Genomic DNA, 134,403 nt, shown 5'->3' with positions numbered 1-134,403 from the left:
GAAACTGAGAGACGATGTTTCAGAACTTGGCGGAGAGAGGAGAAGAACTTCTTCAAATGGTCGCATCAAATGAGACAAAACCTGGTAATTATTCATGTTTTCCTTCTACTACACCATACTAGGGGTGATAGTTCTTACTTTCAAGGTAAAACCTCTTGAACCAGAACAATTGTAATTGGAGTTTCTCCTTTGATCTAAAAGGGTGTCACTGCCCTCTCCTTACCCTTCACTGAGCTTCTTATCTCTCCCTCTCCTATCTGGTATCTAAATTAGCTATCACGCACCTTAACATAATGCACTCACATAAATCTCACGACCAAGAGTTATCTATTATCTCACTGGACGCAGAAAAAGCGTTTGATCAAGTAGAATGGGATTATATGATTAAAGTATTGCAAAAATTCCAATTGGGAGAAAACTTTATCGCATGGATAAAACTATTATATAACAAACCTACGGCTAGAATATTAACTAATAATATTTTATCCTCGAAATTTGAACTATCAAGGGGCAATAGACAAGGATGCTCATTATCACCACTGTTATTTGCTTTGGCAATTGAACCCCTTGCTGAAAAAATAAGAACACATCCGGATATTCATGGTTATAATACAAAATACTCAAAGAATAAAATATCCCTATATGCCGATGATGTACTACTGTATATCACAAAACCACAAATTAGTATACCAAACATATTAAATTTAATTGAGGACTTTGGATCCTTTTCGGGATATAGAATAAATTGGAACAAAAGTGAAATTATGTCGATAAAACCAAAAGACTCAACACATCTTCGGAAATTTCCCTTTAAAATAGCTACAGAAAAATTCAAATATTTGGGAATTGAAATTACTAGAAATTACCAGGATATGTTTAAAGCCAATTATAATCCCTTACTCAAGAAATTGAATAATTTGATTAAATTCTGGAAAACACTTCCGATGTCCTTAATAGGCAGAATAAATGCTATTAAAATGGTTTTCTTACCACAAATTCTATACCTATTTCAATCAATACCTATATATCTCCCAAAAAAGTTTTTTTTTAAATTGGACTCAGACATTACAAATTTTATATGGGATTATAAATCCCATAGAATACAAATAGCACACCTTAATAAACGAAAAGAGCTGGGGGGTCTAGCGCTCCCTAATTTTATGTATTATAATTGGGCAGTAAATATTAAAAATATGATTCACCTGCTGGATAATTCTGCACAGCAGGCGGACTGGATGGTAATGGAAAAAGGGGACTGCTCCCCGAGTAATATAGGAGCGACCATCCTCTCACCAATAAATTTGAATAATAAAAATTATAATAAAAATCCAATTATACATAACACAATAAGAACATGGAAACAAATAAAACAGAATTTAAAATTAAGAAACCTATCTCTTTTAATACCAATAGTCAATAATCCATCGTTTAAACCATCAATCATAGACAAATCATTTATACAATGGGAAAGAATGGGAATTAAAACGCTCGAAGATCTGTATGAATTGGGGAATTTACTATCATTTCAACAACTACAACTGAAATATAATTTGAAAAATAACCAATATTTTAAATATCTTCAAATTTGTGATTATCTGAAAAAACACACAAAAGACTATCATGATATGCCTTCCGACTTATTGGATGAAGCAATGAAGACCAAGGCGGAATCAGCTAATTTAATATCGTACCTATATAATATCATTTTAAACATAGAAATACCCACAACAGATGGAATTAGAAAAGATTGGGAACAAGAATTAGCTATAAAAATCTCAAAAGAGACCTGGGATAATCATTTACTACAGGTGCATAAATGTTCGATCAACGTACGACATACGCTCATCCAATTTAAAACATTACATAGATTATATTATTCAAAAACTAAATTAAATAAAATCTTCCCTAATGTTTCACCAATCTGTGATAAATGCCTGTGTCAAGAAGCTACCATAGCGCACTAATTTGTTTTTTGTACAAAAATCCAAAAATTCTAGTATGAAATATTTGATATTTTTTCAAAATTGATCAAAATAAAACTGGTACCAAAACCAGAATGGATTATCTTCGGAATATCGGAAGATAACCCTGAATTAAACGTGTTTCAGAGGAATTTATTTAATTACGGGCTAATAATGGGAAAAAAGCTTATACAGGTGCACAACCTTTTATCCGGTGTTCCAGAAACCGAAAAGCTCCGAAAACCGACCATTTTTTCCAGATGTCGTCTGCGCACCAAAGCTCGCGTTTGGCGCCAAACCTGACCCAAAACGACCCACGGTCAACCCAGGTCTGTACTACTGTAGCGGCTGCCTCCTCCCTGGAGACCGGGAGACGCTTAAACATCTGTAAATCATTGCTTAAATGTTAGTCAGTTAGTTTGGAGGGCTTTTATGTGAAGGGGGGTGAAGGGGTAAACTTTAATTCTTAGTCCCCTACCTGGTCGGAGAGGCGGGGAGCGGTCAATGCCTTACCGGGTCGCTGTGCAGTAAGCTCTGTGGCCGGTGGGGCCGCGGGTGGCGCCGGTTGTAGCTCCGACCCCGGCAACTCTACCCCTTGCTGCGAGGCGCTCCAAATCCAGCGCGGCCCGCGGCCGGACGCCCCAGCTCCGCGAATGTCGGGAGTCGGCGGCGTCGCAGCGCTGGGATACCAGCGGGGTGCGGCAATGCCTTACCGGGTCGCCGTGCGGCAAGCTCCGGAGCGCTGTGGCCGCCGACACACAACATCGCGGAGCGTCGCTGGATTTGGAGCCGCACAGCCAGGGGTAGAGTTGCCGGGGTCGGAGCTCCAACCGGCGCCGCCCGCGGCCGGTGGTGCCCCCAGCTCCGCGGCTCCAAATCCAGCGACGCTCCGCGAATGTTGGAAGAAGGCGGCCACAGCGCTCCGGAGCTTGCCGCACAGCGACCCGGTAAGGCATTGCTCGCTCCCCGCTGGTATCCCAGCGCTGCGACGCCGCCGACTCCCGACATTCTCGGAGCTGGGACGTCCGGCCACGGGCCGCGCTGGATTTGGAGCGCCTCGCAGCCAGGGGTAGAGTTGCTGGGGTCGGAGCTACAACCGGCGCCGCCCGCGGCCGGACGGAGCCCCCAGCTCCGCGAGGTTGGGAGTCGCCGACCAGGTAGGTAGGGGACTAAGAATTAAAGTTTCCCCCTTCACCCCTACACCACCACCACCACATAAAATCCCTCCAAACTAACTGACTAACATTTATGCAATGATTCTCCCGGTCTCCGGGGAGGAGGCAGCTGCTCCAGACTTTTCAAGCCGCCCGCGCTACCTACCTAATCTACGCTAAAAATCTTCCATTCTGAAATCCGAAAATGTCCGAAATCCGACAAGTGTCTGGTCCCAAGGCTTTCGGATAAAAGGTTGTGCACCTGTACTTAAATTCTGGAAAAATGCGCCGACACCAACAATAAAAATGTGGATATCAAATATGTTTGAAACATTACATCTGGAAGAGATGAGATTCCTCCTAGCAGGTAAAGCAGACCAATTCCAAAAGACGTGGTCTATGTTTCTGGACCTATTACAAGTATGAGGTGCAATAGTAATTAAAAAAAAAAACAAATATATAAATAAGTGGTATCAGGACCTGGTAACGGGAGGTAAAATAACAAAAACAGACTTGGTTGGTAGTCCCCTTTCTGCGGAGTTTAATGTTATAATAGAGCGATTGTTTCTATTTTCTCTCTCTTTCTTTTCTAGGGTCTATTTTCTCACTTTACTTCCTTCTCTAACTTCTTTCCTAAGGGGCTTTCTTTTCCCAACACTCTTGCACTGCACGACTCTCTTGCACTTTCTTTACTTTCCTTACTTCTACCTTTTTTTTAAAGCTCAAAAAAAATGAAGCGGTACAAAAAATGTATTAAGATATATGTGTTGTGTAGGATTGTAATTTACCGTACTTCTAATAAAAATATAATAAAAAAAAAAATAAAAAAAGCTATCACGCACAACTTTCAAATATTTCAAAGCCACACTTTTGTGGTTTCAATGGTTACACTTTCATTGACCCATAGACCTCAATCGGTGAGGATAGGTGATAACATCTCCACTATAATTGTCAACATTGGTGCCCCATAAAGTTGCGTTCCTAGCCTCCTACTATACTCTCTATAGGGTGATTTCACTAAAGGTCACTGGAGCGTAGATCCGCACCCACGTGACCAAAATTCTCAAGTGGAGGACACTCGAGGGTTCCGGTACATGTTAGTGCATGGGAAAAAACGCATTTTCCCACCCGTTAAAAACATAGAAAACGGCGAGGTTGTGAGCTGCAATTTACTGTGCCAGTCGGGGTGACCGTGAGGCACAGCTACCTAGATTTACAGGGGAAAAAAAGATAGCAAGTAAGGTAAATTCAAGAGGGAACTGAAGGTGCCAAACCGGCGGAAGTGAACAGCCGACATTTGCCGTGGATATTTAAAGGTCCAAAATATCGGGAATTATCGCGTTTGCTCGCTGAATTTCATCAAAAGTAAGTTAATAATGCCTTACTTTTGATTAAATGGCGGGGTTCTGAAATGGTAGTAACACCACTTCACTTTACTGACTTCTCCCGGGCCTAGCAGTGCAGCCGAGCTCCCGGTGGATACAGGGCCTGGTCGCTGGGCCTTCCAAGGCACTGCCAGCACCCGATTGAGTGAACCGCCGCCCTGCTTCTTGGACTGCCACAGCTTGTCCGCACGCTCCGCTCGCTGCAGAGGGTCTTCAAAATTCTCACCTGCGAGGAGCAGGTAGATGTCGTCTAACATTTGCTCCAGAAAGGCATGTTCAAACAGGAGACAGGGCTGATGACCGTCCATCAGAGTCAGCATTTCGCTCATGAGCACCGACTGCTTGCGATCGGCATGCCCGCCCATGTGCATGAGACGTGCTGCTCAATCCTGGCGGCTGAGCCCAAAGTAGTCTAAGCTCTTTGAGGCCCCAGTACTTGTCCACATAATAATACCGGGCATCATCAGCCATCATGCCTCGGCCTGCTGACACCACACTTGGGGCTGCAATGTCCAGAACAGGGGCAGCTTAAGAGCGACAGCGTTTTGCTGGGCTGGATCAGCGGTAACTTCGGGTTGAGCGTTGGCTGCTTCCATTTTTCAAATCTAAAATAACCGTTTTGGATCGTTGGAGTCACGAATATAGCGAGACACGTGTTGTTAAACAAAGTGATCTTTATTAAGTTGAACAAATAACACCCACACATGACTGGGAGGGTTTCCCAAAGTTTTATGTATATCACAGGGCACACCCCTAAGCCACGTGACCACTTCTTCCTGCCAAACCTAGTCATGTGACCCTGCCAGTCCGAGGGCCGAGGGTTCGCCCAATAAGTGGCCTAACCACCGGGTGGCGTTACAATGGGTTATATATATGGTAGGAAAATGCATGTGCTATTCTGTGTTTGTTGAGACTAATTAATGTTACATTGTAATGTGTAAACAAACAAATCCTCCAGACATACGATGTTTGATCATCTGTAATGTAATAGACAAATGCAACTTTCGAATATTTTACATAGGTTACAGTGTTTTCAAATGATTGAGAACTTACTAGCTTTTGATAATTTTGATTATTGCTTTACCAAGAGGTTGGACAGACTGATTGTTTTCTCTAGTGTGCCAGAGGTTGAGGGGATGTAATGAGTCAACTCGAACACACATCAAGGTACAATGCATCTATCTATATTACTAAGTCTATATTACTAAAATAACCACTTCCTGTTGTTCTGTATATTGATTTTAGAAAAAAAAAATGCTGCCACTTACGGCTGTGATTTTTGGCCATTGTACTCAAGAGTCCCCTTCCCCTGCGCAGGACAAGAGGATTTTTCTCATCGATGAAAAATAAGAGTTATTAGTGTTTTAAAAATGTTGAGATTCATTCTCCTGAAGGCCATGCACCTTCCGGAGGGACTATTAGCCCAGAAGTGTTGTGTGCCTCAGTCAGTCTCTGCAAGATGGGGGAGCGAGAGGGTCACGAATCTCAGTCTGAGCTGTGAATAACACTGAACACATGTCTACTAAACAGTGAGTGGTTTTACTGACCTGTCAGTGCCCTTATTGTGGCAGTCCCTGGGGGGTAGGCCACTCCTTGGATCATCCCCCTCACCGATTGAGGGACAGGGGCGTTGGTCTGCCACGGGGTTTACCGGTCGACTCCCGAGGGGTAGAGATAAGAGTGTCGGTGTGTGTTCTTGGACTGTTGGAATTAAAAAGCTTCTTTTGAATCCGCCTGGCGTCCGGTCTTTTCATGACCTTGACCAGGCCACTACACTGGTGACCCCGACGTCGTTCATCACGCGTCGTGATGGATAATAACGCTGTTGCGATGAAGCTCCCAACTCTATGGACTGAATAACCCGAAACCTGGTTCCAGCAGGCAGAGGCACAGTTTGCTGTGCGAGGTATCACGCAGGATGAGACTAAGTACTTTTACGTGGTTGGCTCGCTTGACCAACTGACCGCGAGGTGGGTTAAGCCTTTCCTCAGGGCCTCCCCGGTAGCAAACAAATATGCTGGCCTTAAAGCATTTCTCATCAGGAGGTTTGGCCTGGGTGATGCCCAGCGGGCAGCTCGCATTTTCAGAATGGACGGCCTGGGCGACCGCCAGCCGTCTGCCCTCCTGGAAGACATGCTCACCCTAATGGGGGACCATGAGCCGTGCTTTCTCTTTAAATATGCCTACCTGCAGTAGCTGCCTCCCGACATTCGCATGCAGCTCGCCAGGGATCCGTTTACCGACATACTGGCGCTGGGTGAACATGCCGACGAGCTGTGGAATTCTCGCCATCGCAACCTGGAAGCAGTGGACGTCCTTCCCGAGGCGTTTGAAGACTCAGAGCGGGTCGGGACCGCTATCCACCACGTCTCCACTGCTCCCGGTCGGCCCCCGCGGCAAAATCCGGCGGCCATTACGCATTCAACAGCAGGCACGTCCTTCCAGCACGGCCAGCCTGCACTTCAAACCAATGCCAGCAGAGGTCGCTGGCGCTCAAACCAGCCTGCAGTTCAACCAGACGCCAGCAAAGCTGGTTGGTGTTATCATCGCCGCTGGGGAGCTGCAGCCAGGCTTTGTCGCCCACCCTGTTCGTTCTCGGGAAACTAAATGACATTCACTGCTCGTGGATGTCAGCGATTCCTTCGGCGGCCGGCACGATTCATCGCGTTTTCGCTTGGGATCGCCGCAGTGGGGGATGTTTCCTCGTCGACAGTGGTGCGGAAGTGAGTGTTCTGCCTCCCTCCATCACTGACATCCGGGCGGGCAAACAAGACCCACTCCTCACCGCGGCAAACGGGAGTGCTATTCGCACCTACGGGTTTCGCACCATTCCCCTCAACTTTGGCCGCAACTCGTTTTCGTGGAGGTTCATCATTGCAGACGTTTCCCAGCTGCTGCTGGGCGCCGACTTCCTTAGAGCCCATTCACTGCTCGTGGATGTCAAGCGGCGGCGCCTGATGCACTCTGTCACGCTGGAGCCAGTCTTCCTCCGTACTGGTGATCCTGTAGCACGCCCTGATGGCCCCCTGTCATCCGTGGATGCGACTTTCGCACGTATCCTGGCAGATTTTCCTGGCATTCTCGAACCCCACTTCCATTCCTCCACCCCGAAGCACGGGGTGGAGCACCATATCCCCACTACTGGCCCACCTGTGCATGCCCGGGCACGTCGTCTCGCCCCAGACAAGCTCCGTCTAGCTCGGGAGGAGTTCCGCCAGATGGAGGCGATGGGCATCGTGCGTCCCTCCGATAGCCCATGGGCCTCACCGCTCCACATGGTCCCTAAGAAGGACGGGGGCTGGCGCCCGTGTGGCGATTACCGTCGCCTGAATGATGCGACCGTCGCCGACAGGTATCCGGTCCCGCACATTCAGGACTTCAATGCCCATCTGGCTGGGGCATCCGTATTTTCCAAGGTGGACCTCGTGCGAGGGTACAATCAAATTCCAGTCCGCCCCGACAATATCCCGAAGACGGCCATTATCACACCATTTGGTCTTTTCGAATTTGTGCGGATGCCGTTTGGGTTGAAGAACGCCGCGCAGGCCTTTCAGCGGCTTATGGACTGCGTGTGCCGCGGATTGGACTTTGTTTTTGTGTACCTGGACGACATACTCGTGGCCAGTCGCTCGCGGCAGGAGCACTGCACCCACCTCCGTCAACTGTGTCAGCGCCTCAGCGATTTCGGTTTAACTATAAACGCGTCCAAGTGCTGTTTCGGGGTGACGGCTATCAACTTCCTCGGCCACCGCGTGACTGAACAAGGGGTGGTGCCTCTGCCGACCAGGGTGGACGCTATTCGCAGGTTCCCCCGTCCGACCACAGTTAGGGGCCTGCAGGAATTCGTGGGAATGGTCACTTTCTATCACCGCTTCCTGCCGTCAGCGGCTGCGGTCATGCGTCCGCTTTTCAACCTGATTGCTGGTCATCGCAGGGAGGTTGATTGGTCCGTGGAAGCAACAGCGGCATTTGAGAGGGCTAAGCAGGCACTGGCTGAGGCCACAATGCTCGTCCACCCACGAGAGGATGCCACGACCGCCTTGACGGTGGATGCTTCGGAGATTGCGGTTGTGGCAGTGTTAGAGCAGCTCATTGAGGGTTGCTGGCGGCCACTTGCCTTCTTCAGCAGGCATCTCAGTGGACCACTGCGTCGTTACAGCGCCTTCGACCGTGAGCTCCTTGCCCTGTATCTCGCCGTACGCCATTTCCGCTATTTTCTGGAGGGGAGACCATTTACTGCATTCACGGACCACAAGCCACTAACCTTTGCGTTCGCCAAGGTATCAGACCCGTGGTCTGCCCGGCAGCAGAGGCAGTTGGCGTATGTGTCCGAGTACACCACCTCCATCCGGTTCATTGAGGGCAAATTTAACAGGGTGGCCGATGCCTTATCAAGACCTGCAGTCCACGCGGTTCTCCAAGTCGGTGAGAGGATCAACTATTCCGACCTGGCAGCCGCTCAGCTGGTCGACGAGGAGATGGCTGCCTATCGTACAGCAGTTTCGGGCCTGCAGTTGGAGGACGTTGTCTGTGGTCCTGGGGGTACCACGCTGTTGTGCGATGTCTCCTCTGGAGTTCCGCGACCCATCGTCCCGATCGCCTGGCGGCGCAGGGTGTTTGAGGTGCTCCATTGTCTTGCGCATCCCTCCATCAGGGCAACAACGGCCCTGGTAGCTTTATGTGGCATGGATGCGGAAGGAGGTTGGACATTGGGTGCGCACTTGCATCCCGTGCCAGACCGCCAAGGTGCAACGACACGTGCACGCGCCATTGCAGGAGTTCCCCATTCCTCATAAACGTTTCGACCACATTCAGGTGGACATCGTGGGGCCGCTGCCGTCGTCCCAGGGCATGACGTATATATTTACCGTTGTGGACCGCTTCACGCGGTGGCCTGAAGCCATTCCGCTACAGAATTCCACCACAACTACCTGTGCTCGAGCATTGTTGGTGCACTGGATCGCCCGGTGCGGGGTTCCACTGGACATAACATCCGACCGGGGGCCTCAGTTCACGTCAGAGCTGTGGTCGGCCATGGCACGCCTCCTGGGTGTTCGTCTGCACCACACGACAGCGTACCACCCGCAGTCGAACGGCCTAGTGGAACGGTTTCACCGACAGCTTAAGGGTGCCCTAAGGGCGCGGCTCACTGACCCAGACTGGGTAGACGCTCTACCGTGGGTTTTGCTGGGGATATGCAGGCCTCCTCCTCCGCTGAGATGGTGTATGGGTCTCCGTTAACGGTGCCTGGGGAGTTCATCCCGCCGGCACGTGGCCAGGTGGAGCAGCCTTCAGAAGCTCTGCAACGTCTTCGGCAGACAGTGGGCAAGCTGGCACCGGTGCCCACTTCTCGTCATGGGTCCTTCCGTCCGCACGTTCCCTCTGCTCTGGAGGACTGCCAGTTTGTTTTTCTGCGCAGGGATGCACATCGGACACCTCTACAGCGGCCGTACGAAGGTCCTTTCCGGGTCTTGGAACAGGGCTCGTCGACATTCCTCCTGGACATGGGGGGTCGGCGGGAGACTGTTTCAGTTGCGCGGTTGAAGCCAGCACATATCGATATCGATCGGCCGGCGCTGGTAGCACTGCCCCGTAAGCGAGGGCGGCCTCTGTCTAGGGTACCTCCTCCTTTGGTTACTTCGTACCCCGCACTTGTTGATCAGGCGCCTGTTCCGGGTCCAAGCGTAGTGTGCACCCGGTCTGGCCGTCGTGTACGCCGTCCTGTCCGTTTCGTACCTCGGGTACTTGGGGGGGAGGGGGGGGTCCTGTGGCGGTCCCTAGGGGGTAGGCCACTCCTTGGATCATCCCCCTCGCCGATTGAGGGACAGGGGCGTTGGTCTGCCACGGGGTTTACCGGTCGACTCCCGAGGGGTAGAGATAAGAGTGTCGGTGTGTGTTCTTGGACTGTTGGAATTAAAAAGCTTCTTTTGAATCCGCCTGGCGTCCGGTCTTTTCCTGACCTTGACCAGGCCACTACAGTTTCAAAATATAGTTTGGAAATGCTAAAGCTGTGTTTCCTTTGGTTTGGAAATGCTAAAGCTGAGTTGCCGAATTAAAGTTGCCTTGCCTAATTAAAGTTGCCCTGCCTAATTAAAGTTGCCTTGCCTTCTATATTACTAAAAGTCTAATCTTGACCACTTCCTGTTTGTGCTTTATATTGATTGTAGAAAAAACGCTACCACATACGGCTGTAATTTTTGGCCATCTTACTTAGAGCTGCCCTCTGCTCATCGGGTGCTGAGAATTTTTCTCATCGATGAAAAATAAAAGAGTTATCAGTGTTAGGTGGCCTTGCACCCTGTTTGAAATGGAATTGCAAGGAATAGCCATGTCAACTGCCAGCCCACCAGCCGTGAGTGAGTGAGCTGCCAGCACAACAGGCTTGAGTGACTGAGCTGCCAGCCCAAGAATCCATTTGGTCCACAATGTCCATACGAGCCCTCTGGAAACCAGTCCCTTCAGCCCACAACACCCATACTAGCGCTCCAGAAAGCCCCCCCCCCCCACTGGCCACCAATATTGGAATTGCTGGAGAGGTGGAATATTACGTTGGAGGACCAGCCCTCCCGTGTGATTCTGGAACCCAACGGGTCGCACTTAGTCTATTATTTATTAAATCTACATACAGCACCTCAAGGCTCTCGCAATTTCGCGATCTCCCCCAGCTACGGGAACCCCGGACTTTAAACTTTCCCACGTTGGCTGTGGAACTCCCGACCCGACTGAGGATCCCAGGTACGGTACCTGGAGACCCCAGGATGACCCCCAGAGCCGACGGGCTGGATTTGCCAGGAACAACAGAGCTGGAGCTGCAGACTTTGAGGGAACCCCCGTTCGTTACGGAGCTGGAGCTGCCATTTGTGAGGGAATCCCCGTTCCAGCGCAGGTCCGCAGAAACAGCAGGTACAGCAAGTACAGTACCTGGAAACAAAGGGGAAGCCTCCATTGTGTCTGGAAAAGTGGCCGACAGGCAGGACTCCAGGTCAGAATGAAGCGCAGCGGACTTTGGCCCCTTCTCCCTACTATCCTAATGGCTAATGTACAGTCCCTTGAAAATAAAGTGGAGGACTTAAGGGCAAGACTGCTTTATCAAAGGGAGCTGAGGGAATGCTCTGTGTTCTGTTTCACAGAGACATGGCTCACCCCCAGCTCCGCAGACTCAGTGGTCCAGCCTGAAGGGTACTCCATCCACCGTGTGGCCCGTACCCTGGCATCTGGGAAAGGGAGAGGAGGGGGCGTCTGCCTCATGGTTAACTTTGCGTGGTGTTCCGACGTGGCAGTCCTGTCCAACTCCTGCTCTCCACACCTCGAACATCTGGCGGTGAAGTGCCGTCCCTTCTACCTCCCAAGAGAATTCACCTCCGTTATCCTGACCGCGGTCTACATCCCACCCCAAGCAGACGTCCGTCTAGCACTGGAGGAGCTGCATGCCGTCGTCAACAAACACCTGACGTCTTACCCCAAGGCATTTACCACCATTGCTGGGGACTTCAATAAGGCGAACCTCAAGAAACCACTCCCCAACTTCCACCAACATGTCTCCTGCTGCACCAGAGGACCTAACACCCTCGACCACTGCTACACCACCATCAAGAATGCCTATCGTTCTATCCCTCGCCCTCACTTCGGTAAGTCCGACCATTCTTTCTGCCTACAGGCAGCAATTGAAGAGCGCACCCCCAGAAGTGAGGACAGCCCAGAGCTGGTCGGGGGGGCAAAAGAACAACTCCAGGACTGTTTGGAGTCTGTAGACTGGGCAATGTTCAAGGACTCGGCAACGGACTTGAACGAATACGCCACAGTCGTTACAGACTTCATTAAGAAATGTGTGGAGGACTGCATCCCTACAAAAACCTTCCGAGTGTTTCCCAATCAGAAACCTTGGATGAACTTTGAGATCCGCACTCTTCTAACGTCCAGACACAGGGCATTCATGTCCGATGATACAGTGGCCTCCATGAAGTCCAGATACGACCTTGGTAAGGCCAAAAGGGACTTCTGCTCCAATCTGGAGGATGAGACAGATGTTCGGCAGCTGTGGCGGGCCCTGAATGCCATCACCTCCTACAAGGCGAAACCAGGAGGCAGCTCGAATGTCGGTGAAACATCACTCCCTGACGAGCTCAATGCGTTTTACGCACGCTTTGACAGGGAGAATACTGATGTGCTTTCCCGATCCCCCATTCGCTGTGATGGCATTTCAGTCTCAGTCACAGAGGCCGACGTCAGGAAATCCTTCAGAGGGGTGAACCCCCGAAAAGCACCTGGTCCTGATGGTATACCCGGTCGTGTTCTAAAAACCTGTGCAGACCAACTGGCGGGAGTTTTTACGGACATTTTCAACCTCTCACATCTGAGGTCTGAGATCCCCCACCTGCTTTAAAAGAGCATCAATTATACCGGTGCCCAAGAAGAGTAAGGTGACGTGCCTCAATGACTATCGACCAGTGGCACTAACGCCGGTGGTGATGAAGTGCTTTGAGAGGCTGATCATGGAGCAAATCAACTCCTACCTCGACAAAAACCTGGACCCACTGCAGTTCGCTTACCGCCACAACAGATCAACGGTGGATGCGATCTCGCTGGCCCTCCACTCCGCACTGGACCACTTGGACAACAAAAACTCATATGTCAGGCTGTTATTCATCGATTACAGCTCGGCATTCAACACAATCATCCCCTCCAAACTGGTTACCAAACTCACAAAACTGGGTCTCTGTGCATCCCTCTGCAACTGGATCCTCGACTTCCTCACCCACAGACCACAGTCTGTTCGTATTGGTGGAAATGTGTCAGCCTCGATAACAATCAGCACGGGACCACCTCAAGGCTGCGTGCTCAGCCCCCTGCTGTACTCACTCTATACCCATGAATGCGTAGCCAACCACAGTGCGAACTCCATCATTAAGTTCGCTGACGACACCGCTATTGTGGGGCGTATCACTGATGGGGATGAGTCAGATTATAAAAGGGAGATTGAGCAACTGTCCATATGGTGCCAGCACAATAACCTGGCCCTCAACATCAGCAAAACCAAGGAACTGATTGTGGACTTTAGAAGGAGTAGGAGGGGGACCCACAGCCCCATTTATATCAACGATGGTTGAAAGGGTCAAGAACTTCAAATTCCTGGGCATGCACATCTCTGAAGATCTTTCCTGGTCCGAGAACACAAATGCAATTATCAAAAAGCTCATCAGCTCTACTTCCTGAGAAGATTACGAAGAGTCGGTTTGTCAAGGAAGACTCTCTCTATCTTCTACAGGTGCACAGTAGAGAGCATGCTGACCGGTTGCATCGTGGCTTGGTTCGGCAATTTGAGCGCCCTGGAGAGGAAAAGACTACAAAAAGTAGTAAACACTGCCCAGTCCATCATCGGCTCTGACCTTCCTTCCATCGAGGGGATTTATCGCAGTCGCTGCCTCAAAAAGGCTGGCAGTATCATCAAAGACCCACACCATCCTGGCCACACAGTCATCTCCCTGCTACCTTCAGGTAGAAGGTACAGGAGCCTGAAGACTGCAACAACCAGGTTCAGGAATAGCTACTTCCCCTCAGCCATCAGGCTATTAAACCTGGCTCGGACAAAACTCTGATTATTAATAACCACTTTCTGCTATTTGCACTTTATCAGTTTATTTATTCATGTGTGTATATATTTATATCATGGTACTAGACCAAGTGCAGACCCATTGGGTCTGTTCCCCCAACGTGCGGTTGTGGGGGGGGGGGGGAGGCGGCATGCAACGTCACACACAGGGGGGAGGAGAGAGGGAGTGCTGAGAGGGGGATGGGGAGAGGGAGGGGGCAGGGAGGGTGGAGGGAAAGGGGTAGGGGTGTGTGGAGGGGGGGTTTAGGGGAGGGGATGGAGAGGAGGAGGGGGAGAAAAAAAGGGGAGAGCGAGAGAGGGAGGGGCAGTGGAGAGGGGGGGAGGAGGAGGGGGGGGGGAGGAGGAGAAGGGGGGGGGGAGGAGGAGAGGGGGGGGGAGGGGGGGGAGAGGGGGGGGGGGGGGAGAGAGAGTACCTTTTTACTTCAACCCAAACCCAAACAACCATTTGCAGGCAGTGCTTTTTATACCTCTAACCATATTTTCATTTTCAAACCAAATTAAGGGTACTCTCAGTGCTGTAAACATTTGTCAGTGTCATTGAGAGCTCTGATTCAGGCACACCACTTGCAGAGACTGATTGAGGCACACCACTTGCAGAGACTGATTAAGGCACACCACTTCCTGGTTTTGATAGTCCCTTCTCCTCCCTCCAGCAGGGGCAGCAGAGAGAATGGGGAATTTTGTAAAAACATTAATATCTCTGTCAATTTTCATCACCGGGAAAAATCCTCGGCACACATGCGGCGGAGGGGTGCTCTGAGTGAGGTGGCCAAAAATGACGGCCATAGGTGGCGGCATACTCTCGGAAATCGCAGCACAGAAAGTCAAAACCGGTCAAGAACAGAGTTTTAGTAATATAGATATGGATACATTTATCTGTTTTGTAGTAAATACCTACTATTTTCTGTGTGCTTAAGCAAAGCAAGAATTTCATTGTCCTATACAGGGACAAATGACAATGAACTCACTTGAACTTGAACTTGAGCAAGGATCTGCAGTCATCACATCTCCGAGCTGCTATTCATTCTAACTAGTGTAAGCAGGCTCTTGATAATATGAAGTACATGATAGGCGGAGTCGCTACAAACAAACACTATAATTGGCTAGTATGAAATAGCCATCCTTGTAGAAACAAAAGAAGCATCGGCGGCTAAGCAATATAGGAGGGATGTTAATAATACATTTGCAGAATCACACAAAATCGCCATATCTAACGGGTGGCCTGCAAACCCTTCCAGCCTGTGTGCGGTACGAGTCCGCCTCATCTCCTTTCATTGGAGATGGAAGGAAATGACCAGCGCCCAACTGGCAGGGAGGGTCTGTAAGATTAATACTATGCTGCAAACATTGCCTGAAGGGCAGAGTCAGTATGGGGAGACATTATCTCAGAAATACGACAGGCATGTTCTGCTTGTTCTAGGGTTAAATTAGCAATGTTACAAAATTTTGAGATTTAAAAAATCAAGTCTGCAATTTATCCCATCAGATAAAGCATAACAATAAGTTTAATTTGACACCTAATTCACTTTCATATCTCAAGTAATAAAAAAGTTATGGCCATTTTCATACTCGGAAATTAGCATCTTGTTCCCTATTGATTTTCTATGGACATAACAAAAAAGCTGTAATCGTGGACAGTCAAAAGCCCATAACCTTCTTAAAAATTAAGAGAACTGAATGAAATTTTCAGTTATCATAGATTGAAGCATTCTGAAACAAATATAAAATAATCTTACTTGGATGACCTGAAATTACAGCATATAATTAGTTAGTTACCCAATTGTAGCTAATTTCAAACTTCAATTACTAGATGTAAACATCTATCCATTTCTTAATAAATGATTAACATTTTTAAATAGCCCAAGTGTCCAAATAATATTCACAAATAATTCACAATAAAACATGATTTTAAAATATCATTTACATCAATTTATGGGCCAAATAGAAGGAATTTAGTGTTCATTTGTGTAAATTAAAGTCAATTTAAATCGGCTTTCTAGTGGGTTCCTGTGAACGCGCTGGTTTAGAACGTTCACATTGCACTGGATTTGTGCCCTCAAGTGCCCAGAAAAATACTGCGGGATATAAAGAGCCCAAAATGAACTACTCACTATAGAAAACTTTATATACAGGGTTATATACAAGCCCCATTTAATGTAAAAATAAGGTACATACCTTTAATTGTTTGCTTTATAAAACCCTGGGGCTGCGAGAGGTTGCGGAGTGAGAGAGTGATTTTTAAACTACTATAAATATTATACAAGGCTTTAAAAACTAATAATACCTTTTGCGACGGGGTCTTTCAGCGATTTTCTGTTAATGATTTACTAGGCTGAACATTTTCGATTGGAACAGCCTAGTAAAAATCGCGTTTTAAACCCGCCCCCTCTAACCAGCGCCAAAATCACGCACACGGGGTAGGGCAGATGCTCAGACACGATTCAGGTAGGTTTTGTAACATACCTAGTTAAATCAGTGTTGCTGTCAAAAATTCCTCCCACAAGCTTATCCCGAGTTAGTTCATTCCGTAAATCACGAAAGCGACAGTGTGCAGCCATGTGCTTCAAACTGCCAATAAATCGTTCAATTTGTTCGTTGACCTGCTGTAAACAAGCATAGAACTTGGTCCTTTCAATAATGTAGTTAGAGGGCAGGTCACACAGCTCTCTGAACTTTCTGATCAAAACCACTGGGTCGTCGATTGCTTCAGCAGGCACTCTGACATAACCATCATCTTCCAAAACACCAGGAGCAAAAGTAAAGTTGTCAGCACGATTCATTGCATCAGGTCCCGCCAAATTAAGCAGTACACAGACCTCGGGGGGGGATTATTTCGATGAACGATGCGAGCATCATGAGTGTAGTCACGCACGAAAAGACGCCAGTGTTCAGCTTGTGGGAGGAATGCTTGACAACAAGCTACGAGGTGAGCCCCCTCGCAACCCCTGCACTGGGTCTGCAATTCGTTGTGAAAGTTCCAACTATTTCCATGCTACAGGTCGTCAATTCTGTGCTGCCTATAGGAAAACCTGTAATTTCTGCAAGAAATTAAACCATTTTGCTCGGTGCTGCCATTCCCGTGTGACGCCTGCAACTTCAAGGACGAGCCTGCACCTGCTTCAACATGTTTACTGATTATGACTTCCAAGAGCCTGAGTCGCAATCCCACTTCTGACACCATGTAATGAGTCGACTCAAACACACATCAAGATACAACACATATTTATTAAATTCACGTATAGCAAGGATCTGCAGTAATCCCATCACCGAGCTGCTATTCATTCTAACTAGTGTAAGTAGGCTCTTGATAATATGAAGTACATAGTAGGCGGAGTCACTACTAACAAACACTATAACTGGCTAGTATGACATAGCCAATCTACAGGGGATTCCTGATAACAGTATATAAAATTATGGGAGGCATAGATAGGATAGTCCGTCACAACCCTTTTCCCTAGATGGAAATATCATAGTACATAGCTTCATGGTGACTTTAAGAATCATGTAACAGACTATAAAGGGAAGGCATGCAGTATCACTGGTGACACTGGGTCTTTTCCCAATAATTTACACTCTAAGTAGAAGTTCCATAGTGTTCGGGGAATCAGCAGCATCAGGCTCGTTTCGGTATCTTTCCCCTCTGTGCTGTTCCAAATATGGACCCCAATCAGGAGCTGATCTGCAAGCAGCAGAAAGTTTCTGCAAATAGAAAAGTGAAACATTTCATACATTTTATTTATACATTCTATTTACTTATACATTTTATTTGATTTTTTTCCATCATTAACTTACAACCAAGATCACAGTCTTAGAATAAAGAGGAAGCTATTTCAGACTGAGATGAGAAAAAAACCTATTCGCCCAGAGAGTTGTGAATTTGTGGAATTCCCTGCCACATAGGGCAGTGGAGGCCAAGTCACTGGATGGATTTAAGAGAGAGTTAGATAGAGCTCTAGGGTCTAGTGGAATCAAGGGATATGGGGAGAAGGCAGGCATGGGTTATTGATTGGGGACGATCAGCCATGATCACAATGAATGGCTCGAAGCGCCAAATGGCCTCATGCACCTATTTTCTATGTTTCTATCAACCTAGAAACCAATCAGGATTTACTTCATTCCAAGACATGGCAGCTTATATGAAGCATGTAAATTTATCACAGGATGCAACTCTGATGTCTAAGGTTCCATTCATGGACTGCATTGAGATAATCTAAATTGAACATAGAACACAGCACACATATAGGCTTGTCAGCCCAGTGCCTGCACTGAACATGATGTCCAGTTAAACCAATCTCCTCTGCACGTGATCCATACCCCTTTATTCTCTGCATCTTGATGTGCATATCCAAAAGCCTCTTAAATCGACCTATTGTGTCTGTGGCATGAGACATCAGATATCAGAATCAGTTATGTGCTTCAGTCAGGTAGCTCTGTTACTGCCCCATATCTCTCCTCATCTTCCTGAACTCTAGTCTCTGGTTTCATGTGAAGATGGGAACTGGGACCACCTTATGCAATGTGAACCAGACCAGACTGACTGACCTGTACCAACCCAAGCATCACACAAAGAACAGTTGGCTCAGAATCCAAACTCAATTCAGAACCAATAGTCTGAAATCACTCTCAGAGCTTTCACTGATTATACAGCACAAGAAAAGGTCATTCATCCTCGGAGCTTCACCCCTCCACCCAACCCCTTACCACTTTGTGTCCATCCTTTACAAATATTCCTCAATTACCACAGGTGAAGCATTTCACAGCCCAGTAACCTGAACACCTTCCTTCCCACTGCCTTCGCACAATGCAAGATATTGAATAAAACAACCACAGTCATCTTAGTGACGTGGATTTGCTCTTTGAAAAATGTCAAGGTGTTTCCTCACCTGATACAATGTGGAGCCCTCAGCTTGGAGAACACTCACGATGGCAATGATGGGGATCCACATAATGCAGAAGATGATCATACACCAGCCGAGTGCTACTGCCCAGACGGGGTACTGAACGTGTCCGAATGTTGGTCGGGTAAATGTCGCCAAAGACCAGGCTAAGATTACCTGTTTTAAATGATTTTACAGAGACTGATTAGAAAATGAATGATTGCCGGTGGTTCACTTATTTTCAGTTTAAAATTATTAGAAGATGTGACCTTACCACCAGCAAACACGGCGAGATAAAACACCAGCACACTTTCCACCACAGCCAGAACAGCCAGCTCCTCTCCCCAATCATCATCTCAATGTCCTTGATGAATCTGTTTACCCCTGTGGACAGCAGGAAAGCAAAGATGCTCAATCACTTGTTTTTGTTTCTCATGGTGTGTTAATGTTGCTGTTAAAGTCAGTTTCAGTTCAATTCAGTTTATTGTCATGTGTACCGAGGGTTTTTTTTTGCGTGCTAATCAGTCAGCAGTAGGTCCTTCTCCAACAGTCCATCAGAAGGTGGTAGTGAGCTCAGTCCTGGAGGTGATGTTATTCCCAGTGTTGTTACATTGTAAGTTTGACAGGATGAATTAGCTGTGAACCCACTTTGGAGGGTATTGTGGGTCTGGAGGCACATGTAGACCAGATTTGTGAATGGGATTTAATGACAATCTGGTGGTGTCATGGTCATCTGTAAAGTAATTAGCAAGTTTTTTCAGTCCAGATTATTTCACTGAGTTTACACCTACCTTCTGTGTTGGATGTGATCTCATACTTCTGGATGTTTAGTCCAGGGTTTTCATTACCTACTACATTATTCATAATTTTATAAGAACAAATGAATGTATGAATGAAGACAAGGTGCAGAGGCAAGGAGAGAGGCAACATTGGATATAGAAAGGCGGGATTTAGGAAATACCAGAAAGCCGGAGAGTATGGAGGCACAAGAGACTGGAGATCCTGAGATTAAGTTTAGATATCGGATGAAACAAAGTCTGAAAGGAATGGAACTTAACATGGATCTGCTTAAATGTGTTCACTTTAGTTCCAGAAGCTTTAGACAACGTGAGGGCAGTCACAGAGCTCGGAGTGTGATTGCTGCCATAACTGAAGTTTGCCTTGAAGGGACAGGAATACCAGCATAACATTCCCAGACATTGGGATGCCACATTAGATAGACAGCTGGGTAGAAAAAGCAATACTATGTGCCCAGGCCCCAAGCACTCAGAGGGAGATGGAAAAGCAAATATCTGAGGAGAAGACTATGGAGATATTGCACAATGCATGTCATTCTGCAATACCCAGGATTTCTGCAAATTCCCATCAATAACTACACAATTTTGCTCTGTGCATTCACACCCAGCACTATAATTCCTGCTGACTGTTCATCCGCTCCACACTGGGACACAGCCATAGAGCCAGTTACACAATGCAGAAATGGGTTGGCCAGAGGAAGAAGTGCTATTTTAAAGATTGACAAGCTTTCCATTGATCAGCCTAACAAGAGTACAGCAGTTGCGAGATTTTCATCCATTTCCTGTCAGAAAAGGTGTAGTTTGGTACTTACTGTTTTCATCGAGGTACAAAATATGATAGTATGCATTCAAAGATAATACCATGCATGTCAGCAATCTCTTCTGCAGAACCTGGATTGGTGTTGGCATTGCTCATAACAATGATTTAGCACATTGGCCCATCAGTTCTTAGCAACTGCTGGACTGTTCTTCACACACTGGACTGGAAACAGGGTATTCTGAAAGTAAACCCTTGTCAGAGCAGGAGGGTGTTGGGAGGTTTCCAAAGAGGACACATTGAGGATTATGATAAAATATCTTCCCAGTACATGTGGCCCCCAATGTCAGTGAATGTATTGAGCAGGATGAGCAAAAGATCAAGGGGAGCTTAACAAGAGTTCAATAACAACAGAAAACGCAGGACCCGTTCAAGTTGGCCAAAGAAAGAAAACAAGTTAATATTTCAGTTCAATGACCTATCACTACAATTGTAAACATTAGTAAACAGTGTCTTGTCTTGCAGGGAGGGAATGTTTGTGAAAGAGTACAGACCAAGATTGGCTCCTTATACTCTTGATCTACTCAATCCCTACCCTGCAATTTCTGCTCCCAAGTGCCTCCCTTTGCTGTGTTTCCCCATATCCTCTGGCCTTCCCTCTCTGACGCTGAATGATCAGTCCTCAGCAGAGGTAGACAAAAATGCTGGAGAAACTCAGCAGGTGAGGCAGCATCTTTGGAGCGAAGGAATCGCTCCATAGATACTGCTTCACCCGCTGAGTTTCTCCAGCATTTTTGTCTACCTTCAATTATTCCAGCATCTGCAGTTCTTTCTTAAACAGCCCTCAGCAGAGGCTACTTTATCATGCCTCTTTATCCTCCATATTAATAAAATCTGAGTCAGACTTGACATTGAATGCTATATGATCTTATGACTCATTCCCTGTCACATATTGGCCTTGGGAACCACTTGGGAAAAGGACTTTAAAGAGCTTCTTCATTACCCAAACATCTTAAAGTATCAAAGGCTCCTGATAGCAGAACCTAGTTAAGCTGTTTTTGCTTCCTCTGAAGATCGGATAGCAAAGAATTTAACAGTTATAGGCCAATCGCGGGTAAATGGGACTGGCTTAGGTGGGACACCTTGGACAAGTTGGGCCAGTGAACCTTCCATGTTGTGGACTCTGTGACTCCACACATACTTTGCAATTTAATGATTTGATTTGGTTCAATGCTTTTTATGTTTTGCACACCATATATCCAGCTAAGACCGATGAGTTCCAGCAGAGCGACTGTAACGAGAATCCATCCAGTACAGAAATAATCGGTTAAATGCATCCAGTAAATTCCTGCCTGAAGTTAAATGGAAAATTAGAAAATATTGCAAGAGGAATCCCAAGCATTCAAAGTTCCAAAATATAAAGCTAAGAGGATTAATTTTACTATAAATCATGCAATTCTACATTGCTTCATTTTCATTTATTAGAATCATAATCATAGAGCACGAAAACAGTCCTTATGCCCAAATAGTCTATGCCAACCAAGACATCCCATCAAAGCAAGTCCCATTTGCTTACATTTGGCACATATTGCTCTAAACCTTTTCTATCCACACACCTGTCTAAATGTCTTTTTAAATGTCATAGTACCTGCCTTAACTACCTCCTTTGGCAGCTTGTTCTATATACACACCACAAAAAGTTGGTCGTCAGGTTCCTATTAAATCATTCCCCTCTCATCTTAAACCTATGTCCTCTGGTTCTTGATACTCCTACACTACCCTAGGATTTATTGCATTATATTCTGGGATCAGATATATAGCTGTTTAGTTTAGTATAAAGATACATGATGGAAATCGGCTCTTCGGCCACCGAGTCCATGCTGAGGATCGATCAACCTTTCTTTAGACATTATAAAACAGAAGATTCCTTTTGAAATTGAGAGACCAAAAAATAGCACAGAAGACCATTGTTCATGTTCCCTCGTGTCAATACTTGGAGCATTCATGATTTAGAGCAAACATACTTTAAAACATAAACAGGAAATGCTGGAGATACACACTCAGTATTAATGGAAATAGAAACCGGTCTATGGATTTGGTCAGAGAGCCATCGTCTGCTACTTATTTGGGTTCCTGACCCAAAGTGTCAACATGAACAAGAAGCATTTGTGTACTCCATCAACCAACTCTAGCATTCAGTATTTCAGTTTCCCAGCTGACATCAGGCTGCGTAGACTTGTCTTTCATTGTAACTTACCTTTTTTCATTGACCTTTCCTATCTCTTCATGGGGATAATTGATAACAATCCATTTCACACCCTCATGGGGGGCTACACTTAAATCCATTAGTGTTTAAAATCACTTAATTAAGTTGAATAACAAAAGTTGTACCTACTTTGCAATTAACTCCATTTGGAGACACAAGTAACTGCAGATGCTGGTTTACATAAAAAAAAGACACAAAGTGGTGTAGTAACTTAGTGGGTCAGGTAGCATCTTTGGAGAACATGGATAGGTGATGCTTCTGGCAGAGACCTTTCTTCAGACCAATTCGAGATAACTCCATTTTCCTCACTGAGCATCCCAGATGTTTGAGCTCCCTCTCCTCTGGCCTGCCCAGCTTCTCCCCAACCCCAAAATATCATTTCAAGTTTCATGCTCTGAATTTCCCTTTATCTCTGATATTCCTCTAAATTGTATCTCCCTCTTGTAATCAAACGTGGACACGTAGTAGACAACCTACCTGTGTTACATACACAAGACCGAGGAGAAATAGCAATGCACAAGCACCAGCCGTCAACAAAAGGCGTTTTGATTGCAGATGCTTGGGATACTGGTCCATAAGGGATGTTAGAATTGTTTCTGATGAAACAAAATGATAAATGAGGTTAGAATTATAAGCCTGTAATTAGTGGTGTGTCTCAGGGGCCAGTACTGGGCCCATTGCTGTTTGTGGTTTATATCAACGATTTGGATGAGAATGTACAAGGCATGATTAGTAAATTTACAGATGACATTAAAATGGATGATATTGTAGATAGCGAAGGTGGTTTTCAAAAGTTACAGCAAGATCTTGGTCAGTTGGACAAATGGGCTGAGGAATGATTAATGAAGTTTAATACAAGTGCGGGGTGTGGCAAATTGGGAAGTCAAACCAGGGCAGGACCTTCACAGTGAATGGCAGGGCTCGGGGAGTGTCGTAGACCAGAGGGATCTAGGAGTGCAGATACATAGTTCCTTGAAAGTAATTTCATGGGTAGATTGTATTTTTTATACATTTCGAATGTTTAAAAATAGAAAATAATTTAAAAATAACTTGAAAATTACATGCAGTGAAGCCAACTAATAAAGGAACATAAAATTAGCTGAAACTTTGTAAGAGCCCATTGTCAAATTGAGATCATTGTGTTGGGAAACTGCAGGCGGTTATGTAGACTCTGTGAGTGTTCAGATGGTGGGCAGTGTCCAGAGAGTGGCACATTATGATATAGTATATTGGGAAGGGGAAAGCGTCATGGACACTTTGTTCCACATCTCCGTTCTGAATGGCCTACAACTTATTCTTAAAATGTGGCCCTGGTTCTGGACTCCCCCAACATCGGGAACATGTTTCCTGCATCAAGCGTGTCCAATCCTTTAATAATTTTATATGTTTCAATAAGATCCTCTCTCATCCATCTAAATTCCAGAGTATAAAAGCCCAGCCGATCCATACTGTCAACATATGACAGTCCCGCCATCCGGAAATTAACCTTGTGAACCTACGCTGCATTCCATCAATAGCAAAAATGTCCTTCCTCAAATTTGGAGACCAAAACAGCACACAATACTCCAGGTGTGGCCTCACTAGGGCCCTGTACAAGTGCAGAATGACTTGACTATTTGCTACTATACTCAACTCCTCTTGTTATGAAGGCTAACATGCCATTAGCTTTCTTCACTGCCTGCTGTATCTACATGCTTACTTTCAGTGATTGACGAACAAGGACCCACCAGATCTCGTGTACTTCCCCTTTTCCTAACCTTACACCATTCAGATAATAATCTGCCCTCCTCGTTTTGCCACCAAAGTGGATAACGTCACATTTATCCACATTATACTGCATCTATCATGCATCTGCCCACTCACCCAACCTGTCCAAGTCACCCTGCATCCTCACAGCATCCTCTTGATTTTTTGATAGGGGGCGCCGTCCTGTGTGGTATGGTTGCCCAGCCTGCAGCTGTCTGTTTTTCATCTTTTTTCTTATTTTTAGTTGAGTGTTTTGTTTTTAGGAGTCCTAGCCTTTTTTAATGTGGGGGGGGGGGGGGGGGGACTGCTTTCTAGGGTCTCCTACCTGGTCGGAGAGGCAGCTTTTCTCCGGGCTGCAATTTCGACCCGTCCTCGTGGCCTACCAGCAGGCCTGGAGCGGCGTTTCCTGAGGGGACCGCCCAGAACCTCAGTTTCGGCGGTGGCACAGCGCTGGAGCGCTATTGAGGAGCGGGCAATGCCTTGCCTGGGTCGCCGCGCAGGAGCTCCGGTGAGCTGAGACCGCCGATGAAACATCGCGGAGCTGCGGGTCTGTGGAGCGGCCAGCCGCGGGCGGCGGCGTTGACTTTAACATCGGGAGCCTGGGATCTCTCAGCGAGATCACCAGTTGTGGAGTTCCATCCGGCGCGGCTTTGTTGGCTTCGGAAGCCGTGGTCTCCGGTAAGAGTAGCGGCCGTTCCAGGTGTCCCAAGCTGCTGTGAGGATTCTCCCAACTATGGAGCACCATCACCCCAGCGAGAATGGCCTGGAACATCGGGCCTCCGTAGAGGCAACAGTGGAGGCCTCAATAAGCCCGAATATGGGTGAACTGGGGATGGGGACTGGACATTGTGCCTTCCCCCACAGTGGGAGCCATTGTGGAGGGATGGTATTATGTTTAAATTTCTTTATTATTGTTATGTTTGTATTCTTTCTTTATGTGCTGCATTGGCAAGAAGCATTTCACTACACCTAGGTGTATGCGACTAATAAAATAACCTTTGAACCTTTGATTTGCTAATGTCACTTTTAATCCCTTCATCTAAATCATTAATGTATATTGTAGATAGCTGTGGTCTCAGCACCGAGCCTCGCAGTACCCCACTAGTCACTGCCTGCCATTCTGAAAGGGACCCGTTAATCCTTACTCTTTCTTTCCTGTCTGCCAACCAATTTTCTATCCATGTCAATACCCTACCCCCAATACCATATGTAATTTTGCCCACTAATCTCCTATGTGAGACCTTATCAAATGCTTTCTGAAGGTCCAGGTACACTATATCTACTGGCCATATTTTCCTAGTTACATCCTCAAAAAAAGATTAGTCAAACATGATTCCCTTCGTAAATCCAGGCTGACTCGAACTGATCCTGTTGCTGCTATCCAAATGTGCCGCTATTTCATCTTTTATAATTGACTCCAACATTTTCCCCTCCACCAATGTCAAGATAACTGGTCTATAACTCCCTGTTTTCTCTCTCCTGCCTTTCTTAAAAAGTGGAATATCATTAGCTACCCTCAAATTCACAGGAATTGATCCTGAATCTATAGAACACTAGACTAAGTAGGACCCGTTGGGTCCCAGCATCACACGGGAGTGCTGGCCCCCCCACCACAATATTCCACCTCTCCAATTCCAATATTGGTGGCCAGTGGGGCTTTCTGGAGCGCTAGTATGGGTGTTGTGGGCTGAAAGAACTGGTTTCCAGAGGGCTAGTATGGACACTGTGGGCCGAACGGATTCTTGGGCTGGCGGCTGAGTCACTCAAGCCTGTTGTGCTGGCAGCTCACTCACTCACTGCTGGTGGGCTGGCAGTTGATTCACGGCTATTCCTTGAAATTCCATTTCAAGCAGGGTGCAACGCCATCAAATTCAAGTGCAGTTTCTTACCACTTCAAGCAGGGTGCAAGGTCACCAAATTCAAGTGCAGTTTCATACCATTTCAAGCAGGGTGCAAAGCCATTAAAGACAGCGAGTCGTGACCTCTCCTTCCTCCATCTAGCAGAGACTGAGCCATGCCCACACTTCTGGGTTTTATAGTCCCTCCCTCTCCCAGCACGGGCGTGGCCTTCATGGCATGATTGACAGGAGAGAGAATCTCAACATTTTTTAAAACACGAATAACTCTTTTATGTTTCATTGATGGGAAAAATCTACGGCACCTGATGAGCGGAGGGGGACTGAGTAAGATGGCCAGAAATCACAGCCGTACATGGTAGCATTTGTTTCTAAAATCGATATAAAGCGCAGACAGGAAGTGGTCAAGATTAGATTTTTAATTATATATAGGAGGCAAGGCAACTTTAATTGGGCAAAGCAACTTTAATTAGGCAAGGCAACATTAATTAGGCAACACAGCTTTAGCATTACCAAACCAAAGGCAACACAGCTTTAGCATTTCTAAACCAAAAGCAACACTGCTTTAACATTTCCAAACCAAAGGCAACACAGCTTTAGCATTTCCAAACTATATTTTCAAACCACATTAAGGGCACTGACAGGTCAGTAAAACCACTCACAGTTTAGTAGACATGTGTTCAGTGTTATTCACAGCTCAGAATGAGAGACATGACCCTCTCGATCCCCCATCTTGCAGAGACTGACTGAGGCACTCAACATTTCCGGGTTTTATAGTCCCTCCCGAAGGGGCGTGGCCTTCAGGAGAGAGAATCTCAACATATTTTAAACACTAATAATTCTTTTATTTTTCATCGATGGGAAAAATCCTCTTGTTCTGCACAGCAGAGGGGGACTCTGAGTACGATGGCCAAAAAACACAGGAAGTGGTCAAGATGGTCAAGATCATACTTTTAGTAATATAGATTGCAAAATGGTTACCAATTCATCCATTTGATTTCTAGAGCCACTTCCTTAAGTACGCTTTAGGTACTTAAGGAAGTGGCAGACCATCAGACCCTGGGGATTTATCAGCCTACAGTCTCATCAGTCTACCCAACTCAAATTCCTGCCTAATGTGAATTTCCTTCAGTTCCTCCTTCACCCTAGGTCCTCTGGCTACTAGTACATCTGGGAGATTGTTTGTGTCTTCCTTAGTGAAGATCCAAAGTAACTTGCCTTCCATTTCCTTGTTTCCTTTAATAAATTCACGTTTCTGTCTTCAAGGGTCCAACTTTGGTCTTCGCAATTTTATTTCCTCTTTACATACCTAAATAAACTTTTACTATCCTCCTTTATATTCTTGGCTAGCTTATTTTCGTACCTCATCTTTTCTCCCAGTGTGGACTTTTAAGTTATCTTCTGTTGCTCTTTAAAAGTCTCCCAATCATCTGGCTTCTCGCTCATCTTTGCTATATTATACTTCTTATCTTTTATTTTTATACAGCCCTTGACTTCCCAGTCACCCCTTACTCCCCTCGGAATCTTTCTTCCTCTTTGGAATGAACTGATCCTGTTTTTTGTTGTTTTTTTTAAAATATATTAGAAGCAATTGTACAAGGATAAAACGTTCGGCAGCTACAATTATACAATTATTGTACAGCTTCATTTTTAACCTTATAACCTAAATTAAGAAAAAGGAGAAAAGGAAACAAAGGGAGAACAAGAAAAGAAGAAAGGAAAGAATGAACAGATAAAATAGAAAAGAACGAGAAAAAGATCCCTAAGCTGCCAAAGCAGTGCAGCAGAAAGAAAGAGGAATAAGAAAAGATGGAGATATACCTTGCCACTCCCCCCCCCCTCCCTCCCACCCATCGAAGCATCGGATTTAAATTTTAAATTTGTGTTTCACCATACTATTGTTGTAAAAATTCAGTAAAGGGTATCCATGTCTTAAGAAATTGATCTGGTTTTTCCGCCAAGACAAGCCTAATGTTTTCCAAGTGTAGTGTCTCGGACATATCTGTAATCCACATCTTCACTGTGGGGACTGTTTGTTTCCAAAATTTAAGTATTAATTTTTTCACCATTATTAGGCCGTAGTTGAAACGTCTTTGAAATATCATTACCTTAGAAAAGGCCTCTGACATACCTAATTTGATCAGTCTTATATCAGAGTCCAATTTAATTTTAAGTATTTTGGAAAAGGTATCAAATATTCCCCTCCAGAAGTTTTTTAACTTTGTACAAGAAGCAAAAGAATGGGTTATAGTCACTTCTTGGAGGAGACATTTATCACAAATAGGAGAGACATTTGGTAAGATCTTGTTCAATTTAGACTTTGAGTAATAGAGTCTGTGCAGTATTTTACATTGTATCAGAGAGTGCCTAACATTAAGAGAGCAGTAATGGATGTATAAAAGGCTTTCCTTCCAACTACCTTTGAGATTGATAAGCCCAATTCATCTTCCCATGCTCGCCATCATTTCAGAAGGTGGGATATGTGCAGTTAAAAGGGTATTGTAAATATAGAATATTAACTTACTTGTGTCCGCCTTTCTACTCATGCATTGGTCTAATATACCTGGGCCCCTAGAATAACAATCTTGCGGGTGTTTTCACGTCTCGGATTCGAAGATATCTAAAAAAATTACTAGCTTTCAAATGATATTTCTCCTGTAATTCTTGAAACGCGAGGAAAATCCCGTTCTCGTAAAGATCTCCCAGCGTTTAATTCCTGAGTTTTCCCATTGTGCAAACGCTTTATCTAATGTAGACGGTTTAAACGAGGGATTGTTGGCGATTGGTAAAAGGAGCGAAAAATGTTTCAATTTGAGAGTTAATTTTAACTGTTTCCAAATTCGTAGGGTGCTATGAATTATCGGATTTTTCTCATACATTGAATTATTCAGATGCATTGGAGAAAGAAGAATCACGCCTATATTGAAAGGCGAACAATCTTCCCTCTCCATTTTTAACCAGTTTACTTGTTGCCGTATCATACATCCAGTAGATTAAATTTTTTATATTAGTTGCCCAGTAATAGAAAAGAGAGTTGGGGAGAGCCAGTCCACCGTTTTCTTTAGGTTTACATAAATGTTGTTTATGAATTCTATGAGTTTTATAATCCCAGATAAAATTTGTAATCACAGTCAAGTTTTTTTTGAAAAGCTTTTAGGGAGATAAATCGGTATTGGTTGAAATAGGTAAAGGAGTTGTGGATGGAAAATAATCTTTATAGCATTTACTCCACCTATAAGGGAAATAGGAAGTGTTTTCCAAAATTGTATAAGGGCATTTAATTTAGTGGAAAATTTAATGGTGGAAAATTTGCATGGAATAGAGAGATATATTTTCTAGTCGCATAAACTCTCCCCCGCCTGTTAAGGTGCAACCCGACTCTTTTGTACAATTCACCCTTACCCCAAAACAGATCCCAATGGTCTAAGAATCTAAATCCCTGCTTCGCGCACCAGCTCCACAGCCACACATTCAGATCCCCTATCTCCCTGTTCCTGCCCTCACTAGCACGAGGAACTGGAAGCAAACCGGAGATAACCACCCTGGAGGTCCTGCTTTTCAGCCTTCTTCCGAGTACGTGACAATAATAAACCTAAACTGGAGGGGCTGTCCCACTGCGGCAACCTAATCTGCGAGTTTAGACGAGTTTGCCCTCAACCCAAACTCGCAGCATGGTTGACACGTGGTCCTAAGAGGTCCTATGAGGTCACTGGAACTCTCCTTCATGCTCGACGGAAGTTCCCGAATACTCGCGGCCTCAGCTAGGTTGTGGAAAAATTTTCAGCATGTAGAAAAAATTTCCGCAATTAAAATTGGTTGGCATGGTTCTTTTTAACTCGTAGTGCAGTGGAGTGGGTCGCTATTTAGTTACAGGCAGTCGAGGGCAGTCGTAGGCTATCTCCTTCACTGACCATGCATTTTAATTGGCTCACTGGAGTTTTCAGGACCAAAAAAAAAGACCGGTAGGTAAAATGCCCGCTAAATTTTATTAAATGTTGTCTGACGTCTTAGAAGTGTCTCCACTCCTTCTCCTCCCCCCCCCCTCTCTCCCCTTCTCTCTCCTTCTTTCCCCTTCTTTCTCCTTCTCTTCCCCCCCCCCCCCCCCCCCCCGCGCTCTCTACAAGACTTACTGTACACTGTGCAGCCGTCTCTTACCTTCCTCTTCATCGCGGGTGTGAATTTCAGACAGCGCTCCCCCGCTTTCCCTGGCCCCCGCCTTTGAGATCTGTTTGTGTGTGTGTGTGTGTGTGTGTGCGGTCAGTCGATCCAGTCAGTTTCATCGCTGATGGTTGATCCAGCTCGAGGTTTTCCAGGCGAGTGCCGTCGAGCTTAAATGTCGAAGGCACTCTTCTGAATTCGCGGATTAGTTCGCCGCAGTGGGACAGCCCCTTAAGACTAAAGAAGCAAGGAATGTTCATCCATTATTGTACAGGTAGCAGAAATTTCTCATGGTATACAAGAACAATTCAGATAATTTCACTTCAAAAAAGGAAGAACTTTGCTTTCTTACCAAATGTTCCAAACTGAGTGTCGATTCCCAGTGTGATCAGCATGAAGAAAAACAAAGAGGACCATAGAGGAGCCCACGGTAACTGCGCAAGTGCCTCTGGGTAGGCGATGAAAGCCAAACCGAAACCTGAACAGTGGATACAATCAAGAGTCAAGTCTTTTGTTGTTATATATCCAACATAGAACAATGAAATTCTTACGTGCAACAGCACAACAGAATATGTAAACATAGTACAATGTAAACAATACAATAAATGAGAGAGAGAAAAATAAGTTTAGTGTGTGTGTATATATATACACACATACTCACAAGTACACATATATACGTACAGACAAAAAAACAAACAATAATAGTGTAATAATAACAATAATAGTGTATTGTAGTTCAGAGCTTATTTGAGGTTGTAGTGTTCAACAGCCTGATGTCTGTGGGAAGAAGCTGTTCCTGAACCTGGACCTTACAGTTTTCAGGTTCCTGTACCTTCTTCCCGATGGCAGGAGTGAAATGAGTGTGTGGCCAGGATGGTGTGGGTCTCTATTTTTGAGGCAGCTACTCCGGTAAATCTCTTCGATGGTGCGGAGGTCAGAGCCGGTGATGGACTGGGCAGTGTTCACACCTTTTTTTATTCTTATTCGCTCCTGGGCATTCAAGTTGCCAAACCAGGCCGTGATGCAATCAGTTAACATGGTCTCTACTGTACCCCTGTAGATGTTCAAGAGAATCCTCTCTGGCACACCCCATATCCATATTCTTCTCAGGAAGTAGAGGTGTTCATGTACTTTCTTTATAATAAGTGTGCTGGGTCCAAGAAAGATCTTCGGAAATATGCACACCCAGAAATTTGAGGTTTTTGACTGTCTCCACCATTGTCCCGTTGATATAAACAATATTATGGGTCCTCATCCAAAGTCCACATTCAGTTCATTGGTTTTACTGAAATTGAGAGCCAGGTTGTTGTACTGGTACCATTTGGTCAATCGGTTGATCTCACTTCTATCCTCTGACTCATCACCATCTGTAATTCATACAACAATGGTGTTGTTGTCAGAAAACTTGAAGATGGAGTTTGCACTGTGCCGGCTACACTGTCATGAGTATAGAGCGAGTAGAGCAGGGGACTGAGCACATAAATAGCTCGTTCTAAGCTTCCCCCATTCTAGTTTCAGTCAAAAATCACTGAGTCAAGCACTTGAGCATCTAAACTTTATTTTGACAAAACACAATTACAGTTCCCATTACTGTACCTAACCACCGTGGGTTCGATCCTCATATCTGCCTGACCAAGCCCTATTTAACTTCGCTCAAGCAGAGACACTTCAGAAGGTCATGCGGTCATAAGCGTTCTCCCAGAAGATCGACACAGGACCTTGTGGGAGTGGTCTTTTATAGGTCCACGAACCTTGAGGGGCCGAACCGCATGGGGGTGGTCTCTATACAGTCCAATAACAGATATCGATTAACACAGTATATGATAGACATTTCCCTAACCCAATAATACTGTGACTAATACATTGTATTCCAACAGCGCTTCTGAGAGGAAGCAAACATAGCAACATTTACCTAGATATTCAAGAAACCCAAGCAAGGCTTAATACTTAATCCAATCAACATCTAGCAAAGTAAATCTTTGCAACATTATATACAATGTGTATGTCTGGTTTGCATTCATTCAATCCATTCCATGCAATTTGCAATAATTGTCAGCATCTGCAGATGTTCTCTTCCTGCAGCTCTTATCTAGGCTCTAGAGGAACTGACACCATTCTGCAGCTTGTCCTATTTCTGCAGGCACATTTAAATTGACCAAATGGACTAGCAGCCCAGAAGCCTTTACTCAATGTTAGTGTCTTGGCCTGTCCAATTTGGCCAGAATTAACAAGCACAAAGCCTTGAGGTGCTCCTGTACTGATTGTTATTGAGGAAAAAGTGTTTCTACCAATTTGATCAGACAATAGTCTGTGGATGAGGAAGTCAAGGATCCAATTGCAGAGGGATGTGCAGAAACCCAGTTCCGTGAGCTTGGCAACCAGCTTGAATGCCATTTGAGGCACACAGAGGGTTGACAGAACTTTGTTTTGCTAGGATGGATAGAACAAATACTAAAGGACGTAACTTTAAGGTGAGAGGGGCAATGTTTAAAGGATTCTAGACCAAGGGAGACCCGTTGGGTTTGCGGGGGGTAGAGAGGGGGGGGGGGAAACACACACACACACTAACTACCCCCCCCCCCCCCACACACCCCATCCCCCTGACATATTAATATTATTCATTCGCTCCTTTTACCCAATCCCCTGCCCTATCCACTCACGCATAACCTGCGCAGATGCGGCTAGAGAGGGGGGGGGGGGGGGAAGAGGGAGGGGGAGGGGGGTAAAGAGGGAGAGGGAGGGGGTAGAGATTGAGTGGTGGGGGGATACACGGCGTCATGGGAGGGCGGGTTCCAAACGCAATTCTCCAACACTCACCCATAGGTCCCAATATTCACCACTCCCTAGAGAGGGAGAGGGGGGTGCAGAGAGGGAGGGAGGGGCAGTGGAAGGGGACACAGAAAGGGAGAGGGGGCAGAGAGAGACGGGGCAGAGGGGGGGGGGCAGAGAGGGAGGGCCCCCTCATCCCCCCTCTACTCCTCCCTCTTCCCCCCTCTCCTTTCCCCCCTCTCCTCCCCCTCTCTGCACCTCTCCCCCCACCCTCCCTCTCTCCCCCCCTTTTACCCCCCACCCTCTCTCTTTCTTTACCCCGGGGAGGGAGTGGAGAGGGAGGAGGTAGAGGCAGCACCTACCTAGGTCGTAGAGCAGCAGCCTCCCCACCAGGCCCCGGGCCCGAGCGAGGATGCTGCCGCCATGGACCAGAGTGAGGCCCGGAGCGATCTGAGGACAGTGAAAAGCAGCGGAGGGCTGGCCGATCATGGCTTCCGCGAGGGGAAGCACACCCACCAGTGTGTCAGACAATCGGACGGGGGAGATCGAGAGGAGGTCATCACCTGTGACAACTGCCACGGCCACTTTCCCACTGCACTTGTCCACGGCTGCGCTGAAATAAGGACCATCGCCGCCATGTTGTTGAACTTGAAGGAGCCCAGTGGAACGCGCTGCACGACTTGACCACATGTTTAACGGCTTCAATCCATGGCCCTGGGGGGGTGACCCATTATGCCACGTAACGCGCAGCTCATGGCTGCACGTTTAAATCCCTGCTCAGCTTGCCGCGAGGAGCAAAGGCATTGTGACGTCATCCAGCTCACTTCAGCAGTTAGATTTTAATATAATTTCAGATTGGTGAACAATTTAGTAAAAAAACTCAGGAAATAATTAATCCATTTTTCAGGCGAGGGGATTTTTGAAATCATGTGGTAAATCTCTACCAGAATATGTAGAAATTTCACCGTTACCGCATCAGGTTTGCGAGGAGATGTGAATCGCATACAAAATTACACACACACACACCCACACACAGAATTTTATATTATACTAGACCAAGTGCAGACCCGTTGGGGGGGGGGAGGGGGGGGCGGCATGCGGCATCACACACACTAACCACCCCTACACGCACACTAACTACCCCCCCGCACACATGCTAACTGCTCTCTCTGATATATTAATATGATAAAGTGTCTAGGTGACGCGACCAATGTTGCAGTGGCCTCTGCAGTCCGTCTGTCTTTTTTTTGCCACGTTTAATGTATAGTTTTATTGTGGATTTTATATTGTTCTTATCTGTGTATATAACCATATAACAATTACAGCACGGAAACAGGCCATCTCGGCCCTACAGGTCCGTGCCGAACAACTTTTTTTCCCTTAGTCCCACCTGCCGGCACTCATACCATAACCCTCCATTCCCTTCTCATCCATATGCCTATCCAATTTATTTTTAAATGATACCAATGAACCTGCCTCCACCACTTCCACTGGAAGCTCATTCCACACCGCTACCACTCTCTGAGTAAAGAAGTTCCCCCTCATATTACCCCTAAACTTCTGTCCCTTAATTCTGAAGTCATGTCCTCTTGGTTGAATCTTCCCTATTCTCAAAGGGAAAAGCTTGTCCACATCAACTCTGTCTATCCCTCTCATCATTTTAAAGACCTCTATCAAGTCCCCCCTGAACCTTCTGCGCTCCAGAGAATAAAGACCTAACATATTCAACCTATCTCTGTAACTTAGTTGTTGAAACCCAGGCAACATTCTAGTAAATCTCCTCTGTACTCTCTCTATTTTGTTGACATCCTTCCTATAATTGGGCGACCAAAATTGTACACCATACTCCAGATTTGGTCTCACCAATGCCTTGTACAATTTTAACATTACATCCCAGCTTCTATACTCAATGCTCTGATTTATGAAGGCTAGCATACCAAAAGCTTTCTTTACCACCCTATCTATATGAGATTCCACCTTCAAGGAACTATGCACGGTTATACCCAGATCCCTCTGTTCAACTGTATTCTTCAATTCCCTACCATTTACCTTGTACGTCCTATTTTGATTTGTCCTGCCAAGGTGTAGCACCTCACATTTATCAGCATTAAACTCCATCTGCCATCTTTCAGCCCATTTTTCCAAATGGCCTAAATCACTCTGTAGACTTTGGAAATCCTCTTCATTATCCACAACACCCCCTATCTTGGTATCATCTGCATACTTACTAATCCAATTTACCACACCTTCATCCAGATCATTGATGTACATGACAAACAACAAAGGACCCAACACAGATCCCTGAGGCACCCCACTAGTCACCTGCCTCCAACCCGACAAACAGCCATCCACCATTACCCTCTGGCTTTTCCCATTCAGCCACTGTTGAATCCATCATGCTATTCCTGCATTTATACCCAACAGTTGAACCTTCTTAACCAACCTTCCATGAGGAACCTTGTCAAAGGCCTTACTAAAGTCCATATAGACAACATCCACTGCTTTACCCTCGTCAATGTGGGTGGGGGTGGGGGACTTTTCAATCTCTTACTTGTACGGGTGACCTGACCTTTTCTCTGTCGGGTCTCCGTTGCCTTTGGGGTCTAGCACCGTGGAGTGGCCTCCGACCGGAACGACTTGGGGGCTCCAGTCGTGGAGCCGGCGGAGCTGCGAATTTACCATCTGGCCGACTTCGCAGCATGGAGAGCTGTGTTGGCGCGCTGCTGCGGCCGGACTCCGGAGCTCGGAGGCTCCAGCCGTAGGTCCGGTGGATGGTGACATCGGGAGCTCGCGGGGCCCTGGTGGGAGACCGCTTTTCAGAGCTACCGCAACGGTAACTTCTCCCGCGCGAGTTGCAGGGTTGAAGATGACCTGGAGCGGGGCCTTACGTCGCCCGGCGCGGATTTAACAGCCGCGGGACTTGGCATCGCCTGCCAGGGCCTCCAACATTGAGACCCGGAGCAGAGCCTTACATCGCCCGGTGCGGCCTTAATGGCCGCGGGACTTGCCATCGCCCGCCAGAGGCTTTAACATCGGGAGAAGAAATGGAACACAGGGCAGAGACAAGACTTTGCCTTCCATCACAGTGAGAAGGAGATTCACTGTGATGGATGTTTGTGTAAACTGTGTTGGCTGTGTGTCTTGGTTCTTTTCTTGTTGTATGACTGCAGAAACCAAATTTTGTTTGAACTTCTTTTGAAAAAATTCAAAACCGGCCGCGACCAAAAATAGTTTGCCGTTTTAAAAATCGGTAATTTTTTAGTCGAAGCCGGTTGCGATGCTAGTTGAAGGTGGTTGCCGGAGGTTGCAGGTGGATGCCGGAGGTTGCAGGTAGTGGAAGGTCTTACCACCTTCAACCAGCATCGCAGCTGGCTTCGACTAAAAAATTACCAATTTTTAAAACGGCAAAACATTTTTAGTCACGGCTGGATTTGAATTTTTTGAAATAATCGCCGGAACATAGAAGAACCACTTTCAACCGTTAGGGAGACTGACAAAAACCTCTGGGAACCTCTGGGAACCGCACGGAAACTTTGGGTGGGGCGCAAACTCTCCAGAGTTTTCCGTTCCATGGGACAGGGGCATAAGGAATCCTGTTTGAAGATTTATTTTATTCTGATTATTCCCAATGATGAATTACTGATCGCTTTTGATGAAACAAAAAGATTGCCAGAAATGATCAGCAGGTCAGGAAGCATCTGTGGGGAGAGAATCTAACCGGTGAGGAGGGCAGTGAGGTTCCCTACTCCATCACCATCTTCTCCAACAAAATCCAGTACAGCGAATCTGACACCACAGTTACCTGACTGAGCGACCTCTGAAACAGGCTTGTCCTGTACGTGAGCCATGTGTCCCAGGACGGAGAAGATGGCAAATCCGGCAAACACACTTGTGGCACAGTTCACCACACAGACAATGATGGTGTCTCTGAAACAGTTGTTGTGGAATTTGTTGTAGGACGACAGGGTTATCAAGTTACCCCATCCCACTGCAAAAGAATAGAATATTTGTGTTGCAGCATCTTTCCAAACCTGTGGAACAGAAAATAAAGTTAGTCAGCACAGGGATATTAAATTAAAACGTATTCAGCAAGATCAGAGTCAGAACCATTTTCCCAGCATTAAAATAACAAATATGAGAGGGCATGGCTCTATGGAGAGAGGGACAAAGTTTAAAGAAGATGTGCAAGGTAAATGTTTTAAACATAGCATGGCAACTGCCTGAAAAACACTGCTGGAGTTGGTGGTGGAGGCAGATATGATAAGGGCCTTGAAGAAACTTATGGATAGGCACATGGATATGCAGGTAATGGAGAGATATGGATCATGTGCCGGCAGATGATCTCAGCATTATGTTGGGCAAAGACATTGTGGGCTTGTTCTTGTATTTTCATTTTCTCACCACTGACTTCTCACTTTTTCCACTCAGAGGATGGTGGGTATATGGAACAAGCTGCCAGAGGAAGTAATTGAGGCAGGTACTATAGGTACTGATTTAATAGGCCCTTCAGCCCAATTTGCTGATGTCAACCAAGGCACCGTCTATTCTAATCTCATTTGCCCTTGTTCCATATACACATCACCCTCTGAGTGAAACCATTGCTCAGGTTCCTATTGATTATTTTCCCTCTCACAAAAATATGTCCTCTGGTTCTTGAATCCCCTACCATGGGGAAAAAGACTCAATACATTTACCCTATCTATTCCCCTCATGATCTTATAGATCTCTATGTTCTTGCCTGCCCAACCGCTCCCTACAGACACAAAATGCTGGAGTAACTCAGCAGATTATGCAGCATTTCTAGAGGAAAGGAATGGGTGATGTTTCAAGTCTTGTTCATACTCTCCTTATATTGTGCGCAATTTTGGTCTCTTAATTTGAGGAAGGACATTATTTCTATAGTGCAGCGTAGTGCAGCGTAGGTGCATCAGATTAATTCCCGGGATGGCGGGACTGACATTTGATGAAAGCATGGGTCGACTGGACTTGTAATCACTGGAATTTAAAGGATGAGAAGGGATTTTACTGAAACAAAAAATTCTTAAATGATTGGACAGGCTAGATGCAGGTAAAATGTTCCCGATGTTTGGGGAGTCCCGAACCAGCGATCACAGTTTAAGAATAAGGGGTAGGCCATTTGGGACTGAGATGAGGAAAAACTTTGTCACCTAGAGAGTTGTGAATCTGTGGAATTCTCTGCCACAGAAGGCAGAAGCTCCAAAGACCGAATGGTCTACTCCTGCACCTATTTTTCTATGTTTCTATAGCTCAGGCCTTTGAAAACTGGTAACATCCTTGTAAATCTTGTTTGCACTCTTCAACTGGTAACATGACAATCGTTCAAGCCAATCATTTGAGGGCCGAGCGTGTTGGTTCTCTTTCTTACACAAATCGCTGATTCCCTACCATTTAGTCTAACACCAGTAGTGGGGAAACTGCTAGAGTCAATTATTAAAGATGGGATAGCAGCACATTTGGAAAGTGGTGAAATCATTGGACAAAGTCAGCATGGATTTACGAAAGGTAAATCATGTCTGACGAATCTCGTAGAATTTTTCGCGGATGTAACTAGTAGAGTGGATAAGGGAGATCCAGTGGATGTGTTATATCTGGACTTTCAGAAGGCTTTCAACGAGGTCCCACATAAGAGATTAGTATACAAACTTAAAGCACACGATATTGGGGGTTCAGTATTGATGTGGATAGAGAACTGGCTGGCAGACAGGTAGCAAGGAGTAGGAGTAAACGGGTCCTTTTCAGAATGGCAGGCAGTGACTAGTGGGGTACTGCAAGGCTCAGTGCTGGGACCCCAGCTATTTACAATATATATTAATAATTTGGACGAGCGAATTGAATGCAAAATCTCGAAGTTTGCAGATGACACAAAGCTGGGGGGCAGTGTTAGCTGTGAGGAGGATGCTAGGAGGCTGCAAGGTGACTTGGATAGGCTGGGTGAGTGGACAAATGCATGGCAGATGCAGTATAATGTGGATAAATGTGAGGTTATCCACTTTGGTGGCAAAAACAGGAAAGTAGACTATTATCTGAATGGTGGCCGATTAGGAAAAGGGGAGATGCAACGAGACCTGGGTGTCATGGTACACCAGTCAATGAAAGTAGGCATGCAGGAAGATTGTTCCCGGTGTTGGGGAAGTCCAGAACAAGGGGTCACAGTTTAAGGATAAGGGGAAAATCTTTTAGGACCGAGATGAGAAAAACATTTTTCACACGGAGAGTGGTGAATCTCTGGAATTCTCTGCCACAGAAGGTAGTTGAGGCCAGTTCATTGGCTATATTTAAGAGGGAGTTAGATGTGGCCCTTGTGGCTAAAGGGATCAGGGGTTATGGAGAGAAGGCAGGTACAGGATACTGAGTGGATGATCAGCCATGATCATATTGAATGGCGGTGCAGGGCCGAATGGCCCACTCCTGAACCTATTTTCTATGTTTCTACAGGAGCCATATTACTTCCCTCTCTTATTGACAATAGTTGCAGAACAAAATACCATCAACAAGCGATCACTCGGGTCAGGCAAAATAATAGTGAGCCCTACTTAATACTACTTCAGAAGTTGAGCCAAGGTTCGGAAAATAGTTTTTACAAGAATGTTGCCTGTAGTAGGGGGTATTATGACTTGGATAGGCTGGGTGAGTGGGCAAATGCATGGCAGATGCAGTATAATGTGGATAAATGTGAAGTTATCCACTTTGGTAGCAAATACAGGAAAGTAGACTATTATCTGAATGGTGGCCGATTAGGAAAAAGGGAGATGCAACGAGACGTGGGTGTCATGGTACACCTGTCATTGAAAGTAGGCATGCAGGTGCAGCAGGCAGTGAAGAAAGCGAATGGTATGTTAGCATTCATAGCAAAAGGATTTGAGTATAGGAGCAAGAGGGTTCTACTGCAGTTGTACAGGGTCTTGGTGAGACCACACCTGGAGTATTGCATACAGTTTTGGTCTCCTAATCTGAGGAAAGACATTCTTGCCATAGAGGGAGTACAGAGAAGGTTCACCAGACTGATTCCTGGGATGTCAGGACTTTCATATGAAGAAAGACTGGATAGACTCGGCTTGTACTCGCTAGAATTTAGAAGATTGAGGGGGGATCTTATAGAAATGTACAAAATTCTTAAGGGGTTGGACAGGCTGGATGCAGGAAGATTGTTCCCGATGTTGGGAAAGTCCAGAACAAGGGGGTCACAATTTAAGGATAAGGGGGAAATCTTTTAGGACTGAGATGAGAAAAAAAATTTCATACAGAGAGTGGTGAATCTCTGGAATTCTCTGCCACAGAAGGTAGTTGAGGCCAGTTAATTTGCTATATTTAAGAAGGAGTTAGATGTGGTCCTTGTGGCTAAAGGTATCAGGGGGTATGGAGAGAAGGCAGGTACAGGATACTGAGTTGGATGACCAGCCATGATCATATTGAATGGCGGTGCAGGTTCGAAGGGACGAATGGCCTACTCCTGCACCTATTTACTATGTTTCTATGTATTACTTACAAGAAGAGGTTGGACAGACTTGGATTTTTTTTTCTGGATTGTCAGAAGGAAGACTTGAGAATATAACTCAGCGGGACAGGCAGTATCTGTGGAGAGAGGAATGGGTGACGTTTCGGTTCAAGACCCTTCTTCAGACCTCTACCTGAAACGTCACCCATACCTTCTCTCCAGAGATGCTGCCTGTCCCACTGAGTTACTCCAGCATTTTGTGTCTACCTTCGATTTAAACCAGCATTTGCAGTTCTTTCCTACACACGTGGGAGTATATAAACTGGGTTATCGCAACAACAGACATGACCTGTTATAATAATTTTCTGTATATCCGGTGAGATTCCCTGGTGAGATTACCTCAGCATCAACGAGCTTTGAGAAGTCCGACTGGTTTCCAATGTAGAATTCAATCCCTTTCCGGGCTCCCTCCAGGGTCAGTCCTCGGATCAGAAGTACGGTTAGAACTACGTATGGGAATGTTGCAGTGAAATAAACCACCTGGTCAGGGAGAGGGATTGTTAGATTGTTCTGCATTGTTGTATATCTACACCACTGAATTCAATTAAAAGGCAAACAGGAGGAACTATAATCAAAGCAGAGGATAAAGCAGAAGAAACTGGATGAGAACTAACAACATGAAATTAAAGCATGGAATAGTCTTCACCCTACCATAGTTACCCAACCAGACGCAACAAATTTAAGGTAGCTGTTCTTCTCCAAGAATCCTTATTTGCTTAAGTCCACCCTCCGCCACCTCCAGTTTAAATTCCATTTGGAATATTTTGGAGGCCCAAGAACCAAGATATATGTTTGATGCTGAGTTGTGCAGTGAACTAAATTTAAATGGCACATATGAGATAATTTAGTGATACATCATGGAAACAGGCTCTTTAGCCCACCAAGTTCATGCTGATAATCAATCACCTGCTCACAATAATTCTATGTTATCTCACTTCTGCATCCACTCTCTACACATGTGGCAACTTACAGAGGGCCAATCAATCTACAAACCCACACGTCTTGAGGATGTAGGAGGAAACCGGAGCACATGGAGGAAACACACGCAGTCACAAGAAGAACGTGCAAACTCCACACAGATAGCCCTGGAATTCAGGATCGACCCCGTGTCTTTAGCGCTGTTAAGCAGCAGTTCTACCAACTACACCACTCGACAACCACCGACTGGCCAATCATACTCTGTACCATGAATGCAGCGGATAAATAATGGAAAACAGATCACAATATATTTGACATGAAATGTTGGTGGTGGATTTCTATGTCATTCTTCCTATTCAGTTGAATCACATTTCCCTAATTGGAAACCACCAGGTTACTGGGCCAGCCCTCATCTGTCCAATCACTGGGCCGGTGCTGATCAGCCTTCCAGTTGTATATTCACCCACAGTCCTGGAAGTGTGACTGGAACCCTGAGACCAGGGGCCGGTTGCAGCAGTTTGGGGACTCGCTGCCATTCCTTCACCCAGGGACAATCTTCAGATGCCCCGCTCCCCTCGCACAGAACCAGTGGTAACATCAATGAGATTTCCTTGTGTAGAAACCCATATTTTATCACCAGAGTTTGACTCATTTCTTTAACCTTTCTAAAATTATTTTACCTTTCCTGAAGATTTGATTCCTTTAGACAGGGCGGCCCCAACTATCAGCCAGGCCAGAAGCAGACAGAGAGCCACGTGCCAGACAATCTCCCCCATCTCATCTATCGACCTTGACCGGTGTAAAACCTTCTTACTGAATAAGATGAAAAGAAAATATCACAGCTCATGAATTAGTTCAGTATACGCCATCATTATGAGATACAAACCATGAGGCATTCAACCAATCATTTAATGTGTTAAAAATCAAGTTTAGCATGGATCAAAAGTAAAACGCATAAAACTTTGCCAAAAAAGCAATCAGCTTCCAGCACAGAAAAACCGAGGCAGAATAGTGGCACAGCAGTAGAGTTGCTGCCTGATAGTGCCAGAGGCCTGGGTTCAATCCCAACTATGTTTAGAAGAATAAACCCAGGAATTAGTAGGTTAGCCTATGATGAGCGTTTGTCGGCACTGGGCTGGAGTTTAGGAGAATGAGGGGGAACCTCATTGAAACATAGAGAATAGTGAAAGGCTTGGATAGAGTGGATGTGAAGAGAATGTTTCCACTAGTGGTAGAGTCTTGGACGAGAGGCTATAGCCTCAGAATTAAAGGACGTTCTTTGGAGGAATTTCTTTAGTCAGAGAAATCTGTGGTAAATCTGTGGAATTCTTTGCCACAGAAGGCTGTGGAAGCCAAGTCAGTGGATATTTTTAATTTCAAGTTTGCATTTATTGTCACTTAACCAACTAAGGTACAGTGAAATTTGAGTTACCATACAGGCATATTAGGTGAAAATCAACAATGCACACAGCCACATAAAATAAAATTTAACATAAACATCCACCACAGTGAAATCCACATTCCTCGCTGTGATGGAAGGCAATCTTCCTCCTTTCTACACCCGTGGTCGGGGCCGCTGCCGATGGTCTGATGTTCAAGCCCTCTCGTCGGGATGATCAGAACCCTGGCGTCGGGATGGATGGGAACACTCCGGCATGGAGCTCCCGAGTCGAGCTAGATAGGTTCTTGATTGGTAAAGATGTCCGAGGTTATGGGGAGAAGGCAGGAGAATGGGTTTAGGAGGGAAAGATAGATCAGCCATGATTGAATGGTGGAGTAGATTGGATGGACTGAATGGCCTAATTCTACTCCTATCACTTATGGGTGCTGTCTGTATAGATTTTGTACGTTCTCTCTATGACTGTGAGTTTCCTCTGGGTGCTCCGGTTTTCATCCACATTCTATAAAAAGTTAATTGGCTGCTGTAAATTGCCTGTAGCGTGTAGGATGCAAAACTGATAACATAGAACTAGTATATGGATGATCGTTGGTTGGTGGCACTCAGTGGTCTGAATGTCCTCTTTCCTCGTATCTTTAAACTAAATTAGGCAGTGATAACAAAAAGATGCAAGAAACATAAAAGCAGTGTCATATAACTTGGAAACAGGCCCTTCGGCCCAACTCATCTATGCTGACCACATTGCACATCTTAGCTGGTTCCATTTGCCTTGGTTTGGCCCATATCCCTCTAAACTTTGCTGCTAGAAAGAGCATGGTCTGAAATCTAGGACCATTTCAGAAGTCAGCAAGAGGGATCAAGAAACTGAGAAGGAAAGAGGTGATAGAATATTAGAACAAACTGACACAAAACACTTTAAAAACTCATAGAGATGCAAAAGGGAATTAGACAATAGGTGCAGGAGTAGGCCATTCGGCCCTTCGAGCTAGCACTGCCATTCAATGTAATCATGGCTGATCATTCCCAATCAGTACCCCGTTCCTGCCTTCTCCCCATATCCCCTGACTCCGCTATTTTTAAGAGCCCTATCTAGCTCTCTGGAAAGTATCCAGAGAACCCGCCCTGCCGCCCTCTGAGGCAGAGAATTCCACAGACTCACCACTCTCTGTGAGAAAAAGTCTTTCCTCGTCTCCGTTCTAAATGGCTTACTCCTTATTCTTAAACTCTTGCCCCTGGTTCTAGACTCCCCCAACATCGGGAACATGTGTCCTGCCTCTAGCATGTCCAAACCCATAACAATCTTATATGTTTCAATGTGATGCCCACTCATCCTTCTAAACTCCAAAGTGTACAAGCCCAGCTGCTCCATTCTCTCAGCAAACGACAGTCCTGCCATCCCGGGAATTAACCTTGTAAACCTACGCTGCACTCCCTCAATAGTAAGAATGTCCTTCCTCAAATTAAGGGACCAAAACTGCACACAATACTCCAGGTGTGGTCTCACTAGGGCTCTGTACAACTGCAGAAGAACCTCTTTGCTCCTATATTCGATTCCTCTTGTTATAAATGACAACATGCCATTCACTTTCTTCACTGCCTGCTGCACCTGCATGCTTACTTTCATAGACTGATGTACAAGAACCCCCAGATCCCGTTGTACTTCCCCTTTTCCCAACTTGACACCATTTAGATGGTAATCTGCCTTCCTGTTTTTGCTACCAAAGTGGATAACCTCTCATTTATCCGCATTAAACTTCATCTGCCCACTCCCCCAACCAGTCCAAGTCACCCTGCATTCTCATAGCATCCTCCTCAAAGTTCACACTGCCACCCAGCTTTGTGTCATCTGCAAATTTTAGATTAGATTCCTTTATTGTCATTCAGACCTTTCGGTCTGAACGAAATTTCGTTGCCTGCAGCCATACACAATAATAATAAATAACAAAACATACAATAAACACAAATTAACATCCACCACAGTGAGTTCACCAAGCACCTCCTCACTGTGATGGAGGCAAAAGTCTTAATCTCTGTCTCTTCCCTCCTTGTTCTCCCTCTGCGCTGACGCGATCCAGGCCGAAGATGCCGCCCTCCAGTCCAGCGGACGCAGCTGAAGTTGCGGGAGATCCGGAAACAGGTCACCAAACTGTAACCTGTGAGCTCCCGGTCATCCACTGCCTCTGCCGAAAGCCGGAACACCACCTCAGCGAGTCGGGCCGCCTCAGCTCCGAGTCGGGCCGCTGCCGAAAGCCGGAACACCACCTCAGCGAGTCGGGCCGCCTCAGCTCCGAGTCGGGCCGCTGCCGAAAGCCGGAACACCACCTCAGCGAGTCGGGCCGCCACCGCCTCAGCTCCGAGTCCCGCTGCCTCAGCTCCGAGTCGGGCAGCTGCCGAAAGCTGGAACACCACCTCAGCGAGTCGGGCCGCCGCCTCAGCTCTGAGTCCCGCTCCCTCAGCTCCAAGTCGGGCCGCCACCGAAAGCTGGAACACCACCTCAGCGAGTCGGGCCGCCGCCTCAGCTCCGAGTCCAGATTTGCTAATATTACTTTGAATCCCTTTATCCAAATCATTGATGTATATTATTAATAGCTCCGGTCCCAGTACCGAGCCTTGCGGTACCCCAAAACCTAATCTGGTTCGCTTACAGACCAAGATAGGAAAAATTATAACACTTATGTTTTGCAAGAATGTTTTAGAAAACTCCCACAAACGGTGATCCAGAGTGAGTATGAGACTCAAAGACTGAGGGAAAAAAAGAAAACATATTAGAGAAATTAATAGAATTTAAAATTAATATAATGCCAGGATTTGGTCATTTCATTTATCTGAAGCAGATAACAAGTAGTGGTTGCACTGGATTGGTCATAAACACTTGACAGATGCTTTGACAGTGTCTTGGAATTGTAATGTTAACATCAATTCTCTTCCCGCCGATGCTGGTCGACCCTCTTTTTCTTCCGGATTTCTGAAGCTGGAGACGAGGGACGTAAAGCGGTGGTCTGACCAGTCAGAGGCCATGCTGCAAGATGCACTGAGCGATGTCGACTGGAATATGTTCCAAGCAAGTTCCAGTGATGTCAGTGAGTTCGCGGAAGCAGTCACGGACTTCATCGCAACAATAACCGACAACATCGTCCCCATGGTAAGGGTAAGCACCTTTCCGAACCAAAAACCCGGGGTAGACAGGTCCGTTCGTGTTGCCTTGAATGCTCGCACCAATGCCTACAACTCGGGCCTGGCATTAGGAAACATGGATATCTACAAGGTAGAGTCCTACCGACTGCGAAGGGTGGTGAAGGACGCAAAAAGGAGGGACTAGGACAAGATGGAGTCACAGATGGAGCAGCAGGACACCAGACGCCTGTGGCAGGGGCTGCGGACTGTAACCAACTACTGGAGCACCCCACCCTCATCGCAAGTGCCGGCACCTCCCTAGCTGATGACCTGAACTCCTTTTACGCTCGTTTCGAGATGGGCAACACCACCCCAGGTCTGCCGACTATCGACAATACCGCCAGCGGGCTGGCTACCGGAGCTGAAGGGAGGAATGTGCACACGTTCTCGCTGTCCGAGCACGACATGAGGAGGGCTCTGACACGGGTGAACACGAGAAAAGCTGCAGGCCCCGATGGCATCTCGGGGCGAGTACTCAAGTCCTGTGCTACTCAGCTAGCTCCGGTGCTCACTACAATATTCAACGTCTCCCTGGACAAGTCCGTGGTCCCTGCCTGCTTCAAAAAATCCATCATTGTACCGGTACCAAAAAATGCCTCCCCAGCCTGTCCGAGTGACTACCGTCCGGTGGCCCTTACCTCGGTAGTCATGAAATGCTTTGAGAGGCTGGTGAAGAAACACATCTGCGCCTTCCTCCCTCGCAACATGGATCCGTTGCAGTTCGCATACCGTCCGAACAGATCCACGGACGATGCGGTCTCCCAGGTTTTGCACACCGCTCTCTCTCATCTTGACAGCCAGAAGGGGGGCTACGTGAGGATGCTGTTCATAGACTTCAGTTCAGCCTTCAACACGATAGTCCCCACCAGACTGGCCGAGAAGCTACTGGAATTGGGGCTCAACAACCTGTGCCTGGGCCCTGGACTTTCTCACCGCCAGGCCCCAGGTAGTCAAGATGGGAGGGAATACATCGAAGTCCCTCACCCTGAGCACAGGATCGCCCCAGGGTTGCGTCCTCAGCCCCCTACTGTACTCCCTGTACACACATGACTGTGTGGCTAGGTTCAGCTCCAACTCAATAATTAAGTTTGCTGATGACACTGTGGTGGTGGGCCTGATCTCAGACAACGATGAGAAGGCCTACCGGGAGGAGGTGGCTGATCTAGCACTCTGGTGCCAGGACAACAGCCTCCTCTTGAACATCAAAAATACTAAGGAGCTGATCGTGGACTTTAGGAGGGCACATCATCCGAGGATGTACACTCCATTGAGGATAAATGGGGATACTGTGGATAGGGTGAGCTGTTTCAAATATCTGGGAGCCCACATCTCTGAGGATATGACATGGACATCACACGCCGCAGCACTTGTGAGTAAGGCAAGGCAGCGCCTTTACCACCTCAGGCAATTGAGGAAATTCAGAGTGTCTCCGAGGATCCTCCAGTGCTTCTACTCAGCGGCTGTAGAAAGCATCTTGTCCGGAAATATTACCATCTGGTTTGGGAATTGCTCTGCCCAGGACAAGAAGGCTCTGCAGAGTAGTGCATTTGGCCGAACGCACTATGGGAACTTCACTCGCCCCCCTGCAGGAACTATACATCAGGCGGTGCAACTCCAGACCCAATAAAATTATGGGAGACCCCTTCCACCCCAGCAACGAACTGTTCCAGCTGCTACGGTCAGGCAAACGCCTCCGTTGCCATGCTGTGAGAACGGAGAGGTTGAGAAGGCGTTTCTTCCCAGAGGCTATTCGGACTGTAAACTCCTACCTCACCAGGGACTAACTTTATTGAACGTTTTTCCTTCCGCCCACAATATTTAAAATGTAAAAGAATATGTGATTGTATCAAATCACCATTAAGCTGAAGAAATAAAACATGAAATAAAATAGACTGAAAAATGTAACTGCTGGAATTAGTTACCACTAGCGAGTTTGTCTTTTTGCACAAAAGTCCGCGAGTATTGCCACTTTTCATTTCACTGCACATCTCGTATGTGTATGTGACGAATAAGCTTGACTTGACTTCTAGAGTTGCATTCATGTTATTAAAGTAGAGTACATGACATTGCAGGCAATGTACTGGCATGGACTAATGATTACTTAACGGGCAGAGCAATAGAAATTGATCATTTTTTGGTTGAGACACAGTGATCAGTGGAGTACCACAGGAGTCAGTGCTGTGACCCCAGCTTTCTCAATCTTAATCATTGTTAGAAAGGGGATCAAGTGTAATATATATAGGTTCATCAATGATATATGGCAGAGTGATAATGTAAGGAAGATTCAAGGAAGCATCAGAGATTTGCAAACAGGTTTAGTGTGAAGAACAAAGCAGTTATAATAAGGGAAAATGTGAAGTCACCCACTTTGGCAAAAAAAGTAAAAAGTTGGGTTAAATTTTAGGAATGCAGAATGGTTTTGGTCGACAGATGGACTGCAGGGTTCTTGTATATGTATCAGAGAAAGAGGGTTTAGCAAGTAAATGTGAAGTAGAGTCATAGAATCATGAAGTCATATAGCACAGAAACATGCCTTCTGGACTGCAGACTATAACATCCTGAAGCCTCGGTCTGCGGAACTTCTAGCAGTAGGCATGCAGTGGACTTTACCATTGCAGAGCAGGCCGATCCCTTGCCGGGGATCACCGGAGAAGAGCGCTGACCCCCGGCCTGCGGCCTTTCACTTCCTGAAGCCGCGGTCTCCATTAAGGAAGTGGCCGATTAAGGAACTCCAAGCCAAGTGTGTTCGATCTTTCCCGACGTCGGAGCTTCCTTCATCCCGCCGAGAGGGCTTGCGCATTGGGCTGTCCGTAGTGGCAACTATGGAGTTGTCAAGGCCCCCGACCACAGATGAACAAAGGAGGAAGATTGACTGAACTTTATTGCCTTCCATCACAGTGAAGAATGCTGTGGTGGATGTTTATGTTAAATTCTATTGTGTATTATGTTCTTTTTAAATTGTATGGCTACATGGTAACTCATTTCACTGTACCTTAATTGGTGCATGTGACAAATAAATGTAAACCTTGAACCTTGGGCCAACTTGCCCATGCCGAACCAAGATGTCCCATCTATGGTTATCTTACCTGCCCACGTTTGAATCATCTCTCTAAACCTTTCCTATCCATGTACCTGTCCAAGTGTCATTTGAATGTTGTTGTAGCACCTGCCTCAGCTATCTCTTCTGGCAGTTAGTTCTATGCACCCACCATCTAAGATGGCACCCAACCGAAGCAACTCTGTGTGCTAGTCACAGAAGTGAATCTGCAATCACATCATAACCGCTCCCCTCTTTTAAATCTCTACTCCTACGGCAACATTTCTTACTTTAACTATGCTCTTCTCAATCTCCTCTCAGATCTGTCCATTCTCCGACTCCTGGTACCGGAAGACCTATCGCATCAGTACCTCATTGGAGACCGTCGGACTATCTTTACTGCCTTTATCTTGCACTAAACATTATTCACGTATTCCCTTTGTCATGTAGCTGTACACTGTGAATGGTTCGATTGTAACCATGCATTGTCTTTCCGCTGACTGGTTAGCATGCAACAAAAGCTTTTCACTGTACTTCGGTACACGTGACAATAAATAAAACAAAAACGAAAAAAAGAGACTGTATGAAAAAAATGTCCCTCAAGTTCCCATTAAATGTTTCCCCTCTCGCCTTAAACCTATGTCCCCTCGTTCTTGCTTACGCTACTTTGGGGAAAAGGCTCATCCTGTATATTGCCCTCATGAATTTATACACTTCTATAAGACTACCCCTCAGCCTCCAAGGAATAAAGACCTAACCTGCCCAACCTCTCCCTGTAGCTCAAGCTCTCAAGTCCTGACAAAATCATCGTAAATCTTTATTGTATTTGTTCCAGCCTAACAATGTTCTTCTGATTGCAGGATGAGGAGACCAAAAATGAACACAATACTACAAATGCAGTCTTGTACAACTGTAACATAATGGCCCAACTTCTAACATCAATACCATGACTGATGAAAGCCAACATGCCACAGGGAATGGTTGGACAGGTAAGGAGTTGGGATGAGGCAACAGGATAATCTTCTAAAGGTGTATAACATCATGAGGGGAATTGATAGGGTGAAAGCACAGAGTGTTTTACCATGGTAGGGGAATCGAGAACCAGAGTACACAGGTTCAAAGTCAGAGGGCAAAGATTTGATAGGGACCTGAAGGACAACCTTTTCACTCAGAGGGTAGCGGATATATGGAATGAGCTGCCAGAGAAAGTAGTTGAGGCAGGCACTATAACAGTATTTAAAAGACACTTGGACAGGAACATGGACAGGAATAATTTACAGGGATATGGGCTAAATGCAGGTAAATAGATGATGGTTGGATGGGCATGTTTCTGTGCTGTATGATTATGTCTCCAAGTCAAACTCTTATAATCATTCATCAAACCAGACATTCACTTGACTATCCTCCCCGGAGGAAGCGGCAGGCAGTATGGTGCCTCTTTCTCCAGCAAGTTACTTACTCCCAGTATTGCTCGGTGGGGCCTTGGTGAGGAACATAGATTTCCGATCCATTGGAACAGGTTTTGTTGTTTGCCTGCAGCCAGGTTGTATTCACGACGTCTGAATAACCGCTGTCCAGAGTGAGGTTGCAGAACGGATCTGGAAAACGTGGGGTGGCATTTACTAGATCATTTCTTTTGAAACAAAGAGACATTTCCAATCAAATAATCAAGGTTACTGTTCTCAGATTGAATCAGTCTAATCCCTTTAATCAGCTGAAAGAGGGCTCAGAAGAGTCAGAAATAAAGAAACTGTCTGCTCTGGTTATCACTCGGTCAGTGATGGTTGATTTTCAATCACACTATAATGCTGGTACTCTGCATAAGCATAAGATTTATTACAACTCAAGGCCAGACAAAAGCCAAAGCTCCCGACGATGGGGCTGCCTGCGGCTGTGGATTGGGAACGAGGCTGGAGGCCTTTACGATGTGCTGCAGTCTCGATGCCTCCCTGATCGTTGTGTAGAAGCCCGAGTCAGGGGAAGCGGCTGACGGAGCACGCAGCTGGGGCCCGGGTCCACACCACGGGGGTGTGAAGTGGGGCGTCAACAATGGTGAGACCTCTCGGCGGTGGTGAAGCCTCGCGGCAGCGTCGATGCCTTGCAGGTCGACAATCGATGATAGCATAGAGGACCATAGAAACATAAAAACATAGAAAATTAGTGCAGGAGTAGGCCATTCGGCCCTTCGAGTCTGCACCGCCATTCAATATGATCATGGCTGATCATCCAACTCAGTATCCTGTACCTGCCTTCACTCCATACCCTCTGATCCCTTTAGCCACAAGGGCCACATCTAACTCCCTCTTAAATATAGCCAATGAACTGGCCTCAACTACCTTCTGTGGCAGAGAATTCCAGAGATTCACCACTCTCTGTGTAAAAAATGTTTTCCTCATCTCGGTCCTAAAAGATTTACCCCTTATCCTTAAACTGTGACCTCTTGTTCTGGACTTCCCCAACATCAGGAACAAACTTCCTGCATCTAGCTTGTCCAACCCCTTAAGGTTGGACCACCGTGAGGGAGGGGGAAAAACAATAGCGGTCCGGCGTGGGGAGACCACCCCGACGTGAGGGAGGAGGGGAGAGAACAATAGACAGTGGAGGAGGGGACAATGGACAATGGGGACCCGGCGTGGGGGAACCCATGTGGGGTGGAACAAAAGGAGGAGCCAGCTTGCTGTGTAACTTTGTCAGCGCCGTAGTTGCAAGCAATGAATCCCACTGTGCCTAGTCACATGTGACAATAAAGTATTCCTACGCCTATATTATGGCAGTTGGAATGTTGATGCATTGATAAAACGTTTGGTACGAGAATGAATGCCTCAGTCCAGTGAAACAGCTCGGATCTATTTCTTGTCATTGTGTTAGCAGGCTGGGATGGACCTGTTGACTGCAAATGGAATGTTTTCTGAGATATAAGGAAGCCACAGGATTATTCATAATGCAAATAACATCCATAAGAAGGAGGGAGGAGATGTTTTGATGCAATCAGATACTGACCAAGAGCAGGGGTATCATATCTGGTTGGAAAAGAAGTAAAAACTAAGTGCAGATTGGTCATGAAAATACTATCCGTGGTGAAAAATTATAAGATTGGATCATACATGTAATAATACCAAAGGGCACAACAGTGACTGTAAGAGTCGTGATATTTAGATCGCCTGGACCTCAGTGTCGAATAAACATGAACAAACATAGAAAATAGGTGTAGGCCATTTGGCCCTTTGAGCCAGCATCATTCAATATGATCATGGCTGATTATCCAAAATTAGTATCCTGATCCTGCTTTTTCCCTCATATCCCTTGATTTCATTAGCCCCCAAGAGCTAAATCTAACTCTCCCTTGTAAACTTCCAGTGAATTGGTCTCCACAGCGTTTTGTGGCAGAGATTTCCACAGATTCACAACTCGCTGGGTGAAAAGGTTTTTCTCTCATCTAAGTCCTAAATGGCCTACTCCTTATTGTTAAACTATAAATGGCGAATATTATTGTACAGACATTACTGAAAAAACAGTACCTCTGGGTGTCCGACTGCAGGTTTCATCCGCACCCCACCAGCTGAAACAGTCTGACCATGGCAGAGGGGATTGGAAGGAGGCAAACAGGTAGAATAGGCTGTAGGCGATGATGCAGTTGTAGGAAATAGCTGAAATCACTGATAGAAAGATCATAGTGATCCCCACACCTTAAATTAAGAAACAAACAGTTAAATCAAGTCAAGAATGTTTTATTGTCATAGTAAGTAAACTGACTCATTCTTCCCCATTAGTTCAGTTGGCTGGATGAACAGTTGCCATTTGTTTTTACAATGAGCCCTCCTTAATTGTAGAAATATGCCAGATGACCACAACTGCAGGAAATCACACTGCCTGGAGTCACTTTAGCTCAGACATCAAGTACATGCTTACATTTGATGTTAAAATCAACGTGTCAAAGTGCCGGAGGAACTCAGTGGGACATGCAATGGACTGCAGGGAAATGGACAGATGATCTTGGGTCAGGACCTTACGTCAGACTACAGTTTTCGCTGAAGTAAGGTTTTGACCCAAAAACGTCATCTGTGCATTTTCCTCCACAGATGCCACCTGACCATCTGAGTACCTCCAGCGTTTGTTCCAGATTCCAGCTTCTCCAGTCTATTGTGTCTACATAGAGTAATGGCGTCATAAAGCACAGAAACAAGCCCTTCTGCATAACTTGTTCATGTGGACAAAAATGCCCTGCCTCCTTGTCCCACCTACCTGCTTTTGGCCCACATCCATCTAAACATTTCCATCTTTTACCAATTGCTCCCCATAACTTCCACCTGATCCGTTGTTTTCTGATGGAAGTATCATTAACCGGAGAGTTTACAGAAGATGCAATTCAGTTCATTTTGGGTTATTGTCATGTGTGCAGCGGTGCAGTGGAGAGCTTTTGTGTGCTGGCCAGTCGGCAGAGAGACAATACACGATTACAATCGATCCGTTTACAGTGCGTGGATGCATGATGAGGGAATAACGTTTGGTGCAAGGTGGGGTCAGCAAAATCCGATCAATGATGGTTCGAGGGACATCAAAGAGGTAGATAGTTCACCCAAAGAGTTGTGAATCTGTGGAATTCTCTGCCACAGAAGGCTGTGAAGTCCAATTCACTGGATGTTTTCAAAAGAGAGTTAGATTTAGCTCTTGGGGGTGAAGGAATCAAGGGAGTTGGGGGAAAAAGCTGGAACGGTGTTCTGATTTTAGATGATCAGCCATGATCATATTGATTGGTGGTGCTGGCTCAAAGGGCTGAATGGCCTACACCTGCATCTGTTTTTCTATGTTTCTGTTTCTATGTTTCAATCCATGTACCTGTCCAAATGTCTCTTAAGTCATTTGATGTTAACTTTCAGTAAGTGAGCCAAGATTTACACCTTAGTTCCAAACTTATAGAATAACTTTGTAGGGATGATATAAGATTCAGCAAAATAAACTCTGTTGCAATATTCAAGAATAAACTTTAATGATGATTTGGAACATTGCGAAAGCGATCAAGACACCCAAAATTACGAATTCCAACTGAGCAGCAAGAATCTCATAATGTATGAGGAGCATTTCAGGGCTCTGGGTCTATACTCATTAGAGTTTAGAAGGAATGGAGGTAAACTCATTGAAACCCACCAAATAATGAAAGACCTGGATAGAATGGATGTAGAGAGGATGTTTCCAGTAGCGGGAGAGCCTAGGATGAGATGCCACAGCCTCAGAATAAATTGATGTACCTTTAGAATGAAGTTGTGGCGGAATTTCTAGCCAGAGGGCAATGAATCTGTGGAATTCATTGCCACAGAGAGTTGTGGTATCCAAGTCATTGGTTATTTTTCAAGCAGACTTTTATTGGTTCTTGATTAGTAAAGGCATCAAAGGTTCCGGGAAGAAAGCTGCTGCATCACAGCTCCAGTAACCTAGGTTCAGTCCTAACCTCCAGTGTACTCGGTGCAGATTTCCCATGTTAACCTGTGATTGTAAGGATTCCCATGGGTGCTGCATTATTTCCCACATCCCAAAGAGTAGGTAGATTGAAAATTAGAAACACTAGATGTTGGTAGTCTAAATAAAAAACTCATAAATGAAAATGCTCAGATCAGATTAGGCAGCACCTGTGGAAAGAAAAGCAGAGATAATATTTTGAATCGAATACCCTTCATCAGTCCTGGGAAAGAGTGAAGAAATTTCAAATTGCTCAGAGTTGTCTGGGCCCACTCCAAGGCTCGGACGGCATTACAGGGGGCCAGCACAAAGGTAGGACCGGTAACCAGCCTGAAGGCTTGTCGGAGCACGCCAGAAAGCTCATCTGGATCGGGAAAAAGCCCAAAGGCTCATCTGACATCATCACCAGGAGGGAACTGGACACGTCGGGCATTATAAGTGGACCAGTAGGAGGCTGATCCAAGATAATGGCTGCAGAGCCTTCAAAGTAGATAGGCAGAAGGTGTCCCTGGGACACAAAGATGTCTGGAATAGCGGAGGAGAGGGATGTTGAATTGCTCCAGTACATCGAGCGCATGGGACGACCTGACTATACGCTTTAAATAATGAAGCCAATAATGGCGGCACCTGCATGTGTACTATATGCAAAAGGAATTTCACTGTGTTGTTACATATGTGACAAATAATGCATAATTGAACTACAAAATTAGACACATATTACTGAAGTACCTCAGCGGGTCAGGCAGCATCTCTGGAGTATGTGATTAGGTGACATTTCAGGTCAGGACCCTTCTTCAGATTGTAGTAGGGGGGAGAAAGGTGAAAAGAGATGGGGTGGGACAAATCCTGTCAAATGATAGGTAGATACAGGAGAGAGGGGTTTGATTAGCAGATGGGTGAACACAGCCAAAGTTGAAAGAAGACAAAAAACTAAGATTAAGAGTGAAGTGTGAAGCCAGAGGGGATATAGGTGGAAGGATACTGAGGGAAGGGGAAATGAAAGCAGAGTAGAAACATAGAAAATGAGTGCAGGAGTAGGCCATTCGGCCCTTCGAGCCTGCACCGCCATTCAATATGATCATGGCTGATCATCCAACTCAGTATCCTGTACCTGCCTTCTCTCCATACCCCCTGATACCTTTAGCCACAAGGGCCACATCTAACTCCCTCTTAAATATAGCCAATGAACTTGCCTCAACTACCTTCTGTGGCAGAGAATTCCAGAGATTCACCACTCTCTGTGTGAAAAATGTTTTTCTCATCTCAGTCCTAAAAGATTTCCCCTTATCCTTAAACTGTGACCCCTTGTTCTGGACTTCCCCAACATCGGGAACAGTCTTCCTGCATCTAGCCTGTCCAACCCCTTAAGAATTTTGTACGTTTCTATAAGATCCCCCCTCAATCTTCTAAATTCTAGCGAATACAAGCCAAGTCTATCGTCTTTTTTTCATATGAAAGTACTGACATCCCAGGAATCAGTCTGGTGAACCTTCTCTGTACTCCCTCTATGGCAAGAATGTCTTTCCTCAGATTAGGGGGGATTAGTGGGGGAAATGGATGTGCATCCAGGTAGGGCATGGGGAAGAGATTGTGGAAAAAGGCTGGTGGGAGGGATAGGCTATTATCCAAAATTGGAGAGCACAATGTCCGTATTATTGGAAAGAAGTTCGATTTAAATTGAGGAGAGGTTGGGGAGTGTTGGACCAGACAAACGGAAAGACAGGCAAAGGGATAAGGTTCGGTCATGGTGGGCATGAGGATAAATCACTGATGAGGGGAGGGAAAAAAAATCAACCAAAGGAATGTAAGAGCTATGAAATGCAACTGCATCAGAACAGCAAGCATGTCAGTTAACTATCAGTTATCCATATCTCTCATAAATTTAGATATTTCTATTGACCAAATTGACGTAACTGAATGAGCATTCACCTTGTAACATTGGCACAGCTTTCCATACTGCAATTGGTCCACGGCTGGCAAACTGCCCAAAGGACGATTCCAAGAAAAATACCGGCATCCCAGCCATTGCCAACATTAGTAAGTAGGGAATAAGAAATGCACCTGAAAAAATAACAACGGCATTTGAGAACAAAATTAGCTGAGGCAAATGCGTACCTCTAACATGACCATTCTTTTCCCACCAACACTGACATTCTTATCAATAACTCCCGATTCTCAACAAATATGTACTTTGCTGGTAGACTCAACAATCTTCGTCTCCCCCCCCCCAACCTCTATGTAACCAACTGTCTACCACTCTACCCCACAACTAAGACATCAATCCTGAGAGAGAAAATGTATTTATCTTCAGTCTCTGTGAACTGAGACCATGCCAGGGCCCTAAATAGGTTCACTGAACTAACTTCTGTGAATATAGTAACATAGTCCCACATGGTAAGATGGCCCAGAAAGTTAAGGCTCAAGAATCTGTGGCATGCAGGTAAGCTGGATCCAAAGTTGGTTTGGTGAGAGGAGGCAGAGGGTGGCAGTTGATGGGTGTTTCCCAAACTGGAAATCTGCAACAAGTGGTGCACAACAAAATTGATGCTGGGATTTTTGAGTGTAAGATATAATTAACTTGTCATAAGGCCATTTGGCCCATCAAGTCTACTGCACCATTCAATCATGGCTGATCTATTTACCATATAATAACCATATAACAATTACAGCATGGAAACAGGCCATTTCGGCCCTTCTAGTCCGTGCCGAACACGTATTCTCCCCTAGTCCCATCTACCTGCACTCAGACCCTAACCCTCCATTCCTTTCCCGTCCATATAACTATCCAATTTATTTTTAAATGATAAAATCGAACCTGCCTGCACCACCTTCACTGGAAGCTCATTCCACACAGCTACCACTCTCTGAGTAAAGAAGTTCCCCCTCATGTTACCCCTAAACTTCTGTACCTTAATTCTCAAGTCATGTCCTCTTGTTTGAATCTTCCCTACTCTCAGTGGGAAAAGCTTATCCACGTCAACTCTGTCTATCCCTCTCATCATTCCTAGATCCCTCTGTTCAACTGCATTCCTCAATTCGCTACCATTTACCAGGTACGTCCTATTTTGATTTGTCCTGCCAAGATGTAGCACCTCACACTTATCAGCATTAAACTCCATCTGCCACCTTTCAGCCCACTCTTCCAACTGGCATAAATCTCTCTGTAGACTTTGAAAATCTACTTAATTATCCACAACACCACCTATCTTCGTATCATCTGCATACTTACTAATCCAATTTACCACACCATCATCCAGATTATTGATGTACATGACAAACAACAGAGGACCCAACACAGATCCATGTGGCACACCACTAGTCACTGGCCTCCAACCAGACAAACAGCCATCCACCATTACTCTCTGGCATCTCCCATTCAGCCACTGTTGAATCCATCTTGCTACTCCACCATTAATACCCAACAATTGAACCTTCTTAACCAACCTTCCATGAGGAACCTTGTCAAAGGCCTTACTGAAGTCCATATATACAACATCCACTGCTTTATCCTCATCAATTTCCCGAGTTACCTCTTCAAAAAATTCAAGAAGATTAGTCAAACATGACCTTCCAGGCACAAATCCATGTTGACTGTTCCTAATCAGACCTGTTTATCCAGATGCGATTTCTCCCTCCTAATCTCATTCTCCTGCCTTCTCCCCATTACATCTGACACCTGTATTAATCAAGAATCTATCTATCTCTGCCTTAAAAATATCCACTGACAGCCTCCACAACCTTCTGTGGCAAAGTATTCCACAGATTTACCACCTTCTGAATTAAAAAAAATCTCATCTCCTTTCTAAAAGAATGTCCTTTAATTCTGAGGCTATGACTTCTAGTCCTAGACTCTCCCACTAGTGTACACAAACATCAAGATCCAGAGCAGGGCCTTACTTCGCCCGGCGCGACTTTAAGTGGCCGTGGGACTTGCTAGCGCCCGCCGGGGGCTTTGACTTTGACATCGGGCGAGGAATGGAGAGCAAGGGAGAGACAAGACTTTGCCTTCCATCACAGTGAGGAGGAGATGCACTGTGATGGATGATTGTGTAAATTGTGTTGGTGTGTGTCTTGGTTCTTTTCTTGTATGACTGCAGAAACCAAATTTCGTCTGAACTTCATGTGAGGTTCAAATGACAAATAAACTGCATTGTATTGTAGTGGAAACATCCTCTCCAGATCCACTCTATCCAAGGCTTTCACTATTCAGTAACTTTCAATGAGGTCCCACCCTTATTCTTCTAAACTTCAGCGAGTACAGGCACAATGTTGACAAACGCTCATCATAGATTAACCTACTCATTCTTGGGATCTTTCATGTAAACCTCCTCTGGACCCTCACCAGAGCCAGCACATCCTTCCTCAGATATGGTGCCCAAAATTGCTCACAATATTGCAAATGCAGTCTTAGAGCCTCAATATTACATCAATGTTTTTGTATACAAGCCCTCTTAAAATAAATGATATTACACGTATTGTGTTTACTTTCTTCACTACCAATTCGACTTGCAGATTAACTTTTTAGGAATCCTGTACCAGCACTCCCAATTCCCTTAGCACCTCCGATTTCTGGATTCTCACCGCATTTCGAAAATAGTCTATGCCTTTATTCCTACTACCAAAATACATGACTCCCACTTTGCTACACTATATTCCATTTGGCACTTCTCTGCCCACTCTCCAAACCTGTCCAAGTCCTGCAGAGTCCCTTGTTTCTCGACACTACCTGCCCATCCACCTATTTTCATATCATCCCCAAACTTTGCCACAAAGCCTTCAATCCCCTCGTCCAAATCATTAATATCCAATGTGAAAAGTAGCGGCCCCAGCACCGATCCTTGCGGAACGCCATTAGTCACTGGCAGCCAACCAGAAAAAGCCCCCTTTATTGCCACTCTTTGCCTTCTGCCATCCAGCCCAACCTGCTATCCATGCTAGTATCTGCCCTTTGATACAGTACATTGGGCTCTCACCTTCCTAAGCAGCCTAACGTGTGGTACCTTATCAAATCTGAAAAACAACATCAACTGACTCTCCTTTGTCTGTCCTGCTGTTTCTTCTTCACAAAGGCATGCTGACTTCGGACTATTTTATTGTGAACTTCTAAGTACGCAGTAACCTCATCCTTTATAATCTATCTATCTTCTATTCATAACTAAAACTCTCATCTTGTTCTCTTCTGGTTTGCGTTGTTTTTACATATGCGCAAAAATGGTACAATAGCGCTAAGATTTCTCGCCACGTTACTTATCGTTGTCCCGTGCTGCAAATTCACCAAATTTTGTTCCGATCGGTGGTATATTTTAAAAGTTATTAAGGTTAAAAATCTTAAAACTGTGCATGTGCAGATTGATCTTCCCTCCTGTCAATCACGGCTGGGATGGCGATGCTCCTTCCTGCACCATCACAGCACTGATTGGTCACCTCTGCTGCCAGTCACCGGCCATGGCCCACCTCCCTGCCGGCGCGGCCCGCCTCTCTGCCGACACCCACCTTCCTGATGGAGCCCACCTTCCTACCGGCGCCCACCTTCCTGCTGGCGCGGCCCTCCTGCCTGCCTGCCGGCACGGCCTTCGTGCTAGGGATCCCGAGACCTGGGCGCTGGGCCTGGCTCTGAGGGCGTCGACGTCTGATGCTCCTCCGGGGCACGCAAGAAGGGAGAGGAGCGGCAACCTTGAGATCCTGGGGAGGTGGGGAGGGAGAATGGGGGGGATTGAGGGAGAGGAGGGGGTAGGGAGGTAGAGGGAGGGGAAAGTGGAGGAGGTGAGGAGGGAGATTGGGGGAGGAGGGTAGATATAGGGAGAGGAGGATAGTAGGGAGAGGAGTTATGGAAGGAGGGAGGGAGTGACTGAGGGTGGGGAAAAGGAAAGGTGAGGGAAGGATTGGGGAGGGTAGGAGGAGAGGGGGAAGAATAGGGAAAGTGGGGGAGGAGGGGGAGTAGAGGGAGAGGAAGGCAGTGGGGGAGGTGAGGAGGGATAGTCGGGGATAGGGGAGGTAATGTGGGCAAAAAAAGGGATAGGGGGGTAGGGAGGTCAGGAGTTATGGAGGGAGGGAGTGACAAGGTAGAGGAAAGGAGAGGGAGGAATTGGGGAGGGGAGGAGGAGAGAAGAGGGTGGGTGAAAAGGTGGAGGGAGTGCTGGGGATGTGGAGAAATGAGCTGCGCCTGCACAGTTGGGGGGCTATGCGTGAGCGGTGGAATATATATGCAAAAAGTATACCCGGACAACCCCCCGTTGAATACAGTATTTAATAATTAATTTTAATTAAGATTAATAAAGTATAATTTTCCAATGCAATGTTACACTGAGACCTGACGACTGTTCTGGCAAATGAAATTCAAATTAAGCTTCCAGACAAATGCTGGCCAAACTTGCTATTTACATGATGGCATGCACATTGACACCCCTGGTTTCACCCAAACATTAACCAGTTATGTCAAAGTTAGACACAAAATGTTTGAGTAACTGAAAGGTCAGGAATACCTGGAGAAAATGGATATATGACTTTTCGGGTTGGAACTGTATGTCATTCCTGTGTGTGGATCTCCGCACTGGTTGCCTGCATGTGAGCTACTAAACTCTTTGAAATATTTCAAAGGAATAAAAACATGTTGTGTAATGTAGGCCTTTCAATCAGGAAAGAGTATACGGTGGAGTTCAGCTGAATAAATGAAGCCACACAATGTCTATGCATGAGTACTAGACTCAGTCCAAACTATCCTTGACTTACCAAGTGACGAAGGGAGAAAATTTAGGCAAGGCACAAATAAACAAAATAAATGGTCAACACAATTTAGGAGCGAAGATGACATTTTGTAAAGACTGAATATCTGTGGGTATAGAACATAGAACAATACAGCACATGAACAGGCCCTTCGCCCACAATGTCTATGCTTAACATGATGCCAAGATCAACTCTTATCTGTCTGCACTTAATCAATATCCCTCCAAATGTGCCTATCCAGAAGCCTCTTAAATGCCAGTGTCATATCTGCCTCCATCACCAGTCCGATCAGCATGTTCCAGACACCCACCACCCTCATTGTAAAAAAAGAATTGCTCCACACATCACCTTTAAACTTTGCCTCTCTCACCTCAAAGCTATGCCCTCTAGTCTTTGACATTTCCATCGTTGCATGCGCCATTGCAGGAGTTCGCCATCCCTCGGCAGCAGTTTGACCACATTCACGTGGACATCATGGGGCCGTTGCCGCCGTCCCGGGGCATGACCTATCTCTTCACCGTGGTGGACCGCTTCACATGGTGGCCTTAAGCCATTCTGCTACCTGATTCCTCAACAGCCACTTGTGCTCGAGCCTTGGTGGTGCAATGGATCGCCCGGTTCGGTGTGCCACTGGACATAACATCCGACCGGGGGCCTCAGTTCACGTTGGAACTGTGGTCGGCCATGGCACGACCCCTGGGGGTTCGCCTACACCACACGACGGCGTATCATCCGCAGGCGAACAGACTGGTGGAGCGGTTTCACCGCCAACTCAAGGATGTCCTGAAGGCACAGCTGAATGATCCAGACTGGGTGGATGCTCTCCCGTGGGTTTTGCTGGTGATCCGCACTGCACCCAAGGAGGACTTGGCCTCCTCCTCTGCAGATTTAGTGTATGGGTCTCCGTTGACGGTGCCCGGGGAGTTCATCCCGTTGACACGGGGCCCGGTGGAGCAGCCTTCGGACACTCTGCAAGTTCTTCGGTGGGAAAGCTGGCGCCTGTGCCCACATCTCGTCTTGGGTCCTTCCGTCCGCACGTTCCCTCTGCTCTGGAGGACTGCTACTTCGGCTTCCTTCGTAGGGATGATCATCAAACACCTCTCCAGCGACCGTACAAAGGTCCCTTCCGAGTCGTAGAGCATGGCTCATCTACATTCGTCCTGGACATGGGGGATCGGCATGAGACTGTTTCGGTTGCGCGGCTGAAGCCGGTGCATATTTACGTTGATCGGCCAGTGCTGGTAGCGCGGCCCCGTAAGCGAGGGCACCCTCTGTCTAGGGTACCTACTCCAGTGGCTACTCCGTCCTCTGCACCTGTTGGTCAGTTGCCTGTTCCGGGCATGGTATGAACCCGAGCTGGCTGCCATGTGCGCCCTTCTGTACGTTTCGTGCGTCGGGTTCTTGGGGTGGTTCTGTAGCGGTCCCTGGGGGTTAGGCCGCTCCTTAGGTCATCCCACCCTGCTATTGAGGGACAGAGGCGTTGGTCTGCCACTTGGTTTCCAGAGGTCCTTCTTGGGGGTGTGTGTGTTCTCGCTGTGACATTAAACTACTGTTGAACCTGGCTGACGTCTGGCCTTTTCCTGACCTCGTCCAGGCCGCTACATTCTTGCGAAACCTGCTTTTCAGGTTCTGGACGCGCTGCACTGCAATGCAGGTTATTCGGCAACTGACGCTTTTTTGTTTGAAAGGTAAGTCTAGACATTAGTGTCCATCTATCATCTTTACTGAGCGATTTATAAAATTCAAGAACTTTACCTCTTCTCTGGAAATTTCTTCTGCTTCCTTGCTGGTTCTTTCACTGAAACCGTGATTGTATTGCTTGAACAGTGGCTCCTCTAAGTTAATGGTAGATATTCCATTGACAGCAGCAACAGGGTAGCCATTTTCATCCCTGCTTTCGATGTCTCTTCTCAGGGGACCATAAATGACCCATTCGAGTCAGGTTCTCATGGCAAATGGTCCATCCCCTTGGTCACACACACACACACACACACGCTAAATAAACAGATAAAGTGCAAAAGTAATAATACACCGTTATTGTTCAGAGCTTGTTTGATGTCGTGCTTCATAGACTGATGGATGTGGGAAACAAGATGTTCCTGGACCTGGATGTTCCAGATTTCAAACTTCTGTACCTTCTTCCCGATGGCAACGGAGAGATGAGTGCGTGGCCAGGATGGTGTGTGACTTTGATGATGTTGGCAGACCTTTTGAGGCAGCGACTGCGACAGATCCCTTCGATGGTGGGGAGGTCAGAGCCGATGATGGACTGGGCAGTGGTCACAACTTTCTGCATTCTTTTCCGCTCCTGGACGTTCAAGTTGCCGAACCAAGCCACGATGCAGCCAGTCAGTATGCTCTCTACTGTGCACCTGTAGATATGGTGCCATATGCTGTCTATATGGTGCCAGCGCAATAACCTGGCCCTCAACACCAGCAAAACCAAGGAACTGATTGGGGACTTTGGAAGGAGTAGGAGAGGGACCCACAGCCCAATTTATATCAACGGGTCGATGGTTGAAAGGGTCAAGAGCTTCAAATTCCTGGGCGTGCACATCTCTGAAGATCTTTCCTGGTCTGAGAACACAAATGCAATTATCAAGAAAGCTCATCAGCGCCTCTACTTCCTGAGAAGATTACGGAGAGTCGGTTTGTCAAGGAAGACTCTCTCTAACTTGTACAGGTGCACAGTAGAGAGCATGCTGACTGGTTGCATCGTGGCTTGGTTCGCCAACTTGAGCGCCCTGGAGAGGAAAAGACAACAAAATGTAGTAAACACTGCCCAGTCCATCATCGGCTCTGACCTTCCTTCCATCGAGGGGATTTATCGCAGTCGCTGCTTCAAAAAGGCTGGCAGTATCATCAAAGACCCACACCATCCTGGCCACACACTCAGCTCCCTACTACCTTCAGGTAGAAGGTACAGGAGCCTGAAGACTGCAACAACAAGGTTCAGGAATAGCTACTTCCCCACAGCCATCAGGCTATTAAACCTGGCTCGGACAAAACTCTGATTATTAATAACCCATTTTCTGTTATTTGCAATTTATCAGTTTATTTATTCATGTGTGTATATATTTATATTATGGTATATGGACACACTTATCTGTTTTGTAGTAAATGCCTACTATGTTCTGTGTGCTGATGCAAAGCAAGAATTTAATTGTCCTATACAGGGACACATGACAATAAACTCACTTGAACTTGAACTAGAAGTTCGAGAGAGTCCTCCTTGACATACTGACTCTCCATAATCTTTTCAGGAAGTAGAGGCTCTGATGTGCCTTCTTTATAATTGCATCAAGTGTGCTGGAACCAGGAAAGATATTCGGAAATATGCACGCTCAGGAATTTGAATTTTTTGATCCTTTCCACCATTGTCCCATTTATATAAATGGGATTGTGGGTTCCTATGCTACCCCTTTCAAAGTCCACAATCAGTTCCTTGGTTTTGGTGGTGTTGAGAGCCAGGTTGGTGTGCTGGCACCATTTGGTCAATCGGTTGATCTCACTTCTATACTGTGACTCATCACCATCAGTGATTCGTCCCACAACAGTGGTGTCGTCGGCGAACTTGATGATGGATTTCGCAGTATGTCCGGCTACACAGTCATGAGCATAGAGAGTACAGCAGGGGGCTAGATACATCAGATAAAGTGTATAAATTTGCCTTTGTCCAGACTAGATCTTTCCAAACCTGAACTATGATGACTGAACACAGATTTCTCTTCATTTATGGTAGGCAAGGGAATCTTAATCTTTTGTCCTGTAATGTTCAGCCTTCTCATCAAGCTTTCTGTACAAAGAATAGTTGAACTTCCCTGATCCAAAAGTGTGTATGTTTGCAACACCACGTCCCCCTTGCGGCTCTTTACCTGTACTGATAAGATGAAGAAGATACAGGTTTCTTCACCAGCCCCAATATGCCCAGTTATCTGAGGAAACAGCATCACTCACAGTTGGCTTCTCCTTCTGAGAGGGAGGGTTGTGGGGGAGAGGGGTTTGTGGGGGGGAGGGTGTTTTGGGCGTGGAGGCTGTTGGGGAGGGTGTGTGGGCGGGGGTGGTGTGGCATTGTGGGTGGGGCGTTGTGGGGGGGGTTGTGTGAGGTGGGGGGGGGTAGTGGGGATGTGTGTGTGGGGGAGGGGTGTGTGTGGGCAGGGAGGGGTTGTGGGGGAAGGGGTTTATGTGTGGGCAGCGGTGTTGTGGGGGGAGGGGTTGTGGGGGGGAGATGTGTGGGAAGGGGGTGTGTGTGGGAGGGTGGTGTGTGTGGGAAAGGGGGTGTGTGGGAGAGCGGAGGGGGCGGGGGTGGGGGAGGTGTTGTGGGGGAAGGGGTATGTGGGCAGGGGGAGGATTGTGAGGGGTGTGTGGAAGGACGGTGTGGGAGGGGGGTGTGTGGGGGGAGGCTGTGTGTGTGGGAGGGGTGTGTGTGTGGGAGGGGGTGTGTGGGAGGGGGGTGTGTGTGGGAGAGCGGAGGGGGGGGGAGGGGGGTGTGTGGGAGGGGGTGTGTGTGGGAGGGGGTGTGTGGGAGGGGGTGTGTGGGAGGGGGGTGTGTGTGGGAGAGCGGAGGGGGAGGGGGATGTGTGTGGGAGGGGGGTGTGTGTGGGAGGGGGTGTGTGGGAAGGGGGTGTGCGTGGGAAGGGGGTGTGTGTGTGGGAGAGCGGAGGGGGGGGGGGGGGTGTGTGTGGGAGGGGGTGTGTGTGGGGAGGGGGGTGTGTGTGGGAGGGTGTGTGTGTGGGAGGGGGTGTGTGTGGGAGGGGGGTGTGTGTGGGAGGGGGTGTGTGGGAAGGGGGTGTGCGTGGGAAGGGGGTGTGTGTGGGGAGAGCGGAGGGGGGAGGGGGGTGTGTGTGGGAGGGGGGTGTGTGGGGAGGGGGTGTGTGTGGGGGGGGTGTGTGTGGGAGGGGGTGTGTGTGGGAGGGGGGTGTGTGTGGGAAGGGGGTGTGTGTGAGAGCGGGAGGGGGGAGGGGGTTTGTGTGTGGGAGGGGGTGTGTGTGGGGAGGGGGGTGTGTGTGTGGTAGGGGGTGTGTGTGGGAGGGGTGTGTGTGGGAGGGGGGTGTGTGTGGGAGGGGGGTGTGTGTGGGGGGGTGTGGTGTGGGAGGGGGTGTGGTGGGGAGGGGGGTGTGTGTGGGAGGGGGTGTGTGTGGGAGGGGGGTGTGTGGGAGAGGGGGGTGTGTGTGGGAGGGGGGTGTGTGTGGGAGGGGGTGTGTGGGAGGGGGGGGTGTGTGTGAGAGCGGAGGGGGGAGGGGAGGGGGGATGTTGGGGGGGAGTGTTGGGGGGGAGGGGTATGGGGGCAGCGGGGGCAGGGGGGGAGAGAGCTCGAAGAAAAGAGGGGAAGGGCCATGGGGGAGGTATCATGGGGAGCCAGCGAGGGGGACCAGAGGGGAAGGGGTTGGCTGTGCGATGGAGACTCTCTGTGGTCGCTTCTCTGGCCACTTCGCTGGTCACCTCTCTGGCCGCTACCCTGGTGGCTTCGCTGGTTGCTCCCCTCTGCCGGGATCAGAGTCTCTACTTTCCGTTTGGCGACATCTCCGACTGCCGATCGGGCCGTTTCCGGTACCTCCCTTCGAAAATTGGTTCCAGTTGGAGACCTCCGCCAGCCATCCAGAGCCTCCCGCAGCTGCAGTAAAGTTGCGATGGCGCAGGAAGGGGCTGACCGTCCCACGGAGTGACAGTAGAAAGGACCAATCCGCGCGGCGTTGAATGTCAGGAGAGGCAATCGATCTGCGCACATGCGGTTTTTAAGATTTTTAAACCTCAATAACTCTTACCAGCATCTACCAATCGGAACGAAACTTGGTGCAATCGCAGTACAGGAGAGGGGTGAGTAAGCTGGCGAAAAATCACAGCGCCTCCGCGTACCGTTTTTGCGCAAATAGAATGACCGTCAAACTGGATGATAACAAGATCAGAGGTTTAGTTATGTATAGAAGATAGATAGACAAACAAGAAGTGTTTATGGTGGACACGTCTCTTTTCATTCCACCTGTTGTCGGATTTCCTTTCACTGCTGTTTCTACGGGTATTACAGTGGTTGCAAAACTGCTTTCTTTTGGTCCTGATCTTTCTCATGTTTTAGCAAAAGTAGAACCTTTGACAGTTGGCATTTGTTCTAGGATCCTGAATGCTTCCAAAAAGTGGATCTGACATTATCTCCACTTGCCACTCTAAGAAATCCGCCAGATCAGGAAACTTAGCTCAACGTCCATGCGTTTTCTATATCTGACATGCACTATCCCTCCACTTGTCTCTGAGCCTGTAAGGCAATTTTCGAAGGATAGTCTTCATATTGGTAGCAACATTCATTTCCTCCAGGTAGGTGAGATGTTCCATTGCATTGCAACAACCTCTAAAAAACAACAAAAAGGCATGCAATGCCTTCATATCCTCTGCCTTGATAACTGACCAAGCAAAGGCCTTGCTCATGTATGCACTGGCAATTTTGTGTTCATTACCAAAATATTTTTAAAGCAGAGCTTTTGCCTTTTGATAGCTTCGATTCTCATCAACACATTCTGTCTTTGTTGCAGGTAGACAAAATGCTGGAGAAACACAGCGGGTGCAGCAGCATCTATGAAGCGAAGGAAATAGGCAATGTTTCGGGCCAAAACACTTCTTCAGACCTTTCTGTCTTTGTCTTTGTTGCACCTTCTGTCTTTGTTGCACCTGATCAGACCAATACTTATCTGTCTGTAGATTTAATTTAGCAGCTTTTCTTCCATAAAAGAGCTCATTCCATGAGATACACTTGAGCCGCTTCTGGAACCCTTGCCCTCAAGTATATTGATCCTTTCCTCAGTTTTCGACAGCTCCATCTCTATTTCCAACTGTTCCATCTCTCTTTTGAAATGTTCTTCTTGTGCGTCATGCTCAAGCTTGGCTTTGGTTTCTGCCAGTACAGTCTCTGTTCCATTGCTCCTTTTGTGCCTCTAGCTCGTGCCTTTTTCTCCTGCCGGCAGCCTGTTCCAAGAGAGCAGCCCTATCTGCTTGAATTTCACTACGAGCCAAGACCCTTGAAGATGCACATGTTGCATAGCCAAATTTGGGACTTGATCGTCGTCTTGAGACATTTGAAATAGGTCTTCAGGTCCAATATTCCCTGGTTTACAACACTTGGTTGTTTAGCACCTCCAACTGTCGAGTGTGTAATTTGTTGTCCAATTTCAGATAACCACCTATTTACATCTTCCATTAAGCCATCAAAAAATTCCATTCTTTCTTGAAACCACTTATTTTGTCTTTCATGCTCCTCTTCAGGCAGTGGTATTTCCAGCAATGACTTGTGATTTCCTCTTACTTCATTGCAGAGTTTGATTAATGGAACCAGGTTAGATTGTACTTCCTTCGCATTCTCATTTAATTTCATGAGTTCCTTCAGCTTTTCAATTAACTTGTTAGCTTGATTACATAACGTGTGGCTTGACTTCTGGCGTCTTTCCAAGAACAATGCTTGTCCTTTGTCGGTGAATTTAATGGTTCTTTTTTTCACATTTTCCAGAATCCTGTTCCACTTCACCCTCTTGTACACGGCGGGTGTGGCAGGGCATCCAGCACATCACCAACTACAAGCCCAGCGGCGGCGATGCCTCACTGGCAGAGGAGCTGAACTGCTTCTTTGCTCGCTTCAAGTCAAGTCAAGTCAAGTCAAGTCAAGTCAAGTCAAGTTTATTTGTCACATACACATACGAGATGTGCAGTGAAATGAAAGTGGCAATGCTCGCGGAACAACAAAACAACCAAACAAATTATAAACACAATCATAACACACATATTATTTTACATAATAAATAATAGAAGGAAAAAACGTTCTGTACAGTTAGTCCCTGGTGAGAAAGGCGTTTACAGTCCGAATTGCCTCTGGGAAGAAACTCCTTCTCAACCTCTCCGTTCTCACTGCATGGCAACGGAGGCGTTTGCCTGACCGTAGCGGCTGGAGCAGTCCGTTGCAGGGGTGGAAGAGGTCTCTCATGATTTTGTTTGCTCTGGAGTTGCACCTCCTGTTGTATAGTTCCTGCAGGGGGGTGAGTGAAGTTCCCATAGTGCGTTCGGCCGAACGCACTACTCTCTGCAGAGCCTTCTTGTCCTTGGCAGAGCAATTCCCGAACCAGATGGTAATGTTCCCGGACAAGATGCTTTCCACCGCCGCTGCGTAGAAGCACTGGAGGATCCTCGGAGACACTCTGAATTTCCTCAATTGCCTGAGGTGATAAAGGCGCTGCCTTGCCTTACTCACCAGTGCTGAGGCGTGTGATGACCATGTCATATCCTCAGAGATGTGGACTCCCAGATATTCGAGGCAGAGCCAGAAGAGTTCGTCACCATTCTCCCACCAGCCCCTAACAACAACAACAACTACTACACCTCACTGTGCAGGAGCATGAAGTGAGGCGGGTGCTCAGGGCGGTGAACCCGAGGAAGGCTGCCGGCCCGCATGGCGTGACAGGAAGGGTTCTGAAGGAATGTGCAGACCAGCTCACCGAGGTCTTCACGAAAATCTTCAACCTGTCCCTGTCCAAATCCATCATCCCACCATGCCTGAAGTCTGCCACAATCATCCCACTACCAAAAAAGCCTGTTATCAGCGGCCTTAACGACTACCGACCAGTCGCTCTCACACCAGTCATCATGAAGTGTTTTGAGAGGCTGGTCCAGCAGCACATCAAAGCCAGCCTCCCGCCCACCTTCAATCCACACCAGTAGAGACAGCTTCTACCCCATAACCATACGTGAACTTAACAATGCAAAATAAGAAATAACACTCACATTCAACTGAATGGTTCTACCTCAGCTGCTATTGTTATTTATCTGTAATTTTTTTTTATATGTATATATTTTTACCTTTTCTTATATATTTAAAATTGCTCTTGTGAATCGCACCGTGGGATTGACTTTTAAATTTCATTGTATCATGTGCAATGACAATAAAGAGATTCATTCATTCATTGTGGCGGAGCTTTAAACATACTGGTCCCTTTAAGACGCGTCAATGTAATGACGTAAAGCCATTTGCTTATCAGGCTGGAATTCAAAACAATCAGCGGGAATTCAAAACATCAGATAACATAGAGACTCTCAAGGTCAGTGTTTCCATAATAACAGCCATTTTCAAGTCAGCTTCATGCAGCTTTTCAATCAAGCTTTTTAGCAGTTTCAATACAGCTTGCAGCCTTTTAAATACAGCCTTTTTGGCCATTCCAAATACAGCATCTCCTATAGAAGTTGTTCCAAGTAAAGCATTTTAGCTTTTCCAATACAGCATATTGCAGCTTTCCAGTAAAACGTAATGCAGTAGCTGTCCATTTACTCACGATTCCCTGCGCTGGCTTTCAAAGTTTCCCATCTTCGTATTCAGCTAAGCGCAGGTGGTGACCTTGGCCAGTTGACGATGTCAGGCAGATTCTTTGTTCCAGTTTTTGCTTCAATCCCACTCATAGACAAGAGTTGTTTTACTTTAATGTAATGGCAATTTCAATCCTTTCCATTGTCATTACTAGACAGGCAGGGAGGAGTGAACAAATTTACACAGTCGATAAGAAAAATGAATCTTCCAGTCGTTATTTCCAGTTTTCATTGATTCTTTAATGGTTGTTGTAAAAACAAAGAAGTGAACATACCAGATCCTCTTTATTCTTATCCAAATTGTAGCTTTTCATTCTTACTATCTGAACTGGTAAAAAAACGCATTCCTTCTCTCCTGCCGGCTCCAGTCGAGCTGACCACTCCCAATGGTTTCGCTGGCCTAATGATTAGGCCCAAATTTAGATGAAGAGAGGCCCTAAGCTATTTCACTTGTGAGCCCCCCCCGCCCAATCCCCCACCCCCACGATTAGAGGACCATGACTACTCGACAGTTACGGTGTGAAACTTTTAGATCCTAATGTATATTGTTATTAAACAGTTGGTTTTAAAATACATATTGGATTCACTGTGGAGTGGTAGGCCCTAATCCGATGTATGTCACACCCATCTACGTATCAAAAACCCACCCCTAAGCATACAAAATAATTCTGCAAGAAATATCTAGACAAAATAATAAAATATGCTAACAGTAACCAGCCTAAACAAGAATGGCTCCTACAGTGTCCAATTATATACATTGCAAGAAAAATGTATGATTTAAGGTTGTGAGATTTGTATCAACATTATTGAAACCACACTTTTACCCTGCATAATAAATGTATGTTTGAATTTAATGCTATTTCTAAATCAATTAATTGTTGACATGATTTCTGCCCTTCCATCTTGTGTATTGTGAAACCTCTACAGTACCTCCTCCGTTCCTGTACGCCAGGTAAGGGAATCTCCAGACGTTGCCCAGACCCACAGCACAGCCGATCACTGAGAGCAGGTAGTCGGTCTTCGAGGACCAGTTGCTTCGCTCCACGTTCTCGTCACTTTCACCCACGTGTCCATCGGCGGCAGACTGGGGAGAAACAGACAATGGAATCGTGGGAGTTTCATCTTGTCGGACCTCAAGCAATGAGAACCGTTCCCACCCACCGTTCACACACTGAGCTATTCTCAGTTTACAGCAATCAGATGGTAAGTTGTCAACATCCAGAACCCCCCATGCTGCTCCTTTAGAGGCTGAGATGGTGAGAAATACTGGTAATGACAGAGACCTCAAACATTCATTGTCTAAATGAACATTTAAACAATGAAAGACCTGGATAAAGTGGATGTGGAGATGTTTCCACTAGTGGAAGAGTCTCGGACCAGAGGGCAAGGTCTCAGAATAAAAGGATGTACCTGTAGAAAGGAGATGAGGATTTGTTTAGCCAGATGAATCAGTGGAATTCATTGTCACACAGCTGTGAAGATCGTTTAGGGGTATTTTTAAAGGGGTGATAGACAGGTTCTTGGTTAGTAAGGGTGACAAAGGTTATGGGCTGGAGAATTGGTTTGAGAGGGAAAGATATATCAGCCATGATTGAATGATGGAGTAGATTTGATGGGCTGAGTGGCCTAAATCTGCTCCTAAGATTTTGTACATTCACAGCAGGTGAAACAAAAAAATATGCAATTGTTTTGTTAGTTTAGTTTGGTTTATTGCCATGTGTACAGAGATACAGTGAAAAGCTTTTGTTGCGTGTTAACTAGTCAGCGGAAAGACAATGCATGATTATAATCGAACCATTCACAGTGTAAAATGTTAGTATAAAATGCGGAGGGTCAAGGAGTGAGGAACTTAACACAATTACGATTAATAGAGAGAAAGGGATGGAATTAAAGGCTGACAAGTCCCCTGGACCTGAAAACTAAAGTTAACGGTCTTAAAGGAAGTGACTTCTAAGATGGTGAATTAATTGCTTGTGATCTTCCAGAGTTCTCTGAACACTGGTAGGGACCCAGCAAATTGGAAACACAACACCCTTATTCAAAAAAGGAGAGATGCAGGTAACATAACACTTGCCTTTAGGAAAACGCCAGAATCCATTTCGATAAAGAAATTAATCATAATATCACGGTCAAGGTGAGGGACAATCATGATCAACAATATGGTTTCATGGAAGGACAATCACATTTAATACATTTTCTATAGCTCTGTGGATGTAGTATTTTTGGATTTCCAAAATGATAAAAGGATCAAGGTCAGTGATTCCGGTGTGAAATGAGTAGGCAGCAAGGGGGGTACTGATTGTGGATGATCAGCCATGATCACACTGAATGGTGGTGGTGGCTCGAAGGACCGAATGGCCTATTGTCTATCAAGTTTCAAGGGAACTGATAAAACATCACTGTTAATTCTAACATCCCCTACAGCAGATTCCTGCTTTCTCTTCAAGAACAAAGAGACCCAGTAAGAAACCCTGACTTTCTTGATGTGATACTGTTCATTGTTCTGCGCCTTTGCAGAATTAATTTTGTTGTACCTCTCTTGTCCTGGGTCCTTTTATAAATATCATGACCAGAACGATGCACATGCCTCAATGTCTAGTCCGATTACGTGTCGATACTTGGTCAGCTCAGTGCCAAAGTATCTTAAGTTTATAATGGGGATTGTGACTAGTTAACAATATTTGCTGTTGATTCACTCACCCCATCAAACACCACCTGTCCCATCTGTGACATTTCTCGCTGGATTCTTCAGTCACTTCAGAAATGTCCAGAGTCCAATATCCTCAGTCTTAGTGGAATGCCTGGGAGGAAGAACTTGTTCAGCACAACTCTCCAACTATAAATACCAGTACTTGATTTGCCTTTTAGGAACATGATGTACTTTGTTGGGATATAGAACCTCTAACAGTACAGCACAGGATCAGGCTATTTGACTCACAGTATCTGTGCCAACCATGTCACCAATTTAAACTAATCCCATTGCCTGCTCTAATTCTGGCAATATCGCAATGAATTATTTCTACACCCTTTTCAAAGTCCCCGCATAGGTCCAGAACTGCAAAAAATACACCAATCAAGGTTTAATTAGCTGCAGCAAAACTTCCCAACTTGCATACTCAGTCCCAAACAACAAAGCCGCATATGTGACATGCCTTTTTTACCATCCTTTCTACTCATAGTTCCACTAGTGAGTTTGCACCATAAGATCCCTCTGTATGTCATGGAGTCATACAGCACGGAAACAGGTCCTTTGGCCCAACTTACCTACGCCAACCAAGATGCATCATCTACGCTAGTCCCACCTGCCCTTGTTTGACCCATATCCCTAAACCAATCCCTTTCCAATCTGTATATCAGTCTAAATGTATTTTAAATGTTGTTACAGTATCTGCATCAACCACCTCCTCTGGCAGCTCATTCCATATCCTTGCTATCGGAACAATGTCATTAAGATGGAATGAGTGCAGGAAAGATTTACGAGAATTTTGCCAGGACTCGAGAACCAGAGCTGCAAGTTCAGGACAAGCTAGGATTTTATTCCCTGGAGGACAGGAGGCTGATGGGTGATCTTAGAGATCATGTTGGAATTGATAGTGTGAATACAGGGTCTTTTACCCAGGGTAGAGAAATCAATAACCTGAGGACATAGGTTTAAGTGGAAAGGGGAAGAATTAATAGGAACCCAAGGGACAGCTTTTTCACTCAGAGGGTGATGGGTATATGGAATAAGCTTCCAAAGGAAGTAGATCAGGCAGGTACTATAACAACATTTAAAAGACACAGGTACATTGATAGGAATAATTTAGAGGGATATTGGCCTAATGTGGGCAAATTGGCTTTTCTTAGATGGTGCATTTTGATCGGCATGGAGCTTTTAGGCGTCCTATCCTTTCAATTAGTAGGTGTTTTGTCTTTGTACTCTTTTGGTTTATTGGAGTTTCGGCCTCTTTTGCATTCGGTTCTTTGGCTTCGACTTCTTTGCTTCTGCTTCTCGTCCGTCGGCGCCACGTCTGGGTACCAACTGTTTCTGAGTTGTACAGCTCTGTGCCTATATGACTCAAATTAATCTATTTCATCATTGCTGAAGGAATTCTAGATTTTCATCAGGATTTCAACTAAAATCATGACTGTTGCACAGATGGTGGGGACTGAATTTCCAACCTGTTGCAAGTATGGATCAGCAGACAGACACCAGACTCATAAAGGGGTTAAATTATGCATCAGAACTGAACTTCAGGGGACTCGAATAGATACAGTTACATAGATGCGTGCATGAACATGAGAGTACCTATAGTCAGGTTTAGAGATACAGCATGGAAACATAGAAGCATAGGTGCAGGAGTAGGCCATTCGGCCCTTTGAGCCTGCACCTCCATTCAATATGATCATGAATTCAGTATCCTGTACCTGCCTTCTCTCCATACCCCCTGATCCCTTTAGCCACAAGGGCCATATCTGACTCCATCTTAAATATAACCAATGAACTGGCCTCAACTACCTTCTGTGGCAGAGAATTCCAGAGATTCACCACTCTCTGTGTGAAAAATGTTTTCCTCATCTCGGTCCTAAAAGATTTCCCCCTTATCCTTAAACTGTGACCCCTTGTTCTGGAGACAGGCCCATCGGTTCACCGAGTCCACGCTGACCATCGATTACATTATCCCACTTTCTCATTCACTTCTTATACATTAGGGACAATTTACAGAGGCCAAGTAACCGGCAAACATGCACGTCTTTGTGATGTGGCAGGAAACCAGAGTACCCAGAGGAAACCCACGCTGTCACTACAACTATGTGAATAGATTATTAGGACGGATGATTTCTTGATTAGTACGGGTGTCAGGGGCTATGGGGAGAAGGCTGGAGAAGGGTTAGGAGAGATAGATAGATCGGCCATAATTGAATGGCAGAGTAGACTTGATTGGCTGAATGGCCTAATTCTGTTCCTATCACATGATGTCATAGAAACATAGAAAATAGGTGCAGGAGGAGGCCATTAGGCCCTTCGAGCCAGCACCGCCATTCATTGTGATCATGCTGATCGTCCCCTATCAATAACCCATGCCTGCCTTCTCCCCATATCCCTTGATTCCACTAGCCCCTAGAGCTCTATCTAACTCTCTCTTAAATCCATCCAGTGATTTGGCCTCCACTACCCTCTGTGGCAGGGAATTCCATAAATTCACAACTCTCTGGGTGAAAATGTTTTTTTCACAGTCTTAATATGGCCTCCCCTTTATTCTAAAACTGTGGCCCCTGGTTCTGGACTCGCCCAACATTGGGAACATTTTTCCTACATCTAGCTTGTCCAGTCCTTTTATAATTTTATATGTTTCTATAAGATCCCTGCTCACACTTCTAAACTCCAGGGAATGCAAGCCTAGTCTTTTCAATCTTTCCTCATGTGACAGTCCCGCCATCCCAGGGATCAATCTCGTGAACCTACGCTGCATTGCCTCAATCACAAGGATGTCCTTCCTCAAATTAGGAGACCAAAACTGTGCACAATACTCCAGATACAAAACTGTACTCAATACTCCAATACTTATGATTTTATGATTGATGGTCATGTATCGCTAAACTAAACTATGCTAAACTATTCTTGTGTACTGTCGGAAACAACATAAACTCATCAATACAAATGAGCTTAATGACATGTAACATAAATAGTTTTCTTACCGGTGAAAAGTAAGTGAGTATTCTCACAGACTGCCAAAGACTGTCTGTTTGACAAGCATAGACCAGGCCATTGCAACAGGTGCCATTCTCAGCGTAAATGGCGACAAGAGCTACAGAGGAGCCACTGCAGCAAAATGCCAGTTAAATTACAAGAAAAGAACCTCGGCTGCTGGGAATCTGAAATTAAAAAAAGGCAAAAATCAATGTTTCAGGTCAGTGAACCTTCATCGGGATGGGAAATGCATTTCGTTGTCTCTGTACTGTACACTGACAATGACAATTAAATTGAATCTGAATCTGAATCTGAAAATATAGAAAGCAAGTTAATTTTCAGTAAATGAGTTATTGCAGTAGTTAAAAATACCTGTGAAATCTATATACCGCTCTCTTTGCCTGGCCTGAGGGGGGTCAGACCAGTAACGCCTACAGACGTCTCCCGAAGCATCGACCTCACGGAGATGCCGACCAGACTACCAGGTCCTTGGCCTTGAGGTACCACCAACCAAGCCGACCGAGTGCAGGGCCCGACTGAGAGCAGGCCCAGACTTCCAGGAGGGCCCCACGCTGTATCCCGGCATTGAGGCCTGATGAGGCCGACGACCTGTCCTCACAGAGACGCTGATCCAACCAGATCTCACCGAGTGCTGACCGACACCGAGGAAGGGGAAATCGTGCTTGACAAATCTTCTGGGATTTTTTGAGGATGTAACAAGTAAAATGGACAAAGGAATGTCAGTGGATGTGGTGTACCTGGAATTTCAGAAAGCCTTTGATAATGTCGCACTCAGGAGATTAGTGGGCAAAATTAGAGCACATGGTATTGGGGGTAGGGTATTGACATTGATAGAAAATTGGTTGGCAGACCGGAAGCTGGGGCCACAGCTATTTACAATATACGTTAATCATTTAGATCGGAGGTCGGCAACCTTGTTCTGCATAGGGTGAGGAACAGCCTACAGAGAGGAGGTTCAACAACTCATCAACTGGTGTGATATCAATAACCTTCAACTCAATGTCAATAAAACAAAAAAAATAACTGTGGACTTCAGGAAGAAACAGACAACACACACCCCACTTACCATCAATGGCTGTGCAGTGGAGTCTGTGAAAAGCACCAAGTTCCTGGGAGTGCACATCACAGATGATCAGACATGGTCCACCACACCATCTCCCTAGTCAAGAAGGCACAGCAACGCCTCCACTTCCTTCGATGGATGAGGAGAGCTGACCTCCCCCCTTCTGCCCTCACGACTTTTTACAGGGGTGCCATTGAGAGCATTCTTACCAGCAGTCTGGTATGGCAGTTGCTCTGCTGCTGACCAGAAGGCCCTACAGAGAGTGGTGAGGACAGCGGAGAAGATCATCAGATCACCCCAACCAGCAATCCAGGACCTATTGTCGCAAGAGAGCAAGCAATATCATCAAAGACACCACCCACCCAGCACACAAACTGTTCACTCTCCTACCATCTGGCAAGCGCTACCGCAGCATGCGGAGCGAAAACACACGAGATTCAAAAACAGCTTTTTATCTCAGGCCATCAGACTACTCAACACACTTAAGAAAATTCCATGAACAGTACCCAAACAAAGACAAACAAACTGTGAAAATAACTTTGGCTCAATGTCTCCAGTACAAAATTTGCACTTTTTCTATATTGCACCTTTCATTGTTGCACCCTTTCTAAAATACCTCAAAGTTTTTGCTACATTTTGGCACACTGTGAATATTTTAATATTTTAAATAATGTAATGTCTATTGTCTATTTTTATTGGTATGTTGTCTGTCTGTGTTTTTAATATTACTTGCACATTTGGAGTATGGGGAAACATAATTTCAATCCTCTGTGTAACTACTGTTGCGTAATTGAATTGACAATAAAGTTTACTTTGAACTTTGAACCATGTCTGTGAGCGGATTGCGGGCCACATCTATCGCCATAGTTAATAAATGGAGGTAATAATAATACATCTATACTATTACTAAAACTCTCATCTTGACCATTTCCGGTCTGCGTTGTTTTTAAACTTGTGCAAAAACCGTACCCTATATCGCCACATTACTCGCCTCCGCTCCAAGCGCACCAAGTTTTGTTTCGATTGACGGAAGATTACAAAAGTCATGAAGGTTTAAAAAATTATGAGATCAGCAGATTGATCTTCTTGCCTGTCGTCACCATGAAGGTAACGTCCCTCGGGCACCCGCTGGAGAAAAAACACCCCAGAGGCGGGGCTGAGTCCGTGAGCATGTTCACAAGCCGCCGCCCATCCACAAGCCACCGCCCATCCAGAAACTGCCAAAAATAAAGCTGATGCAGCGGAGAGTGGGCTGTGTTCCACGGGCGGTGGCTGTGATTCCGACAGGCGCTGGGGACGGGAGCAGCTGAGTGAGCCTGGAGCCGGGTCCTGGAGCCAGGAGTGCGGTCGAAGGCGGGGCCAGGAACTGGTGAGCCTACAACCCCCTCCCACACTGCCCTCCCCTACAACCTCCCTCCCCCACTCCCCCCCCTCCCCCCCCTCCCTCCCTCGCACCCCCCCTCCCTCCCTCGCACCCCCCCCCCCTCCCCTACACCCCCCCTCCCCCCCCACCCCCCCCCCCCCCTCCCTCCCCCCCCCCCCCCTCCCTCCCCCCCCTCCCCCCCCCCCCCCCCCCCCTCCCACCCCCCCCCCCCCCCTCCCTCGCACTCCCCCCCTCCCTCGCGCCCCCCCTCCCTCGCACCCCCCCCTCCCCCCCTCGCACCCCCCCCCCCTCCCTCCCTCGCACCCCCCCCCCCTCCCTCGCCCCCCCCCCCCCTCGCACCCCCCCCCCCCCTCGCACCCCCCCCCCCTCGCCCCCCCCACCCTCGCACCCCCCCCCCCCCCCCTCACCCCCCCCCAGCTTACCCCCCCCCCCCCCCCCCACCCCCCCCTCCCTCCCCCCCCCCCCCCCCCCCCCCCCCCCCCCCTCCCCCCCCTCCCCCCCCCTCCCTCCCACTCCTCTCCCTCCCCCCTCCCCCCACTTTCCCTCGCTCCCCCCCCCCCCTCCCCCCCCTCCCGCACCCCCCCCCTCCCTCACCCCCCCCACCCCACACCCCCTATCACCCCCCTCCCCCCTCGCACCCCCCCCCCCACACCCCCTCCTGCACACACCCCTCCTGCCACACCCCCTCCTGCACACACCCCCCATCCCCCACACATCCCCTCCCCACACCCCCCCTCCTCAACCCCCCTGCCCCACACACCCCCACCTCTCCCACCGCCCCATCTCTCCCAGCCCACCCCCCCTCCCCCACACACACACCCAACCTCCCCCCCCCCCCCCAACCTCCCCCCCCCCCAACCTCACCCCCCCCCCCACCCCTCCTCCTACTGTAGATACTGTAAATCAAGTTCATACTGTCCTTCCAGGTTGTGAATCCCACGTGATCTGCTTTGTCCTGTGATGGTACTCGGCATGCTGATGCAATGTGGCCTTTCCTTTGAGCACGTAGAGACCTTGAACTGGCACTTATTTGCTTTGTGTTGGCCATTACATCGATCGCATGTATCTGTTTTATTTGCAGAACTTTGATGTGAAGGCTTTTGTCCTATCCTGTCATGCTTGTGTTTTGGAACAGCCTTTGGACTGTTGACTGTGCCCGCATGTGTTGTTGGAAGCTCACATGCAATTTGAGATGCCATCTCCATGGCCAAGGCAGTTTTGCATGCAAAAGCAAATGTAAGGGCTGGTGTGTTCAGTAATTTTGATTGGATTCGCTCATCCAGCAATCTGCATTCAAATCATGCAAATCCAGATCCAGAAATGTCCCAAAATTGCAGTATAGGGATAACCTTCAATGAGATAATGTACTCACCCACAGTCTTGCCAGACTTCTGGTTTCTAGACTGAAATTGAGTGGGCATAGGGTTGAATGGAGCATCAAGTTTTGAAACATTGAAACAAGTTTCAAATGAAACATTCTTTGCTTTCTCCGGGACTAGGCTATTAGTGAGAATTGCATAAACTTCAGGCTCAATATGACAAAACATTTCCATTCGCTCACGGTATGTGGTAAACATGGTTCTTGTCGAAAGTCCCTAGTCGGGCAATGTATCCCATGGACATCATGTGGCCATGCAGACACAATACAAAGTTTGCCTGACAATCTCTAGATGATTTGTGCAGCTGTGTTTTACACTACAGTCACATGCATAAAAGGATCTGCAGACTATCGTGTCCAGTTCACAAACACCTTTGACAAAGCTCGGTATTTGCCACTTTAAATGTTAAATAATACTGCATATTGCAAAACAGTTCTGCACTGAATTTAACGGTTGATCCAACCCTTATCCCCATTTGTAAGATATTACAGTATGGCATAGACAGAAACGGACACAGGTTTCAGTGACGCAGTTGCCAGTCTGGGTCTTCTATATTTTACAAAAATAAACTGCGCATACATACTCATGCACATACTCAAGGGACTATGTGTACTAGACATCCCGTGAACCCGTTGGGCCCAAATTACGCAGGCGCGGATACTGGGTCTGGCAATCCTCCCCGTTGTGACGCCAGTCAAAATGATGATTTGAAAATGGCAGCTGGCTCGGCAACCCTCCCCCTACTGCGCAGGCGTGGCTGATGGGGCCGGCAAGTGGGGAGGGGCACGGCTTCAGGCGGCTGCAGTGGGGGGGGGGGGGGGGGACTTTCTGGATGGCTAGTATGGGTGTGGGGGCCGAAGGGACTGGTTTCCAGATAGCTAGTATGGACATTATGGGCCGAATGGATTCTTGGATTCACAGTTCACTCACTCACTGGTGGCCTCACAATTCATCACGGCTGGTGGGCTCACAGTTCACTCACTCACGGCTGGTGGGGTCACAGTTCACTCACTCACGTTCACTCACGGCTGGTGGGCTCACAGTTCACTCACTCACGGCTGGTGGGGTCACAGTCACTCACGGCTGGTGGGCTCCCAGTACAATCACTCATGGCTGGTGGGCTCACAGTTCACTCACGGCTGGTGGGCTCACTCAGGCTGCTGGGGGCTCCCAGTTCACTCACTCACGGCTGGTGGGTTGAGTTCACTCACTCACAGCTGGTGGGTTGAGTTCACTCACTCACAGCTGGTGGGCTGACAGTTCATTCATTCACTGCTGGTGGGCTCACAATTCACTCTCGGCTGGTGGGCTCACAATTCATTCACGGCTGGTGGGCTCACAGTTCACTCACTCACGGTTGGTGGGCTCACAGTTTATTCACTTACGGCTGGTGGGCTCACAGTTCACTGTTGACTGGTGGGCTCAAGTCAAGTCAAGTCAAGTTTATTTGTCACATACACATACGAGATGTGCAGTGAAATGAAAGTGGCAATGCTCGCGGACTTTTGTGCAAAAGCCAAACAACAAAACAACCAAACAAATTATAAACACAATCATAACACACATATTCTTTTACATAATAAATAATGGAAGGAAAAACGTTCAGTAGAGTTAGTCCCTGGTGAGATAGGCGTTTACAGTCCGAATTGCCTCTGGGAAGAAACTCCTTCTCAACCTCTCCGTTCTCACCGCATGGCAACGGAGGCGTTTGCCTGACCATAGCAGCTGGAACAGTCCGTTGCAGGGGTGGAAGGGGTCTCCCATGATTTTATTTGCTCTGGAGTTGCACCTCCTGTTGTATAGTTCCTGCAGGGGGGTGAGTGAAGTTCCCATAGTGCGTTCGGCCGAACGCACTACTCTCTGCAGAGCCTTCTTGTCCTTGGCAGAGCAATTCCCAAACCAGATGGTAATGTTCCCGGACAAGATGCTTTCCACCGCCGCTGCGTAGAAGCACTGGAGGATCCTCGGAGACACTCTGAATTTCCTCAATTGCCTGAGGTGGTAAAGGCGCTGCCTTGCCTTACTCACGAGTGCTGAGGCGTGTGATGCCCATGTCATATCCTCAGAGATGTGGACTCCCAGATATTTAAAACAGTTCACCCTATCCACAGGATCCCCATTTATCCTCAATGGAGTGTACGTCCTCGGATGATGTGCCCTCCTAAAGTCCATGATCAGCTCCTTTGTTTTTTTGATGTTCAAGAGGAGGCTGTTATCCTGGCACCAGAGTGCTAGATCAGCCACCTCCTCCCGGTAGGCCTTCTCATCGTTGTCTGAGATCAGGCCCACCACCACAATGTCATCAGCAAACTTAATTATTGAGTTGGAGCTGAACCTAGCCACACAGTCATGTATTGTATTGTATTGTATTGTATTCAAATTTATTGTCATTGTCTCAATTTGAGACAACGAAATGAATTTCCCTTACAGGCAGTATCATAAAAAAATCACAAAAAAATAATAAAAATAAATAATAAATAAATAATACAACATATTAAAAATAAAATTGAAATTGAATTAAAAATTAAAAAATTTAAAAAAAAGCACAAACACAGAAAGTCCACGACACAACATAACATAAATGGCACCAAGGTGAGGATGGCACCATAGTCCAGCCAGCCTCCCCTCCGTGTCCATCCGTGGTCAGGGCCTTCCGAGCACCCGCAGTCGCCGCCCCGGGTGGCCCGATGTTCAGGCCCTCACGCCGGGCTGGTGGAACGCCGACGCCGAACCCCGACGGTGAACATCCTCCTCCTCAGCGGCCCGGACCTTCTGATCAGCCGCCTCCCGCAGCCGGAGTCCGCAGCTCCCGAGTCCACAGGTCGAGCCGGGCAGAGTCGCAGGACCCCGCGCTGTCCATCAGCGCCGCCCGCGTTGGGAGCTCCGCAAACCGCAGCTCCATGATGTCGGTGCAGCAGGTCCAGCACTCCGGGCTCCAGACGGCGACCCCCGGTAAGGCATCGCCGGCCCTGCGATGTTCCAGCGCTGTCCCGCCGCTGCTGGAGCTCCAGTGGATCCCGGCAGGAAAGGCCGCGCCAATCCAGGTAGGTAGGCCGCTGTGGGGGGAGGGGGGGGGCGAGGACGCGACTCGAATAATAGTCGCGTCCTCACCAGGAAGCGGCTGAAGGGCGGTATCCCCCGCACCGTGCCCTCTCCCCCACATAAAAACGGCAAAAAACACAAAAAAAACACACTTTAACATAACTAAATAAACAAAAAAAACAAAAAGATACCGGGCTGTAGGTGGAGGCTGCTGGCACCAGCGCCACCGGAAGTACAATACTTCCGTGTACAGGGAGTACAATAGGGGGCTGAGGACGCAACCCTGGGGCGATCCTGTGCTCAGGGTGAGGGACTCCGATGTATTCCCTCCCATCTTGACTACCTGGGGCCTGGCGGTGAGAAAGTCCAGGACCCAGGCACACAGGGAGGTGTTGAGCTCCAATTCCGTTAGCTTCCCGGCCAGTCTGGTGGGGACTCACAGCTGGTGGGCTCACAATTCACTCACTCGCGGCTGGTGGGGTCACAGTTCACTCACTCACGGCTGGTGGGGTCACAGTTCACTCACTCACGGCTGGTGGGCTCACAATTCACTCACGGCTAGTGGGCTCAAAGTTCACTCAGTCACGGCTGGTGTGCTCAGATCTCACTCACAGCTGGTGTGCTCACATCTCACTCTACTCACAGCTGGTGGGATCACAGATCACTCACGGCTGGCGGGCTCACTCACAGTTCACAGTTCACTCACTCACGGCTGGTTGGTTCACAGTTCACTTATGGCTGGTGGGCTCACAGTTCATTCACTTATGGCTGGTAGGCTGACAGTTCACACTCAGGCTACTGGGCTCACAGTTCGCTCACTCATGGCTGATGGGCTCACAGTTCGCTCACTCATGGCTGGTGAGCTGATAGTTCACTCACTCACGGCTGGTGGGCTCACAATTCACTCACGGCTAGTGGGCTCACAGTTAACTCACTCACGGCTAGTGTGCTCACATCTCACGCACATCTGGTGGGCTCACAGTTTACTCACTTATGGCTTGTGGGCTCACAGTTCACTCACGGCTGGTGGGCTCACAGTTCACTCACTCATGGCTGGTGGGCTCAGATTCAGATTCAGATTCAGATTCAGATTCAGATTCAATTTTAATTGTCATTGTCAGTGTACAGTACAGAGACAACGAAATGCATTTAGCATCTCCCTTGAAGAGCGACATAGCAAACGATTTGAATAAAAAAAAATAATAAGTGTCCGGGGGGGGGGGGGGGGGGGGGGGGGGGGGGGGTGATTGGCAGTCACCGAGGTACGTTGTTTAGTAGAGTGACAGCCGCCGGAAAGAAGCTGTTCCTCGACCTGCTGGTTCGGCAACGGAGAGACCTGTAGCGCCTCCCGGATGGTAGGAGGGTAAACAGTCCATGGTTGGGGTGAGAGCAGTCCTTGGCGATGCTGAGCGCCCTCCGCAGACAGCGCTTGCTTTGGACAGACTCAATGGAGGGGAGCGTGGAACCGGTGATGCGTTGGGCAATTTTCACCACTCTCTGCAATGCCTTCCGGTCGGAGACAGAGCAGTTGCCATACCATACTGTGATGCAGTTGGTAAGGATGCTCTCGATGGTGCAGCGGTAGAAGTTCACCAGGATCTGAGGAGACAGATGGACCTTCTTCAGTCTCCTCAGGAAGAAGAGACGCTGATGAGCCTTCTTGATCAGAGTAGAGGTATTGTGGGTCCAAGAGAGGTCATCGGAGATGTTGACTCCCAGGAACCTGAAGCTAGAAACACGTTCCACCTCCGTCCCGTTAATGTGGATGGGGGCGTGCGTGCCGCCTCTGGACTTCCTGAAGTCTACAATGAGCTCCTTGGTCTTCTTGGAGTTAAGGGCCAGGTTGTTGTCAGCGCACCATGCTGCTAAGTGCTGGACCTCCTCCCTGTAGGCCAGCTCATCGTTGTTGCTGATGAGGCCAATCACCGTTGTATCATCTGCATACTTGATGATGGTGTTAGTACCATGTACAGGTGTGCAGTCATAGGTGAAGAGGGAGTAGAGGAGGGGGCTCAGCACACAGCCCTGAGGAATGCCGGTGTTCAGGGTGAGGGTTGAAGAGGTGTGCTTGTCTAACCTCACAGACTGGGGTCTGTTGGTTAGAAAGTCCAGTATCCAGTTGCAGAGGGAGGGGTCGATGCCCAGGTTACCGAGTTTGGTGATCAGTTTTGATGGAATAATGGTGTTGAATGCTGAGCTGTTGAATCGAATCTGAATCTGAATCTGAATCTGAATCTCACTCACAGCTCGCTCACACACACACACACGCTACATCTCTCTCACACACACACACACACACACATCCCTCTCTCACACACACACACACACACACACACTCCTTCCATCTCTCTCTCTCTCTCTCTCATACACACACACACACCCTCCATCACACACACACACACACACACACCCTCCATCTCTCTCTCTCTCACACACACGCGCACACACACCCTCCATCACACACACACACACTCCATCTCACACTTTCACACATACGCACCCACACACACACACACACACACACACACACACACACAAACACACACACACACACACACACACACACACACACACACACACACAACACACACACCACACACACACACACACACACACACACACACACACACACACACACACACACACACACCCCAACACAACCCATTTCTATCACACCCGTTCCCCCAACACTACCCTTTTCCACCACTCACCAGTTCCCCCAGTACTTCTACCTTGTCAATAAAACAATCGATAAAGAATAACTGTACTTTGGTCTCTGAATTCTAAAGATAATACAATTGGAGATATTGTCCATTTGTTTGCCAACTTACTCTGGGACCTTGGGTGTAACTAATCAGAGCAAACAGAGCATTTAAATTATATACTGCATAATAGTCTGGGTTCTTTCCATGGAAGAGTTTGTTGTACTTTGCACCCTTTAGGAAATATACGGTGGTAGGATTATTCAGCAGATGTTAAGAGCAGTTGAAAGACACGTAAATAGAAGTCATTTTTCATTAATATCCAAAAATGAGCAAGCAAGCTATTCATTTAGTTAGTCTCTCACAGAATGACTATCAGACACAGACGACACAGTGAGTATTTTTTTTTAACAAAATAAGTATAAACTGATATAAGACCTGAGGGATACAGTGGATTTGGAGATTTGAATTGTTACAAATTTGAATGTCTCACTGGAAATTAGGGACCAAAATACCAACTATTAGCTGCCAATTAAAGAAGAGCTGAATATTCAACAATACACAAAGAGCTGGAAGAACTCAACGGGTCAGGCAGCATATGTGGAGGTAATGAATAGGTGAAGCTTTGGGTTGGGACCATTCTTCAGCTTTCAACCTGAATCATCGCCTATCAACAGATCTGCCTGACCTGCTGAGCTCCTCCAGCACTTTGTGTTTTGCTCAAGATTTCAGTATCTGCAGTTTCTTTCAAAAGCTGGATTTTCTGAAGTATTTGAAAACTCTTCTTTGCAGAGTTCTAGTTAGGTTGTATGTAGCTTTTGTCAGTCATTCCCTCTCTTTCCTTGTGTTTCCCCCAGCAGTGAACACATGGGTGAAAGTGATGAGAACGTGGAACGAGGCAACTGGTCTTCGAAGACAGACTACCTGCTCTCAATGATCGGCTGTGCTGTGGGTCTGGGCAACGTCTGGAGATTCCCTTACCTGGCTTACAGGAATGGAGGAGGTACTGTAGATGTTTCACAATCCACACGAAGGAAAGATAATAATAAAGGAAAGAATGCATTGATTTAACAATGTAAAATTCAATGTTTGAGATAAATATTTTAATGTTAAACTGTAATGATGAAATGAATGATGAACTGAATGTCTGAACTGTCCAACCACCCTTCACTTGTATCCACCTATCTCTTGCCAGGCTTCATTCCACCTCACCTATTTTTTCCAGGTATTTCCCCTACTGCAATCAGTTTGAAGAAGAATTCTGACCTGAAACATCACCTATCCATGTCCTCCAGAGATGCTGACTGACCCACTGAGTTACACTAGCACTGCGTTTTGCTGAACCTTGAAACTGTTGTTTGTTTATAATGTTTTGTTTCCGAGAATGAGGATGATGATTGGTCTGGAGTCATGCATACATCAGTCCCTCAAGTCCTGGCAACAACCTCATAAATCTTTTCTGCACTCTTTTCAGCTTAATTACATCCTTCCAACAGTAGGGTGACCAAAAGTGAACACAGTACTACTAATACTGCCTCACCAACATCTTGTACAACTATAACATCTTATCCCAACTTCTATACTCAATACCCTGACTGATGAAGGGCAAAAACACCCTCAAAGAGCTAGAAGAACTCAGCAGGTCAGCAGTATCTCTGGAAGACATGGATAAGTACCAGAAGCCTGCTTTACCATCCTTGTCCATCATGGTAACACAAATGAGGCTTGACCACAAGAGGTCAGCAAACCTGATGCCTTAATATCAAGTCAGAATGTTGGCATCTGTAGTTCCCTGGCTTGGCCTTGCTGTCCTTTCTTCAATCTTCCAGAGCTTCAGCTGTGGCTAAAGATGAACAAATACCTCTGCAAGGGCCTCCATGTGTGCAAGTTCAGCTCCCAGGGATGTATTTAGATGGTTTTCACAAGGGCAATATGTAGATGACAAACAGGAGTGAACCAGGATATATCTTCTATCTCCGGGAGTCTAGTAGTATTGATGTGGATAGTCAACAGTCTCTCAGTCTTTATCATTTGCATCCACGATAAAGTTCCTGTCTGTTGGGAGTGATTAAGACAATTGGTAAAAATTTACTGATGAACAGAGGCGCAGCAGTAGAGCTGCTAGCTCACAGCGCCAGAAACCCAGGTTTGATCCTGAGTACGGGTGCTGTCTGTATGGAGTTTGCACGTTTAGTTTAGAGATACAGTGCGGAAACAGCTCCTTCAACACACAAAGGACAATTTACAACCTAAGCCAATTAACCTACGAACCTGTACGTCTTTGGAATATAGGCGGAAACCTGAACACCTGGGGAAAACTCACGTGGTCCATAGGGAGAACATACAAACCATACAGAGAGTATCCATTGTTCTCCCTGTGACTGTTGGTTTTCTCCAGGTGCTGCGGTTAGCTCTCATATTCCAAAGAAATGCAGTTTTGTTGGTTAATTGTCCTTTGATAATAGCTTCTGGTGTGTGGGGAGTGGATGAGAAAGTGGGATAACATGGAATGGGTGATCGATGGTCGGCATGGATTTGGTTGGCTGAAGGGCCTGTTTCCACGCTGAATCTCTAAACTTATAAGGATTTCAATTCATTAATGAGAATGCCAGAGCCAATCAATCTGGTGCATTGGTCCTGCTTTGAGGAAAATATTTGGATTGGGGTTCTACTGGATGAAGCTGGATGAAGTTTCAACAAAATCAGTGTAGTTTCATCCAAAAATTATAACAAAGCTCAGGGAATGCTGCATTTGATGCTATAGTCATCTATTCATGCGTGTTGGGTCCTTCCAATTCCAGAATCAAAATCTATGTAGAGCAGTTTCAGCGTTGGGCAAATTAATGGAAAGGATACTTAGAGATAATATATATAAGCATCTGGATAAACAGGGTCTGAATAGGAACAGTCAACATGGATTTGTGCCTGGAAGGTCATGTTTGACTAATCTTCTTGAATTTTTTGAAAAGGTTACTCGGGAAATTGATGAGGGTAAAGCAGTGGATGTTGTATATATGGACTTCAGTAAGGCCTTTGACAAGGTTCCTCACGGAAGGTTGGTTAAGAAGGTTCAATGGTTGGGGATTAATGGAGCAGTAGCAAGATGGATTCAACAGTGGCTGAATGGGAGATGCCAGAGCGTAATGGTGGATGGTTGTTTGTCAGGTTGGAGGCCAGTGACTAGTGGGGTGCCACAGGGATCTGTGTTGGGTCCACTGTTGTTTGTCATGTACATCAATGATCTGGATGATGGTGTGGTAAATTGGATTAGTAAGTATGCAGATAATACTAAGATAGGTGGGGTTGTGGATAATGAAGTAGATTTTCAAAGTCTACAGAGAGATTTATGCCAGTTGGAAGAGTGGGCTGAAAGATGGCAGATGGAGTTTAATGCTGATAAGTGTGAGGTGCTACATCTTAGCAGGACAAATCAAAATAGGACGTACATGGTAAATGGTAGGGAACTGAAGAATGCAGGTGAACAGAGGGATCTGGGAATAACTGCACAGTTCTCTGAAAGTGGAATCTCATGTAGATAGGGTGGTAAAGAAAGCTTTTGGTGTGCTGGCCTTTATAAATCAGAGCATTGAGTATAGAAGTTGGGATGTAATGTTAAAATTGTTCAAGGCATTGGTGAGGCCAATTTTGGAGTATGGTGTACAATTTTGGTCGCCTAGTTATAGGAAGGATGTCAACAAAATAGAGAGAGTACAGAGGAGATTTACTAGAATGTTGCCTGGGTTTCAGCAACTAAGTTACAGAGAAAGGTTGAACAAGTTAGGGCTTTATTCTTTGGAGCACAGAAGGTTAAGGGGGGACTTGATAGAGGTTTTTAAAATGATGAGAGGGATAGACAGAGTTGACGTGGATAAGCTTTTCCCACTGAGAATAGGGAAGATTCAAACAAGGGGACATGACTTGAGAATTAAGGGACAGAAGTTTAGGGGTAACATGAGGGGGAACTTCTTTACTGAGAGAGTGGTGGCTGTGTGGAATGAGCTTCCAGTGAAGGTGGTGGAGGCAGGTTTGTTTTTATCATTTAAAAATAAATTGGATAGTTATATGGACGGGAAAGGTATGGAGGGTTATGGTCTGAGCGCAGGTGTGTGGGACTAGGGGAGAATACGTGTTCGGCACGGACTAGAAGGGTCGAGATGGCCTGTTTCCGTGCTGTAATTGTTATATGGTTATATGATTATATAGTTGGGAATACAATTGTGTATTTACCAATCAGAGCTGGCCTTAGGAAGTGTGTGGGCCCAATTGGGAACTATTTTCATAGAAATATAATTATATAATTATAAATTAGTCATATTCAGGCACGTGTCATGAGTAAACATAGAAGATAGGTGCAGGAGCAGGCCCTTCGAGCCTGCACCGCCATTCAATATGATCATGGCTGATCATCTAACTCGGTATCCTGCACCTGCCTTCTCTCCATACCCCCTGATCCCTTTAGCCACAAGGGCCACATCTAATTCCCTCTTAAATATAGCCAATGAGCTGGCCTCAACTACCTTCTGTGCTAGAGCATTCCAGAGATTCACCACTCTCTGTGTGAAAAAAGTTTTTCTCATCTCGGTCCTAAAAGATTTCCTCCTTATCCTTAAAACTGTGACCCCTTGTTCTGGACTTCCCCAACATCGGGGACAATCTTCCTGCATCTAGCCTGTACAACCCCTTAAGAATTTTGTAAGTTTCTAAAAGAACCCCCCTCAATCTTCTAAATTCTAGCGAGTACAAGCCGAGTCTATCCAGTCTTTCTTCATATGAAAGTCCTGCCATCCCAGGAATCAGTCTGGTGAACCTTCTCTGTACTCCCTCTATGGCAAGAATGTCTTTCTTCAGATTAGGAGACCAAAACTGTATGCAATACTCCAAGTGTGGTCTCACCAAGACCCTGTACAACTGCATTAGAACCTCCCTGCTCCTACACTCAAATCCTTTTGCTATGAATGCTAACATAACATTCGCTTTCTTCACTGCCTGCTGCACCTGCATGCCTACTTTCAATGATTGGTGTACCATGACTCCCAGGTCTCGTTGCATCTCCCCTTTTCCTGATCGGCCACCATTCAGATAATAGTCTACTTTCCTGTTTTTGCCACCAAAGTGGATAACCTCACATTTATCCACATTATACTGCATCTGCCATGCACTCACCCAGCCTATCCAAGTCTAACTTGCAGATGTTGCATTCAATTCCCTCGTCCAAATCATTAATATGTATTGTAAATAGCTGGGGTCCCAGCACTGAGCCTTGCAGTACCCCACTAGTCACTGCCTGCCATTGTGAAAAGGACCAGTTTACTCCTACTCTTAGCTTCCTGTCTGCCAGCCAGTTCTCTATCCACATCAATACTGAACCCCCAATACCGTGTACTTTAAGTTTGTATACTAATCTCTTATGTGTGACCTTGTCGAAAGCCTTCTGAAAGTCCAGATATAACACATCCCCTGGTTCTCCCTTATCCACTCTACTAGTTACACCCTCGAAAAATTCTATAAGATTCGTCAGACATGATTTACCTTTCATAAATCCATGCTGACTTTGTCCAATAATTTCACCACTTTCCAAATGTGCTGCTGTCCCATCTTTAATAACTGACTCTAGCAGTTTCCCCACTACTGATGTTAGACTAACTGGTCTGTAATTCTCCATTTTCTCTCCCCCTCCCTTTTTAAAAAGTGAGGTTACATTAGCTACCCTCCGATCTAGAGCTATAGAGAGACGAGATGAGGAGAGAGAGAGCGCGAGAGAGAGAGAGAGAGAGAGAGAGAGAGAGAGAGAGAGAGGGAGGGATAGAGCGAAAGACAGAGAGACACAACGTGGGTCGGTAGGTAAATTGAATGACTAACCTGCACACTAAGAAGAAGCTCGGCAAGAAGAAGACCTCAATCATGATGGTGAGTTTTAAGACATTCTCAATGTGTCATCAACGCAACGATCTACATTCCTCAGTAAATGTAATTGTATTTTGAACAAGTATTAATTACACCGCGTGAATTGTATTCAAAGGAATGCAGCGTCATTAATACTTGTTCAAAACACAATTACATTTACTGAGGAATGTGGATCGATGCATTGACACGTTGTATAACTACTTGTTAACTACTGGCTGTTAACAAGTGCTAACAGTAGTAGTTAACAAATCGTTTGTGTCTGATGGCCGTGCAGCGGTTGTTATCCATGTTCGTTTTGTAAAAAAATCCATATGGCAAATGTTTTTTTATTCATCTTTATTTACCAAAGCAAATTTGTATTTCTGTATGAAATATGGAAAATTAACACGAGGCCCCCCTTAAGCGCGGGGCCCAATTGGGAGCAATCGGTCCAATCGGCTTAAGGCCGGCCCTGTCACCAATGGTAATGGATCTGCAGTAAACAATGCAGCATTAATTTTGTGCCCAGTTCTATTTGTGACTCTATTTGAAAGTGCAATGCAGGGACTGATGGTGTATATTAACAGAATGAAGACACATGGAACTACAGCTGCTGGTTTGAGAAAAGAAATGTGCCTGAGTAACTCAACAGGTTAAGGAGCATCTCTGGAGGACATGGATAGGTGACATTTTAGGTCTGCACCCTTTCTTCAGATTCTGAAGCTGTCTAACCCATTGAGTTTAGTTTAAGTTTGTTTAGAAATGCAGCATGTAAACAGGCCTTTAGCCCATCGTCCATGCTGATCATTGATCACCTGCTTACACTAGTTCTATGTTTTTCCACTTTCTCATCCACTGTCTACATGCTACGGGCAATTTAGATGCCAATTAACCAGCAAACCCACATGTATTTGGGACATGGGAGGAAACTGGAGCATCCAGAGAAAACCTATGCAGTTACAGGAAGAATGTGCAAACTGGACACAGACAGCATTTGAGGTCAGGGTCGAACTGGGTTCTCTGGCGCTGTGAGGTAGCAGCTCTAGCTGCTGCATCACTGTGCTATCCAGCATCTGCAGTTCATGTGAACACAAAAATGCTGGAGAAACTCAGCGGGTGCAGCAGCATCTATGGAGCGAAGGAAATAGGTAACGTTTCGGGCCTAAACCCTTCTTCAGACTGATAGGGGGTGGCAGGGAGAAGGAAGGGGGGGGGGGAAGGAAGAGGAGGAGCCCGAGGGTTGGGGGATGGGAGGAGATAGCTCGAGGTCTAAGGAAGGGGAGGAGACAGCAAGGACTAACAAAATTGGGAGAATTCAATGTTCATGCCCGCCGGATGCAGGCTCCCCAAGCGGAATATGAGGTGTTGTTCCCCCAATTTCCGGTGTTGCTCACTCTGGCAATGGAGGAGACCCAGGACAGAGAGGTCGGATTGGGAATGGGAGGGGGAGTTGAAGTGCTGAGCCACCGGGAGGTCAGGTAGGTTCTTGCGGACCGAGCGGAGGTGTTCGGCGAAACGATCGCCCAACCTCCAATTAGTCTCACCGATGTAGATCAGCTGACATCTAGAACAGCGGATGCAGTAGATGAGGTTGGAGGAGATACAGGTGAACCTCTCGCACCTGGAACGACTGCTTGGGTCCTTGAATGGAGTCGAGGGGGGAGGTAAAGGGACAGGTGTTGCATTTCTTGCGGTTGCAACGGAAAGTGACGAGGGAGGAGGTGGTACGGGAGGGAAGGGAAGAATTGACAAGGTAGTTGCAGAGGGAGCGGTCTTTGCGGAAGGCAGACATTGGGGGAGATGGGAAGATGTGGCCAGTGGCGGGGTCAGGTTGGAGACAGACAATTTCATATGTCTTGAATGTCTCTTGCTTGAATGCACTGTACAGGTTCATTCACCTTTCCCTTCCCCTGTTTTCCAGGAGCATTTCTCATTCCCTACACAGTCATGCTGGCACTTATTGCAATGCCAATGTTTTTCTTGGAAACTTCCTTCGGGCAGTTTGCTAGCCTTGGTCCTGTCGCAGTGTGGAAAGCTGTGCCAATGCTACAAGGTAATGTTTATTTAATCTTCATCTGTTTAATAATTAAAGAAAGGAGAAATATTGGGTGATGTTGGTACTGTGTGAGAGGGGAAAGGGGAAGATAAGCTATGGATCAGCTGTATTAATTTTAAGCATTTTATAACATTAGTGTAAAAAATAAAGCCTTGATACATAATTCACTCAAATATTCAGCTATAAATTTCCAACTAACTTGCGGTTTTAACCAACTTTGGAAGGTTTTTACTAACCCTTGTATTGTACATTTTACAAAGACAGATAGAGACTCTGAAGCGACACACACAGAAAGTCAAATGCTTTCATTTCCTCATTTCAAGCAGTCAATTAATAAACCCAATATGTGGCCACTAATTATCAAAAATAAAGTTGTATTTATTTAAATTATGGAATGGAAAGGTGAACCATGTTGAGAATGCCGGCACCACAACCCCTCACCAACTAAGAACGTGCACACATGCATGTTTGTCCATCAACATCAGTGTCCAATCAGTGCTGGTTTCCCTTGTGCAACTTGTTCAGTGTCCGCTCTCTCATGTGATTGGGTTCCCGCCACTTATCGCTCCAAGACTTCCTGTTTGCCGTGACTCAATAAACCCGTGTTTTCATGCACCATGGGCGTTCTTGCTCTGCGCATGCGACGAGGATTCCAGCACCCTCTCCATTCTGGGCTGCAGCTAATGCTAACAACATCCGAAACCTGGCTGCAATGGAAGAAAACCTTCCAGGATTACGCCCAACATCTACCAATTTTGACACCAACGGCGAAACTGGAGAAAAGCAACAAAACTCAAGCTGCTTCACATACACTTGGGCCAACTCAGTCAAAAATACTTTAATGTACTACACTTACAAGGTGAATCAGATTTGACCAGCATATTTGCATCTCTCAATAACTATTGGGGGGGGGGGGGGCGGGGGGCAAGACAATGTTTTTACGGCGTGCTTCCAAATCACGCAGCAGCGACAGGCTCCAGAAAAGAACATCAACGATTTTATTAAGAGACTAACTATGGCTGTACTAGAATGCAAGCGTAAAGATATCCAGCCAAACAAGTTCGAGGAAACAATATTCATGCAGGCGTTGATTATCGGGACCGGTGACAAAAAAACACACGAGAGCCATTTGTCTGAAAAGCATGATTTGTACTGGGACAACGCCTGCTCCACTGCTTGTTATAGGGAAGCAATGGGGAAGGGTCTTACCCAGCTTCAATCGAATCATTCACCGCTGATTCAAGCAATATGGGATGGAGAACCCCCTCCCCAAAGACGTCAATGTTTGCCAACGCCAACCAACCCATGACTCACAGCTATGACCACGTCAACCTTCACAAAGGTTGACATGGTCGTAACTGCAGTGAAAGTCACATACAGGTGTCCGACTGCAAGCACAAAAACACAGTTTGCAGGATCTGTCGGAAGGTAGGGCACATCGAGAAGTTATGTTTTGCAAAGCAACGTGCCAGAGGGAAACGGCAAACTTAGACTCGCAGCTCCACATGAGTAGACGACCATTACATAGACGTTGGAACCGTTTTCAAAACCCATGGGACGAAAAGTCAGAGCCAGCCTCCATACGTGGTTATGCTGACAGTACACAACCAGCCCATGAGGTTTGAACTGGATACAGGTTCAGCCGCCAGTTTGATAGGTGAGTCGTCGTTACGCCAAATACCAAAATTACAGCGTCCAGATTTGGTCTTCTGCAGCTACAACCGGAGATAGTATCGATGAACTTGTAGTTTTTATGGCAGAAGTTGCTCATCATGGCGACTTGTTCCATTTACCAGTGCATGTGATCAGGGGAGGCCAACAGTCGGATAGAAATTGGATGAACACAAAAAATAGGTACTTCGAGCCAGCACCACCATTCATGGTTGATCATTCAAAATCAGTACCCTGTTCCGGCTATTTCCCCATATCCCTTGATTTCCTTAGCCCGAAGTGCTAAATCTAACTCTCTCTTGAAAAAATCCAGTGAATTGTCCTCCACTGCCTTCTGTGGCAGATCATTCCACAGATTCACAATTCTCAGGGTGAAAAGGGTTTTCCTCATATCAGTCCTAAATGGCCATCCTCTTATTCTTAAACTGTGATCCCTGGTTCTGGACTCCCCCAACATCGGGAACATTGTTCCTGCATCTACCCTATCCTCTAATAATAGAATATATTTCCATAAGATCCCCTCTCATTCTAAATTCCAGCAAATACAAGCCCAGTCGACCCATTCATTCATCATATGACAGTCCCACCATCCCGGGAATTAACCTAGTGATCCTACGCTGCACTCCATCAAAAGCAATAATGGCCTTCCTCATATTAGAACACCAACGTTGCACACAATACACCAGGTTAGGTCTTACCAGGGCTCTGTACAACTATAGTAGGACCTCCTTGCTCCCAAACTGAAATCCTCTCGCAATGAAGGCCAGCATGCCATTGGCTTTCTTCACTGCCTTCTGTACCTGCATGCTTACTTTCAGTGACTGATGTACAAGCACACCCAGGTCTCGTTGCACCTCTCCTTCACCTATTCAAGTTCAAGTTAAGTTCAAGTTACATTTATTGTCACATGCACCAATTGGTACAGTGATATTTGAGTTATTATACCATACAAAGAAAAAAAGAGCACAATACACAATAGAGTTTAACATCAACGTTTCCCACTGTGAGGGAAGGCAATAAAGTTCCGTCATCTTCCTCATTGTTAAAGTCAGTGCTGCCCGTGACTGGAAGCTCCGCAAACGACAGCTCCATGGTGTTAATCAGCAGGCCCAGCACTCTGGAGCTCCAACACAGCGATCCCCGGTAAGGCATTGCCTACTCCTCGATGGAATTCAGTGTTGTGCCACTGCCGTAGCTCTGGCTGGTCTCCGGCAGGAAAGGGCGTGCCAATCCAGTTGGTTGGCTGCAAGGGGGGAGCGGAGATATGACTCGGAGAAAAGACGCAACCTTGTGACTGGGAAATGGTTTCCACTCTTCCCCCTCCCACCCCCACATAAAAAAGGCTAGGAAACTTCCAAAAACATACTTTTAGACAGACTAAAAACAATAAAAAGGCTGAAAGGACGGACAAACTGTTGGCGAGGCTGCCACGCGCGGCGCCACTCGATGATCAGAATTCTGACATGATTATTCTGAGACCAGTATTCTGACACCATTCAGATAATAATCTACCTTCCTGTTCTTGCTACCAAAATGGATAACCTCACATTTATCCACATTATACTGTATCTGCCATGCTTCTGCCCACTCACCCAACCTATCCAAGTCACCCTACAGCCTCAAAGCATCCTGCTCGCAGCTCACACTGCCACCCAGTTTTATGTCACCTGGAAACTTAGAGATGTTACATTTAATTCCCTCATCTAAATCGTTAATATATATTGTAAACAACTGGGGTCCCAGCACCGAGCCTTGCGGCACCCCACTAGTCACTGCCTGCCATTCTGAAAAGTTCTCTATCCATGTCAATACCCTACTCCCTATGCCATGTGCTCAGATTTTGCACACTAATCTCTTGTGTGGAGCCTTGTCAAATACTTTTTGAAAGTCCAGATACACCTTATTTACTGGCTCTCCCTTATCCATTCTACTTGTTACATCCTCAAAAAAAATCCAAAAGATTAGTCAAGCATGATTTCCCCTTCGTAAATCCATGCGGACTTTGACCGATCCCATCACTGCTTTCCAAATGCGCTGCTATAACATCTTTAATAATGGACTCCAGCATCTTCCCCAAGACTGATGTAAGGCTAACTGGTCTATAATTCCTCGTCTTCTCTCTCCCTCTTTTCTTAAAAAGTGAAGGTACATTGGCTACCCTTCAGTCCACAGGAACTGATCCAGAGTCATGAGAACATTGGAAAATGATATCCAATGCATCCACGATTTCGAGGGCCACCTCTGGGGTACTCTGGAATGCAGACCATCTGGCTCTGGGGATTTATCTGCCTTCAGTCCAAACTGTTTACCTAACACCATTTTCTGACTAATGTGGATTCCCTTCAGTTCCTCCCTCCCACTAGATCCTTGGTCCCCTAGTATTTCCAGGAGATTGTTTGTATCTTCCTTAGTAAGGACTGAACCAAAGTACTTGTTTAACTGTTCTGACATTTCCTTGCTTTTCATTATAAATTCATCCCCTGCCACAAATTGAAGACCTATATGCAACCCTCTCAGGAGGACAGCAGTTCTCAACATTAGAAACATAGACATAGAAACATAGAAATTAGGTGCAGGAGTAGGCCATTCGACCCTTCGAGCCTGCACCGCCATTTAATATGATCATGGCTGATCCTCCAACTCAGTATCCCGTACCTGCCTTCTCTCCATACTACCTGATCCCCTTAGCCACAAGGGCCACATCTAACACCCTCTTAAATATAGCCAATGAACTGGCCTCAACTACCCTCTGTGGCAGAGAGTTCCAGAGATTCACCACTCTCTGTGAAAAAAGTTCTTCTCATCTCGGTTTTAAAGGATTTCCCCCGTATCCTTAAGCTGTGACCCCTTGTCCTGGACTTCCCTAACATCGGGAACAATCTTCCTGCGTCTAGCCTGTCCAACCCCTTAAGAATTTTGTAAGTTTCTATAAGATCCCCTCTCAATCTCCTAAATTCTAGAGAGTATAAACCAAGTCTATCCAGTCTTTCTTCATAAGACCGTCCTGACATCCCAGGAATCAGTCTGGTGAACCGTCTCTGCACTCCCTCTATGGCAATAATGTCCTTCCTCAGATTTGGAGACCAAAACTGTATGCAATACTCCAGGTGTGGTCTCACCAAGACCCTGTACAACTGCAGTAGAACCTCCCTGCTCCTATACTCAAATCCTTTTGCAATGAAAGCTAACATACCATTCGCTTTCTTTACTGCCTGCTGCACCTGCATGCCTACCTTCAATGACTGGTGTACCATGACACCCAGGTCTCGCTGCATCTCCCCCTTTCCCAATCGGCCACCATTTAGATAATAGTCTGCTTTCCCGTTTTTGCCACCAAAATGGATAACCTCACATTTATCCACATTATACTGCATCTGCCAAACATTTGCCCATTCACCCAGCCTATCCAAGTCACCTTGCAGTCTCCTAGCATCCTCCTCACAGCTAACACTGCCCCCCAGCTTAGTGTCATCTGCAAACTTGAAGATATTGCCTTCAATTCCCTCATCCAGATCATTAATATATATTGTAAATAGCTGGGGTCCCAGCACTGAGCCTGCGGTACCCCACTAGTCACTGCCTGCCATTGTGAAAAGGACCCGTTTACTCCTACTCTTTGCTTCCTGTTTGCCAGCCAGTTCTCTATCCACATCAATACTGAACCCCCAATGCCTTGTGCTTTAAGTTTGTATACTAATCTCTTATGTGGGACCTTGTCGAAAGCCTTCTGGAAGTCCAGATACACCACATCCACTGGTTCTCCCCTATCTACGCTACTAGTTACATCCTCGAAAAATTCTGTAAGATTCGTCAGACATGATTTACCTTTTGTAAATCCATGCTGACTTTGTCCAATGATTTCACCACTTTCCTGAAGCATGTCTATCATCAAGTCATGCTGGATAAAGAGTCTTGGGACATTACAACAATCAACATACATTGGGGCCTATTTTGCTACACGCGGTTACCATTTGAATGAATACATTTTTAATGAATGAATACGTTTGGAGTGAGTTCTGCCCCTGGTATATTCCAGTGCCTTATTGATAACCTAGTTAAGAATGTTCCTTATGTGTGTGCTTACCTTGATGACATATAAGTAACTGGTACATCAGAGGCACACCATCTTGAAACACTGGTCAGGGTACTTTCTCGCCTAAAGGAAGCTAGCTTTACACTAAAGAGTGAAAAGTGCACATTTCTGACTGACTCAGTCGATTACCTTGGCAATAGAGTTGATAAGATAGGTGTCCATCCCCAGGACCACAATATCAAAGCTGTAAAAGAGGCCCCACGCCAACAGAACGTTGCACAGTTGCGCTCTTTCCTTGGGCTAGTTATGCATTACAATCGGTTCATAAATCAGTTGGCTACAGTGTTGGTGCCCTTGTACCGATTACTCCAGAAGGACCAACACTGGGTATTGCCGAATTGAGAGCATTTGAACAAATAAAAGCAGCCCTCAGTTCCAGGTTAAAGGAGCTCTACAGGTTGGTGGGCCCGACAGCCCTTCACCTGAGTTTCAACCATTTACGAGCCATCGACTTAAACTAAACTGTCTGGATGGCTGTCTATCATGAGGCAGTCGAGTAATTGTTCCCCCTCAAGGCAACAGGCGCATACTCCGTGACTTGCACGATGCTCATCCTGGTGTTAGAATGAAGACACTGGCGAGAAGCTAGGTGTGGTGGCCTAAAATTGATCGAGATATTGAGAATATGGTACGCACTTGTTCCATTTGTCAGCTAACGCAGAATGTATCCCCCAAAGTTCCCCTTAAACCGTGGGCATAGCCCGATTCTCCTTATTTTGCACTGTTTTGGGGACATGTTTCTAGGTATTGTTGCTGCCCATTCGAAGTGGATAGAGACGCTACCTACTCATATGTCGTGTACTTCGGCAGCTACTGTATCTAAATTACGATCAGTCTTTGCTACATTTGGCATTCCGGAAATGATTGTATCTGACAACAGCACAGAATTCAAGGAATTTGTGGAGAAGAATGGTATTAGCCAGAATAGTAAATACCACCATGGGTATATGACAATAGCACTTTATCACATAGAAACATAGAAAATAGGTGCAGGAGTAGGCCATTCGGCCCTTTGAGCCTGCACCGCCATTCAATATGATCATAGCTGATCATCCAACTCAGTATCCCGTACCTGCCTTCTCTCCATACCCCCTGATCCCTTTAGCCACAAGGGCCACATCTAACTCCCTCTTAAATATAGCCAATGAACTGGCCTCAACTACATTCTGTGGCAGAGAGTTCCAGAGATTCACCACTCTGTGTAAAAAATGTTTTTCTCATCTCAGTCCTAAAAGATTTCCCCTTTATCCTTAAACTGTGACCCCTTGTTCTGGACCCCTTGTCCTGGTCTTGATGCATCACGCAGCATCAAATGGTCTTGTTGAGCATGCAGTGCAAACGGTGAGACGAGGCCTCATGAAACGAATGCAAGGTGACTTGATGGCAAAATTAAATTGTTTCCTTTTCCATTATCGGTCCATTCCAAATGAATTAGCGGGCACATCCCCAGCTTAATTAATGTTCATACGTCCTTCATGTACCAGATTCGAGCTTCTACAGCCGACCATCCAGAAACATATATACAAAAAACAAGAGGCCATGAAGCAGAACCATGAGACCCACACCAGGCTGCAAACATTTAGCACTGAGGACAAAGTCTACACTCGACTCGCGCACAATTAAAGCTGGCAATCAGCCGTTGTCCGACATTGTAACAGTCAAGTGGCTGAACTAGAACTCTCAGACGGAGAGTTGTCAGACGACATCTACGCCAGAGAACAGATGAAACACCCAGGGAAGAGACCCCGACGGACGAAGCCATCGTTCAAGCAGGTGAAACAACAGATACAACACCATGTGATGAAGGGCTTCCATGTGTACAGACCTCTTCAGCAGGTGATCAAGAAGACACCGAGATAGAAGATGCTCCCCTGCGTCGGATGGTCGACTGGTCGCAGGCCATATAAAAGCGGGGGTCATTTCACTGTCTTTCTATGTCCAGTTGAATTGATTTTGTTTGTTTTTTCTCGCTGCAATCCCCTCCTATGGGGGGAGGGATGAACCATATTGTGAACGCAGGCGCCATGACCCCTCACCAGCCGGGAACATGCACACGTGCTTGCCTGTCTATCACACAGACCATCAACATCAGTGTCCACTCAGAGCGGGTCACCCTTGCGCCACTTGTTCGGTGTCCACATTCACTCACGTGATTGGTCCCCGCCACATCTCGCTCTGTCACTTCCTGTTTGCCGTGACTCAATAAGCCCGTGTTTTCATGCACCATGGTCATTCTTGCTCCGTGCATATGCAAACAAAAAGGAAGGAAAGGAAAGATACAGAATGGAAACAAGCCCTTCCACCCACCAAGACCACACCAACCATCAATCATCCTGTTCACACTAGTTCTACGTTATCCCATTCTCTCAACCACTCCCACACACCGGGGGCAATTTATAGAGGCCAGTTATCCTACAAACCTCCATGTCTTAGTAATTTGGGAAATAATTCTAAATTTCAATGTTATTAAGCTGGAAAGTGTGCAGAGAAGTTTTACGATGATGTTGCCAGGACTCAAGGGCCTGAGCTATAGGGAGAGATTAGGCAGGCAAGGACTTTATTCCTTGGTTCACAGGAAGGCGAGAAGCGTATAAAATCATGGGGGGAATAGATAGGTGAATGCAGAGTCTTTAACTACGTGTAGCGGCATCAAGAACCATAGGACAGGTTTAAGGTGAGAGATAGGAACTTGCAGGGCAACTATTTCACTCAACATGAACAAGCTGCCAGAGGAGGTAGTTGAGGCATGTACGATATACAACATTTATAAAATATTTTGTGGATAGAAAAGATTTAGAGGGATATGGACCAAATGCAGACAAAAGGGACTGGCTTTTATGGGGCATCTTGCAAGGCATGGATGAGTTGGGCTGAAGTGCTTCTTTTCGTGCTGTATGACTATGAGTATAATATGAATATAATTTATAACATAAAATATAATGGTGCCAGAGAGTAGCTGAACAAAGCTGATTTACCCGATCAACTGAATCTATGAAAGATTTTTTACCAATTAAATATTTACAGAGTAATAGATTCTTACAGCGTAGAAACTGGCCCTTCGGCCCAACTTGCCCACACTGGCCAACATGTCCCATGAACACTAGTCCTACCTGCCTGGGTTTGGCCCATATCACCCTAAACCTGTCCTATCCCTGTACTCGTCTAAATATTTCTTAAGCGTTGCAATACAATCTGCAAGTAAACTTGAAGTAAACCTCTTTGTTCCATTTCTAGGTGTGGGAATCACCATGGTCCTTTTCAGTACAATTATTGATATTACCTACAACTGCATCATCGCCTACAGCCTGTTCTACCTGTTTGCTTCTTTCCAATCTCCTCTGCCATGGTCAGACTGCTTCAGCTGGTGGGGTGCAGATGAAACCTGTAGTCGGACACCCAGAGGTACTGAGCTAACTCTGTTGGGTAATGTAATGGATTCCCAGTAATCTGTCTAGTGGACATGTGTCCACCCGTTGGTCTGAGGGGCTCCATCCCTAGTATACCCACATCATCCTGTGGACTGTGCATCATTTTATACTCATTTTTGAAATGTGGCTTATGTTTATTGTTGTTACATGTACCGAGGTACAGTGTTTTATTTTCGGATTGTGAAAGGGTGCTTTCAATGCCATTTCATTCCATCATTGGTACATTTTCTTTAGTCTTTAGAATTTCTTTATTCAGACGGTGGTGAATCTGTGGAATTCATTGCCACAAAAGGCTGTGGAGACCTAGTCAATGGATATTTTTTAAGGCAGATAAATAGGTTCTTGATAAGTAGAGCCAGGATTTTGCAATAAATGCCATGTGCCTTTTCATGCCTTTTTTGATGATTTCACCAGGATAATGCCTTTTTCACGATCAAATGAGGGGCTAGGCTAGATGCAGGGAGATTGTTCCCGATGTTGGGGAAGTCCAGAACAAGGGGTCACAGTTTAAGGATAAGGGGGAAATCTTTTAGGACCGAGATGAGGAAAAACATTTTCACACAGAGAGTGGTGAATCTCTGGAATTCTCTGCCACAGAAGGTAGTTGTGGCCAGTTCATTGACTATATTTAAGAGGGAGTTAGATGTGGCCCTTGTGGCTAAAGGGATCAGGGGGTATGGAGAGAAGGCAGGTACAGGATACTGAGTTGGATGATCAGCCATGATCATCTTGAATGGCGGTGCAGGCTCGACGGGCCGAATGGCCTACTCCTGCACCTATTTTCTATGTTTCTTTTTTTGTTTTTATTTTTATTTTATTAGGAGTTAATACAGTACAAAACAGTACAGTGGAACCTAATTTTAGGTGCCAACCATGTCATACTGCAATCCATTCTATGTACAACCTCTAGTTTTATGTTATGAAAAGGAAGTAAGCAAGACAAGAAAAAGAAAACAATAGAAAGAGGAAAAAGAGGAAAAATAGATGGTAGAGAATAGAAAAACGTGAAATGTGTATATAAAAAAAAGAAAAAGTGGGAAGTAGAAATAGAAGAGAAGGCCCCTTAAAAGAGAAATTTTCAAATCTGTATTCGGAGATGTAGATCTATCCACGTCATGAACTGAAATCAGCAATCTTTACGGTACCGCTGCATCACATGATTCCAAAACGTCGATGAAAGGCCAATTCTTTAAGAATTGGTCATATTTATCTATTAGTCGGTCTCATTTCTTCAAGGCGTGCTATGTCCATCATATTCCTAATCCACATTTTAACAGTTGGTATGGTTGTATTTTTCCAAAATTTAAGTATCAATTTCTTTCCAATTATTAACCCATAATTAAAAAAAACATTTTGGTCTTTATTTAAATTGGTATCTTGTCCTATTATTCCAAATATAATCCATTCCGTTTTGGGTTCTATTCTTGACTTGAAAAGCTTTGTAAATATATCAAATATATCACTCCAAAGTTTATTCAACTTTGTACATCCTACAAATGAATGTGTTATATTAGCGTTTTGAAACAAACATTTATCGCATCTGGGAGAGACGTTTGGATAAAATCTATTCAACCTCGTTTTTGAATAATATAGTCTATGTAATAATTTGAATTGCATTAAATTATGTCATGCATTAATAGAACAGTTATGTGTATTCATCAAATACTTTTCCCATCTATCCTTCGAGATCTTTATCATTAGCTCATGTTCCCAATCTTCCCTTAGTGCTTCTGTTGAGGGTGATTCTCTATTTAATATATTATTCTAAAAGTATGATATTAATTTTTGTGACTCAGCCTTAATATTCATTACCTCTTCTAAAGGGTCTAAAAATATAGTTTGAAATCTATGTGTATATTTCTTCATAAAGTCACATACCTGTATATATTTAAAATATTGATTATCCTTCAATTTAAATTTTAATTTTAATTGTTGAAATGATAACAGTTTGCCCAATTCATACATATCCCCCAAGTGCCTAAATCAACCTTTTTTGCTAAAAGGTCATGCTATTTTCTCTAGTTATACCGTGATTACAATGATGTTTTCTATGTTAACACGTCAACATTAATGTTATTATTAACATGTTAGCACAGTATAAATTACAAGAAAATTTCCACCACCGAGGCGAAACCGGGGGCGCCACCGTCGGTCATTCATTAATTTGTGCCGCTGCCCGCTGGTTCATTCTTCTCCAAAATCTACTTATTGCTTCCAATTTTGCAAACTTCCCACAAGCTACCACTTCCCTTGAGAAACGTGGCAAAACATTAGTGAATAACTTGCAGGTTTTCAACAAAGTAACTGATGATATTCGTAAAGTTCCAAGCGATATAGATAAAGACATACAAGGAAAATGTGAAAGAGTGATTTTAGCTAACAAAGATATTGAAGAAATAGAAAACATAGCTAAAGTTTTCAAACGTAGTTGTAATGCACAAGACATCGACATGAATATAGAGTCTGTAGCTTGTTTCGGGTATGCACCAGTGACCTCAGCTGAGGTAGAAAGAAGTTTTTCTCAACTGAAGCATATTCTGTCTGACAGATGGCATAGTTTAACTCCAGATAATTTGAAAAAATGCTAGTAATTATGTGCAACCAGGCAACTTTGGTCATTTGGTAGACAAAAGTGCTTGAGAAACTCAGCGGGTGCAGCAGCATCTATGGAGCGAAGGAAATATGGAGAGTTTCGGGCCAAAACCCTACAAATGTAAAGCACTTTGGCCAACGAGAGTTGTTTTTTAAATGTGCTATATAAATAAATGTGACTTGACTTGACTTGACCACCTTAACCCTAACTTTGGTCATTTAATGTAGTATACCTTTATAATATCAGTTTTAACCATATTTTGGTGGTGGAAATACATGCCTTTTCGTGCCTTTTTTGTAATTTTACCATGCCTTTTTGCTTGCCTATTTCAGAGATTTTTAGTGCCTAAACATCCTGGCTCGATTGATAAGTATGGGTGTCAGGGGTTATGGGGAGAAGGCAGAAGAATGGGGTTGAGAGGGAACGATAGATCAGCCTTGATTGAATGGCGGAGTAGACATAATGGCCCAAATGGTCTAATCCTGCTCCTGTCACTTATGAACATGACGACATTGGTGAGGCCATGCTTGGAGCACAGTGTTCAGTTTTAATCAGCCAGCTATACGAAGGGTGTAATTAAGCTGGAAGGAATGCAGAGAAAATAGCAGAAATAATTCTCAGTGAAATGTCTCACCCCACATTTCCCAGATCCGCTCTGCAACCTCACTCTATACGGCGGATATTCTGAAGTCGTTAACACAACCTGGCTGCAGGCAAACAACAAAACCTGTTCCAATGGATCAGAAATCTATGTTCCTCACCAAGGCCCAAGTGAACAATACTGGGAGTAAGTAATGCTGCAGAGAATGGCACCTCATACATTTATATTTATATCAATAACTTTCCTCAATCTGAAACATCACCCATTCCTTCTCTCCAAAGATGCTGCGTCCCGCTGAGTTACTCCAGCATTTTCTGTCTATCTTTGGTGTAAACCAGCAACTGCAGTTCATTCCTACGCATTTGGTGAGGGATTCTTGTTTTATCAAGAGCAGTTTGATTAAGTTTACTTACACCAACATGTTTACTTTAATTTAGAGATACAGCGTGGAAACAGACCCTTTGGCCCACCAGGTCCACGCCAACCATCGATCACACTAGTTCTATGTTATCCCACTTTCTTATGCACCCCATACACACTAGGGGCAGTGTATTTCCACTTCTCCAAAGACGTTCGAGTTTGTAGGTTAAATGGCCTCTGCAAATTGCCCGAATGTGTAGGGAATGAACTGGCAATCAGTTGTAGGTGTGGAGCCGGTGGACCAATTTTTTCATACTGTACCTTCCAATCAATCTATCCATACAGACAACCCAGACCCAGGTTGATGGAGCTCTGAGGCAGCGGCAAACTGAATACAGTTGGTTTATTAACCTGTGACAATGATAACTAAATCGTATGAATGTTGCCACATTTAACAATGCCAAACAGCATAGAAGATTTGCAACCTAGGAGGAGGCCATTCAGCCTATCACATCCTTGCTGGTTGAAATAGAGCCATTCCACCCCAACGTCACATTCAACAGCAGGTCTTTTGCTCTGAGTTCACTGCACTTCAAGCACGATTAATTTCCTGAGTGGTTGCATATGCATAAGGTATTGTCACATGAAGAGCCTGCATGCTGATATGTATTTAAATTTGACAGAGTAATTTGGAGGACAGTGGGAGGAATAAGACAATGTCACAGGATTACATGGGATCTGGGTCCAATGTTGAGGACTCCCAGCACTGCCCTCCCACTGTGCTGTCGCCACTGGTGGGTCTGTCTTGCTGATGAGCCAGGGCATACCCAGGCTTTCAAGTGGAGGCAAAAGAGACTGCAGATGCTGGAGACACTAGGAACTGCAGATGCTGGGTTACAAAAAAAATACTGGAGTAACTCTGCAGGTCAGGCAGCATCTGTGGAGGATAATGATAGCAATGATTGAGGTCAGGACCCTTCTTCAGACTGGTTGCAGTAGGGTGGAGAAAGCCCAAAGAGAGGTGGGGTTGGAACAAAGATTAACAAGTGATGGGCAGATTCAGGTGCGGATGATTGGCAGATGGTTAAGCAATGGCTAGAAATGAGAGGACTGAAAGTGTGAGATAAGGAGGCAAGGATTAAACAGGTGTGAAATGTGAACCCACATGAAGGATTATAGGTGGAAGGGAATGGGAACAAAGAGAAAGGGAAAGGGAGAAATTAGTGATAATCCAGGTGGGCTCAGGGAAGAGAGGAGGGAAAAAAGGGGAGTGGCTGGTAGCTAAAAATGTAGAATTCAACATTCATTCCATTGGGTTGTACGCTACACAAGTGGAACATGAAGTGGTATTCCTCCAGTTTGTATGCAGCCTCACTCTTGCAATGGAAGAGGCCCAGGACAGAAAGGGCAAATTCATGTATAATTAACTAAATATTTTTGTGCTCTTTATTTAATGCTGACTGATACAAAATGTCTTCTGTTGTCATTTTATTTAGAAAGTTTGTTTTACGCCGCGCAAGTTCAGTGGGCGAGACAGGGGAGATAGTCTGGTACTTGGCCCTCTGTCTGCTTCTGGCCTGGCTGATCGTTTGTGGAGCACTTTCTAAAGGAATCAAATCTTCAGGAAAGGTGAAATGATTGTTGACAAACAGCACTAAACAACTGGTGACAATGTACAGATTTCCACATTTACAAATCTGCTTTAAAATTACTGTGGGTAACACACAAAGAAACCTGCAGAGGGAAATAACGTCATAATTAAAAAAGATGACAATACAGAAATTAAGGAAATGGTTGACATTGAAAAATTCCTTATGTATTCATTCGAGAGGAAAAGCTGAATGTTGATGATGTTATAGGAGTCTGTGTGCATTAACCATTAAAAACTTCTGGCTATGAACTGGAAGTAATCAATAGGGCTGATCACTGGGATTTGGAAATTGATGGCAGGTCAAAAGTTAGGTTTCTTGCAACTAGTGGCTCTCCTTTGAATCTCCAAAGACTTTCCATGTTCGATAAGGGACCATCTTGGCATGTGGTACAACATGCTCCATCTGTTGTAATGTGCACAAATCCAAGAGTAATCTAGAAACTCTACAGCAGGCAGGGAGAAGTTAAATGATCTGTTAGATGTACCGAGTCTTAGCAATCTGGCAGATTTGCTTTTATAGGTGCTATAGCTTTAAGCATCACTGCACAAGTTGCTGAAACATAATGGATTGTGGATTGGACATAAAACAAGAAATTGTATTCTGAGAGTTGGAACAGTTTCTCTGAGTCCACAGTTCTTGCTCACGATGATTTAATTTGTTCATTGGTACTTAATCGTCATGTCTCTACATATTGTGAAATTCTTTGATTTCTGTAAATTCGGTAAAATCATATAAATTAGCACAGTCATAAATAAGTACAAAAATGCAATGATTGTAGTGCGTGAATAGTAGATGTCACCAACGCAGTACGCAAAGGGAGAACGTCAAAACAAAGAACTGCAGATACTGGTTAATACACAAAAGGACACAATGTGTTGGAATAACTCAGAAGGTGAGGCAGCATCTCTGGAGAACATGGATAGGTGATGTTTCTCCTCCGCCTAGCAGAGCTGGTCCTTACCCTCAATAACTTCACGTTCGACTCCTCCCATTTCCTCCAAATACAAGGCGTAGCTATGGGCACACGCATGGGCCCCAGCTATGCCTGCCTATTTGTAGGTTACGTCGAGCAATCCTTGTTCAATACATACCAGGGCCCCATCCCCGACCTCTACCTCCGCTACATCGACGACTGCTTTGGTGCCACCTCCTGCACCCGCACACAACTGACTGACTTCATCCACTTCACCACTAACTTCCATCCGGCACTCAAATACACCTGGACCATTTCCGACACTTCCCTACCATTCCTTGACCTCACTATCTCCATTGCAGGTGATAGGCTTCTGACCGACATACACTATAAACCCACTGACTCCCATGGCTATCTGGACTACACTTCTTCCCACCCTGCTTCCTGTAAGGACTCCATCCCCTACTCCCAATTCCTCCGTCTACGCCGCATCTGCTCCACGGATGAGGCGTTCCACACCAGGACATCTGAAATGTCCTCATTATTCAGGGAACGGGGGTTCCCCTCCTCCACCATAAATGAGGCTCGCACCAGGGTCTCTTCCATACCCCGCAACACTGCTCTCTCTCCCCATCCCCCCACTCGCAACAAGGGCCGAGTCCCCCTAGTCCTCACCTTTCACCCCACCAGCCGTCACATACAAAAAGTAATCCTCCGTCAGTTTCGCCACCTCCAACGTAACCCCACCACTCGCCACATCTTCCCATCTCCCCCCATATCTGCCTTCCGCAAAGACCGCTCCCTCCATAACTCCCTTGTCAATTCTTCCCTTCCCTCTCATACCACCCCCTCCCCAGGCACTTTCCCTTGCAACCGCAAGAGATGTAACACTTGTCCTTTTACCTCCCCCCTCGACTCCGTTCAAGGACCCAAGCAATCGTTCCAGGTGCGACAGAGGTTTACCTGCATCTCTTCCAACCTCATCTATTGCGTCCGCTGCTCTAGATGTCAGCAGATCTATATCGGTGAGACCAAGCGGAGGTTGGGCGATCGTTTCGCCGAACACCTCCGCTCGGTCCGCAATAACCAAGCTGACCTCCCGGTGGCTCAGCACTTCAACTCCCCCTCCCACTCCGTCTCCGACCTCACTGTCCTGGGTCTCCTCCATGGCCACAGCGAGCAGCACCGGAAATTGGAGGAACAGCACCTCATATTCCGTTTGGGGAGTCTGCATCCTGGGGGCATGAACATCGAATTCTCCCAATTTTGTTAGTCCTTGCTGTCTCCTCCCCTTCCTCAGTCACCCTGCTGTCTCCTCCCATCCCCCAGCCTTCGGGCTCCTCCTCTTTTTTCCTTTCTTGTCCCCGCCCACCCCCGCCCCCGATCAGTCTGAAGAAGGGTTTCGGCCCGAAACGTTGCCTATTTCCTTCGCTCCATAGATGCTGCTGCACCCGCTGAGTTTCTCCAGCTTTTTTGTGTAACCTTCGATTCTCCAGCATCTGCAGTTCCTTCTTAAACATAGGTGATGTTTCTGTCGTTTGGTGATGTTACCGATCAATCAATCGATTAATTAATCATTTAATGCTAATTTTAGATTTGCAGTGATAATTATTTGTGAGCCAAGGTATACACGAAGTGAAAGTCTGTGTATGGAATTAGTCGTCAAATAAAGCAGATACGACTCGAGGAGTGAAATGAAATGCTCAAGGGACCACATTCCCCAATGTGTGCCTCCTAAGAATGCAACATAAATTAGAATACATTTGTGGTGCATAATTGATTCTCAATGGGCTTCTCCTGTGTAAATGTTTTGCTCCTCTAAATATTGTAGAATTTAAATTCTGTTAAATGTGCTTCTCAATTATGTGATGTGAATAATAATCTTTAGCTCCAATCTTTTTACTTAGTGTAGACACAAGGAATTGCACATGCTGATTTACAAAATAAGACACAAAGTGCTAGAGTAACTCAGTGGGTCAGGCAGCTTCTCTGGAGAACATGGTTATGCTGCAAAAGGTTCCTGACCAAAACCACCAATTTGTCTTCTCCAGAGATGCTGCATGACCCAATGAGTTACTCCAGAAGCTGTCATTTTTTATTTAGTGTTTCACTAAATCAAATATTGCAGATGTTAAATCAGGAACAGAAGACAACCTAACAGTCCTTTTCCACATTCAGGTGGTTTATTTCACTGCAACATTTCCGTACGTGGTTCTGACTGCACTTCTGATTCGAGGGCTGACCCTGGAGGGAGCCTGGAAAGGGATTGAATTCTACATTGGAAGCAAGTCGGACTTCTCAAAGCTGGCTGATGCTGAGGTAATCTCACCAGGGTAATCAACCTTCTTTTGGCTGAATATTTCAATCAGATATTTCCACGTTTCTGCTTCTTCCTTCATGGATGAAATATTTAGCTAAAGAAATGAATGCTGTTTTTGAATTGTGACATGAATAATTTTATTCATGTAAAATTATTCATTGCATTTTGGTTTAGAGGTCTGAAAAAAATGCAACTGAACAGCTTTATTGTGAGTATGTGCATGAAGGAACTGTAGTTACTGGTTTTAACCAAAGATAGATACAAAATGCTGGAGTAACTCAGCAGGACAGGCAGTATTTCTGGAGAGAAAGAATGGGTGACGGTTCGGTTCGAGACTGAGGTAACCTGAAATGCCAACCATTCCTTCACTCCAGAAATGTTGCCTGCCCTGCTGAGTTACTCCAGCATTTTGTGTCTATCTTTAGCTTTATTATAGGTTTTGGTTTAGATTTATTATTGTCATATGTACCGAGGTACAGTGAAAGGCTTTGTTTTGCATCCTAGCTAATCAATCATATCATATACTATACATAAATACAATCAAGCCAAACTCAAGTACATTGAGTGAGCAGAGTGGAGAACATGTTCCAGAGACAAAGTCTAATGAAAGCAATAGGGAGAGGTGAATCGGACAGTACCCTAGCTTATGGAAGGGCCATTCCTTTGCCCACTTTTACAGTTAATCAATATCCTATTGTAACATTGGGCAACCTTCTTCACTGTCCACTATAATAACAATGTTGGTCCCATTGGTAAATTTAACTGTGCAAACTAATTATAATTTCCATTCACCAGGTCTGGAAAGATGCTGCAACACAAATATTTTATTCACTTGCAATTGGCTGGGGCAGTTTAATAACCCTGTCGTCCTACAACAAATTCAACAACAACTGTTACAGAGACACCATGATCGTCTGCATCATTAACTGTGCCACGAGTGTGTTTGCTGGATTTGTCATCTTCTCCATCCTGGGACACATGTCTCACATACAGGACAAGCCTGTTTCAGAGGTCGCTAAGTCAGGTACCTGTGCTCTTAGACTTGCCATTTTCTGTTGTGATTTAGATCTGATGATGGAGTGGAGGTGATGAGCAAGAGATCAGCTGGAAGGTAATTGGAAAGGTGAGATATTGGGGAGGGGAGAGGGGAGAGCAAGGTATGGGGAAATGTAAAATAAACATGTAAGAATGTGGAAGAGAGAAGCATGTTTAGGCTGGGCACTCAATCTGGATGTTAGATTAATTAATGGACTTTTGAAATATAAACAACGATATAATCTTTTTCTTTTGTACATAATTAATCTTATCTGACCAATTGTGTCTCCCATTCAGGTTTTGGTTTGGCTTTTATCGTGTATCCAGAGGCTTTAGCACAGTTGCCGTGGGCGCCTCTTTGGTCCAGCCTCTTTTTCTTCATGCTGATCACCCTGGGACTCAGCAGTCAGTGTGTTGCTGTTGGTAAGAGCCACTTCAATTCCTTTGCCAAGTCTTTGCCACTTCCCTAAAATCAGGTTATATGGCTCTTGAAATTAGGTCGTGCTGAAATTTGCATACAATTCTAATAGTCATATTTTTGTTCAATCTTTTAACAGTCTTTCAGAGTTGTTTCCAATACTAACCCTCATTCCTTTAACAAAATTAGGTCGAACAAAAAAAAAAAGAAATTGGAGGGAATGCAGTCTTTCCCTTGTATGGAAGGGAAATAAATATTTAGACAGGTACATGGATAGGAGAGGTTTAGAAGGATATTGGCCAAATGCAGGTAGGTGGGGCTAGTTGGCCAGTGTGAGCAATTTGATCCGAATGGCCTGTTTCCACGCTGTAAGACTCTATGATGTTACAACGAACAGTGTAGTATAGGAACAGGCCCAATGCCTCACAATGTCTGTGCTTAATTTGGGCCAAGCATGGTCAGATGGGACTAGCTTAGATGGGGCATTGGAGGGTTGGGCCGAGGGCCCTGTTTCCATGCTGTATGACTGTATGACTCCTCTGCCTGAAACATTGGAGGGACTCCATTTTGTAACTTCATGAGGGGACCATTACCAGGAATGTTTGAGCTCTACCCATGGTTGAAGTATGGTGGAGCAGACTGGTGACTTTAATGCTTGCTCAAGTCATTTAATGCTTGCCCTGCCCAATCACTCTCCATAGCTCAGGCTCCCAAGTCCTGGCATCATCCTCGTAAAACTTCTCTGTACTCCTTCCAGCTTAATGCCATCCTTCCTATAGCAGCGTGACAAAAACTGAACACACTGCCGTTTATTGTGAAGGTCCTGCCAACTTCTGTACTCAGTGCTCTGACTGATGAAGGCCAATGTACCTACCTTCTTGACCACCCTGTCTACCAGTCACCCCCAATTGGGAAGAAGAAGCTGCCACATCTCTTCTGCTTTGCACGGTGTTGTAACATCCAGTGCGGTGATTCTCTGTGATTTTGTAAATCATTAATTAAACTTGTTTAACTTTAATTTTATTAGAAGCAGTAATAACGACCCTACTGGATCAGTTCCCTGGCTTTCTGCGACCAAGGCGTCTGTTTCTTACAGCTGCTGTTTGCCTGATATTTTATTTGATCAGCCTAACCTGCACAACACAGGTAAGGCGCAATTCAATAGTATCTTCATAGGCCAGCTTTAACTTATCATGTGAGAAATTTTATATGATTGAATAATAGAGAATGACTAGTTATTTAGCTTGTTTAACTTGCTTGACAAATCACATACTATTCTGACTGTGAAATACTTCACAGCATCTAAATCTGGGACACAATCAACTGCAGATACTGGCTTACAAAAAATCCTACAAAGTGCTGGAGTAGCTCAGCAAGACGGGCAGCATCTGCAAAGAAATGAATAGGCAACATTTCAGGTCGAGACCCTTCTTCAGACTGGTGGTAGTAGGAGGGGGGAGAATTCTGGAAGAGATGTGGGGAGGAGTGAGAAAAAGCTAGGCAGGAGATAGGTGGACAAAATGTGTAAAAAACCCCAAAAAACTGCAAATGCTGATGAAATTCGAAGGCAGACACAAATGCTGGAGTAACTCAGCGGACCACGCAGCATCTCTGGAGAGAGGGAATGGGCGACGTTTCAGGTTGAGACCCTTATTCAGAGTCATGTTGGGAGGGGGCGGGACAAAGATAGAATGTAGGCGGAGACAGTAAGACTAGCAGGAGAACTGGGAAGGGGATGGGATGGAGAGAGAAAGCAAGGGCTATCTGAAGGTAGAGAAATCAATGTTCATATCGCTGAATTGTAAACTACCCAAGCGAAATATGAGGTGCTGTTCCTCCAATTTGCACTGAGCCTCACTCTGACAATGGAGGAGGCCCAGGACAGAAAGGTCAGATTGGGAATGGGAGGGGGAGTTAAAGTGCTGAGCCACCGGGAGATAAGGTAGGTTAAGGCGGACTGAGCGGAGGTGTTCAGCGAAACAATCGCCGAGCCTGCACTTGGTCTCGCCGATGTAGAGAAGTTGACACCTGGAACTGCTTTCTGCAGAGACCGTTCCCTCCGAAACTTCCTGATCAACTCGTCCCTTCCCACCCAAACCATCCCTCCCCAGGTACTTTCCCCTGCAACTGCAGGAGATGCAACACCTGTCCCTTTACTCCATCCAAGGACCTAAACAGTCTTTCCAGGTGAGGCAGAGGTTCACTTGCGCCTCCTCCAACCTCATCTACTGTATCCGCTGTTCCAGGTATGGACGAGACCAACCAGATCTCAACAGCATTTTTTCAACAGCAATAAGTGTGTCCAATAGGTGTTGGCCTTTCCAACAATCCCTGTGACAGTGTGATAACAATAGTCAATCAATTAATTTATGGCCACTAAACTACCTGGTGTCTCACCCACAATCCCAGTACCAGGAGGATGCCATTCATCTGGGCCATTTTACAGTGCCCAGAGAGGATGCCACAGAGCGGTCAGGGTCACAGTGTGGAAACAGTTCAAATGTGAACACTCGGAAGCATTTAAATGGAACATTTTACAATTAGACTTAAAAAATCTGGCAGCACTGGGGCTGTGCTGGTGTCTGGGTAACACATTCGCTCTTGTTCATATTAATTTTAAGTATAAAAGTCAGGAAGTCATGCCCAGCTTAATAAAACCTAGGAGTATCGCATGCAGTTCTGGTCACCACATCATAGGAAGGATGTGGAAGTTTTGCTAAGAGTAGAGAATAGGTTTACCAGAATGCTGCCTGGATTAGAATGTATTAGCTATAGAGAGAGGCTAGTCCAGGGGTGGGGAACCTGCAGTCTTATGGCCGCATGCGGCCTTCTAGGCCATTAAGTGCGGCCTTTTGAATGAATCCAAATTTTGTAATTGGCCAAATAAAAGATGTCACAAAATGGAGAATCTCTGTATTTCCAAAGCCTGCTTGGACTCTCTCTGTGTGAAAGTTTCAAGCTGTGAGTCACAGCTCCAAGGAGTCTGGACCCCAGATGGAAGTTGAGGATACATAGAAACATAGAAATTAGGTGCAGGAGTAGGCCATTCGGCCCTTCGAGCCTGCACCGCCATTCAATATGATCATGGCTGATCATCCCACTCAGTATCCCGTACCTGCCTTCTCTCCATACCCCCTGAACCAGAATAGGACAAGAGCAAATATCTAACTCCCTCAGATATTAATATAGTCAATGAAACTGGCCTCAACTACCCTCTGTGGCAGAGAGTTCCAGAGATTCACCACTCTCTGTGTGAAAAAAAGTCTTCTCATCTCGGTTTTAAAGGATTTCCCCCTTATCCTTAAGCTGTGACCCCTTGTCCTGGACTTCCCTAACATCGAGGTACCTCTTCCTGAGGAGGGGCCTGTCCAACCTCCTTAAGAAATTTGTAAGTTGGCTATAAGATCCCCTGGGGAGCACCTAAATTCTAGAGAGTACACAATACCAAGTCTCAATAGTCTTTCTGGAGAAGGTCAGTCCTGACATCCCAGGGTTCAGTTTGGTTGGAGAAAGGCTCTCTGCATGAGATGCGAGATATTTAAATGAACTGTCCTTCCTCAGATTTGGGGAAAAATATAGACGCAAATGGAGGACATTTCACCAAGAAATTGTACAAGAGTACAGAACCTCCCTGTTCCTATACGGTCAAATCCTTTAAAAATGAAAGCCCTAACATAAGGGAATTCGCTTTCTTTGGAAAAAGAGGGAGCCTGCTGCACCTGCATGCCTACCTTCAATGACTGGTGTACCATGACACCCAGGTCTCGCTGCAGCTCCCCCTTTCCCAATCGGCCACCATTTAGATAATAATCTGCTTTCCTGTTTTTGCCACCAAAATGGATAACCTCACATTTATCCACATTATACTGCATCTGCCAAACATTTGCCCACTCACCCAGCCTATCCAAGTCACCTTGCAGTCTCCTAGCATCCTCCTCACAGCTAACACTGCCCCCCCCAGATTAGTGTCATCCGCAAACTTGGAGAGAGTTGCCTTGGAATTCCCTCATCCAGATCATTAATATATATTGTAAAGTAGCTGGGGTCCCAGCAAAAATATAAAAGCGGATACCCCTCCAGTCCTGACAGGATGCCCCTAGGAAAAAGACCCGTTTACTCCTAGCTTTGCTTCCTGTTTGACCAGCCAGTTCTATATCCACATCAATACTGAACCCCCAATACCGTGTGCTTTAAGTTTGTATACTAATCTCTATGTGGGACCTTGTCGAAAGCCTTCTGGAGGTCCAGATACACCACATCCACTGGTTCTCCCCATCCACGCTACTAGTTACATCATCAAAAAATTCTATAAGATTTGTCAGACATGATTTACCTTTTGTAAATCCATGCTGACTTTGTCCAATGATTTCACCACTTTCCAAATGTGCTGCTATCCCATCTTTCATAACTGACTCTAGCAGTTTCCCCACTACCGATGTTAGACTAACTGGTCTGTAATTCCCCGTTTTCTCTCTCCCTCCCTTCTTAAAAAGTGGGGTTACGTTTGCTACCCGCCAATCCTCAGGAACTACTGTTGAATCTAAAGAGTTTTGAGAAGATTATTACTAATGCATCCACTATTTCTGGAGCCACTTCCTTAAGTACTCTGGGATGCAGCCTATCTGGCCCTGTGGATTTATCGGCCTTTAATCCATTCAATTTACCCAACACCACTTCCCGGCAAACCTGGATTTCACTCAATTCCTCCAACTCCTTTGACCCGCGGTCCCCTGCTATTTCCGGCAAATTATTTATGTCTTCCTTAGTGAAGACGGAACCAAAGTAGTTATTCAATTGGTCCACCATATCCTTGTTCCCCATGATCAACTCACCTGTTTCTGACTGCAAGGGACCTACATTTGTTTTAACTAATCTCTTTCTTTTCACATATCTATAAAAACGTTTGCAGTCAGTGCTTTTGATGTTCCCTGGCAGTTTTCTCAAAATAATCTACATGGTAAATTTCCTAATTGAAGAATACAGTTGAACAGAGGGATCTGGGGTCTTTGAATTTCTCCCAGTATGGAATCTTTTATGGCTAGGGTGTACGCATCAGCTTTTGGTATGCTAGCCTTTATAATTTCCCTTGAGTATGGAAGCTGGATGTAATGTTACCTTCCCTGATTTATTCTTTTGACCAAACTGGAGATGAACAATTTTTGTAGCCCAATCCATGCAGGATGTCAATGTCAAAATTGCAGAGTCCAGAGGCAATTTTTAGAATTAATTGCCAGGGTTTCTTGGCCTAAGTCACAGAGATACCTTCAAAGTTACCTTTCTTTAAGTTCAGAACCATTGTTTCTGAATTAACAAGGTCACTCTCCATCCTAATGAAGAACTCAACCATATTATGGTCACTGTTGAGAATAGGGATTCACGTACAACATGACTTCAGAATAAGGGACCCTTTAGGGGTACCCAGGGGGAAGTCTTTAAAATAGAGCTGCTCTCGGTTGGAATGAGCTTCAGTGGAAGTAGATAAGGCAGGTCCCGCATAGATTCCAAAAAAAATCCTCTTCATAGCATGAGAAGGGAATGGAGGGTTATGGTTCACCCAGGTGGGACTAAGTAGAAAAAAGTTGTTCGGCATAACCGTTGGTGAGGTTCGAGATGGCCTGTTTCCGTGCCGTTTGTTATATGTTAATATGTATGAGGGTTTTGCAGAAGAGCTGAGCAGGTTTGCAAATGCATGATTAGGATGAATTAACCCTCAACGTAACAGAACAACTTCACACAATACTCCAAAAGGAAAATATATATTATTAAATCGCTTCGAATGAATCAACTGATACTACTAACTCGGCGCAGGTTTTATACTTAATTCTGGCCATAACAGAAGATTTTCTTTGCTACGAAGAGTTACTCGCTTTGGGCACTCTTACGGGTAGAACACGAGGAATAGATTTCTTCAACAACATTCAACATAAATGTCGTGAAGTTGGACTGGATTTGGTTAATTTAGTGAGTGTATGTATAGACAGTGCACCTTCCATGACAGGAAAATGTGAAGGGTTTATTGCACAGATAAAAAAGGTATGATCAGATCCAGATCATTTATTTTCTTTGTATCTTACATCAGCAAAATCTCTGTGCTAAATCTATTATCTTAAGTGACACTTTGCAACAAGTTATATGTATTGTTAACTATATTCGTGCAAATGCAACACAGCATCGTCAGCTTCGTAATATATGCTAAAGTTGGACGATGAGGCATTCAGTGTGGATTTGCCGTATCATTGTAAAGTGCATTGGCTATCGCAGGGACAGGTGTTAGCAAAATGTTTATCTTTGCGAGAACAGGTAGTTAAATTTCATGAAAAACAGAATCAGCAATGTGAAATATTGAAAGAAGATTATAGAAATACTGCATTTCTGTGTGATAGCATGTCAAAACAAAATGAATCCTCCTGCTCATCAATGACCTTCGCTAACTGGGGAACTAACATTTGTTTCTTTGCAAGGTGAAACTAAGTCTATATATGATACTAGACCAAGTGCAGACGCGTTGGGTCTGTTCCCCCAACGTGCGGTTGTGGGGGGGGGGAGGCGGCATTCAGCATCACACACACTAACTATCCCCGCCCCACACTCACACTAATTACCCCCCTTGATATTATATTAATATTATTAATTTGCTCCTTTTACCCCATAACCACCATATCTACTGACGCATAGCCCCCAACATGCAGTCACATCTAGAGGGGGGGGGGATGCGGGGGTAGAGAGTGAGGGCGCAGAGAGAAGGGGCAGAGACAGAGAGAGAGAGGGGAGAGAGAGAGAGAGAGAGAGTGAGAGGTGAGAGTGGGGGGTGCTGAGAGGGGGGTGAGGTGGGGAGCAGGGAGGGGGGGGGAGGGGGGAGGGTGGAGGGAAGGGGGTGTGGAGGGGAGGGAGGGTGGGGAGGGGAGGGAGAGAGAGGGGAGAGAGAGGGGAGAGGAGAGGGGAGAGAGGGAGGAGGGGAGAGGAGAGGGGAGGGGGGGAGAGGAGGGAGGGGGGGAGAGGAGAGGGGGAGAGGAAGAGGGGGGGGGAAGAGGGGGGGGGGAGAGGAGGGGGGGGGGAAGAGAAGAGGGGGGAGGGGAGAGAGAGAGGAGGGAGGGGGGAGAGAGGGGGGGGGGGGGGGGGGGGGGGGGGGGGGGGGGAGAGAGAGAGGGGGGGGGGGGAGAAACCCAAAACCCCCAAAACAACCATTTGCAGGCAGTGCTTTTTTCCTTCAAACTAACCATAACCATATTTTCATTTTCAAACCAAATTAAGGGTACTTACTCACAGCTGTGTAGACATTTGTTTAGTCATTCAGAGCTCAGACATCCATGTTGTAGAGACTGATTGAGGCACACCACTTCCTGGTTTTATAGTCCCTACCCATCCCACCAGCAGAAGCAGCAGAGAGAATGGGGAATTGTGTAAAATCATTAATATCTCTTTAATATTTCATCGACGGGAAAAATCCTCAGCACACGTGCGGCGGTGGGGGGCTCTGAGCGAGGTGGCCAAAAATGATGGCCGTAGGTGGCGGCGTTCTCACGGAAATCGCAGCACAGATCACCAAAACCGGTCAAGAACAGAGTTTTAGTAATATAGATATGGCAAAAAATTCAAGCATTTCGATAAAAACTATCTTTCTTCAAAACTGTTCTTTTTCAAAATGAAATTTCGGATGAACATTTTCCCCAGTTAGCGAAGGTCATTGATGAGCATGAGGATTCATGCGAATCATTTGAAGAATATTCAGCTGTTGTAGACTTATTAATTAAAGAATACAATGAAAGATTCCCTGACTTTGAGAATCATGACATCACACTCAAATTAGAATTTCAACCTCACCTAGTTGATGTCTCCAAGGCTCCTAAAGAACTACAGATGGAATTGATTGAGCTCTCTGAAGATGACATTTTCAAGTCCTTATTTGACGCTAAGAAAGATCCAATTGAAATAGGGAAAAATGCAGTAGATTACCCATATCTTTGGCAACATGCATGAAAAGTGCATGCATATCTGAATGGTGGCCGATTAGGAAAAGGGAAGATGCAACGAGACCTGGGTGTCATGGTACACCAGTCATTGAAAGTAGGCGTGCAGGTGCAGCAGGCAGCGAAGAAAGCGAATGGTATGTTAGCATTCATAGCAAAAAGGATTTGAGTATAAGAACAGGGAGGTTCTACTGCAGTTGTACAGGGTCTTGGTGAGACCACACCTGGAGTATTGCGTACAGTTTTCATCTCCTAATCTGAGGAAAGACATTCTTGCCATAGAGGGAGTATAGAGAAGGTTCACCAGACTGATTCCTGGGATGGCAGGACTTTCATATGAAGAAAGACTGGATAGACTCGGCTTATACACGCTAGAATTTAGAAGATTGAGAGGGGATCTTATAGAAACTTACAAAATTCTTAAGGGGTTGGACAGGCTAGATGCAGAAAGATTATTCCCGATGTTGGGGAAGTCCAGAACAAGGGGTCACAGTTTAAGGATAAGAAGGAAGTCTTTTAGGACCGAGATGAGAAAATCATTTTTTACACAGAGAGTGGTGAATCTGTGGAATTCTCTGCCACTGAAGGTAGTTGAGACCAGTTCATTGGCTATATTTAAGAGGGAGTTAGATGTGGCCCTTGTGGCTAAAGGGATTAGGGGGTATGGAGAGAAGGCAGGGATGGGATACTGAGTTGGATGATGAGCCATGATCATATTGAATGGCGCTGCAGGCTCGAAGGGCCGAATGGCCTACTCCTGCACCTATTTTCTATATTTCTATGCAAGTACTTTCTTGCTTTTCAACCACTTATTGCTGCAAATCTACATTCTCCTACATAACCTAATCAAGACGCCCTTAAGGTCACAAATGACGGATAGCCATCTGGAAGATCAGTTGAAACTGCGTACCTCCATGTTACAACCAAATATTCAAATGCTTTCCCACAAAAAGCAGTTACAACAAAGTCTTTAAAAGATTAGTTAACTTTAGAATTAACAAAATGTTTTCATTTTCTAGAAGTGAATGCATAGTAGTTAGATTTTTACAAAATAATGTACATTTGAAGTATATCTAATTGAAGTTTCTTGGATGTGGCCTTATTAGATTACAGCTAACTTAATACGGCATTCCATCATGAAAAGGTTCCCCACCTCTGGGCTAGTCAAACTTGGATTGTTTTCTCTGGAGTGTGGAGGTTGAGGGAAGACCTGATATAGATAAAATTATGGGAGATTATAAATTTTAAACATTCAGTATAAAATTACGATAGGGTAGACAGAACCATTTTCTCAAGATGGAAATATCAAAGAATACAGGACATGGCTTCAAGGTAAAAGGGACAAAATTCAAAGGACACGACACTAGACCAAGGACACTATCTGCTCCCAACACAATAATCCAGCACTCACCTGTTCCCCCAACGCAATTGGGGGGGCAATGGGGGGGGGGGGGGGGTGGGGGTGAAGGGGGAGGGGTGAAGGGGGATGGGTTGTGCAGGGCGGAAGGGGGGTGTTTATGGGTTGGGGGGTGGAAGGGATATTTGCTTATTTTGGTCCTTCTCTTGCTCAGAGCAAATTTCAGAACTATGTGCATTGACGTCTCTATGGTTTCTGAGTTGTTGTCAGGAATGTGAAGTTGGAGAATGACCTTGAATAACTTTATCAGCAGCTGGTCTGTAAATGGGATTGAATTCCTTTAACACGGTGTTGAGAGTTGTCCGTATTACTTTCAAATCATGTTTGGTCTGCGATGGGAAGTGTGTGGGAGGGAGGGATGGCGGGTGAGGAGGGAGTACCACGCGGTGGGAGGGAGGCAGAGGCCGCGGGCATTGATCTGAGCGAGGCCGTGGGGGGGTGAGGACCTGGGTGGGCGTGGACCCGAGCGAGGCCACAGGCGGGTGTGGACCCGAGCGAGGCCACAGGCGGGTGTGGACCCGAGCGAGGCGGCGGTCTTGCGTCAACCCGAACGAGGCCACAGGCCGAACCGAGCGAGGCCGCTTCTTCAGTGCGACTGGGCCAGGCGGGCCAGACAAAGGGAGGGGGTTTCCAGAACATTCCCGTGTGGCACACACACCCCCCCCCGCAAAGAATCAGTAGTTTATGAAGTTAAAACCTTTGGGGAGGTGGAGAGGGCGGCGGCCCCCTCCCCTTGCGGGGGCATTGTGATGTCATTTGAAGTGGCTTGATGATTCTGTGGCCGTTTTGGCTTTTTCTTTTAACTTTAATGATGAATAACTTTTGAAATATAGCATGAAATGTGAAGAGAACCTGTTTATTGTATCGACCGGATTAATGTGAGTAATAATCTGTAAAATTTCAATCTAGCACGTGGGTAGAATAACATACACACACACACACTCGCACGTACACACACACACACACACACACAACACACACACACACACACACACACACACACACACGCATGACACACACACACACACACACACACACACACACACACACACACACACACACACACGACACGTTTTATAGGTACACTAGACCAAGTGCCAGACCTGATGGTCCTGCTCCAAAAAACGCAACACCGTTCCGGTATGGACTAACCCCCTGGAGGGGAAAATGGGTGCTTACTGCAACTTAAGCCGCCGGCCTTCCCAAACGTAAAGCTGCGGTCTCCGGTGGGGAGGAGCTGATCTTACCTGCTAGTCCAATCTGGACGCCGTCGGCGGCTCAGGGTTGAAGTCCCGACCACGGGGGGAAATGGGGGAGGACTGGCATTGTAAACATTCAAAGTATTTGATTTTTGTTTTTTTATCTTTTGTGTGTGCCCTTTAATTGCGGTAATGTCAAGAAATAAAAAACGCATAATAGCAAAAAATGGGTACTGCAGTGAAGGAAGCTGATCCTACGTCAGGGAAGCTGGTCAAAAATGATTTTGATTTTGATTTTTTTTATCTTTAATCGGTAATGTCAAGAAATAAAGCATAAAATGTTCAGTGAAGGTGCCTAGAGGAGGAAAATGTGAATCAGAATATGTAAAAATCTTGTGAAAGTTTACATTTTTATAGCTTTAATCACGAATAACGTGAAATATAGGATGAAATCTTCAAAGCTGATCACTGCTAGCCGAGCCATTGTGATGTCATCAGTGAAAGCTGGTCGTTTTAAATTTAAAGTCTCGAGGGGAAAGATGTACAGGACAGGTTTTTTACACACAGAGTTGTGGGTGTCTGGAACACTTGGATGGTTCATTATCTCAGGCATCCCATGCAGCAACCTTTCAATTATTTAATTTTGTTTCAGGCTGGAATTTACTGGATAAACTTAATTGATCATTTCTGTGCTGGATGGGGTGTTCTTGTCACTGCCAATCTGGAACTTATCAGTGTGAGCTGGATATACGGTAAGTACAATCCATGCATAATGAACTGTAGATGCTGATTTACAAAAAAAAGACACAAGTTGCTGGAGGAACTCAGCGGGTCAGGCAGCATCTGTGGAGAACGTGGTTCGGTGATGTTTTAAGTGAGGTAGGAGGAAGTTGGAAGAGAGGTGGGGAGGAACAAAGCCCTGCAAGTGGATATGCGTGAGGGGGGTGGGAGTTGGGGATGGTTAGTCCTCGATACTACCAGCCAATCTGTGCTCTTCATCCACAAAATCCCCTGCACGTTATAGAGGCATAGAGTGATACAGTGTGGAAACAGGCCCTTCAGCCCAACTTGCCCACACTGGCCAACATGTCCCTGCTACACAAGTCCCACTTGCCTGCATTTGGCCTATATCCCTCCAAACCTGTCCTGTCCATGTACCAGTCTAACTGTTTCTTAAACATTGGGATAGTCCCAGCCTCAAGTACGTCCTCTTGCAGCTTGTTCCATACACCCACCACCCTTTGCTTGAAAACATTACCCCTCAGATTCCTATTAAATCCTTTCTCCTTCACCTTAAAATTAAATCTTTTCCCCTTCACCTGTTGTTTGGTTATGACTGCTTGAGGTCATTTTTCCACCACTCATAGAGTCATAGAGTGATACAGTGTGGAATTAGGCCCTTCAGCCAAACTCGTTTTATTTTCCCCTTCACCCTGAACCTTGCTGGTATGTCCTCTGGCCCTCTGTGCATCTACCCGATCTTTTCCTCTCATGAATTTGTATACCTCTATGAGATCTCCCCTCATCCTCCAGTGCTCCATGGATAGTGCCCCAGCCTACTCAACCTCTCCCTATAGCTCAGACCCTCTAGTCTTGACAACATCCTTGTAAATCTTTTCAGATCTTTTCTGACAATATCTTTCCTATAACATGGTGCCCAGAACTGAATACAATATTCTAATGCGGTCTCACCAACGTCTTATACAACTGCAACATGACCTCCCAACTTCTGTACTCATTTTCTTGACTTGCTGGAGGGAACATCCTGACCTTAATTTGAATAGTGTATTGCGACTTGACTGAGTTTCTTCTAGAGGCTGGTGGAATAGTAAGGCAGCTTCTGCACCATGCACACATACATCACACAGTCCCAGATCCCACTCATTCCTGGTCACACAGACCAGACTCTCCATCAGGCAATGACCCCACTCATTCCTGATTTACCTCCTTGCTTTCCAACTGATGCACAACAAGTTAGAAAATATGTTGTATCCCTCTTGAATGTTGGGCGAGTCCAGAACTTGCCCATGGACCAAGTTGCCCACAGTCCCATATTTAGAATAAAACCTTTCTTATCCATCTACATGGAAATGCTTTTAAATTTGTTAAGAACTGAGGATGACAGAAAAAAAAACGTTTTAGGTTCACGAGATTGATCCCTGGGAGAGAGTCATGTGAAAAGACTTTGTGGAATTCCCTGCCACAGAGGGCAGAGGAGGCCAAATCACTGGATGGCTTTAAGAGAGAGTTAGAGCTCTAGAGGCTAGTAGAATCAAGGGATATGGGGAGAAGGCAGGCACGGGTTATTGATTGGGGACGATCAGCCATGATCACAATGAATGGTGGTACTGGCTCGAAGGCCCAAATGGCCTCCTCCTGCCCCTATTTTCTATGTTTCTATGTTTACCTTCTCTTGCAGTTCATTCCATATACCCACCATGATCTGTATGAAAAGGTTGCCCCTCAGATTCCTATTAAATCTTTTTCCTCTTACCTTAAACCATGATGGTATTTATGTTTATTATTGTTTGATTTGATTGAACAGCATGCAAAACAAAGCTTTTTGCTCTACCTCGCCTGAACCAAACCCAAAACTGTCTGCATTTTCATGTTTCTGGGGACAATTTGCTATTTTTCAGCTCAGGTCAAAGGAGATATATAACGGAGCCCATCTACCCCAGCATAGTTCTGATGTACAAGCCTTTCCTAAAGTAAGTTCCCGGTCATCAGAACCACATGCAAGCAATCCTCACAAAGTGTGCATTAGCCTTTATCAGTCAGATTATTGATGTTGGGAGATCATGTTATACAAGATATCGGTGAGGCCACATTTAGAGTATGGTGTTCAGTTTTGGTCATCCTGTTATAGGAAACATGTTAAGATGAAAAGAGTTCAGAGAAGGGGGATGTTACCAGGACTCAGGGGCCTGAGCAACATTCCCTATAGGGAGGGCAGGCTAGGAATTTATTCCTTGGAGCACAAAAGGATGAGGGCAGATTTCAAAGAGATGTACATCATGAGAGGAATAGATAGGGTAAATGCACAGAATCTTTTCCCATAGTAGTGGAATCAAGAAACAAAGGACATAGGTTTAAGGTGAAGGGAGAAAGATTTAATAGGAACCTGAGAGGCAACCTTTTTTAAACATAGGGTGGTAGGTAAATGGAACCAGCTGCCGAAGGATGTACCGGAGACAGGTACTATCACAACGATTAAGAAACATTTGGACAGGTACATGGATAGGACAGGGTTAGAGGGATATGTGCCAAACACAGGCAAGTGGGACTAGTGTAGATGGGGCACGTTGGTTGGTGTGGGCAAGTTGGGCTGAAGGGCCTGTTTCCATGCTGTATGACTGTGAGTGTCTTCAATCTGAAACATTGCCTCTGCTTTGGTTTTGCCTGACCTGCTGAGTATACCAGGTGTTTTTTTCCATATTTAATATTTTCAACATCCCTAGTTTTTAGATTTTGAAACAATTTTCAAAATCGAATTAGATATAGGAGGAAATTTTTCGAAGATTGGTCCAGACCCAAAACGTCACCTATACTTTTCTTCCAGAGATGTTGGCGGACCCACTAAGTTACTCCAGCACCTTGTGTCTGTATTATTTGGTCAAATTGCTTGAAATCGTAACTGATGTCAGTGATGTCCATTTTGATACGGACCTCGAAACTGGACAAATCAAACTGATGTAATGCCTGGATTCTTGTTGTCCACAGGAGTCAACAGATTCATCAAGGACATTGAGATGATGATTGGGGAGAGGAGTTGGCTCTTCTGGCTGTGGTGGAGAGTGTGCTGGCTATACGTATCTCCGTGCTTGATGGCAGTAAGGAGATCTTGAGATCTTACAGCAGTTTAAACAGAGTAATTAGCAAGTGGTTGCTCCATCTCCTATTTCTAACATGTTTTTGTACAGGCAATCGTAGTGTGGTCTCTGGTAACATTCGCCCCACCAACATATGGGCTTGTTGAATACCCTGTCTGGGCAACAGCTCTCGGCTGGTGTATGATCATCTTCTGTATTATGTGGATCCCCATCGTTGCCATTAAGAGAGTTGTCCAAACAGAGGGCTCCACTCTGTGGCAGGTAAGGGAACACCTTGAAGTCCGTGAGAGAGGAAAGACTCGCGATTCAAGAGAATATCTCTGTCAAACTAGCAATGTGCAACACAAGCGATCTATGTCTTCAGCTTTTCTGCCAATCTTTTAAAACATGTAAATCTTTTGCAATTAAAAAAGTCACAATTTACATGACTTAACGGCAAGAATATGGTAGAAGTAGAGAGGAAGGCACAGGAAATGTAAGATTTTAGTTTAGGTTTATTATTGTCGCATGTACCAAGGTACTATGAAAAAACGTTCTGTATGCTGTTTAATCAGATCAGGTAACACTTTAGATAAATACAATCAAGCCAAACTCAAGTACAATCGGAAGAGTGAAGGTGAGGATACAGAGTGCAGAATATAGTTCCTGGCATTGTCAGTTCCACAGACATAGACCAATGTCCGCAATCAGGTAGAGGTGAATTGGACAGTAGCTTAGCTTATGGAAGGACCATTCAGAAGCCTGGATAACAGAGGGAAAGAACCTGTTCCTGAGTCTGGTAGTGTGCGCCTTCAAGCTTTTGTACTTCTGCCGCAAGAGAGCACACAAAACAATATAATCTTTCAAATTATTTTTCACAGAAAATTTCTGTCGCATGCACATCAGCTCCTGATTGGGGCCCGTACTTGGAACAACACCGAGGGAACAGATACAGGAAGGGGCCTGAATCTGCAGACGTCCTTTTACAGTGTACAGCTCTGAGCAGTCCCTGAGATACGAAAGTGGCAGGGTAGTTTCTGTTTAATTTGTAAACAATTCCCTGGCAGTTTGTAATTTATTCCCACTTTAGCATCAGTGGGAGTAGTCCTGAACAATCAGCATCAGTGACTTGGGAGAAATCCCTGTATCATATTTTATATCTTACTTGTTTATTGCTCGATATATACACCACGGTGCCATGGAATTCTTTGTACACACAAAGCATACAATATAGTAAAGGGATTTGATTGTCTGACCTGCCTGAATCTTGCCTTCAGATGGGGCCCAGTAACCCTATTAATTACAGCTCAGATCAGGACCGCACACAAAGGAACTCTCATACAACAGCGGAGAGTCTCTCGAACAAGGTAGTTTATTCAGGCCTTGCCACAGGGGAAGCACGACTGGAACACACATCACTGACACAAAAAACATAACAATCTGTAGTATTCGTGTTATGATGGTTACATATACATTTTACACTTTCAAACTAATTCATCAGCAACCCACCTTTCCTTACAGTATTTGTTACTGGTTTACTAGGAGTTACCTCTATCTGTTTGACAGCCTGGACTTTATCTCATAGAGTCATAGAGTGATACAGTGTGGAAACAGGCCCTTCGGCCCAACTTGCCCACACCGGCCAACTTGTGCCAGCTACACTAATCCCACCTGCCTGCGCATCATCCGTATCCCTCCAAACCTGTGTTATCCATGTACCTATCTAACTGTTTCTCAAAAATGATGGGATAGTCCCAACCTCAACCTCAACTACCTTCTCTGGCAGCTTGTTTCATACACCCACCACCCCTTCACCTTGAAGCTATGTCCTCTGGTCCTCGATTTCCCTAATCTGGGCAAGAGATTCTGCGCATCTACGCAATTTATTCTTCTCATTGAGTTTCAGATTAGGAAAGGGGAGAAGCAATGAGACCTGGGTGTCCTTGTACACCAGTCACTGAAAGTAAGCGTGCAGGTATAGCAGGCAGTGAAGAAAGCAAATGGCATGTTGGCTTTCATGGCCTGCAGTTGTACAGGGTCTTGGTGAGACCACACCTGGAGTATTGCGTACAGTTTTGGTTTCCTAATCTGAGAAAAGACATTCTTGCCATAGAGGGAGTACAGAGAAGGTTCACCAGACTGATTCCTGGGATGTCAGGACTTTCACATGAAGAAAGACTGGATAGACTCGGCTTGTACTCGCTAGAATTTAGACTGAGGGGGAACTTTACAATATTCTTAAGGGGTTGGACAGGCTAGATGCAGGAAGATTGTTCCCGATGTTGGGGAAGTCCAGAACAAGGGGTCACAGTTTAATGATAAGGGGGAATTTTTTTAGGACCGAGATGAGGAAATTTTTTTTCACACAGAGAGTGGTGAATCTTTGGAATTCTCTGCCACAGAAGGTAGTTAAGGCCAGTTCATTGGCTATATTTAAGTTAGATGTGGCCCTTGTGGCTAAGGGGATCAGGGGGTACGGAGAGAAGGCAGGTACAGGATACTGAGTTGGATGATCAGCCATGATGGCGGGATTGACATGCAATATGAGGAAAGAATGGGTATACTGGGCTTGTATTCACTGGAATTTAGAAGGATGAGAGGGGATCTTATAGAAACATTAAATTCTTAAGGGATTGGACTGGCTAGATGCAGGAATATTGTTCCCCATGTTGGGGGAGTCCTAAACCAAGGGTCACAGTTTAGGGAAAAGGGGTAAGCCATTTAGGACTGATATGAGGAAAAACCTTTTCACCCAGAGAGTTGGTAATCTATGGAATTCTCTGCCACAGAAGGCAGTGAAGGTTAATTTGCTGGATGTTCTCAAGAGAGAGTTAGATTTAGCTTTTAGGGCTAATGGAATCAAGGGATGGGGAAAAAGCAGGAACGGGGGGGGGGACTGATTCTGGATGATCAGCCATGATCATATTGAATGGCAGTGCTGGATCGATGGGTCGAATGGTCTACTCCTGCGCCGATTTGCTATGTTTCTATCTTGAACATATCTTTACCATATTGACCTCCTTATCCATCATCCTTTTCCAATATGTACACCATGTTAGAAACTTTACAATTTTCTTATAGAACATGGAACAGTACAGCACAGGAACAGACATTAGAGCCCACAATATTGGTGCCAAACATGATGCTAAGACCAATTCTAATATGCCTGCACATAATCCATATCTCTAGGTTCAAACCTGACCATGGGTGCTTTCCGTAAGGATTTTGTACATTCTCCCTGTGACCGTATGGGTTTTCTCCGGGTGCTCTGGTTTCCTCCCACATTCCAAAGACATGTAGTTTTGTGAGATAATTTGCTTCTGTAAAATTATTCCTAGTGTATGGGGATTGCTGATTGGTGCAGACCCGATGGGACGATGTATTTCTAAACTAAATTAAATGAAAGGAACTGCAGATGCTAGTTTACAAAAAAAACACGCTAATTGCTGTAATAACCCAGCCGCTCATCTCTAGAGAACATGGACAGGTGGTGTTATGGGGTGGGTGGGTGGGGGACGACCGTTCTTCAGACTTTAGTGTTTGTTCCAAGGAGAGCGGGAGCATTTACAGTGGTATTGATGACAGAGCTCATGCATCACAAACACACAAAGTCATAGATAAGCATGGAAAGAGAGAACTACCTAACAAACTACCCACCTACCCAAAAAAAGATACAAAGTACTGGAGCAACTCAGCGGGTCAGACAGCATCTCTGGAGAACATGGATAGGTGATGTTTTAGGTTGGGACGCTTCTTCAGACTTCAGTTACCCCTCCCCCTCACTCCACCCACCTTCCTAGACTCCATGTGTACTGCTGCTGAATCAGTCACCTATCCATGCTCTCCAGAGATGCTGCCTGACCCACTGAGTTACTCCAGCACTTTGCGTTTTATGGAACTTTGACCGATGTGCAGTCATTGCAATCTGAAGGCAGCGTGATTTTTACCTTAATGTTCCATTTCCTGTCAATCATTAAATTTTGCTAATTGTTCTAAATTACTTTTAGTCAAGCTGTGTATCATTTTAAACCATCCATTTTATAGCTTTACAGAAGGTCAAATGAACTGATAAATCAACCACTATGTTTATCCTTTATTCCTGGCCTTTTAATTATAAAAGGAACATCAGTTTGTACAGAGGATGAATAAAGACATTAATCCTGAGACAGGAATGGCAGGGAATGGTGAAGGTGGATTCCAGACCAATGGGAGCTGAGTGGCTCAAGCCTATCATCAGTGGTGCATTGAAGGAATAACAGCAGAGAAGAAACGCCACCATCCCTGATGGTCTGGACGATATCTACAATTCTCTACAATTTCTTGCAGTCTTAGATGGAGTTTTTCCCAAACCAGGCTGCATCCCAATGTATCCCAATAACATGCTTTCTACAGCACATTAGTAGAAGTTAGTGAGGGTTGCTGGGAACAGGCCAAACCTCTTAAGCCTTCTCAGGAAGTAGAGGCATTGGTGTGTTTCTTGACCATTGCTTCAATATGGGTGGTCAAAGATGAATTACTGTCGATATTTATTCCCAAGAACCTGAAGCTTTCAACCGTCTCTACTTCAGCACTGTTAATGAATACTAGGGTATGTGTTCCCAATTTCCCCCCTCCCCCACACTCCTCCCATTAAATCCCCTTGCACTCTCATCACACTCTGCCCCCTCCCACTGTTGTTCCCCATCTACAACTACACTCATACTCCTTCCTTCCCTATCAGATTCCAGTATCTGCAGCATTCTGTTCGCCCGCCCTCTGTTGCTATCTCCATCCTTCCGTCCTCCACCTGATTGTCGCCTGCCAATCATCCCCGCATCACTTGTATCCACCTATAGATCTGTTTAATTTGTAGATAAAGCAAAGAAACAGGCCCTTCAGCCCACTGAGTCCACGCCAACCATCAATCACCCATTCACACCTAGTTCTATGTTATTCCACTTTCTCACACCTTCCCCACACACTAGGGGCAATTTACAGAGGCTAATTAACAATAGACAATAGGTGCAGGAGAAGGCCATTCAGCCCTTTGAGCCAGCACCACCATTCAATGTGAATATGGCTGATCATCCCCAATCAGTACCCCGTTCCTGCCTTCTCCCCATATCCCCTGACTGCTATCTTTAAGAGCCCTATCTAGCTCTCTCTTGAAAGTATCCACCGCCCTCTGAGGCAGAGAATTCCACACTCACAACTCTCTGTGCGGAAAAGTGTTTCCTCATCTCCGTTCTAAATGGCTTACCCCTATTCTTAAACTGTGGCCCCTGGTTCTGGACTCTCCCAACATCGAGGAACATGTTTCCTGCCTCTAGCGTGTCCAACCCCTTAATAATCTTATAATCTACAAACCTGTGTTTGGGCTGTGGGAGGAAACCGGAGCACCCAGAGGCAACCCATGCAGTCACATGGAGGATGTGCAAACTCCACACAGACACAGGCAAGGTCAGGATTAAACCCTCTGGCAGCTCATTCCCTTTACCCACCACCCTCTGAATGTGAAGGTTGCCCCTCTGGTTCCTATTAAATCTTGACTCTCTCACCTTAAACCTATGTCCTCTGGTTTTTCATTCCCCTAACCTGGGTAAAGGACTGTGTGCTTTTACCTGATCTATTCCTCTTGTGACTTTAAACACGTCTATATGTTCACCCATCAGGCTCCCATAAGTATTGGCATGTTTTTAACCAGAAATGATCACTGAGGGGCTTTGTTGCAGGTTCGATGGAAACTGGATCAGCTAGCACCGTGCAGTGCAATCTAATCCAATTTAACCAAGAGACTGTAAGAGAGTTGCACTGAAGAATTTAACATAACAAAGTTGAGGAGAATATATTCAAACTTAATGACATCTTTCCGACAGCAGGGTGACCAAACTGAACCAGGAGGAGGTAGTTGAGGTAGGTGCTATTTCAGCATTTAAAAGGCAATAGGACCTGTACATGGAGAGGAAAGGTTATGCGGAATATGGGCCAAATGTGGGAAAATGGGACTAGCTTAGATGGGGCATCCTGGTCAGCATGGGCAAGTTGGGCTGAAAAGTCTGTTTCAATGCATTGTGGTGCTAACACTCTTGAAATTCTGAGCATTGGCTCGTTGATCCAAGGCTACCTTCCACTACTATTTATAGGTAACTGTGGGTTTAAAATTAATGCAGAGTTGAGCAGACTTTTCAAGATTATCGTATATTGTAAATCATTACACATATTTTGTTATTTTTTTGTTATTCTTAGTGTGTTTACAAAGTATATATTAATGTTCTCTGGTTTGTTTTATGGGGGGGGGGGGGGAGGGGATCGGGGGAAACATTTTCTCAATCTCGTACCTTGCCGGAGATGCGATTGTTTTCCGGATCGTATCTCCGGTCGCTCTGCGGCCTAACATCGTGGAGCTGGATACCTTGCTCGGGACTGACTTTGAGCCCCACCGCAGGTCGTGGACTTACCATCAGAGTCGATTCCTTCCTGGGGATTGATGCGCGGCCTGTGGATTTCACCATCGGGAGCTCGCAGACGTCGGGTAGCTCCAAAAGCCGCACAACGTTTGATTAGCCCCAACCCGGGGTCCAATCGCCCGGCGCGGGGGAGCTGATATTTCCCACCGATGCAGGAACTTGATCACCCTGATGAGGAAGGCCCATCGCTAACTACGGGAGTAAGATTACCCTGTCAACAGAAGGTTAGAGCCCCCGACCGTTGGTGGACAAAAAGGGAGAGATTTAATTTTTTTTCACCTTCCATCACAGTGAAGAATGTGGAGGAGTCGCTGTGATGGATGTTTATGCTTAAATGTATTTTGTGTGTACTGGTGCTTTTTATTGGTTGACTGTTTGGCAAATTAA

The 134,403-nt window shown here is 45.8% G+C and overlaps 2 protein-coding genes across 7 annotated transcripts; one reads left to right on the top strand and one right to left on the bottom strand.

Moving 5' to 3' along the window:
* Window positions 1-17,322: 17,322 nt before the first annotated feature.
* LOC129701990 (sodium- and chloride-dependent neutral and basic amino acid transporter B(0+)-like) lies at window positions 17,323-76,898 on the bottom strand. 4 transcript variants are annotated; one of them, XM_055643449.1, is made up of 15 exons: window positions 76,570-76,898; window positions 73,591-73,691; window positions 71,821-71,974; window positions 56,764-56,895; window positions 52,899-53,066; window positions 50,840-50,978; window positions 42,451-42,583; window positions 41,192-41,332; window positions 37,139-37,367; window positions 30,920-31,045; window positions 23,285-23,403; window positions 21,794-21,893; window positions 19,262-19,371; window positions 18,994-19,164; window positions 17,323-17,809 (listed from the first exon to the last, which is right to left on the bottom strand). In XM_055643449.1, exons 2-15 carry the CDS (start codon window positions 73,621-73,623, stop codon window positions 17,678-17,680), a joined length of 1,887 nt encoding a protein of 628 aa, XP_055499424.1. In that variant the 5' UTR covers window positions 73,624-73,691; window positions 76,570-76,898; the 3' UTR covers window positions 17,323-17,677. The 4 variants fall into 4 exon arrangements, with proteins under 4 accessions (XP_055499424.1, XP_055499427.1, XP_055499426.1 ...); XM_055643452.1 differs by lacking the exons at window positions 71,821-71,974; window positions 73,591-73,691; window positions 76,570-76,898 and adding an exon at window positions 71,166-71,288; XM_055643451.1 differs by lacking the exons at window positions 71,821-71,974; window positions 73,591-73,691; window positions 76,570-76,898 and adding an exon at window positions 70,860-71,148.
* Window positions 76,899-78,853: 1,955 nt separating this feature from the next.
* Window positions 78,854-131,062, top strand: LOC129701991 (sodium- and chloride-dependent neutral and basic amino acid transporter B(0+)-like). 3 transcript variants are annotated; one of them, XM_055643454.1, is made up of 14 exons: window positions 78,854-79,014; window positions 87,013-87,155; window positions 93,957-94,088; window positions 103,090-103,257; window positions 106,525-106,663; window positions 108,334-108,466; window positions 111,581-111,721; window positions 112,518-112,746; window positions 113,055-113,180; window positions 114,203-114,321; window positions 124,411-124,510; window positions 127,482-127,591; window positions 127,682-127,852; window positions 128,452-131,062. In XM_055643454.1, the coding sequence occupies exons 2-14, from the start codon at window positions 87,020-87,022 to the stop codon at window positions 128,581-128,583; spliced, it is 1,836 nt and encodes a 611-aa protein (XP_055499429.1). In that variant the 5' UTR covers window positions 78,854-79,014; window positions 87,013-87,019; the 3' UTR covers window positions 128,584-131,062. The 3 variants fall into 3 exon arrangements, with proteins under 3 accessions (XP_055499429.1, XP_055499428.1, XP_055499430.1); XM_055643453.1 differs by having other exon boundaries at window positions 87,010-87,155; XM_055643455.1 differs by lacking the exon at window positions 78,854-79,014 and adding an exon at window positions 86,316-86,536 and having other exon boundaries at window positions 86,983-87,155.
* Window positions 131,063-134,403: the final 3,341 nt, after the last annotated feature.

This window comes from Leucoraja erinacea, chromosome 12, assembly GCF_028641065.1.
Source record: "Leucoraja erinacea ecotype New England chromosome 12, Leri_hhj_1, whole genome shotgun sequence".
NCBI classification, from domain to species: domain Eukaryota; kingdom Metazoa; phylum Chordata; class Chondrichthyes; order Rajiformes; family Rajidae; genus Leucoraja; species Leucoraja erinaceus.
This window is presented reverse-complemented; position numbering and strand designations above follow the sequence as displayed.

Excerpts from the sequence above, each read along its gene's own strand:
- LOC129701991 (XM_055643455.1), top strand. The coding sequence starts at position 86,481 with ATGAGCAAGCAAGCTATTCATTTAGTTAGTCTCTCACAGAATGACTAT. Across the intron at positions 112,747-113,054 it reads TTCAGAGGTCGCTAAGTCAG|GTTTTGGTTTGGCTTTTATC; the intron begins GTACCTGTGCTC and ends TCTCCCATTCAG. Across the intron at positions 114,322-124,410 it reads GCCTAACCTGCACAACACAG|GCTGGAATTTACTGGATAAA; the intron begins GTAAGGCGCAAT and ends ATTTTGTTTCAG.
- LOC129701990 (XM_055643449.1), bottom strand. The coding sequence starts at position 73,623 with ATGTCACAGATGGGACAGGTGGTGTTTGATGGG. Across the intron at positions 71,975-73,590 it reads GACAGGTGGTGTTTGATGGG|TCTGCCGCCGATGGACACGT; the intron begins GTGAGTGAATCA and ends GTTTCTCCCCAG. Across the intron at positions 23,404-30,919 it reads CACTCAGTTTGGAACATTTG|AAACAATTCTAACATCCCTT; the intron begins GTAAGAAAGCAA and ends TTGTTTCATCAG.